Raw genomic sequence first — 144,179 nt, 5'->3', positions numbered from 1 at the left:
ACCCCTCAAAACACCATGTCCCCATGTTGATGGGGACAAGGGCCTCATCCCCACAACCCTGGCCGGTGGTTGTAGGGGTCTGCGGGCAGGGGGCTTATCAGAATCTGGAAGCCCCCTTTAACAAGGGGACCCCCAGATCCTGGCCCCCCCTGTTTGAAATGGTAAGGGGGTACAAAAGTACCCCTACCATTTCACAAAGAAAGTGTAAAAAATTGTTATATAAGACAAACACACTTTTGAAAAATTCCTTTATTAAAAATAAAAAAAAGATTCCAGCGGTGCTAATCCATTCTAAAGTTCACACGAAGTTTAGGTCTGTTCGCAGGTTCTGGTGCGAACCGAACAGGGGGGTGTTCGGCTCACCCTTAGTCAAGAATACAGTTGTGGAGAAGTGTCAAGTCAAGTCAAGTTAGGTTTTAAAAAAATATCCCAAGCTTTGAACATCTCATGGAGCACTGTTCAATCTATCATGCGAAAATGGAAAGAGTATGGCACAACTGCAAACCTACACATGGTTGGCTGTCCACCTAAAACTTTCAGGCCGGGCAAGGAGAGCATTAATCAGAGAAGCAGCCAAGAGACCCATGGTGACTCTGGAGGAGCTGCAGAGATCCACAGCTCAAGTGGGAGAATCTGTTCACAGGACAACTATTAGTCATGCTCTCCACAAATCTGGCCTTAATGGAAGAGTGGCAAGAAGAAAGCCATTGTTAAAAGAAAGCCATAAGGAATCCAGTTTACAGTTTGCAAGAAACCATGTGGGGAACACAGCAAACGTGGAAGAAGGTGCTCTGGTCAGATGAGACCAAAATGTAATTTTTTGGCCTAAAAGCTAAACGCTATGTGTGGCGGAAAACTAACACTGCACATCACCCTGAACACACCATCCCCACCGTGAAACATGGTGATGGCAGCATCATGTTGTGGGAATGCTTTTCTTCAGCAGGGTCAGGGAGGCTGATCAGAGTTAAAGGGAAGATGGATGGAACCAAATATAGGGCAAAAAAACACTTGTTACAGACTTCAAAAGACTTGAGGCTAGGGTGGGGGGGTTCACCTTCCAGCAGGACAATGACTCTAAACATACAGCCAGAGCTACAATGGAATGGTTTAGATCAAAGCATATTCATGTGTTAGAATGGCCCAGTCAAAGTCCAGACCTAAATCCAATTGAGAATCTGTGCCAAGACTTGAAAATTGCTGTTCACAGACAATCTCCATCCGATCGGACAGAGCTTGAGCTATTTTGCAAAGAAGAATGGGCAAAAATGTAACTCTCTAGATGTGCAAAGCTGATAGAGACATCCCAAAAAGACTTGCAGCAAAAGGTGGTTCTACAAAGTATTGACTCAGGGGGGCTGAATACAAATGCACAAATTTCACATATTTATTTGTAAAACATTTTGAAAACCATTTATCATTTTCCTTCAAACTTCACAATTATGTTCCACTTTGTGTTGGTCTATCACATAAAATTCCAATAAATACATTTACATTTGTAGTTGTAACATGACAAAATGTGGAAACTTTCAAAGGGTATGAATAGTTTTTCAAGGCACTGTGGGCTATGATTAGTAATGCAAACTTCTGCAACGGGATCCACGATGGATCATTTTTCAGAGGCATTTATCAGGTGGTGAGGAGGAAATATACCACCTTCTCACTGCTTTTTTTTAATCCTGTAAATGCCGCACAACTGCACCACAACCCTGTGCCTCACCACTGCTCAACTGCCAAATAAAAATAATAAAAAAAATGGGCATTTAGGAGGCATCGGTATTGCTTTCTGAATGTCTGCCAGCTGATCCTGCACTGCTCTCTTCAAAAACGATCCACCACCAACCACTTTTCTGAGGGGCAACAAGGACTGCCGCACACGTGAACTGGTCCTAATGCTCAGGAGGAAAGTGTTAGATGATACTGGATGTATACAAGTACTGCAGATGCTTTATATTTCCTGTCTGGACCTTGGGTAGTTAAAGCTGAATCTAAATGTGCTTATATTATGCCTTCCCTGCCCCCCCCCCCCCCTTTCCCTATTAACAAGCTAATAACATTAAAAAAAATCTGTTTTTATTACATGCATAGCTCCCAACGGTCCCTGATTTGGAGCAATGTCCCTAATGTTGGTCTGATCTATATAGTTGTATATAAAATGCACTTTTTATCTTTAGTGTTTTCCAGTGCTAAACCTTTCATCTAATTTCTAAATTGCTGCATTTATAAATTTTCAAAAGCCAATATAAAGGAATAGTACTGGTAGAATAAAAAAAATAAAAAAGCACTCATGGGTTTAACAAATCTTTTTTTGTTGTTGTTGTATAATGTTCCTTTAACCACTTAAGCCCTAGACCATTTGGCTGGCCAAAGACCAGAGCACTTTTTGCGATTCGATACTGCGTCGCTTTAACTGATAATTGCGCGGTCGTGCAAGGTTTCTACCAAACAAAATTTACATATTTTTTTCCCCACAAATAGAACTTTCTTTTGGTGGTATTTGATCACCTCTGCGATTTTTATTTTTTGCACTATAAACAAAAAAAGTGACAATTTTGAAAAAAAACACATTATTTTTTGCTATAATAAATAACCCCTAAAAATATATTTTAAAAAAACATTTTTTTTCCTCAGTTTAGGCCGATACGTATTCTTCTACATATTTTTAGTAAAAAAATCGCAATAAGCGTTTATTGATTGGTTTGCGCAAACGTTATAGCGTCTACAAAATAGGGGCTAATTTTATGGCATTTTTTTTTTTTACTAGTAATGGCAGCGATCAATGATTTTTAACATGACTGCAACATTATGGCGGACATGTTGGACAATTTTGGCGTGATTGTGGGACCATTCACATTTATATAACGATCAGTGCGATTAAAATTGCATTGATTACTGTGTAAATGTGACTGTCAGTGAGGGGGTTAACCACTAGGTGGCGCTGTAGGGGTCACGTGTGTCTTAGGGATGTGTTCTAACTGTAGGGGGGATGGGCTAGCTGTGACACATCACTGATCACCGCTCCTGATCACAGGGAACTATGATCAGTGACACAATCACTAAGCAGAACTTAGGAGATGCTTGTTTACATTAGAATCTCTGCATTCTTCTTCTCCGTGAGATGATTGTGGCTATCCCCGCGGACATCGAGTCTGCGGGACCCGCAATCACACTCACAGAGCTCCCGGCCGGCACACGCGCAAATTCAAAGGGACATACAAGTACGCCCATTTGCCCAGCCATGCCATTCTGCCGACATACATCAGCGTGCACCTGTCGGGAACCTGTTAAGAGGCGTGGCAGGGTGTGTGTCCTATGCCTACATATATTTGCTGATAGGTGTCTCTCGTTCCTATCTCAAAAGGTTGGGAGTTATGTTACATGCTATATTTTAGATCCAGTGACCATCACTGGGTCTTCGTGCATCTCTATGCAATGCAGGCAAATCTTGGCTGGTGGAAGGATAGAGTTTTGAAAACTTCACAGCTGCTTGCTTGAATACTCCTCTCAAAAGCTCTCAGACCTGATGCAAACAGTGGGAAGCTTGCTATGGGGGGGGAGGGACCCAGCAGGGAGGAGGGGCCAGGATCACCAGCGATTGACCCAAAAAGAAGAGGATCGGGGCTGCTCTGTGCATAACCATTACACAGAGCAGAGAAGTATAACATGTCTCTTATTTTATTTTTTTGTTTGTTTAGTTTAATAAAAATACATAATAAATAAATGTTTATTTTAATAAAAATAAATAATGTATAAATTGAAAAAAAAACAAAGCTTTACAATCACTTTATTTTTGTTTGTTTTGGATATAGTGGAGAGGTATTAAGTGGTTGCAAACCCTTACAGACCACTTTTTGCTACAGGTAAGCTTACCTGTAGCTACCGTGGATATCTCCAAAACCTGCACGGTTTAGGAGATATCCCCTGTATTTGCATGTGTCGATGTCATTGGCACAAGTGCACTATAGAAAACTGAAGCGATGGCACATACGTACCGTTTGCTTCAGTGAGTGTGCCATTACTGGCGGCTCCCGCGCGAATGCGTGGGAGTGACGTCATCGTGCCTCCAGCCAATCACAGCACCGGAGCAGCGATAACCGGAAGTAGTCCCCGGGAGTGATGATGTCGCCAGCCGGTGTTTTGTACCGCAGTGAAGGCTTCGATCTCCGGTGAGTATTACATAATGAGCTAGTATGCTATGCATACTAGCTCATTATGCCTTTACCTTACAGGTGTTAGTTTTTTGTTTTTTTTTTCAAAGTGGGTTTACAACCACTTTAAGAACACCTGCCCATTTTTATTTTTTGTCTGTGGCCCCATTAAGGAGTTTCACCTTCTCTATTTGTTCTGTTTACCATTATCACCAAGAGAGAAAGTGAAAAAAAAAAAAGTCCCATATTTCTGGTTGTCACCAGAACAGGAGTAGAAGAGAAATCTTCCAATGGGGACTCTAGTTCTGCTGACAACCAGGGATTTCCACATTTTGGAGGGATTTCCTATCACTTCCAGTTTTAGTTACCGGACAGGAAGTGAATGAAAATCTCCCTAATGGGACACAGGTGGCAAATAAATAAATAAACTGGCAGTGGTTATAGTTATACTAACCCTTTCATTCTCTATCCAAAATAAATAAAAACCTCTTTAGTTCTGCTTGGAGTAAATCAAGTCTTGACCCACAATGGCCACTAGAGGGTGCTGACTGTGAGCTAGCATCTCAGGTTAGTGATGTAATAGCATTCAGTGGAAACAAGGATCAATAGATTATCCTCCTGCAAGGACGAACATCCACGTACTGTAAGTGTGCCTTTCACCTGCATGTTATTCCTTCAGCTTTGTTTTATTTCTAGATGTATGATCTTGTAGGAGTAGACTTTTATTAGTGCATATACTGCATGCAAGTCTTCTAGGCTCTGCTGCTTGTTGTCTCCCTATGCCACCTGTATGTTACATAGTAAAATACTATTAAACAACTCTAATATACTATAATATTGTTTGCTTACATCATCAGAAAAGTCAGATGATTTTTTTTTTTTCATGTGCAATTGGGTGCATATCAGAAAAGTGCGATAGAATGGTCTAGAAAGGCTAATTCGCATGTAAAACACTGCATTTAGAAGCGTATAGTATAAGTAAAATAAAAATTTTAACGTTTTTGATAAAAAAAAAAATAATTCTATGGGGCTTGTATAGTATTTACTATAAGATAATATTGTATTGTCACTGTATTTATGCAATGAAATTTTTCAAGACACTTTACAGCAGGAATATTCCAGAAACATTTTCAGGATAACCACACATGCATGCTTTCTAACACATGCCCACATATCCTTAAGTATAGCAAAAAATATAAAACATAAAAAAATAAATAAAAAAAAAGTAAAAATTGCACATGAATTTCCTAAAACTCTGCGCCTGGTGGATTTATATCTTATTACATTATTATAAAGGATTGCAGGAGCAGTAAATTCTTGTAGCACCTGATCCAGCCGGAGCTGTTTAGAAGAACTGATACTTAGGAAGGAATTGGACTATGGTTAGAGACTGGGAGAAAACTTTCCTCTTCATCAGATGTGTAGCTGCTCGGCTATTTCTATTGTACACAGGGGACGCTCAGATACGAAGTGCATTTGTTGGCTGTGCCAGAAAACTGTAGAAGGTTCTGGGCCCATCCAGCTGATCTGGGCAAAGAAGTGGAAAAATAAGGGCTTGTATTGACGGGTGTCATTGTTGGAATTTGCTTTTGAATTTGATGCTCATATGCATGCGAAACTCAAACTCAAAATGCTGCAAATGCTTTGTTTGACCTGCTTTTATTGCAATTTAAAGTTAAGGATTGGGTCATTATATTCTATGCAACCTATGTGTCTCATGTCCAACTGGCTGCTGCTTAAGCTGGCCATACACTAGCAGATTTTTGAACATTCATACCAAAATTCATATGTAAATTCTCAGTGCATTTGATGACTAGTTTGAAAGTACTGGTACTTCAAATTTAATTTGCTTTTAACATTAGATCTTGGAATTAATGGACTTAACATCCACCCCTGAGAGTGTGAAAGAGTTGCAACACTCACCTGCCTTCATCATTGTTGGAACTCGTACCATTTTTTTCCCACAATGCAAATCTTTTTATAAATGGTTGACAGGTAGATTAATGACAGGATCCACCCCCTCCAATCACAGAACACTTTGCATATTGGGAACGAATACTATAAGTTCTGTGAATGGAGGAGGTGGGCAGAGGCAGTGAGCGGAAGTGGTGGGCAAGCAGCGCAACTCTTTTACACTCGCAGCCATTGATGTCAAAGAAGAACTATCGTTTCAATGTTTTTACACAAATCTGCCCCACGGTACAAAGTATATTTAGTACTTTGTCCCATGTTGCTAGGTGCTTCCTAAGGGAATGAGGTCCTACCTTTCTTTGTACTCCTCACCTGGTTGCCGCCGCACACGCTTGACACCATCTGAACCAAATAAGTTTATCTTGGTCTCATCAGACCACAGGACATGGTTCCAGTAATTCATGTTCTTAGTCTACTTGTATTCAGCAAACTGAGGGCTTTCTTGTGCATCATCTTTAGAAGAGGCTTCCTTCTGGGATGACAGCCATGCAGACCAATTTGATGCAGTGTGCGGCGTATGGTCTAAACCCTGACAGGCTGACCCCGCCCCCTCAACCTCTGCAACATTGCTGGCTCATATGTCTATTTCCCAAAGACAACCTCTGGATATGACGCTGAGCATGTGCACTCAACTTCTTCTTTGGTTGACCATGGTGAGGCCTGTTCTGAGTGGAACCTGTCCTGATAAACCACTGTATGGTCTTGGCCACAGTGCTGCAGCTGTGACCAGCATGAGGGAGTGAGAGCCATAACACAATTTTAACACACCTGCTCCCCATTCACACCTGAGACCTTGTAACACTAACAAGTCACATGACACCGGGGAGGAAAAATGGCTAACTGGGCCCAGTTTGGACATTTTCACTTAGGGGTGTACTCACGTTTGTTGCCAGTGGTTTAGACATTAATGGCTGTGTGTTGAGTTGTCTTGAGGGAACAACAAATGTACACTGTTATACAAGCCGTACACTCGCTACTTTACATTGTAGCAAAGTCATTTCTTCAGCGTTCTCACATGAAAATATGTAATAAAATATTTACAAAAATTTGAGGGGTGTACTCACTTATGTGAGATACTGTATATATATATATATGTGTGTGTGTGTGTGTGTGTAAAATTAAGTGTCAAATGATTTTGTTTATTGGGGCAGCAGAGGTTCCAGAGGATTGTAGCAGTTTTAGAAATATATGTATACCTCACTGTGTTTTCTGTTATTGTATGGCGCTATTCACTATTTAACCATTTTAATAATAACTAAAGGGAATTATTTTCATTGTAGTCTTTGATGTGAGATTTTTAGTTGCTTGTTAGTAAGATTTTTTTTGGTTGAAAAAACATTTATTGAGGGATATTTATGAAACTAGAGAAGTCATAAAATCTACACCTTTGCATGTCTTTTCTATAGTATGTTATTTTTACCATTTGACTGTATATGTATTTTTAGAAAATGATATCCATCCCCTTCTATTATTTCAGTCCTTCTCCATCAGGGATCACTCACAGGTCAGGCTATGAGTACAGGTCTGTTCATTAGTAACAGTAGACTTCTAGAAGACCCACTCTAATGGTTCACCTGTGATTATGTGAATAGGGCTAGAAAAAATATCCTTATATGCTGCCCATATACGGGGCAGTTTTGTAGCAGTCGAGGGTTTTGACTGTTGGCAGGTTACCTTGATTTTTGGTGAATCATTCTGCAATTGGCACCACATTGCCTGGTGTATTACTACCAGTAGGTGTAGAAGAAACTAGTTTGGATTCAGAGTAGCCAGCGTTGGGTGTAGCTTTCTGGCCACGTTTTATTCCACTTTCCAAATACTTTCCTGGTAAATCCTTATGCCACAGGATGAAGATAATGGGAAGTCACTATCCGGCACAGTGCTGCATGCTACTTTTATTTTGGTATACTTCAAATCAAACACCACTTAGCTACTTGTATGTCCTGAATCTGCTCAGTACACTGGTGGGTGTAAGGAACCAGGTGCCCCTGAGGCCTGTAGGCATAAAGCTGGGATTTCAGTAACTACCGTAATAACGCCTTTCTTAGAACTTCAATTTCAAATCAGACCATTACCAAGAAGTGGTTAAACCTCTTTGTAACATGTAGTTAAGGGTTGAAAGAAAAATTGTCCCTAATAAAAATGTCTTTAGCAAGAACTGTTTGGAGCAGGGGTTGGCATCCTTTTGAACCTTGTATGCCACTAAATGATTGCAAGAAATTGAGAGGGACAGACAGGGTCATGCTTTAGAAACCATGGAGTCCCCTATAACCTACCTGACAGGGCCCTTTTGCCCACCAGGTGTCTCACCAAAACCTCCCAGACAGTCAATATACCTCCTTACTTTAAAACATGGGATGGAAATGATGTCCTGCTATGCTTGTAGCATGTTGTGGTGAAATATGAGAGTGGTTTGACTGAATATTTGGCATGAAATAATAGAATCAGGGTCCACTTGTGTACACGCCACACATGTATGTTGCAGTCCCTGTGCTCACCAAATACTCCTTATTTACAGTGGAGCAAATTAGAATTCTAGAATATCAGCAAAAAATAATAATAAAATAATAAATAATAATAATAATAATTTTTAAAATTCAAACTCTAACCCCCCTCCCCCGACTGAGAGGTGACATTCCAGAGCAATGCCCGTTTGGGAGTTCTCCTGCGTCACCGCACCAGTCCTGCTTGTAATTCAGGGTCAGACTGGAAGAAGGATTTATTGCGTATTGCAAACAGGCCGCTTCCTATAATGATATGCTGATAAAAGTTATGACGGGGAAGGCCATTTGCTGTCTCCATCTCTTTTATAGCTTTCTCTCCAGTCCTTTCTCCCCTCCCAGCCACAGTGCTGTGCATCTGCTGCATGTGTGCCGGAAGGGTCCCCCCACTGTACTGGCTGTACGCTCCCTATCCGTGGCCATGCCCCTAGATCCGGCGACTATTATAGGAGAAACTGGCTCATGACACAAATCCAGTGGGGGATGCTTCATCAATCACAGCCTGGATTGGCCCCTTGTCGGATAGGTGGTGGTCCAGGAGCTTTGCATGGCAGCAGAAAAGGTGACATGTGCCACCCCTGTTATGTGTGCAGAGGGTTGCTGACCTCTGATCTGGGGCAATTAACTATGTTCAAAACTGAAGTTGGCAGTGACAATAGAAATTCAACCAAACTCAGTTATTTGGAGCAATACAGGCGGTATATCTGATGTACTGTGTAAAGCCCGATACACACTATCAGATTTTCTGCAGATTTTTTCCTTCGCATTTACCAAAACCATATAATATGAGGTCAAACCTTAGGAGTTTCAGTGTGTATGCAATCAGGCAGGCCCTTCCACTACATGGTTTTGGTAAATCTAAAGACAAAAATCAGCATAAAATCTGATGGTGTGTATGGGGCTTTAGTGTCTGTTGCTAATTGATTAGCATTGTTGGCCTGAAACTCTGTAAAGTTGGAGATGTTTCACACCAGGGCAATATCTACAAGTAGCTTGCATTTTGTCCCCAGGTGCCCCAGTTTGCTGACACAGGCCGAAGACATACTAGTTCAGTCCTTGGCATCTGACCAAACTGGACCTGGTGGGTTTGTGTAATGCTGCGTACACACAATCGGACTTTCCAGTGGACAATCCGACGGACTTTGCAGCTGAGGTCCGCCGGACTTTCAAACAAACAGACTTGCTCACACACAATCACTCCAAAAGTCTGACGGATTTGAACGTGATGACGTAGAATAAGGAAGTTCATAGCCAGTAGCCAATAGCTGCCCTAGCGTCGGTTTTAGTCCGTCGGACTAGCACACAGACGGCCGGATTTTTCCATCGGAAAGATTTGAAGCAAGTTTTATTTCTAGGTCCGCCGGACTTTTGGGAAGAAAAAGTCTGCTGGAGTCCACACACAATCCAATTGTCCGACGGACTCTGGTCCGCCAGAAAGTCCGATCGTGTGTATGCGGCATACGTGTAGTAGAAACATCAGACTGCAAGCTTCTATGGGACAGGAACAGGTATGAATGGTCCTATGTACTCTGAAAAGGTCTGCGGTAATATACTGGTGCTGAAAGATGGAAAACATTTGGGTGCCTTCCTGGACCCTTTGCTCTTGTGTCTGCACAATCTATATACAGACCATGCAGCAAGTTAGTTTGTTTTCAGGTTTGCCGTGTCATAGTTAATCTGCCATCATGTTTGATGTTTGTTATACGGTGCTATGAAGTGGAACAGCAACCTGTCATATGATCCTGACTTGTCATCCCCATGAGATGTCCTTCTGCAGTGCCGGAAGCTTGAGTATCCTGCTGTCTAGGCGTAGTACTGTTAAAACATGATCCTTTGGTTTTAAGGTGCTCAAACATATAGAAAATATCAAAAAGGTTAGGTTATTTTATACTCCGCTTGCCTGCAATCAGACTGTGTGTGTGGGCATCCTCAACTTGTGTACTTGACCGGTACTAACCTCGTGGATATCAAATAGCTGGAAGGGTCCGGGTGCTGTTAGGAGAGGCACGTGGACACGCAAATGCGTTTCTTGTAGGACTGCTGGCACATAGTTACATAATAGGTGAGGTTGAAAAAAGACCCAAGTCCATCAGCCTATGTGTGATCATTTTCATATTTTAAAGAAGTTGTATGTGGGTAGCAGCATCTGTTCAGAACAAACCAGGATGGCTTCATCTGCTGTAAATTGGGCACCTTAAATGAAAAGTTTGAGGTTTAAAAAACAAACATAAAAAAAACTTACTCTATAACTCCCTTCATGACTGCGCGACTTTAACTGGCAATATTGCGCTTATGCAACGCTGTACACAAACAAAATTAATCTTTTTTTTTAACACAAATAGAGCTTTCTTTTGGTGGTGTTTGTTTGCTTTTTTTTATTGTTGTTTTTTTGCAATATAAATATATATAAAAAAATTTTTTTGGGAATAAAACAATCCAATTAAAAATAATTTAAAAAATCTAATTTCTTCATGAATTTAGGACAAATACATTATGCTACATGTCTTTGGTAAAAGAAAACCCCAGTAAGTGTATATTATTTGATATGTGTGAAAGTTATAGCTTCTGGTATAGATACTGTAATTTTTTTTTTTTTTGTGCTAGTAAAGGCGGTGATTAGTTGACTTATAGTGGGAATGTGGTAGTGTGGCAGACAATCTGACACTAGGTGACGCTGGCTGGGGGTACAATAACTAACTGTCACTGACATAAATAGTGACACTAATGCAGTGATCGGTGCTAATTATTATTATTATTATAATACAGGATTTATATAGCGCCAACAATTTACGCAGCGCTTTACAATATAAAGGAGACAATACAGTTACAATACAATAAAATACAAGAGAATTAAGAAGGCCCTGCTCAGAAGAGTTTACAATCTAGTAGGGTGGGGCAGGTGGTACAAAAGATTAAAACTGCAGGGAATGAACTGATGGAAGTGGTAGGAGATTAGTTGGAGATATGATAGGCTTCCCTGAAGAGATGAGTTTTCAAGGATCGTCTGAAGGTAGCGGAACAGTGGATAATATACACTGTCACTGTACTAATGACGCTGGCTGTTAAAGGGTTAACATCTAGGGGCGGTCAAGGGGTTAAATGTGTGTCTAACAACGTTTACAGTGTGTGCTATGTGCTGCTTTTTACTAAGCAATCTTGCTGTTTTTTTCCCTGCTTTGCAGGAAACAAAAAATAACCAAAAAAACAGCAAGATCGCCTGTCAATGTTCAGAGCTCTCTTTTTGTCTGCAACCCAGAGCTCCCTTCCCTGAGTGCCGGTGTCCTATCACATAGTGTCCCCCATGGGATAGTGTCCGCTGTGTACTGCGCATGCGTTCGTGTGTGGGCAAGTCCGTTCAGTCGGAACTACATCGGGAAGACCGTCGGACCTTTTCTGCCGGAAAGTCCGGTCGTGTGTACATGGCATTAGAAGGGCCAATATCCTGCGATCCTTCTATTTTACTCAGTGCTGATGTGATGACTTCAGTGCTGCCTGAAGCAAAATGCCTAGGGGGCATTGAGGTGACTGGTCACTGAACGTACAAAAACCAGGCTAGGGTAACCAGTCCCCTTGACAGGAAATGCAATCACCAGGACAAAATCAGGCATTTTTCAGCGAGCATTTCATAAGAATGGATGCACTCGCAGAAAAAACGATTATTTTTGGAATTTGGAAGAGTGAGCAATATGCTTAATTTGAGAATATTTTCATGTGTGTACAGAGATCAGCTTTATGTGAGAACTTGTAGCCTCCTACACCATGGTTGGGGTTTCTTTTGGTGGTAAATTGTAACGGATATCTCCTGATTTTTTTTTTTTTTTTTTTTATTATTTGCTACTAAGCAGGGCCTTCTGATTCCTCATATATTCAATTGTATTTTAACTATACTGTCTGCCCTCATGTTGTAAAGTGTTGCGCAAAGTGTTGGCACTATATAAATCCTGTATAATAATAGTAATTATCAATGGAAAACTAGGCCAAAATAGTAATTTTTTTCAAATCTAGTTGTATATTTCTTGCTATTACCATCATTTACCATCAAAGAACAACCCAAAATAAATTCTCCTGCTCTGATGATCGCAGTCATACCACATGGTATTTGTTATTTATACCAGAAACAATAGTGCACATTTTGCTTTTTTTATCCTACCTCAAATACACTGACATTAAAGTGGAACTTCAGTTTTTTTATCATCTTTCCATCTATTAAATCGTCTGCCCTCCTTGTTTTCACTTTGGATAGTAAAACATTTTTTTTTTTGCCAGTAAATACCTTATACGGCCCACTTCCTGTTTCTTGTCTGGTAAAAAGCCTAGGCTTATGACATCATGCACATCTCTCTCTCTCTCTGTCTCACTCTCTCACTCTGTGAGAGTTAAGGTGGGTGTGAGTCATAAGAGGGCCAATGAGAGCTGCAGAGATGGAGCTTTGCCTCTGTGTTTCTGTGTAAATCCAGGAAGTGAACAGGCAGCAGCTTCAGCTGCCCACAGTTGAAATGGTTGCAGCCAGACTCTGTGGAGGGAGATTTCTGCAGCATATTTGGCAAGTACAGAATCCCAGTATATATAAAATAATATATAAAGTGGTTGGAGGGAAGCTTCAGACTGGCAAAGATGCTTTTATTACAAATTATGTGAGCAGACTGCAGTTCCTCTTTAAAGGGATTGTAAAGAGAATTTTAATTTTTTTTTAAATAACAAACATGTCATACTTACCTCCACTGTGCAGCTCGTTTTGCACAGAGTGGCCCCGAACCTGCTCTTCTGGAGTCCCTCGGCGGCTGTCTCTGCTTCCTCCCTCAGATGCTTCTCACGTTCATGCGAGCTCCCTCGCATGGTGAGAAGCATCTGCGGGCACGCTCCCGTGATACAGCCGGTGGCTATAGCCGCTCGCTTTATCACATGGCCCCGCCCCCCGGCGCTCCGCGTCAGTGGATGTGATTGACAGCAGTGCGAGCCAATGGCTGCGCTGCTTTCCATCCATCCACTCCAGCCAATCAGCGGCCAGGCTGAATGGTGGAAAGGACATCGGGGGACGAGCGTGGGACTTTCGAGGGGTGAGGTAAGTAAAACGGGGGGGCTGGGGGTGTTTTTTCACCTTAATGCATAGAATGCATTAAGGTGAAAAAGCATTTACCTTTACAACCCCTTTAAGCTCTGGTTCACATTGGAGCGAATTGGCATGCGATTTGACATGTCAAATCGCATTCCAAGTCGCTGGCAATGGCACCATCCGAATCTTTGCGATGTCGCATTTGCTCTGCCGCACCAGTTCACAAAAGTAATTTCTGTACTACTTTCAGTGCCTTTCCTGAAGTTGGGACTGACATGCGGGAATGAAATGGTGCGAGTCTAGCTGAACTCGCACCATTTCATTCCCGCATTTCAGTCCCGACGTCAGGGGTGATTTCTGAGACATCTGTGTGGGTTTCTGAACAGATGTCTTTGGACTTTTTTCCAAGTGCTTTTGTATTAAAAAAAAGCTCCTGAAAAGCTCAAGAAAAATCCTTCTCTCTAAAATCATTGAATGCGTTCACGTTGGGGCGGTGCGCTTCCGTTGCAGTGGAAAAAAAATCCCGCTTGCAGCATTTTTGGAACATGTTCGGGGAGTTAAAAAACAAAAATGACACGAAAAGCACACCTTTCCATTGAAAGCAATGGAAAACGTGGAAAAAATGTGGCAAAAACACACATGCAATACGCAATAAAATTGCTGTAAAATCACTGCAAAATCTTTTTTGCAGCGAATCAGCCTGAAAGTAGCCTAAGACCACTTTCACACTGGGGCATTTTTCAGGCGTTTTTCAAGCGCTTTAGCGTTAAAAAAAGCACCTGTAAAGCGCTTGAAAGAAGCCTCATCTGCAGTCCCAATGTGAAAGCCCAAGTGCTTTAAGAGCCCTTTCACAATGTCAGCGCCCGAAAAACGCTTGTAAAGCGCCGCTTAAACTAGCAGCGCTTAACCAGCGTTTTTCAAGCGTTATTGGGGCGCTTTTAACCCCTGCTAGTGGCCAAATAAAGGGTTAAAAGCGCCCACAAAACGCTGCTGCCAATAGCGTTTTTCAGGCGTTTTACAGGCGCTTCCCATTGATTTCAATGGGAAGGGGCGCTTTAGGAGCGTTGTATTCACCGCTCCAAAAGCGCTGCAAAGAAGCTGCTTGCAGGACTTTTTTTGACGCCCTGCCAGCGCAGCGCCTCAGTGTGAAAGCACTCGGGCTTTTACATTGGGATTGCAGTTGCAGCTTCTTTCAGGCGCTTTTTTTAACGCTAAAGCGCCTGAAAAACGCCCCAGTGTGAAAGGAATCTCGCTGTGAAAGCACTCGGGCTTTTACATTGGGATTGCAGTTGCGGCTTCTTTCAGGCGCTTTTTTTAACACTAAAGCGCATGAAAAACGCCTGAAAAACGCCCCAGTGTGAAAGGGGTCTAACTGATACTGATACTATTTTACATACTGACCCTGTCCTTTGACCCCAATCTTTGACCCTGACCTTTGACTCTTACCTTCACCCTAATACTAACCACTTCAATACCGGGCACTTAAACACCTTCCCGCCCAGACCAATTTTGAGCTTTCAGCTATGTCGCACTTTGAATGACAATTGCACAGTCATGCTACACTGTACCCAAATGAAATTTTTATCATTTTGTTCCCACAAATAGAGCTTTCTTTTGGTGGTATTTGATCACGTCTACGGTTTTTATTTTTTCGAAACAAATAAAAAAATACCGAAAATTTTGAAAAAAATTTTTTTTTTTGTTTCAGTTTCAAAACTTTGTAAATAAGTAAGCTTTCTCCTTCACTGATGGGCACTGATGGGGTTACACTGATGGGGTTACACCGATGAGGTGGCACTAATGAAGTGGCACTGATGAGGTGGCATTGATGGACACTGATATGTGGCACTGATAGGCAGCACTGATGGGTGGCACTGATGGGCAACACGGATGGGCACTGATAGGTGGCACAAATTGCCACTGATAGCTGGCACGAATTGGCATGGATGGGCGGCGTGGATGGGTATGGATAGGCGGTACAGATGGGCATGGAAAGGTGGCACAGATGGGCGTGGATAGGCAGCACAGATGGGCATGGAAGGGCACTGATAGGTGGCACAGATGGGCACTGATAGGCGGCACAGATGGGAACTGATAGGCGGCATTGTATTATAATATACTGTACTAATGGATGCCAATCGGTGCCAAACAATAATGCATGCCAATCAGTGATGCCCATTGTGGGCACTGATTGGCATCCATTGTGGCACTGACTGGAATCCCTGGTGGTCTAAGGTGGCATACTTTGTCCTGGGCATCCCTGGTGGTCTGGTGGCATCCCTGGCGGTCCAGTGTGGGCATCCTCGGGGGGGCTGCGCTGATAATCGATCAGCACAGACCCCCCCGTCAGAGGAGCAGCCGATCGACTCTCCTCTACTCTCGTCTGACAGATCACCGGCTCTTCCTATTTACACTGTGATCAGCCGTGATTGGACATGGTTGATCACATGGTAAAGAGTCTCCATCGGAGACTCTTTACCGAGATCGTAGTTGCGGGGTGTCAGACTGACACCCCACAACAATGATCGCCGCGATGCGCGCCCCCGGGGGCGCGCAGCGGCTCAAAATCCTGATCACGTCATATGACGTCCGGTTAGGATTTTGAAACCACTTTGCCACCATGTATCTGTTATAGGGCGGGCGGCAAGTGGCTAATCATGCCTTGATTTAGTAATTTTTTTCTTTATTTTTTAATTATTGCAAGGAGAGAAAAATGCAATGTATCTTTCTCTCTATTCAGAGTAGAAAGAAAAAGACATGGACAGGCTGCACAGTGACTGTCATAGCAGAGGCTATTACAGCGATCAGGTGACCGGGAACCAGTAGTACCAGGTCCCAATTGTCAGTACGAGACCCAGGCCTCTCGGTGAGATGCGTGCTCCCGGTACAAAGACAAGTACACAAATATTATTATTATTATTATTATTATTACGTTTTTCTATAGCGCCAGCAATTTACGCAGCGCTTTACAATATAAAAAGGAGACAATACAGTTACAATACAATAAAATACAAGAGGATTAAGAGGGCCTTGCTCAGAAGAGCTTACAATCTAATAGATATTGCCACTAAAACAGAAAAACTGTGCTTGTGTACCAAAAAATGTATACATAAAAATGAAAAACTTGAAATATAAGAAACCGCAACACTATGAGATATTTATCATAGTAACTATACCTGTTAAAAACAATCCCAAACACATGTGTTAGAATGATCATCCATAAAAAATGAAAACAAAACTCCAAATACATTTTATGAAGTCCACATGATAAAGAATGAAGGGGTCAATTCATTAATGCCGCATACACACCACCGGACTTTTCGACGGACTAGATCCAACGGTCTTCCCAACGGACTTTCGGCGAAGTTCTAAACGGACTTTACGAATGAAGGGACTTGGCCACACACAATCACACCAAAGTCCGATGGATTCGAACGTGATGGCGTACGACTGGACTAGAATAAGGAAGTCCATAGCCAGTAGCCAATAGCTGCCCTAGCGTCGGTTTTCGTCCATCGGACTAGCATACAGGTGAATGGATTTTTCGACCGGACTTCAGTCCATTGGAAAGAATTGAAACATGTTTTATTTCTAGGTCCGTCGGAATTTTGGGGGGAAAAAGTCAGCTGGAGCCCATACACGATCGTAATATCCAATGCATTCATTCTGTTGGTCCTAGTCCATCGAAAAGTCTGGTCGTGTGTACGCGGCATAAGAGTTAAATATCGCTGCTGAAAATAAATGTGGTAAAATAATGCATGCAGAAACAATTGTGTAAATATTCAATTCACTACGAATTGTGTGGTAAATAACTACTGCAGTAAATTTTCAATAATGCGGTAATTACAGTATATTTTCATATTGAGCAAGTTGAAGGAGCGGGCTGGGAAGCCAGCTGCTAAGTCCTTAATAATAGATGAGTCATCAGCTGTCAGCGGGTTCCCTGCTGACAGCAGAATGTAAAGAAAACATGCTGGCAATTAAAAATTCTGAAAAGAAAAATGGTGTGGTGTCCCCCCCAAAATCCATACCAGACCCTTATCTGAGCATGCAGCCCAGCAGATCAGGAAAGGGAGGTAATGAGCGAGTGCCCCCCCCCCCCCCGAATCATACCAAACCACATGCCCTCAGCATGTGGGGGTGCTTTGTAGCTGGTTGTCCCCCTCCACTTGTGACGTCACCGACCCAGCATGCTCCTGGTCGTGACATCACAAAGGGCAGGGCCACCCAGTGATGTCACCGAGTGACTTCTCTCCTTAGCTGTTTCAGAACTATCAGATGTAAGAGCAGACAGTCGGCGCGAGCCTTCATTGGGATGGGTGGAGGGTTTTTTTTTCTTCTTTTTCGGGTCCAGTGGTCTGGCGGGCATCGTGATTGACATTGGATCTACTTCAGGGAACATCTTTTTAATGAAGGAATTGTCAAAAACTATGTGTGTGTTTATTTCTTATTGATACTTTTTTGCTTTTTTTCCTTGTTAAAAGAGGCTTCCAGACTCTGATAAGCCCACCCGCCCGCAGACCCCCACAACCATCGGCCAGAGTTGTCAGGAAAAGGCCCTTGTCCCATCAACATGGGATAACACGATAGCAGAGCTCCTCCCCCTTGCCCCAAAGCACCCCACTATGTTGAGGGCATGGGGCCTGGTATGGTTCAGGAAGGGGGGTGCTCGAATTTTCCCCTCCCTTTCCTGACTTGCTGGGTTGCATGCTGAGATAAGGGTCTGGTATATAATTTGGGGGGGGGGCACACCATTTTCATTTTTAATTTTGGCGTGGGGTTCCCCTTAAAATTCATACTAGACCCGAAGGGCCTTTTTTTTTTACGTATGCAATAATTTATGCAAATGAGTCACGTGACCGTGTTATCGCATGCAGTAAACATTAGTGAATTGACCCCAAAGCATGCCCCGGGACTGTGACGTCATAAGGGGTGACATCACCCGGTGACCCCGCCCCTTATGCCTATATAAGTCGTCACGCACCGTGTCCACGGCATTACAGCGGGAGAGAGCGTTGTATCAACATCGGAAGAACAGAAGAAGGAAGAAGAAGACGGCGATGACGACAACGACGAAGGAGAAAGCCGGGCCACCGCTAGCAAAAGAGCAGCAAAAGAGCAGAAGATAGCAGAGGAGTCCGGGAGAAGAACCAGAAAGCGCGGAGAAGTCAGAAAAAGACCCCCGAAGTTGGAAGAAGACCCCCGGAGCTGCCTAATAAACTACTTTTAAAAACCTGTCTAGTGTGTTTTTTTATTGACCCTTTTTCCCCCAGATGAATGGGTAGGTGTATGATGTACCCCATACTTATTCACATAGGGTGGTGGGCAAGGATCTGGGGGCCCCCTTATTAAAAGGGGCTCCCAGATTCCGATAAGCCCCCCACCTGAAGACCCCGACAACCAATGGCCAGGGTTGTCGGGAAGAGGCCCTTGTCCTCATCAACATGGGGACAAGGTGCCCCCCCCTTTCCCAAAGCACCCACCCCCATGTTCAGCGCATGTGGCCTGGTACGGCTCAGGGGGGGGGGGGGGGGGGGGGGGCGCTCGCTCGTCCCCACCCCCTTTCCTGACCGGCCGGGCTGCATGCTCAGATAAAGGTCTGGTATGGATTTTGGGGGGGTTCCCCTTAAAATCCATACCAGACCTAAGTGCCTGGTATGCCCCTGGAGGGCATTCCCTCTCGCGCTCGCTGCGATAGGAGAATGTGTTTTTCCTATTGCAGCAAGCACGAGATGTACAGTATCCTGCAGCCGAGAAGCAGTGCAGTAGGATCGCGCTGGGAACATTCTCACGGGCAGGTGCTGTAGCTGCCCGTGCGTCGTATTTGGTCCGTCGGACCAGCATGCAGACGAACGGGCTTCCCGATAGGAACTTGGTCCGGCAGACCAAGATTTAAAACATGTTCTATTTCTAGGTCCGTCTGACTTTTGGGAAGAAAAAGTCAGACGGAGCCCATACAAGATCGAATTGTCTGACAGATTTTGGTCCCCCTGACCAAGTCTCCAAGTCAGCCGGAAAGTCCGATCGTGTGTACGCGGCACAAGGGTTTACAACACTTTTAGTTAGACAGTAAAGGATATCACTTAAACCTTGAGTGGGTTCACTGGTGAGCATCACTGATGGGGCTGCACTGATAATCAGGGCACTGATCAGTGCAGATGTCCCTACTGAGAAAAGCCGCTTATCGGCTCTACTGTCCTAAAGCGCTGTCAGTGTGGGAAGAGGAATGCCGATAACCAGCATTTCCTATTTACACTGTGATCAGCTGTGATTGGACACAGCTGACCACAAGGTAAGGAGCCTACAGTATTGGCTCTTTACTGTGATTGGAGATGCGGTGTGTCCGAGGGGCACACCGCACCACTGATCGCAATGCTGTGCACCCCCCGGGGTCGGGCACGAGTGGCCTGTTCTAAAGGACTTCATATGACGTCCAGTCAGAATGGTACAGCCATTGCCTGGGCATCATTCTGCTATAGGCTGGGTGGGAAGGTATTGAAATATAATGTAATTTTTCATTGTAGATTAGAACAGCTGTTTTTTTATGCTGTCTGTGTCCTCGTTAGGGAGTTCCACCCTCTCAGTTTATCAATAACAGCGAAAGTGAGAGAAAATTCCACATTTTCGGGTGTTACCAGAACAGGAATGGAGGGGCACAATGGAGTTGGTGGCAACTAAGGATTCCCTTACTTTAGAGGGATTATCTCATTTCTTCTTTGGGCTATGGGACAGGAAGTGCAGGGACATGGAAAAAAAACTGACAGGGGTTATAACCTTTTTTTTTGCTCTATGCAAAATATAAAAAGTTTTGCCTTTATTTCTATCTTAATAATTACTGTTTACAGAATTTATTTAACTACATTTAATCAAAATGATGTTCTGTGTTCTTCATGTACCTGGTTAGGCTAGAAGTCAGGGTCAAGCTGATATCTAAGAGTGTGGATTGTAATGCACATTTTAGAACCAAAAACACAGCTGTTGATCGGCTCTGCTTACAGCCCAGGTACGGCAAGGCATAGTGTCTCATTAATAATCAATGTGGTCAGGTATATCTTCCAGAAGCACCTCTCCTACATGTGACCAGGTTATTCTTGCAGAGTTGCACACTAAGGTAGTATGCAGTGTATTCCCGTATGTTAAAATCAAAGATTCAATGGAAACTTGTAAAAGAAAATCCTTATGCTATCTATATGTATACCCAATCACTAAAACCCCATACAAGCTTTATTATGTTGACATATTTTCAAAAATTAAATTTCAATAACTCTAAATGTAAAATTTTCACTAACCGCTTCCCATCCGGCCCATGCACATAAACAGCTAGACAGGAGCAGAGCCAATGCAGGTAGGTACCCATATGTCTTGCCGTAACGGCCACTTGCGCACGCACTCTCGTGCCCATTAACAAGATCTGTGACCACTGTGTGCCTTGGACACTGTGGATCATATATTGGTGTACAGGTCAGTTTCAGTGGCCCTGTATCATGTAATTGCGGTGACCAATCACTGCTATCACAGTAGTAGTAGTAGTAAACACAGGCAGCAGTCTTTCTTCACTACTGTGATTATTGTGATTGGTCAAAGCCATTACAGGGTACAGAGCCAATGACATTGTACCATGTAATCACTATGACCAATCACAGCGATCACAGTAGTAAACAAAGACTGCATGAATGCGATCTTTAAACGGTGTTAGAGAATTGATTGCTTACAGCTGTAATCACGTCACGGCGCAGTAGAATGTGTTTTGTGGTGATACTACACTGCTTTGGTGACTGTACGTAAAAAATAATGAGTATATATACAGAGAAAGCAATATAGAGAGAGAGGAAGAAAGAAAGAGAGCAAAAATGGAAGTCTAATCTGCAGTACCTGCTGTAGATTGGACTGCCATTTTATGCTATATATTTAGATTTACTCTGTTTTCTGCTGTGCACCAACCACTGTATACTGGATAAGTGTTGCCCTGCTTTGTTTCATAGGGATATGTATATATATATATATATATATATATATATATATATATATATATATATATATATATATATATATATATATATACATACAATCACCACTGCACCAGTCACAGTGTCCCTGATCACCACCACACCAGTCCATGTCACCATAAGGCTTCATTCTCATGGGTCATATGCATCTGTGCCCCATGTGATTTGCCTGTTTGCTGACCATGCCGTTGCCTGCCACCTGAACTGTTTCATCTGTATGTCCGTCAATTGCATTCCTGGAACCACAGGAACACTTTGTTCTGCCTTTTTTCAGCCTCATATAATGCCATGAACATGGCATTCCTGGGGACAGCCATGTACCAGTAGGCTAGGAATGCCTGGCTTATAACAACGGGGACTGCTATAGGTTACACTATGCTGAGCTACAGTATTTTCCCTCACCAATTGTACAGAGGTAATCATTACAGTGCATTGTTTTCTATACAGTGTTGGTTGATTTGTGTGATACACAAGATACATTAATATGTAAGGCCCCTTTCACATTGGGGCGGTGCGGGCGTCGGCGGTAAAGCGCTGCTATTTTTAGCAGCGCTTTACCGTTGTTTTAGCAGCGGTATGCGGCCGCTAGCAGGGCGGTTTTAACCCCCGCCAGCAGCCAAAAAAGGGTTAAAACAGCCCGCAAAGTGGCGCCTTGCCGACGGTATAGCCGTGCTACCCCATTGATTTTAATGGGTAGGAGCGGTTTAGGAGCGGTGAGTACGCCGCTCCTTCATTGCTCCAAAGACTTTTTTCACCGTCCTGCCAGCGCACCGCTCCATTGTGAAAGCCCTCCGGCTTTCACACTGGAGTGAAAGGGGCTGGTTTTTTCAGGCGCTATTTTTAGAGCTGTAGCGCCTGAAAACCGCCCCAGTGTGAAAGGGGCCTAAGGGACTTACATAATCAGTCCAAACATTGCAAAAGTCTCACACATGTGGTATCGTTATACTCAGGAGGAGTAACAGAATGTGTTTTAGGGTGAAATTCCAAGTATGCCCATGCTATGTGTGAGACATATCCTATTAAATTGACAACTTTGTGTAATCTTTATTTTCTTTGCACATTTTACAAAAACTTGTAGCAAAAAGATGAAGTCATCAAAAGACTCACCATGCCTCTTAAAAAAATAAAGGTGGGTATTTATTCTCCAAAATTTAAATTTTCTGGGTGTTTCCACTGTCCTGCTGCTTGCTCCAGGGCCTACAAAAATGCGATAGGTAGTCAGGAAATTAGACGTGTAATTTATGCTTCTTGAAAGTCCAAATGTGCTTCTCTATGCATCTAGGCTGTGAAAAAGTCTCACACATGTGATATCCCATAATCAAGAGCGCAGTAGAATATGTTTGGGGGTGTAATTGTAGTTATGCCTATGCTGTGTGTGTGAAAATAACTTAAAAATATATATTTTTTATGCGCTAGAAGAAAACAGTGACAACATTTTTTTTTAAAACTCACTATGCCTCTTACTAAATACCTTGGACTGTCTGATTTCCAAAAATGGGTCATGTGTACTGTCCTGGCATTTTAGGGACTCAAAACATGAAATATGCAGTCAGTACATTAGTTGTCAAATATATACAGTACCGTATATACTTGAGTATAGGTCAACTCGAATATAAGCTGAGGCCCCTAATTTACCCCAAAAAAACTGGGAAAACTTATTGACTCGTGTATAAGCAGAGGGTGAGACATGCAGCAGCTACTGTTACAGCTTAAAAGAGTGGAAAAGAGGGTCAACAATGCCCATCTGCAGCTGTATACCTCCCTGTGTCCATCACTGTGTCCATCCCTGTGTCCATCACTGTGTCCATCACTGTGTCCATCCCTGTGTCCATCACTGTGTCCATCCCTGTGTCCATCCCTGTGACCATCACTGTATCCATCCCTGTGACCATCCCTGTGTCCATTGCAGCCTACCTGTGTCCTGTGCATGCCTCCGTGTGCCAATCTGCAGCCTCTTTGTCCTTCTGCAGCCTCTGTGTCCTTCTGCAGCCTCTGTGTGCCATTTTGCACCGATCTGCATGTATAAAAAACATACGGCGGCCATGCCATTCAAAAGCCGCACCTCTCCTCCTCGTCTGTGACAGACGGCGGCCATTCCACTGTTCAAAAGCCGCGCCTCCGTCTGTGATAGGCGGAACACTCAATTTCCCAGCAGTCAGTGTTCCGCCTATCACGGACATCCTCTCATCCTCGTCCGTAGTATGAGGATGAGCGGATGTCCGTGATAGGCGGACCACTGACTGCTGGGAAATTGAGTGTTCCGCCTATCACAGACAGGGAGGTGCGGCTTTTGAATAGTGGAATGGCCGCCGTCTGTCTGCACGACACGCTGATCGGGTAGGCAGACGGCGGTGACTCGAGTATAAGCCGAGGGGGGCACTTTCAGCCTAAAAAAAGGGGCTGAAAATCTCGGCTTATACTCGAGTATATACGGTACCATGAAAAAGTGTTCATATCCCTTGAAATTTTCCAAATTTTGTCATGTTACAACCAAAAAGTAAATGTATTTTATTGGGATTTTATGTGATAGACCAACACAAAGTGCCACATACAGTGGGGACGGAAAGTATTCAGACCCCCTTAAATTTTTCACTCTTTGTTATATTGCAGCCATTTGCTAAAATCATTTAAGTTCATTTTTTTCCTCATTAATGTACACACAGCACCCCGTATTGACAGAAAAACACAGAATTGTTGACATTTTTGCAGATTTATTACAAAAGAAAAACTGAAATATCACATGGTCCTAAGGCCCCTTTCACACATGCGGACATTATGTCCGTATTTCATCCATCTGTTTGTGGATAAAATACGGACATACATGCATTCCTATGGGATAGCAGGTGTCTGCGGATAAACATCCGCAGACACCCGCTATCGTCCGCCTCCGCTATTGTCCAATTCTGCAGACGGAGGAAAATCCTATTTTTCTAGCCATCTGCAGAGCAGATCAGATGAACACGGACAGACGGTCCGTGTTCATCCGATCCCCCATAGAGGAGAACGGAGAGCTGATAGGGCGGTCCCGGCACAGTGTGGCGGGACCGCCCTGTTATCCGCCGGCTCAGCGGGGACAACGGAGCGATCCCCGCTGAGCAAGCGGATCATCACCGGGCAGATCATTACTGATCCGTCCCGTGTGAAAGGGGCCTAAGTATTCAGACCCTTTGCTGTGACACTCATATATTTAACTCAGGTGCTGTCCATTTATTCTGATCATCCTTGAGATGGTTCTACACCTTAATTTGAGTCCAGTTGTGTTTGAATATACTGATTGGACTTGATTAGGAAAGCCACACACCTGTCTATATAAGACCTTACAGCTCACAGTGCATGTCAGAGCAAATGAGAATCATGAGGTCAAAGGAACTGCCTGAAGAGCTCAGAGACAGAATTGTGGAAAGGCACAGATCTGGCCAAGGTTACAAAAAATTTCTGCTGCACTTAAGGTTCCTAAGAGCACAGTGGCCTCCATAGTCCTTAAATGGAAGACGTTTGGGATGACCAGAACCCTTCCTAGAGCTGGCCAAACTGAGCTATAGGGGGAGAAGAGCCTTGGTGAGAGAGGTAAAGAAGAACCCAAAGATCACTGTGGCTGAGCTCCAGAGATGCAGTCGGGAGATGGGAGAAAGTTGTAGAAAGTCAACCATCACTGCAGCCCTCCACCAATCGGGGCTTTATGGCAGAGTGTCCCGACGGAAGCCTGTCCTCAGTGCAAGACACATGGAGCAAGACAAATGCAAAGCCCGCATGGAGTTTGCTAAAAAAACACCTGAAGGACTCGAAGATGGTGAGAAATAAGATTCCCTGGTCTGATGAGTCCAAGATAGAACTTTTTGGCCTTAATTCTAAGCGGTATGTGTGGAGAAAACCAGGCACTGCTCATCACCTGTCCAATACATTCCCAACAGTGAAGCATGGTGGTGTCAGCATCATGCTGTGGGGGTGTTTTTCAGCTGCAGGGACAGGACGACTGGTTGCAATCGAGGGAAAGATGAATGCGGCCAAGTACAGGGATATCCTGGACGAAGACCTTCTCTAGAGTGCTCAGGACCTTAGACTGGGCCGAAGGTTTACCTTCCAACAAGACAATGACCCTAAGCACACAGCTAAAATAACGAAGGAGTGGCTTCACAACAACTCCATGACTGTTCTTGAATGGCCCAGCCAGAGCCATGACTTAAGCCCAATTGAGCATCTCTGGAGAGACCTAAAAATGGCTGTCCACCAACGTTTAGCATCTAACCTGACAGAACTGGAGAGGAACCCCAAATCCAGGTGTGAAAAACTTCTCAAAAAGACTCATGGCTGTATTAGATCAAAAAGGTGCTTCTACTAAATACTGAGCAAAGGGTCTGAATACTTAGGACCATGTGATATTTCAGTTTTTCTTTTTTAATAAATCTGCAAAAATGTTAACAATTTTGTGTTTTTCTGTCAATATGGGGTGATGTGTGTACATTAAAGAGGAAAGAAAAATGGACTTAAATTATTTTAGCAAATGGCTGCAATATAACAAAGAGAGAAAAATGTAAGGGGGTCTGAATACTTTCCGTCCCCACTGTAATTGTGAAGTTGAAGGAAAATGATAAATAATTTTCAACATTTTTACAAATAAATATGTGAATGAAGTGTGGCGTGCATTTGTATTCAGCACCCCTGAGTAAATACTTTGTAGAACAACCTTTCACTGCAATTACAGCTGCAAGTCTTTTTGGGGATGTCTCTACCAGCTTTGCAGAACTAGAGAGTGACACTTTTGCCCATTCTTCCTTGCAAAATAGCTCAAGCTCTGTCAGATTGGATGGAGAGTGTCTGTGAGCAGCAACTTTCAGGTCTTGCCACAGATTCTTAATTGGACTTAGGTCTGGACTTTGACTGGGCCATTCTAACACATGAATATGCTTTGATCTAAACCATTCCATTGTAGCTCTGGCTGTTTGTTTAGGGTTTTGTCCTGCTGGAAAGTGAATCTCCATCCCAGTCTGAAGTTTTTGCAGACTCTAACAGGTTTTCTTCTAAGATTGCCCCGTATTTGGCTTCAGCCATCTTGCCATCAACTCTTACCAGGTTCCCTGTCTTTGCTGAAGAAAAGCATCCCCACAACATTATGCTGCCACCACCATGTTTCACGGTGGGGATGGTGTCTTCAGGGTGAGGTGCAGTGTTGGTTTACTGTCACACATAGTGTTTTGCTTTTAGACCAAAAAGATCCCTTTTGGTCTCATCTGACCAGAGCACCTTCTTCCACATGTTTGCTGTGTCTTCCCACAAACTGCAAACAGGACGTCTTATGGCTTTCTTTCAACAATGGCTTTCTTCTTTTCACTCTTCCATAAAGGCCAGATTTGTGGAGTGCACAACCAATAGTTGTCCTGTGGACAGAGTCTCCCACCTGAGCTGTGGATCTCTGCAGCTACTCCAGAGTTAACATGGGCCTCTTGACTGCTTCTCTGATTAATTAATTAATTCTCTGATTCCTTGTCCGGCCTGTCAGTTTAGGTGGATGGCCATGTCTTGGTAGGTTTGCAGTTGTGCCATACTCTTTCCATTTTCGGATGAGGGATTGAACAGTGCTCTGTGAGATGTTCAAAGCTTAGAATATTTATTTTAGCCTAAACCTGCTTTACTCTTCTCCATAACTTTATCCCTGACCTGTCTGGTATGTTCCTTGGCCTTCTTGATGCTGTTTGTTCACTAAGATTCTCCAACAAACCTCTGAGGGCTTCACAGAACAGCTGTATTTATACTGAGATTAAATTATACACTATTTACTAATTAGGTGGCTTCTGAAGGCAATTGGTTCCACTAGATTTTAGTTAGGGGTATCAGAGTAAAGGGGGCTGAATGCAAATGTATGCCACACTTTTCGCATATTTACGGTATTTGTAAAAAAAAAATTGGAAAACCATTTATCATTTTCCTTCCACTTCACAATTATGGGCCACTTTGTGTTGGTCTATCACATAAAATCCCAATAAAATACATTTACGTTTTTGGTTGTAACATGACAAAATGTGGAAAATTTGAAGGAGTATGAATACTTTTTCAATGCACGGTATACCATATTTATCGGCGTATAACACGCACCCTAAGTTTAGGAGGTAATTTTAAGGAAAAAAAACTTTTTAGGAGGGAAGTTTAAGGAAAAAAAACTTACATTTAAATGCCCATCAATGCAGCTTTATCAGTGTTATTTGCAGCCTTGTCATGCAGCCTTGTCCATCATTTGCAGCCTTGTCCATCGTTGCACACTTGTCAGTGTCATTTGCAGCCTTTCCTTTTAAAAATGGCACCACCGAGATGCAGAGCCGGATGTCCTGTGTATCTCAGCGGCTCTCGGTGGCTTTCGGCTGCCATCGGCCATTCTCTGAAGATTTTGGCAGCTTTCGGCCGCCGAGAATGGCTGAAAGCTGCGAGAAGAGCCGAAGGCAGCTGAAAGCCACCGAGAAGAGCCGAAGGTGGCTGAAAGCTGCCCAGAGGCTCACAACGGCTGGGGATCGGCGTATAACACGCACCCACGATTTTCCCCTGATTTTAAGGGGAAAAAAGTGTGTGCTATACGCCGATAAATACGGTATGTATATTATATTATATATATATATATATATATATATATATATACAGGTCCTTCTCAAAAAATTTGCATATTGTGATAAAGTTCATTATTTTCTGTAATGTACTGATAAACATTAGACTTTCATATATTTTAGATTCATTACACACAACTGAAGTAGTTCAAGCCTTTTCTTGTTTTAATATTGATGATTTTGGCATACAGCTCATGAAAACCCAAAATTCCTATCTCAAAAAATTAGCATATCATGAAAAGGTTCTCTAAACAAGCTATTAACCTAATCATCTGAATCAACTAATTAACTCTAAACACCTGCAAAAGATTCCTGAGGCTTTTAAAAACTCCCAGCCTGGTTCATTACTCAAAACCGCAATCATGGGTAAGACTGCCGACCTGACTGCTGTCCAGAAGGCCATTATTGACACCCTCAAGCAAGAGGGTAAGACACAGAAAGAAATTTCTGAACGAATAGGCTGTTCCCAGAGTGCTGTATCAAGGCACCTCAGTGGGAAGTCTGTGGGAAGGAAAAAGTGTGTCAGAAAACGCTGCACAACAAGAAGAGGTGACCGGACCCTGAAGAAGATTGTGGAGAAGGACCGATTCCAGACCTTGGAGGACCTGCGGAAGCAGTGGACTGAGTCTGGAGTAGAAACATCCAGAGCCACCGTGAACAGGCGTGTGCAGGAAATGGGCTACAGGTGCCGCATTCCCCAGGTCAAGCCACTTTTGAACCAGAAATTTTGCATGTCATTCGGAAATCAAGGTGCCAGAGTGTGGAGGAAGACTGGGGAGAGGGAAATGCCAAAATGCCTGAGGTCCAGTGTCAAGTACCCACAGTCAGTGATGGTCTGGGGTGCCATGTCAGCTGCTGGTGTTGGTCCTCTGTGTTTTATCAAGGGCAGGGTCAATGCAGCTAGCTATCAGGAGATTTTGGAGCACTTCATGCTTCCATCTGCTGAAAAGCTTTATGGAGATGAAGATTTCATTTTTCAGCACGACCTGGCACCTGCTCACAGTGCCAAAACCACTGGTAAATGGTTTACTGACCATGGTATTACTGTGCTCAATTGGCCTGCCAACTCTCCTGACCTGAACCCCATAGAGAATCTGTGGGATATTGGGAAGAGAAAGTTGAGAGACGCAAGACCCAACACTCTGGATGAGCTTAAGGCCGCTATCGAAGCATCCTGGGCCTCCATAACACCTCAGCAGTGCCACAGGCTGGTTGCCTCCATGCCACGCCGCATTGAAGCAGTCATTTCTGCAAAAGGATTCCCGACCAAGTATTGAGTGCATAACTGAACATAATTATTTGAAGGTTGACTTTTTTTGTATTAAAAACACTTTTCTTTTATTGGTCGGATGAAATATGCTAATTTTTTGAGATAGGATTTTGGGGTTTTCAGGAGCTGTATGCCAAAATCATCAATATTAAAACAAGAAAAGGCTTGAACTACTTCAGTTGTGTGTAATGAATCTAAAATATATGAAAGTCTAATGTTTATCAGTACATTACAGAAAATAATGAACTTTATCACAATATGCTAATTTTTTGAGAAGGACCTGTGTGTGTATATATATATATATATATATATATATATATATATATATATATATATATATCATAGTTAGTGGACTCTATAAATTTTACACAGACTAAATAATTTATACATATTTGTTGTTTTTTTACCAAAAAAATGTAGCAGAATTCATTTTGACCCAAATTTATGAAAAAATATTGTTTTTTTGCAAACTTTTATAACAGAAACTAAAGCCTCATACACACGCTAGGACTTTGTACAAACTTTCCCTTGGATTTTTGTACAAAGGGCGTTGGCCCTGAACTTGTATTGCATACACACAGCAGGACTTTTTCAGCCAACTTTCACCAAATCATGTGGTTTTTCTGCTCTTTAAGGCCCGTACACACGGTCGGACTTTTTGACAACAAACATGCAAATTAGCTGTTTTGGAGCAACATCCAACTGTGTGTACGCTCCATCGGACAAACTTTTTCTGTTTTCATCCAACTTTTGTTGGCTGTGCGAACGGACAAACTTTCTGGCAACAAAAGTACCGATGGAGCAAAGTCCGACCGTGTGTATGCAAAAGCATCGGACTTTTGTACAAGGTACAAACATGCATGCTCAGAACCAATGCAAAAGATCAGACTACAATACAGAAGTTGACCAAAGGTGGCGCTGGAGTCATTGAACGTCCTCTTTTGAAGTGGCGTCAGTACGTTGTGACGTCACTACGTTCGTGTTTGTTGTCAAAAAGTCCGACCGTGTGTATGCAATACAAATTTGTGGACCACGCCCTTTGTACAAAAGTCCACGGAAAAGTTTGTACAAAGTCCGACCGTGTGTATGAGGCTTTAAGCCTCATACACATGATAGGACTTTGTACAAACTTTCCCTTGGATTTTTGTACAAAGGGCGTCGGCCCTGAACTTGTATTGCATACACACAGCAGGACTTTTTCAGCCAACTTTCACCAATTCACGTGGTTTTTCTGCTCTTTACCGCCACCTTTGGTCAACTTCTGTATTGTTGTCTGATCTTTTGCATTGGTTCTGAGCATGCCTGTTTGTACTTTGTACAAAAGTCCTATGGTTTTCTGTACACACGATCAGACTTTGCTCCGTCTGACTTTTGTTGCCAGAAAGTTTGTCCGTTCGCACAGCCAACAAAAGTCCGATGAAAACAGAAAAAGTTTGTCCGATGGAGTGTACACACAGTCGGATGTTGCTCCAAAACAGCTAATTTGCATGTTTGTTGTCAAAAAGTCTGATCGTGTGTATGGGCCTTTACCGTCACCTTTGGTCAACTTCTGTATTGTTGTCTGATCTTTTGCATTGGTTCTGAGCATGCCTGTTTGTACTTTGTACAAAAGTCCTATGGTTTTTTGTACACACAATCAGACTTTGCTCCATCGGACTTTTGTTGCCAGAAAGTTTGTCCGTTCGCACAGCCAACAAAAGTCCGAAGAAAACCTAAAAAGTTTGTCCGATGGAGCGTACACACGGTCGGATGTTGCTCCAAAACAGCTAATTTGCATGTTTGTTGTCAAAAAGTCCTGTCGTGTGTATGGGCCTTTAGAAAAAAAATATTTTTTTCTCAAAATAGTTTTTTTTTTTCTTTATGTAGCAAAAAAAATAAAAATAAAACCCAGCGGTGATTGAATATCACCAAAAGAAAGCTCTATATGTCAAAAAAAAAAAAAAATATATATATATATATATATATATATATATATATATATATATATATATATATATATATATATATAGTAAGATACTTCCTGCATAGGGTGACACCCAAGCTTCCAATGGAGATTTCAAGTGGCGATTTTGATAAGCATCATGCAGGCATGGTGCACTTTTGTCAGGAAACCCAAACTAAACAATGCCATGCAGCTATTGCTGGAGTACATGTATGTAGACAGGAAGTGAGAGGAAACAAAGGATGAAAACAAAAGCAGAAAGCAATACTTTATTTAACCCCTTCCTACCACCCCCTGCCCTGGCATCCCTTTACCTTAAAGCCCAAGAAGCATCTTGATCACATGATAGCTCTCACAGTGGTCATATGACCAAGAGCTCATCCTGCTGATTCCCAAAAACAAACAAGGACCGAGAGCTGTCGTTGACAACTCTGTCAGTAATACCTCCCAACTTTCAAACTTGAGAATGAGGGACACTTGAGGGAGGTAGAATCCTGCAGCCTGCAAAGCGCACCACAGCAAAAAATGGATGTGGCCAAACTTTGCAGTGGGAGGGGCTTGATGGGCATGGTTAAACAAGCCCAAGCTCCAGGCAAGGGCTGGGGGGTAGCTTTGGGAGGTAGAAGACTTGTGCTAAAATGTGGAGTAAAGTGGGGGACAGATATATAATGGGGGGTGCTTTAGGAGAGGAGCAGACTTGGGGTGGGGGGTCAGATACGTATTGGGGGTGCTTTGGGAGGGAAGCAGACTTGTGTTGGGGGTGCTGACTTGCGCTAAAATGTGGGGTGGGTATTTGCTTACATACATACTGAGGGGAGTGCAGAATTGTGCTGGAGAGTTCAGATACATACTGGGGGGGGGGGGGTACTTTAGGAGGGCAGAGGACTTGTGCTAGAAGGTAGGGTGGGGGGATTTCAAATCCAATCCCCCCTCCAACACAAGTTTTCTCCCCTCTCTAAGCGAGACTCCAAAACATATCCTCTTATACCCTCCAAGTACACTTACCACTATATCACTGTGCCACAATCGGCCCTTTACCTCTATGCCACTGGCAGCCTTTTTTTGACCCATGCCCTGCTATCATGCCTGTCTCCAGTACAATCCTCCCCTGGGATAAGTCTGTTGACCAGTAAAATTCCACCACCCCCATTAGTCTGCCCCCCAGTGCAACCCCCTAGGTTGATCTTATTATAGGCTTACCTGTAGGTTAAACTTATATAAAAGACTATACAACCGCTTTAAGAACATTTTTGCTTTAAATAGAGTGGTGGAAATGTTAGCCAGCTTTTACTGCTGCCTGCGATGCTATGGGTGGTCAACAGAACAGGTTATAAGGGGAATCTCCCCAATGGGTATACAGACATTAATAAACGGACTTATGTTTCTTAGTGAATGTTAATAATATATATCATATTCTAACATTCACAAATCCATAGCTGGAACCAGTAGTTTGTTGAATGCTGGGTGGAGAGGATTCCTTTTGATGTCTGTTCTTCATTAGGGCTGGGTTCACACCGCTGCGGGGGGAGAACCGGATGTGATTCGCACAGCAAATCACATCCGATCTCCGTAGCGCTGCGAGTTCAGCCATACAGATAGTATGGCTGAACTCGCAGCGGTCCCGCAGCAAACTCGCACGGGACCCTTTTTTGGGTCCGCAACGGAATCGGATCGCATGGGGGTTCACACCATGCGATCCGATTCCTGTGCGAGTCGGCAGATCGCACTGCGATATGCCGACGGATCTGGGGGTGTCATTAACATAACATTGACACCCCCAGCCGTCCGCATAGGGCAGTGTGAACTGCCGGCGGGAGGTATGCGATGCGGGAAAACGCCGCGGATTCGCGGCGTTCCCGCATCGCAGCAATGTGAATCTAGCCTAAAGCGGGATTCCGCTGACCTATCTTTTTTTTTTTTTTTGGTGTCATTGATATCTGATTATACTATTAGTCTAGCACTCACTTGTTGCTGTTTTTTTTTCCCTGGCTTGCCGATTTCGTTCGTGAGTTTAACTTTTAAAAATTCCTCCTGGCCGTTTCCATTTTTCTTGTGGGCATTTGAAGCCCACAAGCACTTAGTTCCGGGATGCGGTGAATGCTGTGTTCCCAGCATTCACTGCTCGATCCCACGCATGCTCAGTGATATCAGCGGCGTCATTCAGTCCTGAAATCTCACGAGATTTCGGCAGGACTGCGTTCCCCACTGATTCATGGGAAGAATGTGCGAAAACTCCCAGGGGGCTTTGCGGAGCCGGGGAAAGGCGATAACCACGCCTACTCCCACGGGAGGAGAGCCCGGAAGTTACTTTTAGAATCGCAATTAAAAGGTAATTACGGCGATCTGATTTTTTTTAAGGGTCAATTCCACATCTATGGCAGAAAGAGATTGGCTTAGGATGTTGTTGAAAATGTGAATACAACACCGCTTTAATATTGATATCTTGTAAACGTGCATGTGAAGAGTCCACTAATGCCCCATACACACGATCAGAAATTCAGATTCAGATCAGAAATAGGACCCCATATCTCACTATAAAGAGGAGATGTCCTGTCATATTCCTATCGTAATGGATGTTTACATTACTTGTAATAGGAATAAAAGTTATCAAAATAAAAAAAGAAAGTATAATTAACAATAAAAACATAAATTAAAAAATGTTTAAAGCACCCCTGTCCCCGTTTGCTCAAAACGCATATGTAAGTCCCGCCCAGTGTTCAAACCATACATGTGAGGTATCGACGTGAACGTTGGAGCTAGAGCAATAATTTTGTCCCTAGACCTCCTCTGTATGGGGATTTTTAAGTACTGAACTTTGGCGCCATTCCACAAATGTGTGCAATTTTGAAGCATGACATGTTAGGTATCTATTTATTCGGTGTAACTTCATTTACTGTTTTATGTTTTTTTTTAAAGCACAAAACTATTTCTTTCCCCAAAAAAATGCATTCGAAAAATGGCTGCGCAAATACCGTACGAGATAAAAAGTTGCAACAACCACCATTGTGTTCTCTAGGGTCTTTGCTAATATATATATATATATATATATATATATATATATATATATATATATATATATATATATATAATATTGTGGGGGTGGCAAGTGGTTAAAAAAAAAAAAATGAAAAAGAATACATGAGTGTTGAAATTCTAAAATGTTATATTGCCTTTTTTTGTAGTTTATGAAGAGTTGACTTTTGAGTTCTATCAAGCAAAATGGAATCCCCTGAATTTCTGGAAATGTTTTGAAGACATGCTTTCCTTCAGTATGCTCTTTATATACCTCTTTTGGTGGGAGATGACATGAAGAAGTTGCACATTTAACAGCGCTGATGTTCATTTCTCCATCAAGATCACTTATCAGGCTCTAGGATCCCTATGACTTGCTGCCACATACCGCCGTCATGGCTCATGCTATTGAAGTGGATGACAATGAGATGACCCAAGGTGATTATCCTGGGAGCTCCAGGAGAGACTCTTCACTTAGGGCCCGACATCTATTCCGTAGGCTGAACAGACCCGGTAATGGACACCCCAAAGGGCTGAGAGCTACTTCTCCAATGGGAAGGGTCATCTTGATAAATTCATCATTAGAAGGTAAGCTCCCCTTTTATTTGTATTGAGCTATTGTAGGATAATTTTTCCAGAATAACCTCTGTATACTTGACTACTGTTTCAAATAACCTCTGTATATTTGACTACTGCATAAAATCCCTAGACATTTAACCACTTCAGCCCGGAATAATTTACTCCTTTCCTGACCAGAGCACTTTTGATATTCGGCACTGCGTCGCTTTAACTGACAATTGCGCAGTCGTGCGACGTGGCTCCCAAACAAAATTGACGTCCTTTTTTTCCCACAAATAGAGTTTTCTTTTGGTGGTATTTGATCACCCCTGCAGTTTTTATTTTTTTGCGCTATAAACAAAAAAAGAGCGACAATTTTGAAAAAAACGCATTATTTTTTACATTTTGCTATAATAAATATCCCCCAAAAATATATAAAAAAAACATTTTTTTCCTCAGTTTAGGCCGATACGTATTCTTCTACATACTTTGGTAAAAAAAAATCGCAATAAGCGATTATTGATTGGTTTTCGCAAAAGTTATAGCGTTTACAAAATAGGGGATAGTTTTATGGCATTTTTATTAATTAATTTTTTTTTAAATGGCGAGGATCAGCGATTTTTATTGTGACTGCGACATTATGGTGGACACTTTGGACATTTTTGACAAATTTTTGGGACCATTGTCATTTATACAGCAATCAGTGCTATACAAATGCACTGATTCCTGTGTAAATGACACTGGAAGTGAAGGGGTTAATCACTAGGTAGCAGTGTAGGAGTTAAGTGTGTCCTGGGGTGTTTTTCTAACTGTGGGAGGGGCGTGGCTGTGTGTGACATGTCACTGATCTCTGCTCCGATCACAGGGAGCAGAGATCAGTGACACTGTCACTAGGCAGAACAGGGAGATGCTTGTTTACATTAGTATTTTTCCTCCCCATGAGGTGATTGCGGGTATCCCCGTGGCGATCGAGTCCGTGGGACCCGCGAGCCGACTCACGGAGCTTACCGCGGACACACGACCGCTGGTTGCCTCTTAAAGGGCAACATACAGGTACATGATTCTGCTTGTACGAGCCCTTCTGCCGACGTATATATACCGGCGTGGGGCGGTCGGCAAGTGGTTAAGTCACATAAAGGGAAACACCCAGGAATGGGTATTTGTAATGATTTAACATTTTTACATTATTACAACAGCTTAACCTCCCAAAGATACCTTTGTGCAATCTTTATAAGATGCATTCTTTCCTTCTCAATGTAGTGTATTCTCAGTGTTGCCCAACAGAGGCGGTTCTCTCTCTCGGTATGTCAAGGTAAAACATCACTCTAGTCTAGGCTATTAAAGTAGGTAAATCTGTCAGTTAACAAACCTTGCGGTATGTTTCTTTCATATACTCTTGACATCACCTTTGTTAAAGCCAAAATGAGCTTTCTTCTTTTTTTGATTTCATTCCAAACTGTGCTTTATTAAAGTGGTTGTAAACCCTTACAAACCACTTTGACCTACAGGTAAGCCTAGATTAAGGCTTACCTGTAGGTCCAAGAAATATCTCCTAAACCTACACGGTTTAGGAGATATTTCCTAAAAGACCGTCACAGCTGTCTCCGGCGCATGCGCCGTAGACAGCGGCGCGCAGGCACACTATCGCCGTTAGCAGCATGCCGCGAAATGCCGTTAGTGGCGGCTCCCGTGCGGCATGCGCGGGAGTGACGTCATCGCTGCTCCGGCGCTGTGAGTGGCTGGAGCAGGAAGAAGATGGACACTGAGGACTACAGGGGACAGCGGTGACAGCACTGGCTCCTGTGTCAGGTAAGTGGCACATAATGGACTACTATGCGATGCATAGTAGCCCATTATGCTTTACCTTTGCAGGGAGACAAAGAGGAAGTAAACCCATCAGGGTTTACTTCCTCTTTAAAGGTGCAACATACACAGTAAAGGTTGACAGGATACGAATGTAATAATGTAAGTAAGTGGTATAAACATAGGTGCATTGTTAAATCAAGATAAAGTGCAGGAAAAATTGACTTTGTAGGCACCAATTATAAAAATTGAATAGTTTATTAAACACATAATGGTACAAACAATCACTTTAAAAACAGAAAGTAGAAAATATTGTTTTTTTGTTTTAATTTCCTCAATTTGTTCGCTTATATCGCAAAAAAAAAAAAAAAAAACTGATTTGTGAATAAATACCACCAAAATAAAGCTCTATTTGTGTGAACAAAATGATAAAAATTCCATTTGGGTACAGTATAGCATGACCGCGCAATTCTTGTTGAAAGTGCGAGAGCGCTGAAAGCTGAAAATTGGCTTGGGAAGGAAGGGAGGTGAAAGTGCCCAGTATTGAAGTGGTTAATGCTCTCCACTCGATGTGTGGGGTTTAAACATAGGGAAGACTCATCACATAATACGTTTACAAAAAGGCTTATTAAAGCTAAATATAATGCACTCACAGCAACTAGGATAAATTTAGGCAATAGAGAGGGTAATCCAACCAAGAGATCATCACATCACAGCTCCCATCTTCTTCCAACATCTTCCCCTTACTAGGCTACTTCTGGGAATGGAGCTTTCATATTATAGTATTATGTTTGTTTAAACACATAGTGGTAATTTTTGTGTTTGTTCACAATACTTCACTTTATTAATTCACATGAGACAGTGCATATCTTTTATATTTTGAGCAACGTATGTAAAGGTGATGTCAATAAGAACGATAACGAGCAAAAAAATGAACCAGAGTATGCTTTTTGTGGACACGTCAATGGGCCATAAGGACTTGTTCAATGAAAAGCGCTTAAGTGTGTTTGTGCGTCACTTTTCTCCTTCTAGAGAGATGGTGCAGTACAGGGATGGTCTGCAAGGCTTGTTTTGGGCTGTAAGGTTAAGATCTATGCCCTGTTTTGTTATATTCGGAGGGGCATCCCCTCTGTTTATAGAGAGGTTGTTTGTATGGCAGGATTGCAGAAAGGTTGGTGTCAAAGCTTGAAGTTTTACAATTAGTTTCCTAACCATTAATAAGGATTCCTGTAAAAGGATAAATCTGTAGGTGAAATGCTGTGTATGCCTAGTAAGCAGGCCTTGGGGTCTAGAGTTATTGTGGAGCCCATATTGTCATGTAAATTCAGTGCCTTAGAAAAGTATTCATACCCCTTGAAATTTTCCAAATTTTGTCATATTCCAAGCGAAAACTTAAATGTATTTTATTGTGATTTTATGTGATAGACCAACACAAAGTGGCACATAATTGTGAAGTGGAAGGAAAATGTTAAATGGTTTCCAACATTTTTTACAAGTAAATCACTTAAAAGTGTGGCGTGCATTTGTATTAAGCCCCCCTGAGTCAATACTTTGTAGAACCACCTTTTGCTGCAATTACAGCTGCAAGTCTTTTTGGGGATGTCTCTACCAGCTTTGTATATCTAGAGTGAAATGTTTGCCCATTCTTCTTTGCAAAATAGCTTGCGCTTTGTCAGATTGGATGGAGAGCGTCTGTGAACAGCAATTGTCAAGTCTTGCCACAGATTCATAATTGGATTTAGGTCTGGACTTTGATAAGGCCATTCTAACACATGAATAAGCTTTGATCTAAGCCATTCCATTGTAGCTCTGGCTGTATGTTTTGGGCCGTTGTCCTGCTGGAAGGTGAACCTCCGCCCCAATCTGAAGTCTTTTGCAGACCGTAACGTTTTTTTTTCTAACATTGCCCTGTATTTGGCTTCATCCATCTTCCCATCAACTCTGACCAGCTTCCCTGTCCCTGCTGAAGAAAAGCATCTCCATAACATGATACTGCCACCACCATGTTTAATGGTGGGGATGGTATGTTCAGGGTGATGTGCAGTGTTATGCCGCGTACACACGAGCGGACTGTATGGCGTACTTAGTCTGGCGTACTTTCCGCCAGACTGTCCGTCGGACTTTCCAAACGGGCTACTTGTCCACACACGGCACTTTTTGAGCGGACTAATACGGCGTACTAAGTCCGCCGTACTATCCGCCCTACTTTTGAAATGAACGGACTCGCCCACACACGCGGAGGAAAGTCCGCTCATTTCGAGCGCGTCTCCAGGTAGGCGGGGCCCGCGAAGGAGACGTCGCTGGCCCCGTCGCCTGGTATGGACTTAAAGGGGAACCCCAACGCCGAAAAAAATCGGCGTGGGGGTCCCCCCCAAGTCCACAACAGACCCTTGTCCGAGCACGCTACCCGGCCGGCCAGGAAAGGGGGGCGAGCGAGCGCCCCCCCTCCTGAGCCGTACCAGGCCGCGTGCCCTCAACATGGGGGGGTGCCTTGGGGAAGGGGGGGGCGCGGCCCCCCACCCCAAAGCACCTTGTCCCCATGTTGATGAGGACAAGGGCCTCTTCCCGACAACCCTGGCCGTTGGTTGTCGGGGTCTGCGGGCGGGGGGCTTATCGGAATCCGGGAGCCCCCTTTAATAAGGGGGCCCCTGGATACCCGCCCCCCACCCTATGTGAATGAGTATGGGGTACAATGTACCCCTACCCATTCACCTGTAAAAAAAAAAGTACAAAAAAAAACACAACACACGAGATAAAATACTTTATTGCACAGCTCCGGGGGTCTTCCGTCTTCGGGGGTCTTCTTGCCGGACTCCTCCGCTATCTTCTTGTAGCTCTTTTGCTAGCGCAGGAGTCCGGCTTTCTTCCTCGCCGCCGGCCTCTTCTCCCGACTTCGGGGGTCTTCTCGCCGGACTCCTCCGCTATCTTCTTGTAGCTCTTTTGCTAGCGGAGGAGTCCGGCTTTCTTCCTCGCCGCCGGCCTCTTCTCCCGACTTCGGGGGTCTTGTCCCCCTCTTCGGTTCTTCTGCCGGGCCACCGCGCCTTCTTATAGCTCTTTTACAGGCGGTGGCCCGGTCTTCTGTCGCCGCCGCCGCCGCCTTCCGTTCTTCTTCTTCTTCTTCTTCTTCTTCTTCTTCTCCAGGAGATGTTGACTCGACGCTCTCTCCAGCCACAATGCCAGGGACGCACTGCGCGGCCACTTATATAGGGACAAGGGGCGGTGTCACATGGCTTTATGTCACATGGGTTGGTGTCACATGGTGACCCCGCCCCCTTACGATGTCACAGTCCCCATGTGACATCAACCCATGTGACCAACCCATGTGACATAAAGCCATGTGACACCGCCCCTTGTCCCTATATAAGTGGCCGCGCAGCACGTCACTGGCATTGTGGCCGGTGAGAACGTCGAGTCAACATCTCCTGGAGAAGAAGGAGAAGAAGAAGAAGAAGAACGGAAGGCGGCGACAGAAGACCGGAAAGAGGGGGACAAGACCCCCGAAGTCGGGAGAAGAGGCCTGCGGCGAGGAAGAAAGCCGGACTCCTCCGCTAGCAAAAGAGCTACAAGAAGATAGCGGAGGAGTCCGGCGAGAAGACCCCCGAAGTCGGGAGAAGAGGCCGACGGCGAGGAAGAAAGCCGGACTCCTCCGCTAGCAAAAGAGCTACAAGAAGATAGCGGAGGAGTCCAGCGAGAAGACCCCCGAAGTCGGGAGAAGAGGCCGGCAGCGAGGAAGAAAGCCGGACTCCTCCGCTAGCAAAAGAGCTACAAGAAGATAGAGGAGGAGTCCGGCGAGAAGACCCCCGAAGCCGGACTCCTCCGCTAGCAAAAGAGCTACAAGAAGATAGCGGAGGAGTCCGGCGAGAAGACCCCCGAAGACGGAAGAGCCCCGGAGCTGTGCAATAAAGTATTTTATCTCGTGTGTTGTGTTTTTTTTTGTACTTTTTTTTTACAGGTGAATGGGCAGGGGTAGATTGTACCCCATACTCATTCACATAGGGTGGGGGGCGGGTATCCGGGGGCCCCCTTATTAAAGGGGGCTCCCGGATTCCGATAAGCCCCCCGCCCGCAGACCCCGACAACCAACGGCCAGGGTTGTCGGGAAGAGGCCCTTGTCCTCATCAACATGGGAACAAGGTGCTTTGGGGTGGGGGGGCCGCGCGGCCCCCCCCTTCCCCAAGGCACCCCCCCATGTTGAGGGCACGCGGCCTGGTACGGCTCAGGAGGGGGGGACGCTCGCTCACCCCCCTTTCCTGGCCGGCCGGGTAGCGTGCTCGGACAAGGGTCTGTTGTGGACTTGGGGGTAACCCCCACGCCGATTTTTTCGGCGTTGGGGTTCCCCTTTAAGTCCATACCAGGCGGCAGGGCCAGTGACGTCTCCTTCGCGGGCCCGCCTACCTGGAGACCCGCTCGAAATAAGCAGACTTTTCCCTGAGCGGGAAAAGTCCGCTCATTTCAAAAGTACAGCGGACTGGCATACACACGGCCGGATTGTCCGCCGAAATGCGAGTACGACGGACAGAATTTCGAAAAAAACGAAATTCTTAGTACGCCGGACTGCACACTGAAAAAGTCCGCTGAAGCCCACACACGAGCGGATTGTCCGCTGAAATGTGTTTCAACGGACTAAGTACGCCATACAGTCCGCTCGTGTGTACGCGGCATTAGTTTTCCTCCACACATAGCATTTTGCTTTTAGGCCAAAAAGTTCAATTTTGGTCTCATCTGACCAGAGCACCTTCTTCCACATGTTTGCTGTGTCTGCCATGTGGCTTCTGGCAAACTGCAAACTGGACTTCTTAAGGCTCTCTTACAGTGGCTTTCTTCTTGCCACTCTTCCATAAAGGTCAGATTTGTGGAGTGCACGACTAATTGTCCTATGGACAGATTCTCCCACCTGAGCTGTGGATCTCTGCAGCTCCTCCAGAGTCACCCTGGGGCGGTTGGCTGCTTCTCTGATTAACGCTCTCCTTGCCTGGCCGGTCAGTTTAGGTGGATGGCCTTGTCTTGGTAGGTTTGTAGTTGTGCCATACGCTTTCCATTTTCGGATGATGGATTGAATAGTGCTCTGTGAGATGTTCAAAGCTTTTAGTTAGGGGTAGCAGAGTAAAGGGGGCTGAATACAATTGCACGCCATACTTTTCAGATATTTATTTGTAAAAAATCTTGAAGACCATTTATCATTTTCCTTCTATGTGCCACTTTGTGTTGGTCTATCACATAAAATCTCAATAAAATATATTTACGTTTTTGGCTGTAACATGACAAAATGTGGAAAATTTCAAGGGGTATGAATACATTTTCAAAGCACTGTATGTAATAACGTCATATCAATAGTTTTGTATTGCCAAGCAAGACAAAATAAGTGATAGAAAGTTCCTAAAGGACTGTGGAATTTAGTACACAAGTGGCTGTAATGCCGTGTACACACGACCGGACTTTCCGGCAGACTAGGTCCCACAGTCTTCCCGACTGACTTTTCAGCGGAGTTCTGACGGACTTTCCGAACTAAATGACTTGGCCACACACAATCATACCAAAGTCTGACGGATTTGAACGTGATGACGTACAACCACACTAGAATAAGGACGTTCATAGCCAGTAGCCAATAGCTGCCCTAGCGTTGGTTTTCGTCTGTCGGACTAGCTTACAGACAAACAGATTTTTCCACCGGAAAGATTTTAAACATGTTCTAAATCTAAAGTCCGTCTGATTTTTCGAAGCACAGGTCCGATGAAGCCCCCACACGATCGAATTGTCCAGCCGATTGGTTCCGTGGGACCTTTGCTGTCGAAAAGTCCGGCCGTGTGTACACGGCATAAGAAAGGCTCATCTTAGATGAATAAATAGGGGTCAAGTATGTAAGGTTGAGGATGTAAAGGTGTGTAAATTTGTCTGATCATTTTCAGGTGGTGTGTTTATAATCTGTCAGAGTTCCATCCCATTCTTGCTCATCCATGGATCCCACTTCTAGTTTTCAAGATGCCTTCTTAAATTGAGCCTTTAACATTTCTGTTGGGTTTTGTAATTAGTGGCACAATGTAGACATCGGTGTATGTGATTCTTTGAACGTCTCTCTTGAGGCTGGCTTCACACAGGTCTGGCTGTGGTTTGCAGTCCGGTGTGTGATTCAGGTGCACATTTTTCCCTGAATTTGCACCTGAAACAGACCCAAAAACGCACAGGACCCTTTTTTGTACCACAGCCACCCCGGACATGTGTGAACCGGCTCCATTGAAAGCCGGTCACACTCACATGTTATACAAATTGTAAAACTAGCTGTGTTGGGAAGCCTGCTCCTGAACTCATTGATTTCATTCTCATAGCCCTAAGGCCCCTTTTCACATGGGGCTGTTCGTTTTGACAGACTCCGCTGATCCGTTGATCTCCGCTGAGCAGGCGGATGGCCGGTCCATTGACTGGGCTGAGACAGACCCGTCAGAGCCCCACTCTCCTCTATTGGAGATTGGATAAAAACTGATACGCCTGTCCGTTTTCATCTGATATCATCCGATCTGCCAGATGGATGGAAAATAGGGTCTCTGTCTGTCTGGATTTGGTGGACTGGATCGAATCGGATATCGGCAGATGTCAGCGGACATGTCACCGCTGACATCCGTCGCTCCATAGAGGTTAATGGAGCGTCCGATCACGTCCACCTGAAAAAAAGACAGGCAGACCTGATCGGACAGCATGCGTGAATGGGGCCTAAATCTACACTTGATCTTGACTGAACAGGGGCCAGCAAATTACCACCCACAGGCCACATCTGGCCCGCTGCAAGGTTTTATCCAACTTGCAGCTAGGCTCAGTGGTAAATCCTCATTGTGTGCACTGATTGAGTATTAAGGTCTTCAAAGGCTGCCTATGATCTCTGCTTCTGATGTAAGGGTTTAGCTCTGATGGGGACCCTGATGTACAGGAGGACTCTGACTGGGACCCTGATGTAAGAGGGGGCTCTGTTGGGTGCCCTGATGTAAGGGGGACTCTGATAGGTGCTGTGATGGGGGGCCAGGATGAGATTTTTTTTCAGATGACAAATATTTGTAAAATACACAATGTGGGGCCCAGTGATTTTTCACTTCAAGCACCCGGTCATGTGCAGGGAAAGAAGAACTTTCAATAAACGTTTACCATATGTTTGAAGCACAAAAAATGTCCTGGGAGACCAGAGCAAAGGTGTTTTCTTTTTTTTTTGTAGTTATAAAGTGAAAATGTTCCCTGCTTTAACGTAAAACATGTCCCAGTAGTAGTATCGCCCTTCCACCTCCATATACATTATATTGTCAAAAGTATTGCCTTTAAACACACATGAACTTTAATGGCATCCCAGTCTTAGTCTGTAGGGTTCAATATTGAATTGACCCAATCTTTGCAGCTGTAACAGCTTCAACTCTTCTGGTAAGGCTGCCCACAAGGTTTAGGAGTGTGTCTAGGGGAATGTTTAACCATTCTTCCAGAAGCACATTTGTGAGGTCAGGCACTGATGTTGGATGAGAAGGTCTGGCTCACAGTCTCCTCTCTAATTCATCCCAAAGGTGTTCTATCAGGTTGAGATCAGGACTCTGTGAAGGCCAGTCAAGTTCCTCCACCCCAAACTCACTCATCCTTGTCTTTATGGACCTTGCTTTGTGCACTGGTGGTCAGTCATGTTGGAACAGGAAGGGGTCATCCCCAAACTGTTCCCACAAAGTATGGAGCATGAAATGGTCCAAAAATGTCTTGGTATTCTGGCACCTTAAGAAATCCCTTTGCTGGAACTAAGGGGTCAAGCCCAACCCCTGAAAAACAACCCCACACCATAATCCACTAAATGATTTGATTGATTGAATGAATATAGATAGAATGATTTGAACCAGTACACAAACCAAGGCCCATAAGGACATGGATGAGCGAGTTTGGGGTGGAGAATTTTGACTTGCTTGCACTTGTCCCGACCTCAACCTGATGGAACACCTTTGGGATGAATTAGAGAGATTGCGGAGACTGCAGGCCAGGCCTTCTCATCCAACATCAGTGCCTGACCTCACAAATGCACCTCTGGAAGAATGGTCAAACTTTCCTATAGACACACTCCTAAACCTTGTTGACAGCCTTCTCAGAACAGATGTCGATGCAGCCCACAGATTCATGCACCTATAGGAATATCTTCATTGGCACACCTTGGCATAGTGATTATCTTGTCCTTTATTCACATAAAGCTACAAGCATCACAGGCGCCATCCACCAGTTCACTACAACATCCTACATGAACTATGAGTAGGCCTGTAGTGTGATGGATACAGTTCAACTTCTCTGTAGATCCGTGATCCATGTAGATCCACAACTACACTGCTTCTCTGCTTGACTTGCCAAGTAGACTTGTTGTAGAGACCAAGCTTCATACTCTACATCAGGGACGTGCGGTGAGGTCAGGGGCTGGTGAGACACTGGCTAGTATCAGAGCCAGATAAGGGAAACTTTCTGAGGGTCCTTAGTGCACACTCTGATAACCATTTAGCGAATAAACCCACAACACTATTTAGTGAATAAACCCCATATGACCACTTAGCAGGGGCAGATTGACAACTCATGGGGCCCCCGGGCAATAGGAGATTATGGGACCCCAGGCAATAGATTATGGGGCCACACAGTATACACACACATACAGTATACACACACAGAATACACATACACACACTGAAAAGGTACTGGAGAGACGGGGGAGATGTAATCTTGGGATTTAAAAAAAAATGATTTTTACATACTGTCCCAGTATGACACTGTGCTAATTTAACCACTTACAGACCGGACCATTTTGCTGGTCAAAGACCAGACCACTTTTTGCAATCCGGCATAAGCGATTATTGATTGGTTTGCGCAAAAGTTATAGCGTTTACAAAATAGGGATAGTTTTATAGCATTTTTATTAATAATTTTTTATTATTTTTTTTTTTTTTACTAGTAATGGCTGCGATCAGCGATTTTTATTGTGACTGCGACATTGTGGGGGACCCATCAGACATTTTTGACACATTTTTGGGACCATTGTCATTTATACAGTAATCACTGCTATATAAATGCAGTGATTCCTGTGTAAATGACACTGGCAGTGAAGGGGTTAACCAGTGGGTGGCAGTGTAGGGGTTAAGTGTTCCTAGGGGTGTGTTACTAACTGTGGGGGGGTTTGGGCTTTCATTTAGTGAACACTGATCTCTGCTCCAATCACATGGAGCAGAGATCAGCATCACTAGTTGCTAGGCAGAATGGAGAAATGCTGTTTACACGGCATTTCCTCCATTCAGCCGTCCCGTGAGACGATCGCGGGGATGCCCGTGGCGATCGAGGGGTCCGGACTCACGGGGGTCCCGACCACCGCCGGCGCGCTCTCGATGGCAGGGCGGCATTGAAGATTGGACGTACCTGTACGCCAATATGCCTGCCCGTGCCATTCTATCGACGTACATCGTCGTGCGCTGGTCGGGAACCGGTTAACTAACAAGTCTATGTTGGTTAAATTAGTAAGCTATGAGAACTAATGAAAATGCCATATATAATCTATATAATAAAAGAATAGAACCTGAACCATTCGCTATAGTTCTCCTAGTTTACTAATTTAACTAGCACATAAGGACTTGTTTTAGCATATGTAAACAGCATTCAAACCATACACGTGAGGTATTGCCACAAATGTTAGAGCAAGAGCAATAATTTTAGAACTAGACCTCCTCTGTAACTCTAAACATGTAACCTGTAAAAAAAAAAATTTGAATTTTTTATTCATGAAAATTGTATCAAATAATTACCGTAATTTTCCTTTCCTGATGCCAACATTGCAGCATACTAGTGATAAATAATTAGCTAACAGGGTAGCTAATGGTACTTTAAATCATAACAGAAGACTGGATAGTCCTCCTTCTGAAATCTACAGATGACAAATCGCCTGGGTCGTTTCTATAATGTCTTAAGAACGTATTGCGCGAAGACCAAGATGCTGCACTACAGATGGTTTCCATAGATACATTCAAATGAGCTGCCCAGGATGCTGCCACCGCCCTAGTGGAGTGTGCAGTCACCACTGTACGCTGTGTATGAGTTTGACAATCCATCCTGCCAAGGTTCTTGCAGTGGCCTCCTTCCCCTGGAACCTTCCTGTTGGGATTATAAAGAGCTTCTCCGAAGTCCTAAATGGTAACAGAAAGGTCGTTCTGGAGACCTAATTCATGCAGAATTCCTGAACGTTCTTCTGGAAAGTTGGGTAAGGCCCCAATACTAGTCTGGTGGAAGGGCGTCGCAACCTTTGGAACAAAATGGTGGACCGGTCTTAGTTCGATCCGATCTGGAAAGAATTTTATATGCTGCTCTGAGGCTCCCAGGGCCTGGAGCTCCGACGCTCTCCTACCAGAGGTAATTGCTGTTAAGAAAACTGCCTTGTATGTTACGTCCCAAAGTGAACAATCATCAGTTGGAGCAAAGGGATGGGCTGATAGAAAGTCCAGTAGAACTGACAGATCCCATTGAGGAAACATTCTTTTATTCCGAGGGAAAATTTTGACAACTGCTTAAAGAATTGTTTGATTAACAATTAAGCCCATTTTAGCTTTGTTATTGCCGGGATTGCAGATATTTGCACCTTTAACGAACTGAGGCTAAGGCCCATGTCTAGGCCTGACTGAAGGAAAACCAACACTGCCGATAGAGGTGGGGCTGCAGGATTGAGACCTCTCTCAGTTAGTAAGAGTGTGAATCTGTCCTAGATTTTGTTGTAGACCCTATTTGTAGTGGGTTTTATGGCCCTAAGTAATGTTGCAATAACTCCAGAGGAGCATCCTAAGTTCTCCAGCCTCCCCCACTCAATAGCCAAGCCCAAAGATCCAGCCTGCGTATGTTCAGATGCAGGAACTTGCCTTGTATAAGTAGGTGTGAAAATACTGGCAGGGGGATTGGATGTTTTTTGCTGAGGTGCATCGCTTAAGGGAAAAACCAAGGCCTCCACGACCAGTATGGGAGGATGGCTATGACTGTCACCTGCTCTCTCAATAGCCTCAGGAGGAACCTCATGATTAGAGCTGTTGGAGGAAAGGCGTAAGCAAAGCTGCAATTTCAGGGTGTGACCAGTGCATCTGTTTCTTCCGCCTGGGGATGCGGAAATCTGGACAAGAATCTCTGAAGCTGTGAGAAGCAAAGAGGTCGATTTGCGGTAGACCCCACTTGTGAACCAATTGGGAGAATACTTTGTGATGAAAGGCCCATTCCGTCTGATCCGGGAATCTCTGTGAAAGATGATCAGCCTGCGCATTCAACCTCCCAGGAAGGTAGAATGCTCTTAAAGACTGTAGGTGTATTTCCACCCAGGTCAATATGGGTTGACCTGGTGTTCCGCCTGCAGTGGACTGACTGACCTTCGCAGTGTGCCCCCCAGCCTGCCTCCCTGGCATCGGTCGTAACAATGGTCCAACTTAAAGGACCCAAGGGACCTGACTTCTTCAGGGATTCCACACTCAACCACCACTGCAGGCTCTTCCTCATAACGACGGATATCATTATCAGTTGTGTTAAGCTCTGCTTCCACCACTGTGATGCGAAGCCTAGCTGAAACTGACGAAGATGCCAGTGGGCCCATGGTGCCTAGAAGACTGAGGCACCGAGAGGCTGAAAGGTGATTGGAAGTTGCTGCTGCTAAAATTCTCTTCCTGATCACCTTCACCTACTCTGATGGAATAGACACAGATGCCTTCTTCGTGTCAAACAGTGCTCCCAGGTACACCAACTGTTGAGTTGGGATGAGATGTCTCTTTTTAAAGTTGATGATCCATCCAAACTTCTGCAGAGTGTGGACGAGGATCTCTCTGTGTGTTAAAGCGGAGGTCCACCCTAAAGTGGACCTTCCGCTAATCGGAACCCTCCCCCCCTCCGGCGCCACAATTGGCACCTTTCAGGGGGGAGGGGGGTGCAGATACCTGTACAGTACAGGTATCTGCACCCACTTCCGGGATAGCTCTCTACGGAAAGGGGCGTAGATTACGAACCCTTTCCGCAAGTGCCCGCCCCTTTCTGCAAGTGCCCCGCTGCCTGCTGGGAAACACACAGATCCCAGAGACAGCGGGGACCGTCCTTATTGCGCAGCGCGACTCACGCATGCGCAGTAGGGAACCGGGAAATGAAGCCGAAAGGCTCCATTTCCTGATTGCCATACCCAAGATGGCGGCGGCAGCACCCGAGAGACGATCTAGAGATCGGCTTCAGGTGCCGACATCGCGGGCACGCTGGACAGGTAAGTGTCACTATTTTAAAAGTCAGCAGCTGCAGTATTTGTAGCTGCTGGCTTTTAAAAAAAAAAAAAACGCGGAGTCCCGGCGGACTCCCGCTTTAATAATTCTTCTTGATCCCTTGCCAGCAGTAGGACATCGTCCAAGTAGTGGTGGACTCAAAGCCCCTGCACCCTGAAGCGGGGCTAGCATGGCAATGAGGACCTTCGTGAAGGTTCTCGGGGATATGCACAGACCAAAGCGAAGGCTTGTAAACTTTAAATATGTCTTGCCAACTGCAAACCTTAGGTACCTTTGGAAGGCTGGCAAGATTGGAATATGGAGGTATGCGTCTTGCAGATCCACAGAGAGCATCCAGTCACCCGGCTGCATGGTTTGGATGATGGTGTGAATGGACTCCATTTTGAATTTTTCCAACAGAATAAAACGATTTAGACCCTTCAGGTCGATGACTGACCGCCACCCTCCATCCTTCTTGCGTACCCTGAATAGGGTAGAGTAAAATCTGAGTACTGTTCTGAGGAGGGAACCGGAATTGCTGCTTTCTGCTTTTTGAGGGAATGATCGTATTGCAGAAGGACAGCTGCTTTCTGCTGCTTGTCTGGAATCTTGGTGGGTAAAATCTGGAGGGGGTGTGCTGAGAAACCTCCAGCAGTGGCCCTGTGAGGCCGTGGATCTTACCCAAGCGTCTGTTTGCAGATGTTTTCAAAGTGCGCCAGTCTGGCCCCTACTGGAAGCATCTGGGACTGCACACCATCAAAAAGATTTACTAGGCTCCTGCGGGGGACTGGGCGTCTTTTGCTTGTGGGCTCTAGGGAAAGATGACTGTGCCCCCCTCCAGCCGCCAGCTGGGGCCCTGGACTGCCAAGAGAATCTAGAGTCTCTGGATCTGTAGGAATGGAACTTACTGGAAAAATACTTTGACCTTCACTGTCTTTTGTCTTGTGGGAGTAGACCAGACTTGCCCCCTGACATTCTTGAGATGGCCGACTCCATCTTGGAACCAAAGAGGCACTTGCCATCGTAAGGTATCTTACACTACGACTTTTGAAGAATGATCAGCTGACCATGGTTTTAGCCATAGGGCCCTCTTTGCTGTTACTGTGTGCAACATAGCCCTGGCAGAGCACTTGACCGTGTCTATTGCTGCTTCCCCTATAAAATCAGCTGACACCTTCAGCTCATCCAGGACTCGAACGATATCTGCCCTTGGCGCTCCCTCCTTCACTGCCGACTCAATGTTCTGAGTCCAAACATTCATGGTGCTAGCCACTGAAGTGAGGGTTACAGTTGGACGGCAGCCTGCCTGATAGGCTTTTTTAAGATCTAAGTCTATTTTCCTGTCTATCAAATCTTTGAAAGACGACGAATCCTGCATAGGTAGAGTCACGTTTTTTGTCAAGCGGATGACTGCTGCATCGACCATAGGTGGTGAGTCAAGTGATATTCCCTCTATCTCCTGTAGAGGATATAATTTTTGCATACAGTTGAGTGAAAACCTCTTTTCGTTTTTTTGCCACTTCTGCTTTAGGACATCCTTGATCTCGTCCATGAATGGAAAATAGGTTTGTCATTTCTGTAGAAAAGGGTAATAGGATTTTGCCTTCTTTGGCACCTCCTCCTCTTCCCATGCGATCACTTGCTTTATTGCCAAAATGAAGGGTTCTACAAGAGAAAAACTGAACCCAAGTTGCTCTGGGTCTTCCTCTGATGAGGAGGAATTATCCTTCTCCGCAGGGTAGACTGTAAGGACACCCCACTGCAAAGTCATGCTGCTTGCTGAAGTCCCCAGCTGATCTTCCAATGGGACTCCTTGAGTGGGCGGCTGGGCTGATGTAAACTCAGACAAGGAATCTCATACTACCTTTTTTAGTAATGCCGAGACTTGCACAGTGTCCTGTTCCCTGTCCACTGCAAATTCTTCAAGACAGTCTTTGCACACCAGTTTGTTGGATAGGGGGACTGCGCCACAGGTATAGCATTATTTCTTGTTGGGACGCCTGTATTGCCCTGGAGAAGAGGAGGCGTGACACACTCTCTTGGATTTTTTCCTTGACCGGGAGCGACCTCTGAAGCTATGCTCCTTTGAAGAATGCCTATCCTCTCTTGTCCTCTTGAGAGTGAGCGTGAGCGTGCAGGGCTGAAATAAATCAACGCAAACCGCATTAGAGGGTACTCTTTTAAGGTCACCTGAAAACTTACCAACTGGTGGTCCCCCTACCTTAAGTATTGAGGGTCTTGCATAAGTGGTGACTGACTCATGGCAGTAGAGAATAAGGGACGGCCAGCGTAAAAGAGAGATAGCTGAAAGAGAGACAGCTGAAAGAGAGACAAAAGGATGGAGATCACCAAAATTTTCTAACAGTCTCAAAAAAGAAAACAGTCTAAAAAAAAAAAAAAGATCTAACTATAATAAGGCAAACTGCCAAAACAAACCAAAAGGGAAAAATATACTCCCAATTCTTTTTTTTTAAACAGAAAACTTTCCTACCAGCAGATGACGTTGCAGAAGGTTGCTGAGTCTGAATCCAGAAAGTATTTTAGAGACAGGAGCCACAGTCAGGAGACTGTATATTGGCTGCTCTACAACAGTCTACTGACAATTTTAAATGATCACAGGACTGAAAGAATCCGCCCCCAGGCTCCTCCTAGTGTTGTGGGCAAAACAAATCATTTTGCCCAGAACCAAAATGGCGTCCTGAGCATGTACAAACCGGGTGCAGACCTATGACATGCAGGGCTGGGCCGCCCCACGCCTATAGGGAGACCCGAATACCCATTGCGCGATGCGACCCGCTCCTCCAGAAAAAGGAATGATTGAGAAAAAAACAGGTAAAGATACAGTCTGACGGTTAAAGAAAACCATAGAAAAGGAAAAGACAGGCTGCCCCCCCCCCCCAAAGCTCCATAACCAAGTAATGCTTAATGGCAGATTTCGTTCCTAAAGAGGAAACACTGCAGGGACCCCTCAAGACTACGCAGAAAATGGTTTCTCAGGCTTTTCAGCGCAATCTTAGCAGCCCGAGCACTGAGACATTCGCACTGGGAGAGGCTCGAACCCAGACAGCTACTTCTCAACGGCAGGGTGGGGGACATAAAATTCCTTTCTTCATCACTGGCGTGGAGGTATGAGGAAAAAAAGAAGAATAGGGTAGTGGCTAACCATTCCTTAATTTATGCTATTCACTGGTCCTGGGGGAGGGGTCAAGAGGCGGAGCTCTGTCATTAGTATGCTGCCATGTTTGCGTTTCCTCAAAAAAAAAACGCATTTGAAAAATTGCTGCGCAAATACCTTGTGAAATAAAAAGTTGCAACGACCACCACGAGCACTGTGAGCTCATCCTCAGTCTGCTGCAAACAGAGTGTGCCAGCTTATATTTAAATGCGCTGTATGTAGCTTCTGACAGGCTGCGCAAGGAGCCCCGTATCTCCGGAACTATAGGTCTGAGGGGCCCTAAATTTTGACCACTCCCATTGCTCTGGGAGACAGACCACTGGCAGAAGGAGTGCCAACAACATCTCCTTTGCTGCTAGAGGCCGTTTCACCTATAACAGGTACACACTACCGAAAAGCTGCTTGTTATACTTCCATTACCCCGGTAACATCTTGCGTCTTCATACCCCAATGTGTTAAGACCCACTCTGTGAACTTTGTGTGTGCTGTTTACTTGCAATACACCTCTTTAAGTAACTTCAGACCAGGCAAGGACAACATTTCAATACTTTTACTTAGGAAATACCTTGTACTTGTATGTTGGAATGTTAATTTATTTTACCTTTTCTATGTCCCTACTCCTAAGTACAGGCTGTGTGCTGCCCCAGCATACCTGCAAAGGTGAAGTCCAAGCAATTACAGTCCCTCAGATGCACTCTTATGTAGATGCAAGTCCTTCAGGGGGCATGCTCCAGTCCTAGTGTCTTCGGAGCGTACCCCAGGTTCAGATAACTTTACATCCCGATGATGTTAGATGGCCTCCTTCTGCTCCTTGCGGTTATTATTCTCTGTCTCCCTCCCTTATGGGTTCTCAATGTCTCTCTTCTGCAAGGGTACCCCTTCTCTCTCTGGGACTTTCGTAAGAGACCACTGGGTACATCCAGGGAGAGTGGGTTGGACCCAGAGAAGAACTCAGAGAGAGCAGAGAAATGGGAAAGGCATTAACTCCTACCCTCTCGACCGGGACAGCACCTATCTATTTCAACCCACTTACAAATTTAAAGTCCTTAAAGAGAATAAAAGTGTCCTATATGTGCAGAATTCCACTACAGCTTGCTGATATTTAAGGTAAATTCATGATTTTTTTTTGTCAAGGCCGAGCCCCTCTCGCTGCTTTCTCCCCTCCTAGCCCCACATCCGGAATCACCCCACTTGTTTGTTAATGTGGTGGAAACATTAACAGCTAAAAATTTATTTGAGCGGTTTTGATCTCTTCTTAGAGCAGGATTTTCATCACTGGAACCTGTAGCCACACATTTTTTTGGACCCTTTGTATCACCCTGTGTTAAGATCACCTTTTTTAGCTGGGCATTTTGTTCCTGGAATTTTATAATTATGTGTACATACACTACAATAAAGCTCTTCTGGTGACCACTGGAAATTCAAAGATTTGGCAAATCATTGGATGCAAACTGATATCTCTGATTTGCCTCTAGCTGATTGTATTCTTTAGTTCACATGTCCGACCACAAGCCAAGATGATCTCCCCCTTCAAAACATTGCAGGGCTGGGTAAACTGCACATACTACCTGCTGAGCAATTTGATTGGTTCACCTGTTATACACATAAACTTTAGATTTAGCGACAATCTCTGCTGTTTTTTTAGTTGTAAACCAGTTTTACCTTGAAATACAGTTGTATAATCAAGGGAGAGGCTATCCTTGGTCATCTGGCAGAAGGGTTCTTCATAACCAGTCCTGTTCAATTTGGTACATTTAAGCCCCTCTCTCTCCACAAAACAGAATATTTTAGCAGGCATATACTGGCCATCGGGACTACCGGGAGTTTCCCGGTGGGCCGATGGTTCAGTGGGCCACTCTGATGTAAGGGGGCTGGTGATGGGACACTCTGATGTAAGGGGGTGCTGTTGGAACACTCTGATGTAAAGGGACTGCTCATGGGACACTCTGATATAAGGGGGAGATTCTCATGGGACACTCTGATATAAGGGGGCTGCTCATGGGACACTCTGATGTAAGGGGGCTGGTGATGGGACACTCTGATGTAAGGGGGCTGCTCATGGGACACTCTGATGTAAGGGGGCTGGTGATGGGACACTCTGATGTAAGGGGGCTGCTCATGGGACACTCTGATGTAAGGGGGTGCTGATGGGACACTCTGATGTAAGGGGGTGCTGATGGAACACTCTGATGTAAGGGGGTGCTGATGGAACACTCTGATGTAAGGGGGCTGGTGATGGGACACTCTGATGTAAGGAAGTGCTGATGGGACACTCAAAATGTAAGTGGGCCAGTCTGGATGAAGTCCAGGGCCAAATTTCTGTCCGAGTCCAGCCCTGTACTTTAGTCAGTGTGTGAACACCAGAGATCAAACATCAACAGATTCAAGAAAAGTCATAATAGTCCAAAGATGTGCTTATCTTGATGATGAGATATCATCTTAATGAGAGATCTGCCCATCTTTGGCCAGACTTGTTACATTTCTATTTGTTTAATGCATGGTAATAGGGCAGCTTTAGTATCACATGGAATAATATATTGTATTGTTTTTCAGCCACCAGTGATGAGAGTGATTCAATCCTTGCCATCACAGTTGACAAAACTCCAGATGGTAAATTGGGGTTCAGCGTCCGAGGGGGTTCAGAGCACGGCCTTGGGATCTTTGTCAGTAAAGTGGAAGAAGGAAGCAGTGCAGGTAAGACAAACCGAATATGGTAATGAGTGATGTGTCCAGAAGTATTCATTCACAGTAGATAGGGTTATGGTTTAAAGCTTTCTTTGATGTAACTATTGCTTCTTCAGTTAACTTCTGTTTGATTTTGGCTTTCTTTAGTGATGCTTGGAGGGTGCTAAAGAGAAGGTAATAACCAGCAGGGTTTCCAACCGCCAGTAAATTTACTGAAAATTTGTAAAAATCTGTGATTTTTTTTTTTTTTTTTACAATAGCCAGTAAATATCAGGGGCTGATAATTTCATGCTGTGTTGACTTTTTAAGTGTAAATCAAGAAAATGACTTTGTTATAGGTATTGTCTGTGTTTCCATATCAGGTTTATACTGTTCAAATATTCACTGTGTTAGGAAGTAGAGACATGAACCATGGTAACTAAAGGCTTCTTTCTAAAGATTGGTCATTACAGTCCTTCAGAATCCTCCAAGCAAGATGACCCAGCTTGCCCTATGTGGCTTTGGTTCCCTGGTGTTCAGTGAGCTCGTCATGAACAATACAAACAGGCTTATTTAATCAAGATAAATGCAAGCGGCTATGCCAGCACACAAGAGGCCATGGGGTTCATTTACTAAAGAAGTAGAGTGAATTTTCACTTTGCAAGGGAATGTTCATTTAGCTTACCGTAAGTTTAATTTGTAAAGATTATCCAAAAAAACTCACAAATAAAAAAAAATAAAAAAAAGTATTTTTGCTTTTATATAATTGAATCAATCATTATTCTCTGAATTAACACCTAAAAGAGGAGCTAGGGAAGGCAAAATAAAAGCAAATTAAATGTTACTTAAAGATGAAGTTTACCCTGCTTATATTTTCCTTTCTATTGCTCCTCATTCCCCCACTCATCAGCATGTTAATAACTTTTAAATAATAATAAAAAAAAAACGTATTTTATACCCAGTAATGTCATCACTAGGTATTCTTGCTGCTGCAATTTAGGCAAATCCCGGATGGTGAAAGGAGCTTGCTAAGTTTAGTACATAGCTTTGAGAAAATATCACAGCAAGCTTAATACTTATTTCAAAAGCTCTCAGATCTGATACAAGAAGTGGGCTGGCTGTTCTGAGGAGTTATACAAATATCAAAATGCCTTAACGTGTGTATGTCAGTCTGGAGGAGTGCAAGTTCCAAGGCAGACTGCATCTGTATGTAGACCAACCTAGGTAATGTCCTCATGTGATCTTGAGCTTCCATGGTTGAAAGAACTGAAATCCATACCTATTGCCCTCAGCTTCATCTGGAAGACTACCATGACCTTGGTTTCCAGTTTCCTACACATCTCTTTAATTTCATACTGTTGACTTTAAAATGGAGACCTAAAATATCCTAGCCTGTACAGCTTGCTATTGTTGTCACATTGTTGACCACCTGTATACAGTAGGTATAGAAAAGAATCAGCCCTATTTAAAATTATTACAGACACTGTTTTTGTTTTATTTAGCTATATTTACTAGTGCAACTTATAGCATCCAAGTGAAAGATATAACCAACATGTCAGAAAAAATCAAAAAGATTCCAAAACAGAATCACTGAGTTGGAAAAAGGATCGCCCCCTTGTGTTGGTATTTTGTTGGACCACATTTTGCTTTAATTACAGCCTTTAGTCAGTTGGGATATGTCTCTACTAACTTTGCACATCTAGACTTTGCAATATTTGCCCACTCTTCTTCCATTCCTACAGTAAAGCATGGAGGCGTTAATATCCTGTTAGGTTGGGTTCACACTATCTTCGCATGCAGCTCACAGCAGGGGTCTGGTGCGTCCCCATTCACCGTTTCAGGTCTGATTTTCAGCCCGAATTTTTGGCTGAATTCAGACCTGAAATGGACCAAAAGGCCGCAGCCGCAGCGGAGATATGTGATGTGGCTCCATAGACAGCCGGTCAAAATCTCCTGCTATTGCAAATTAGATGCGGAGGAATCCGCATTCAATTCGCAATAGTGCGAAACACGGCCTTATGGGGATGTTTCTCTGCAGCAGGGACTGGAGCACTTGTCAGGATAGAAGGAAAATGGATGGGGCAAAATAACATCAAATTCTTGCGGAAAATCTGCTGCTCTCTGCTAGAAAGTTGTCAATGGGAAGAAGGTTTACCTTCCAACCTGACAATGACCCAAAGCACACGGCACAAATGACCACACAGTGGTTGAAGGTGAATGTCCTTGCATGACTTAAGCCTGGTACTCACCATAAGATTCGTGGATGAATAATCGTCTACTTTTTATGCACGCTAATCTCATATTGCAAATGAAGAGGTTACTCAACTTTTTAAAGTTAGCTTTTTTTAAAGTTTTGTATGACAGAATACAACTTTGGAAGTGTTGTATTGCGTTGAATTGTTTTGTAATGTATTCTTTCGCTTCTGAGCATGTTCAGTCTTGCTCTTACGATTTTTTTTTTTTTTGGACAAAAACTGTATGAATTAAACAAAAATTGGAAGTTGCGTTTACATACAATAAAAAATGTATACCATGCACCTTCAGGTTTTGTCATCCGAAAAGTCGGAATCGGATGTCAAAAGAACTACAGTATACTAACGGTCAGATGACCGTTCCACGTACAAAAGTTTGCTTCTGATTTTCTTACTGAGTGACCGGGCCATTAGTCAGAGCCCTGACTTCAACCACATTGAAAATCTGTGGAATGACTTGAAGACTGCAGTCCACAAATACTCACCATGGCATTTAACTGAACTTGAGCAGTTTTGCAAAGAAGAGTGGGCAAATATTGCAAAGTCTAGATGTGCAAAGTTAGTAGAGACATATCCCAACAGACTAAAAGCTGTAATTAAAGCAAAAGGTGGTTCAACAAAATACTGACATAAGAGGAGTGATCCTTTTTCCAAGTCGAATAAAAACAGCAAATGCTAGCGCTCAGGATACCAGCAAAGTGGCGCACAATTGGTTCAATGAGAGTTAGGCCGCGTACACACGCGCGGACTGTTCGCCCAACTTTGTCCGCTGAACAGTGTTTGGGCGGACAGTCCGCTCGTGTGTGGGCTTTCAGCGGACAGTTTCAGCGGACAGTTTGACGAACAAGGTTTTTCGGAAATTCCGTAAAACTGTCCGCTGAAACCTTGTTTCAGCGAACAGTCCGCCCGTGTGTAGGCTTGTTCGTCAAACTAAGTTCCGCGCATGCTCAGAAAGGATTTACACGCCGAAAGTTATAATGCAGTGTATAGGACGTCGTATTTTTCGTCCCGTCGTACGTGCCGTTCACGTCATCGCGCACGGTTTCAGCAAACTGTTCGTTCGTCGTGTGTGGCCATGTCCGCCCATGCTAATTTTGAGCGGACTGTTTGCCGAAACTGTTGGACGGACAAAGTTGGGCGAACAGTCCGCGCGTGTGTACGCGGCCTTAGTAATAAAAACACTGGATAAAGTCAATTGTAAAAAGTCCACAAGTAGAAATAAAAAGTCCAATCAATTCTAAAAGATGATGGATAGTGGATCTTGGGAGCTGGATGATGATAGTAAAGTCTATAGGAAAACAGGCACTAAGGGCTGCTCTTCTCAGGAGTGAGGCCAACTCAGGATTAGGGATGAGCCGAACACCCCCCGGTTCGGTTCGCACCAGAACTTTCGAACGGACCCCACGTTCGTTACGAACGTTAGAACCCCATTGAAGTCTATGGGACTCGAACGTTCGAAATGGAAAGTGCTAATTTTAACGGCTAATATGCAAGATACTGTCTTAAAAAGGGTTTGGGGACCTGGCTTCTGCCCCAGGGGACATGGGTCAATGCCTAAAATGTTTTTAAAAATGGCCGTTTTGGCGGGAGCACTGATTTTACTGACGATTAAAGTGAAAAAAAAAAGTGAAATATTCCTTTAAATATGGTGCTTGGGGGGTGTCTGTAGTATGCCTGTGAAGTGCCACGTGTTTCCCGTGTTTAGAACAGTCCCTGCACAAAATGACATTAAACGGAAATAACACCATTTAAAACTGCTTGCGGTTTTAATGTTATAGAAAGAAAAAGAACTGCGCTAACCACAAATACCCAATACGATTAGGGTATATAGAAGTGCCAGACCCACACTGTGGGTCTTAGTATCTGATGTCTCTAAGACCACCTCCAAAGTGTAGTGTAAACCATATACGGATAAATGCAATTAAATACAAAAACAAACCATAAATACGTGTCAAATAATGTGAATTCCCCAAACACAGTATAAGTGTATCAAACTCTGTGTATGAACCCCTAAACCATAAAAGTAAGAATATGAAAAAAATATTTGCTATTAAGCATAAATGGGCTATCAAAAAAATATATATTTGTGTTTAGAGACACTCTATATAATGTCCATATAGTCATGTGTCAAAAATAATAATAATAGAATGTCCATATAGTAAACGAACACCAGTGAAGCAAAACTTCAAATGAGGTACGGCAGTGAAGAAAAGTTCCAAACGGCTAAATTACAGATACACAAATTGAAAATCTTCTCCAAAGATGTGGTGTGCTTATCCCATCACCGAATGAATGAATTAGCTCCTTACCAGATCCAAGCGACCCCCCGTTACAGAGGGTCACCACAAGCAGCAGCAGTCAAAGGGTATCCGGATAACACTTCCTCCTCAGGTGATCACGAATCTTCCACGCGATAGGGTTATGGCTGTCACTCACTCCCAACTCAACGTGGTATCACATAAGGAAAAACATAGGCTCCAGATAGTGTAAAACCAAATGACTTTAATTTTTAAAAACGAACGTAAACACTTACATAAAAGACTTTAAAAGCAGGTTCAAAACAAAGACGTGCACCGGCCGGATACACGCCAACGCAGAGACCAACCCGTCCTTCCTGGTCCACAGAAACGAACACGACTGGGGTGACGTCGACACGTTCGCACCGCCCTACGCGTTTCGTAATAATTTACGTCGTCCAGGGGCACGGGCGGCGTGCGACATCACCCCTTTTATAACCATAAACTTAACCAAGCCTCACTTTGGGTCAGCGGCCATCTTAGATGTCACAAAAACATTAAGAATCAAAAAAACGTAGGCCAAGCCTCACTATCAATCACGAACGTCAGATGTGCGTATCCGCAACGGACGTCCTGTGGTTGCGGACCATACCTCGTTTCCATACGAACGTCATATGATCATAAGCCAGGCCTCGCTTCCAGGTATTAACCCTATCGGCAGAGGGACGTGGCAAATACCCTCGTTTTAAGGTGCCCTTCCTATATCCCGAAACAGGGTATAGTGTAGATCACCAAAAAAGGGGTAAAATAAATTGGAAAACCAATAAGATAAAAAGAATAATGATGATAAATTAAAACAAAAAAATGGGATAAAATATCACAAATAGGAATAAAAATACATCAAAAATTCTAGGTTTCCCGATGTATTCATACAGCCATCAAATTCAATTAAGTGTAGGCAAATAGGTGTAGAAATACATCAAAAATTATGCGTTTACCCGATGTATTTATATAGCCATCAAATTCAATTGAGAAATGGGATTACTGTAGACATGTATTTCAAATACCTTGCTGTCTCGCATATTCCCCAGGGGTTATTCTAGAACACCCCAAACAAATGTCGAGGGATACACTTAAACGTAACCTAGAGGGCCGCCAGACCCAAAACCAGGCCTACCACACAAGAATATGCTCTACAGTGATATATACCAAAATAAACAGCAAGAAAAAATACAGCAAGGAAAAAATACAGTAGAGTGGTTTTACAGTAAAACGTGGTGGAGAAGCGTTACATCAAACAGGTCACCTCAAGAGTTATTAATAAAGGCATTTACATCGGTGTCCACATTAAGGCCAAACGGAACATATGTTTTTAATTTATGAATCCAGGCCATTTCGAGCTTGGATATCTCCCTAACCAAGGACCCTCCCCTCCAATGGGGCCTGTATTTGCTCGAAATGGCCTGGATTCATAAATTAAAAACATATGTTCCGTTTGGCCTTAATGTGGACACCGATGTAAATGCCTTTATTAATAACTCTTGAGGTGACCTGTTTGATGTAACGCTTCTCCACCACGTTTTACTGTAAAACCACTCTACTGTATTTTTTCCTTGCTGTATTTTTTCTTGCTGTTTATTTTGGTATATATCACTGTAGAGCATATTCTTGTGTGGTAGGCCTGGTTTTGGGTCTGGCGGCCCTCTAGGTTACGTTTAAGTGTATCCCTCGACATTTGTTTGGGGTGTTCTAGAATAACCCCTGGGGAATATGCGAGACAGCAAGGTATTTGAAATACATGTCTACAGTAATCCCATTTCTCAATTGAATTTGATGGCTATATAAATACATCGGGTAAACGCATAATTTTTGATGTATTTCTACACCTATTTGCCTATACTTAATTGAATTTGATGGCTGTATGAATACATCGGGAAACCTAGAATTTTTGATGTATTTTTATTCCTATTTGTGATATTTTATCCCATTTTTTTGTTTTAATTTATCATCATTATTCTTTTTATCTTATTGGTTTTCCAATTTATTTTACCCCTTTTTTGGTGATCTACACTATACCCTGTTTCGGGATATAGGAAGGGCACCTTAAAACGAGGGTATTTGCCACGTCCCTCTGCCGATAGGGTTAATACCTGGAAGCGAGGCCTGGCTTATGATCATATGACGTTCGTATGGAAACGAGGTATGGTCCGCAACCACAGGACGTCCGTTGCGGATACGCACATCTGACGTTCGTGATTGATAGTGAGGCTTGGCCTACGTTTTTTTGATTCTTAATGTTTTTGTGACATCTAAGATGGCCGCTGACCCAAAGTGAGGCTTGGTTAAGTTTATGTTTATAAAAGGGGTGACGTCGCACGCCGCCCGTGCCCCTGGACGACGTAAATTATTACGAAACGCGTAGGGCGGTGCGAACGTGTCGACGTCACCCCAGTCGTGTTCGTTTCTGTGGACCAGGAAGGACGGGTTGGTCTCTGCGTTGGCGTGTATCCGGCCGGTGCACGTCTTTGTTTTGAACCTGCTTTTAAAGTCTTTTATGTAAGTGTTTACGTTCGTTTTTAAAAATTAAAGTCATTTGGTTTTACACTATCTGGAGCCTATGTTTTTCCTTATGTGATACCACGTTGAGTTGGGAGTGAGTGACAGCCATAACCCTATCGCGTGGAAGATTCGTGATCACCTGAGGAGGAAGTGTTATCCGGATACCCTTTGACTGCTGCTGCTTGTGGTGACCCTCTGTAACGGGGGGTCGCTTGGATCTGGTAAGGAGCTAATTCATTCATTCGGTGATGGGATAAGCACACCACATCTTTGGAGAAGATTTTCAATTTGTGTATCTGTAATTTAGCCGTTTGGAACTTTTCTTCACTGCCGTACCTCATTTGAAGTTTTGCTTCACTGGTGTTCGTTTACTATATGGACATTCTATTATTATTATTTTTGACACATGACTATATGGACATTATATAGAGTGTCTCTAAACACAAATATATATTTTTTTGATAGCCCATTTATGCTTAATAGCAAATATTTTTTTCATATTCTTACTTTTATGGTTTAGGGGTTCATACACAGAGTTTGATACACTTATACTGTGTTTGGGGAATTCACATTATTTGACACGTATTTATGGTTTGTTTTTGTATTTAATTGCATTTATCCGTATATGGTTTACACTACACTTTGGAGGTGGTCTTAGAGACATCAGATACTAAGACCCACAGTGTGGGTCTGGCACTTCTATATACCCTAATCGTATTGGGTATTTGTGGTTAGCGCAGTTCTTTTTCTTTCTATTTCTGTTTGGTGTATTTTTGGTGTACATTTGAATTGCAGCTTCCGTTCAATACTATTTGTTTTCCCGTAGCGCAGTTTTATCCTCTTTTTTCCTTTGGTTTTAATGTTATATCTGGTTCCTGCAATATGGTTGAAAATCATTGAGAAAAATGGCATGGGTAGCCCTCCCTGCCCATTACCAGCCTATTTGGGTCTTGTACACATATTAAGGGGAACCCTGTACCCATATTAAAAAAAGGAAATGCGTGTGGCCCCCGGGCCCTATATACTCAGAACAGCAGTATACAGGCGGTGCAAACAAGACAGGGACTGTGTAGGTTTGTTGTGTTAAGTTGAATCTGTTTGTAATTTTCAACTGGTACATTTTTAAAGTGTAGCTCCAGTCAAAAAAACTATTTTTAAGCTTTTTGGAAAACATAGGGAAGGGTTATCACCCCTGTATAATTTGTTTTGTCGTCCATCTTTTTTCATCTCACTTGCTGCTGTCTCCTTGCGTTTGCAAGTAGGAGATGTTTGTAAGTTGGATGTTTGAAAGTAGGGGCCTGCCGAATATGCTCTGCAGAAATGGCGGAACAAGGTGTTGGTTTTGCCACAACATTGTAAGCCCTCAAATTGACTCTTGGTGGGCGCTGGAGCACCCTGCTGTGAACGATTATATCAAGAATTGTAATTACATGCCATTGTTGAACAGTGGTAGAAAAATTGACCTTTGGTGGTTGTGGTGCTGGTGCCACAACACTATAAGTCCTCACCGTTACTCTGGGTGGGCACAGGAAGGGGCCCTCCTGTGAAATGTTATATCAAGAATTGTAATTACATGTCCCTGTTAAACAGGGGCAGAACAATTTGGCCTTAGGCACTGCTGCTGGTGCCACCACACTGCAACCTCTTCCATATACTCTAGTTTTTTTGCTGGAATTAGCCCTGCTGCAAAGCATTGCATCAAAAATTGTACTTAAACGCCCCTGTTAGACAGGGGCAGAAAAATTGGGCCTTAGGCACTGGTGCTGGTGCCACCACACTGCAACCTCTGCCATATACTCTAGTTTTATTGCAGGAATTAGCCCTGCTGCAAAGCATTGCATCAAAAATTGTACTTAAACGCCCCTGTTAAACAGGGGCAGAAAAATTGGGCCTTAGGCACTGGTGCTGGTGCCACCACACTGCAACCTCTGCCATATACTCTAGTTTTATTGCAGGAATTAGCCCTGCTGCAAAGCAATGCATCAAAAATTGTAATTAAACGCCCCTGTTAAACAGGGGCAGAAAAATTGGGCTGCTGGCATCACCCAGAACCAAAAATGTTCTTCCAACATATCAGCGGAGGAGGAAGAGGATAGACAATCAACATAACAGGACAGTCACTCAGCATCAGCATAGGCAGTCTTGAAGGGATGTGGTATTTCAAAAAAAATTATTCAGTTACATCAGCTTCAGGTGCTTGGTAGCTGTGGGTGATCCAAGACTGATTCATCTTGATGAAGGTCAGTTGATCAACTGATTCGGTGGACAGGCGCACCCTGTGATCGGTAACAAAGCCACCAGCAGCACTGAAGGTGCGTTCCGAAAGAACGCTGGATGCAGGACAGGCCAGTAGCTCAATTGCATACTGTGCAAGCTCTGGCCAGTGATCCATCCTCAAGACCCAGTAAGCCAGAGGATTTTCGGTGGGAAAGGTGTCCAAGTCTGACCTTGCCCCTAGGTATTCCTGCACCATGTAAATCAGACGCTGGCGATGGGTGCTGGAACCAATCATACCTTGGGGCTGCGGACTAAAAAATTGTCTGAAAGCATCAGTCAGACGGCCACCTTCTCCACCGCTCCTTCTGACCGATGCCTCAGCAACACGTTGTCCAGGACCAGGAGTTTGTAACCTCCCAGTCTCTGGGAACGCGTTGCACAGACCTTTCTGCAAGGCCTCCCGGAGATGTCTCATCCTCTGCTCCCTCTGCGATGGCAAGATAAGGTCGGCAACCTTACCCTTGTACCGTGGATCAAGGAGAGTGGCCAGCCAGTAATGGTCCCTCTCCTTGATCCGAAGAATACGAGGATCCTTCCGCAGGCTTTGCAGGATCAGGGAGGCCATGCAGCGTAGGTTAGCTGAGGCATTCGGTCCGGAGTCCTCTGGGTCACTAAGGACAACATGATCCGCAGCTACCTCCTCCCAGCCACGTACAAGTCCACGTGTTTCTTGGGACTGTAAATCATCCCTATAAGACTGCTGCTGCTGATGCTGATGCTGAGTGCCAGCCTCCACCTCCATGCTGACACAATCATCCTCCTCCTCCTCCTCCTCATCCTCTTCCTGTGTGATGGGTGGCACAGCAGGAACACTGTCTGGATAAAGGGGGCCTTGAGAGGCAAGGAAGTCCTCCTCTTCCTGCCTCTGTTCTGCCTCAAGTGCCCTGTCCATTATTCCACGCAGCATATGCTCCAAGAGGTGGACAAGAGGTACAGTGTCACTGATGCATGCACTGTCACTGCTCACCATCCTTGTGGCCTCCTCAAACGGTGACAGGACAGTGCATGCATCCCTGATCATGCCCCACTGGCGTGGTGAGAAAAAACCAAGCTCCCCTGACCCTGTCCTGGTGCCGTAGTCACACAGGTACTCATTGATGGCCCTCTGCTGCGTGTGCAGCCGCTGCAGCATGACCAATGTTGAGTTCCATCTGGTGGGCATGTCACATATAAGGCGGTTCTTGGGCAGGTTCAACTCCTTTTGGAGCTCAGCCAGCCGAGCAAAGGCATTAAATGATCGGCGGAAATGCACACAGACTTTCCTGGCCTGCTTCAGGACATCCTGTAAGCCGGGGTACCTGCCCAAGAACTGCTGCACCACCAAGTTAAGGACGTGAGCTACACAGGGCATATGGGTCAGTTGTCCCTGTCGGAGGGCGGAGAGGAGGTTGGTGCCATTGTCGCAAACCACCATTCCTGGCTTAAGCTGGCGTGGCGTCAACCACCTCTCGGCCTGCCCCTGCAGAGCTGACAAAACATCCGCCCCAGTGTGGCTCCTGTCCCCCAAACAAACCAGCGCAAGCACGGCATGGCATCGTTTTGCCTGCGTACTTGCGTAGCCCCTGGAACGCCTACGGAGCACCGCTGGTTCTGAGGACAGAGCACTGGAAGAGGCCATGGAGGAGGAAGAAGAAGAGGAGGGGGTGGAGGAGAGAGGTGTGTCACAACCAATAGTAGCATTTTGGAGGCGTGGTGGCGGAACAACCTCCAACACTACTGCACCTTGTCCTGCATCCTTCCCAGCAGCCAGAAGAGTGACCCAATGGGCCGTGAAAGACAGGTAACGTCCCTGTCCATGCCTGCTGGACCATGAGTCAGCGGTAATATGCACCTTACCGCTGACCGCCCTGTCCAGCGAGGCAAGGACATTGCCTTCCACATGCCGGTAGAGAGCCGGAATCGCCTTCCGTGAGAAAAAGTGGGGTTTGGGGACCTGCCACTGAGGAACCGCACATTGTACAAACTCACGGAAGGGGGCCGAGTCTACCAACTGAAAAGGCAGCAGTTGAAGTGCTAGCAATTTAGCCAAGCTAGCATTCAACCGCTGGGCATGTGGATGGCTGGGAGTAAACTTCTTCCGCCGATCCAGCAGCTGGGGCAGGGACATTTGCCTGCTATAATCGGGCGTGGGTGTACCACTAGCAGAGTTCCCGGAAGCACTTGGCTGTGACACACCTAATTCTACACCTTCATTCCTCTCAGAGCAGGTTTCAGAGAGGACTGAAGGTCTAGTGGGGTTGGAGATGCCAGCTGATGAGGAGCAAGGAGAGGTCCGCTTTGTTCTTTGGTGTGGGTCTTTGAGGTACGCTTGCCAACGAGCTGCATGGCAGGTCAACATATGTCTGGTCAAGCATGTGGTGCCCAAGCGGCTGATGTTTTGGCCACGTGAGATACGCTTGAGACATATGTTGCAAATAGCAGCGGCGCGATCTGATGCACTCGTCTCAAAAAAGGCCCACACCAAAGAATTTTTAGAATAACGCGCAGAGGCAGCGCTCTGCACAGGCGGAGCTCTGCGGTGTGATTCAGTCGGTGTGCTGCCCCTAAGCTGGCCCCCGGAGGGCATCCTGCCTCGTTGGACATGTGCCTCCTCCTCCTCCTCCTCCTCCCTCCTTCCAGGCACCCACGTGGAGTCAGTGCCCTCATCATCCCCTCCCTCTTCATCGCTGTAGCAAACCTGGCAGTATGCTGCAGCTTGTGGAACATGACTGCCAGATTGCTGTCCTTCTTGAGCATCCCCTCTCTCTGCGCTCACGCTACTGCCTTCCTCTAGCTGAGTGTCATCATCAGAGCCCACCAAACACTGGGCATCCTCCTGGAGCATGTACCCAACACTGTGCTCAAAGAGTTCAGGAGACTCCTCAGGAGGACGTGGTGGGTCTAGGGAAGGAGTCACTGATGATGACATTGAGAGGAGGGAAGACGATGCGTTGGCAGCTGCTTTGCTACTACCCTGAGACTGGGTGAGAGAGGATGAGGAGGATGAAAAGGGCTTGGTCATCCACTCTACCAAGTCGTTGGCATGTTGCGGTTCAACATGTCCAGCTGCCGAAAAGAAGGACAAGCATGTCCCATGGCCACGTGCTGATGACAATGCACCGCGTCCACGACCAGCACTGTTGTCTCTAGACACAGAGCCTGCTTGCCCTCTTTTATCGGCTCGCGCCTGTCTGCCTCTCCTTGCTGGCCTTCCAGACATGGTAATGGCCTGAAGGGAGTTGGGTAAAACAGCAGTTGGGTAGTTTATATTGTGCTGGAGGCACACAACACCCACTAACTCCTGCAGATGCCTTTTTATAGAACAGCAGAGATAAAGGGGTATATACAGATGTATACTGTGCTGTGCTGGAGGCACACACAACTTCCAATAACTCCTGCAGATGGCAATTGGGCTCAAATAGAGAACAGCTATGTAGGTGGATTATAGCGGTATGTACTGGGTACAGAGCACGCAGACAGCACGCACTATCTCCTAACACTACTGACTGCAAGCTCTATTATTAAAGATAGATCACTAGCTATATAGGTGAGGTGAATATCGCGGTGTATACTGCGGTCAGGGCACGCAGACAATAACCAGAAAACAGCAGAGATAAAGGGGTATATACAGATGTATACTGTGCTGTGCTGGAGGCACACACAACTTCCAATAACTCCTGCAGATGGCAATTGGGCTCAAATAGAGAACAGCTATGTAGGTGGATTATAGCGGTATGTACTGGGTACAGAGCACGCAGACAGCACGCACTATCTCCTAACACTACTGACTGCAAGCTCTATTATTAAAGATAGATCACTAGCTATATAGGTGAGGTGAATATCGCGGTGTATACTGCGGTCAGGGCACGCAGACAATAACCAGAAAACAGCAGAGATAAAGGGGTATATACAGATGTATACTGTGCTGTGCTGGAGGCACACACAACTTCCAATAACTCCTGCAGATGGCAATTGGGCTCAAATAGAGAACAGCTATGTAGGTGGATTATAGCGGTATGTACTGGGTACAGAGCACGCAGACAGCACGCACTATCTCCTAACACTACTGACTGCAAGCTCTATTATTAAAGATAGATCACTAGCTATATAGGTGAGGTGAATATCGCGGTGTATACTGCGGTCAGGGCACAGACAATAACCACTACACAACAGCAAGATAGGAAATCAGCCAAAAACGATCGGTGTGTACTTTGTTGAAGGTACACAGAACACCCACTGCTTCAGATGCCAACACACTACACAAGGCCGCCTCAATGGCGGCATTATATAGTGTGGGGCGTGCACTACACAGCCTGAGCTATGCTGGCGCTGCGATTGGCCAAGCATGCGGGGTCACAGTGCATGTTTGGCCAATCATGAGCCAGCAATGCACTGCGCCAATGCACAGCCAATGTTCGAGTCGAACGTATGTTCGACTCGAACACGAAGCTCATCCCTACTCAGGATCAACATAAAAGAAAAAAAAGAAAAAACTGAAAAGCTACTCTGAATGCAATGTTTAATGTGTAATACAATAAAGGTATTCACCACTTACATATGGATAAGTACAGATGTGCTTATGGGAGATGAGAAAATCTCACTGAGGTGTTGCTGGTGTTTAACCACTTAAGCCCCAGACCAATTTGCAGCCAAAGGACCAGGCCCCTTTTTGTGATTCGGTACTGCGTTGTTTTAACTGACAATTGCGCGGTCATGCAAAGGGGCTCCCAAACAAAATTGGTGTCCTTTTTTTCCCACAAATAGAGCTTTCTTTTGGTGGTATTTGATTACCTCTGGGGTTTTTATTTTTTGCGCTATAAACAAAAATAGAGCGAAAATTTTGAAAAAAATGAAATATTTTTTCTTTTGCTATAATAAATATCCCCCAAAAATATATAAAAAAACATTTTTTTCCTCAGTTGAGGTCGATACGTATTCTTCTACATATTTTTGGTAAAAAAAACACAATTAGCGATTATTGATTGGTTTGCGCAAAAGTTATAGCGTTTACAAAATAGGGGATAGTTTTATAGCATTTTTATTAATATATATTTTTTTTTACTAGTAATGGCGGCGATCAGCGATTTCTATTGTGACTGCTACATTATACACATCGGACATTTTTGACACATTTTTGGGACCATTGTCATTTATACAGCAATCAGTGCTATTTAAATGCACTGATTCCTGTGTAAATGACACTGGCAGTGAAGGAGTTAACCACTAGGGGGCGGGGAGGGGTTAAGTGTGACTTGTGTGTGTTTTTTTTTTTACTGTTGGGGGGCGTGGCTTGGCATGTGACATCACTGATCGTCTTTCCCTATAACAGGGGACAGACGATCGGTGACAGCCACACTAGGAAGCACGGGGAGAGGTTTGTTTACACTTACCTCTCCTTGTTCTTCAGCTCTGTGACCTGATCGCGGGACACCAGCGGCGATCTGGTCCCGCGGCCACGGTCACGGAGCTCAGGACATTCATATCATTTTTTTCCAATCAGTGCCCTGTCAGAGGAGCAGCCGATCGGCTCTCCTCTACTCGCGTCTGACAGACGCGAGTGAGGAAAAGCCGATCACTGGCTCTTCCCATTTACACTGTGATCAGCCGTGATTGGCTGATCACGGAGACTCTTTACCGAGATCGTAGTTGCCGGGTGTCAGACTGACACCTCGCAACAACGATCGCCACGATGCGCGCCCCCGGGGGCGCGCAGCGGCTCATAATCCTGATCACGTCATATGACGTCCGATCAGGATTATGAAACCACTTTGCCACCGTCAATTGCCTATAAGGCGGGCGGCAAGTGGTTAAAAAAAATAATAATAATAATTGGTGTTTTATCTTTCACTTGGATGTTATAAGTTGCACTAGTAATTACAGCAAGATAAAACACAAAACTGTGTCTGTCTTCATTTCAGGCTGCAAAACAACAAAATGTGAATATTTTAAAGAGGTGTGATTGTTTCTAAACCCACCGTATGTCCATGTCAGTTTAATTTATGTAATTGCTAACAGTGTTACCTTGGTTTATTTCTCAATAAACTTGTAAAAAAAAAACTGAACTGGAATCCAATGATTGAAAGGGATGGGCCAGATACAGTAAGGCTAAGGTATCTGACAGAGGGGCATTAGATAGATGCGGGCTCTAACTGACTTGATATGGTTGCTGAAAACCTCAGGGAATCCTTGTATCATAGTACATTAGCAAATTTATTGAGTCATATATTACATTTATTTATTTGCAGAGTACGTTAATACATAATGCTTTTGTATGTCCTGCTGCTTCCAGGCTCTAACATCCATCTGATCTCTTTGCAGATCTAGCAGGTCTGTGTGTCGGAGATAAGATCGCCGAGGTGAACGGTATCAGTTTAGAGAGTATAACTATGGGAAGTGCAGTCAAAGTACTCACTGGGAACAACCGTCTACGTATGATGGTGAGACGGATGGGAAAAGTGCCAGGGATTAAGTTCTCCAGAGAAAAGACCACATGGTAAGCAGAGCTGCCCTCTTCATTCACATTCTCCCTGCTATTGTCAGCTCTTCTAGGTAACCAAAAATCACAATGTATCACCTCTATGGACCAAAGAGAGCGTGTCAGGTTCATTAGAGGATCACAGGATTGGGTTTCACCACAAGAGCTCGTGTCTGTGTGAACTCTGACCGGATGACATGCAGCTCGTATACACTTTGCTGCGTCACCTGGATCTTCCCCCTATACACAATTATTATTTGACAAAACGGAATCAGGTTACGCATGGCAATAAGTCACAGATTTGCATTAATGGCACCAACACTATAAATTGACAGAAAATTAAGAGGAACCTATTTTATCTAAGCTTGTGTTTGATGGCAATTATAGAATGTAAAAAATAAAACAAAAAACTGAAACACATGCAGAATTGGTGTGTCTCCATAAATCATGGAAATCTCCTGGCCCAAGCCTTTCGGGGAACCAATATCAAGTCTTTCTAAATACTCCCTGCCTAGACAACCCTTATTTCTGTATTTACCGATGTGGCATGCACTAAAAGCCCAAATGCACATTAACCTTTTCTTTTACACTCATTCTCAGCTAATTACAATGATAGCTCAAGTGGGGGCAACCAGAGAAAGCCTAATGGCCAAGATATATGGAACCCAACTAGCGGTTTGGCCAATCTAGCCTCACCACCACTGGTGAGAGGACTTACTGTAAGCTGGGTATACATGCTTAGTTTTCATTCAGCCAGCAGGCTGAACAAAAAAAAAAATAACGGATTTCCCCATCCTCACAAGCAAGGTGGATGGAGGATCCTCCCCACTGTGCTATCGTATTCTGAAAGCAGAGACTGAAAGTTTTCCAACAGACCTGTTCAACAGAAGTCGATCTACCACACAGGGAGAGCCACACACAGATTGACATTCAGCCAGTGCTGAACTAGCCAAATTTTGATCCATGTGTAACCAGCCATAGACACTCAGTGGATTAATGGACAGATAGTTTGGAGGCCATCCTTTCAACCTCCATATCGCTGTCTCTCAAAGATGACTCTATTGTTCATAGAGTTTACCTTACTGAAATGAAGAGATTTAAATGTGGATATATACCCTCTCCTAAATGTAAAAGATGTGACAGGGACATAGGAACCCTTTTTCATAATGTGGAGTTGCCTAAAACTTTTTAGAAACTGGGAAGATTTATTTCAAGATATTATGTTCTCCATTCTCCCTAACAATTGATGCCAATCTTAGGCATACTGCCTTCAAACATAGTACCAGAACAAGCTCAATAATTTCTAACCAGAATATTATTCATGGCCTGGAAATGAATTGCCCAAAAATGGTTGTCCCACATACCATCCAGATTTGACCAATGGAAAGCCTCAATCAATTCACTTTTGGAATAGGAAAAACTCACATACCAACACATATTACTGAGGGCAGCACAAATACTACTTTTTATTTTTGTATTTTTTTATATGAAGACTTTTAATTCAGGTTGGGTTCACACTTATGCTAATTGGATGCGGGTTTCCCACATCCAGTTTGAATGACAGGAGATTGTGACCGGCTCTCAATGTGACATCTCTAGGGTGGTCCTGTGCATCTCTGCCTCAGTTTCAGGTCCAAATTCAGGCAAAAAATATTTTTTGACTATGTCTATTGTACAGAACTTTTGGCTAGTAATTGGCTACTTTGCCTTAGTCCACCTTTGTTTCATTCAGCTGTGTTCCGTGCATTGACAGATTGAGTGGCACTCACTGGCACATTGATGGATGAATTAATCACTTCACACATTCTGACCCATTCATTAATTTTAAAAAATGCGTTTGTTTATTTTTTTTTATAAATAATTTTTATTAAACATTTTCAATACAAAAATGTGAAACCACATGCATAGTACCCCAATGACGAGGCTCGAGAGAAGTGAACACAGCACAATAAATACATTTTAAAACTGAGCTTATTATATTTTTCCTCCTTCTCTGTCCCCCCCCCAAAGACTTTACCATTAATATCAATAGCACAACTATTGGTCTTTCCACACATTCCAGGTTGCTGGGTGTAATCCTTGACCTCTCCTTCAGCCCCCACATCCATTTGCTGGCTAAATCCCGCCGCCTTAACCTCCGCAACATCTCCAGATTTCAACCCTTCCTGACTAATGACACCACAAAGCAACTTATTCACTCCTTATTTCCCGCCTTGACTACTGCAACTCTCTCCTTAATGGCCTACCCTTAAGCAGACTATCCCCCCTTCAGTCTATTAGGAATGCTGCTGCTAGACAAATACACCTCACTAACCGATCCGTGACTGCTGCCCCTCTCTGCCAATCCCTTCACTGGCTTCCCCCACCTCACCGTATAAAATTTAAAATGCTAATCACAGCATACAAGGCCATCCACAACATCGCCCCCATCTACATCACCAACCTCATCTGCAGATATCACACAAATCGTCCTCTCCACTCCTCCCAGGACCTCCTGCTCTCTAGCTCACTTGTTACCTCCTCTCATGCTCATCTTCAGGACTTCTCCAGAGCCTCTCCCATCCTCTGGGACTCCCTTCCCCGGTATATCCAATCAGCCCCTAACCTGTCCACCTTTAGGAGATTTCTGAAAACTCACTTATTCAGGGAAGCCTATCCCACACCCACCTAACAACTGTCCCCGTGCCACCCCCATCAAATCTTTCCCTGCATCTATTACCTTTTGTACCACCACCTTCCTCCCTTTAGAATGTAAGCTCTACGAGCAGGGCCCTCCTGTCCCTTCTGTATTGTGCTGTCCCCCCTCTACATTGTAAAGCACTGCTTAAACTGTTGGCGCTATATAAATCATGTACAATAATAATAATTATAATACCAAAAGCTCATTATCTCCCTTTAATTTACAAACATTCCGAGTCAGGTAAAATATATGAAAAACCTACACAAAAACCCCTGTAGTTAGAGGGGCTGATGGTACTAGTGTTACCGCGTGTGTTGTTTATTTTAATATTGCTTATGGTGGTGGACTGGCATTAAGTTAAACCCAGCATCATTTTTATCCAACCTCTTCACCACTGGCAGGTTGAGCGAATAACATTGTTATCTTATTACAATGGCATCTGAAAGTCAGTGGGATTTATTAGGCAGCAAGTAAACATGCTGTCCCTGAAATTGATGTGCTGAAAGAAGAAAAAATAGGCATTGTGTATGGGGCTGCGTAGTCTTAGTCCAATCAGGGTGCCCATGCTGACCTGTATCTACAGACAAAAGTTGCAATAATGAGCACATGAGCATGAGAACTGGACCACGGAGCAATGGAAAAAGGTGGTCTGGTCTGATGAATCACATTTTCTTTTACACCATGTGGATGGCCGGGTGAATGTGCATCACTTATATGGGGAAGTGATGGCACCAAGAAGCACTATAGGAAGAAGGCAAGCCTGCAGTGGCAGCATGATGTTTTGGTCAATGTTCAACTAGGAAATCTTGGGTCCTTCATGGGGATATTACATGACACGTACCACCTACCTAAACATTACTGCTGATCAACTACATCCCTTCATGGTATTCTCTGATGGCTGTGGCCTCTTTCAGCAGGGTAATGCACCCTGCCACACTGCAAAAATGGCTCAAGGATGGTTGCAGGAAAACAATGAGTTTGAGGTGTTGACTTGGTCTGCAGATTTTCCAGATTTCAATCCATTCAAGCATGTGTGGGATGTGCTGGAAAAGCAAGTCCGATCTATGGAGGTCTCACATTGCAACTTACAGGACTTAAAGGATCTGCTGCTGATGACTTGGTGCCAGATTCCACAGCATACCTTCAGAGGTCTAGTGGTGTCCATGCCACGATGGGTCAGGGCTATTTTAGTGGCAAAAGGGGGACCTACTCAATATTAGGAGGGTTGTTATAAAGTTGTGGCTGTTCTACGTATATTTCCTTCAAAAACAACATAAAACAAAATACATATAATACAAAAAGAGATAAGTACAAAAAGGTCTATATGTGCTTCAGCTATTGAGATGGCATTTTATATACCTAATTTGCAATGCTGGTTTTATTCTGGGAGACTCTAAAAATCATGGTTCATTTTATTTCTTTATTTTTAATGTGTGTAAGACAAAGCAAGAAGTACCTAAGAATCTCCCCAGTGGAGAGACAGGTAGCAATGCTAACAATGTTCTAAACAATGGGGACGAGTTAAGGCACCTTCTTAAAGTAGAACTAAAAGCAACCCTTTTTGTAAGTTTTGTGTAGACTAACTGAGAGTTATAACCCATTGGGGAGATATTTATATATATTTAATTAGCAAATTGCTGTGTAATGATTTATGCCGATAAAGTGTGACTTAAGGCAAAACCTTTTTGTTTTTATTTTGGATACAGTAATTTGGGGTGTAAACAATGCATTTTTTTACAATTTTTTTTATCAACCCAGCGGGCTACAGATTGCAGTACTAACATTGCTTGTGTTAGAATGGCAATCTCCCACTGAGCTATTGTGTTCTGACCAGGGAGACTGCCCCCCCCCCCCCACTAGAACACACTGATCAGTTCTTGCACCCATTGGCTGTGGGCGCTGATCAGATGTTGCTTTTTATGTTTTCCAGCATGCTCATTCAACAGAAGCCATTCATGAGACTGGCTTTTGTCGGACATTAAACTGAACACTAGGCCCAAAGGTCAGCCGGTTCCTGCTGAACCGGAAATTTTTTGGCTGATTTTCGGCCCATGTTTTTTGGCATCTGTGTTTCACTGGGAGATTTCCCTTTACTTTCTGTCCCACTCTTGGTGATAACAGTAAACAGGACAAATCGAGAGGGTAAATCTCCCTGGACAGACAGCAATAAAAACCTGACAGGTGTTACAACCCCCCCACCACACTATCCAAAGTAAAAAAAAAAAGTTTTGCCTATAGCTATATGCCTATAGTTATATTTTAAGTATTACAATTTGTATTTTTATTAGAGATTAGAAAATCAACCTGCATTTAGTTTACTAAAATAATAATAATAATTAGAGTAATAATATTATATATTAATAGTAATAATAATTATAAATAAGCTTCTTTATACCATTAAGGCTGTCGTGAACAACATTAGAATATGCTGAGAGGCACATGTAGCTACCAAGTTACTGTTTGGAAATCTCCACTGCAGTCTGTTAGATGGCAATATGTCTTGTAACATTTTCCCTTGCTTTACTCCAGGGTTGATGTGCTTCGTAAGAGGCTAGTAGTAGAGAAAGGCAGCTCGACACCATCAGACAGCAGCTCCGAAGATGGAATGAAAAGGATCATTCACCTCTATACATCATCGGATGACACTTGTTGGGGGTTTAACATCCGAGGAGGGAAGGAATATGGACTGGGGATCTTTGTTTCCAAGTAGGTGTTTTGTAATGGTTATTTTTGCTATTAACCACCATCACTGGGTGCCAGGGGACCGCTAACCGTACCAAGTGATGGCCAGTAATATACCCTGAACAGCATGGGTGCAGGCTTTGATGTCAGTTTCTTCATTTCTTCTTTGAAAGAAAAAAAAATGCTATCAAAGAACATTTCCAAAAAAGTTAAAAAATCTCCCGTGTAGTGATGTTTAATAGATCAGTTAAAGGCAATATAAACCTTCCTACCTGCACCTTGTGTTTTCACCTGCATAGCATGGATCATGAAGTTCTGGTATGCCATTTGTTGGCCTGTATGCACAGCCTATAGTACGGTGGATCTTCACATTCCTTTGTCAGAAATTTTTGTTTGAAACCTGAGGCATGCCACATGGAACTGCGCCAGTTAATGCATGATTTCTGTCTGTAGTCTAAGAACTGACACTTCCTGTGAAGAAACTCCATATCCCACAATCCCTGGGTCTCTCCATTTAGTGTTCTGCAATTGAGAGCAGTTAACAAAGCCTACTATGCTGGAAGAGATGTTTGAAAGTGTACAATACCATTAAACATTGCTAGTAGGGGAAGGGGTGCCTAGTTCAGTGGTCATCAACCCTGTCCTCAGGGCCCACTAACAGGCAAGGTTTTATGTATATACCTTGGGCAGATACAGACTAGAATACTGAAATCACTGAGAAGCAAATTATATCCCCTGTGATGTATTTCAGTTATCTTGCAAACCTGGCCTGTTAGTGGGCCCTGAGGACAGGGTTGATGACAACTGGCCTAGTTAACCATGATCAGCCCTAATTAACCACTTGCCGACTGCCTACTGCAGATGTACTGCGGCAGGTTGGCTCTATTGAGCAAAAATATTCTCCGGACATTTTTGTGATCCAAGCGAGCATTTGGGGAAAGCTTTGAAAACTCTAACGGCCGAGTCGGCCTTGGCATAACCTGATGGACGGCACTGTCTGGAGCTATACGGACTGAACTGGGTCCGACTCAGACAGTGAAGGAAGTCTACCATATGAACTAACGGGTAACGGAAAGTGCAGAAAGTGCTTGTCCATCCATGCAGACACTTCGACCGGTGTTGGGAAAGCGGTGAGATCCTTCAATTTAAATCTCCCATCAGGAGATCTGTATATATCTGCTAGTACCCCCGCTATATATCTATCTGTTAATAGTGGATTTTTCTGAGCCTATACGGTCAGCTGTGCAACCCCAACATAAAATGGGAACCTCCTAACAGCACACCTATGTATATTACCAGCTACCCCAGCTCCATGTTTTACATCCATCACAAACTGTCCATGCAATACTAGTCAGTGTATAACTGGTTATACGCACATAATTTTGTGGCCATATATACCAATCTGATTTGCTTTTGCTCCCATGGGACTTTACTTGCGTCCCCGGGGACTAATTTTATTTTCTCCCCTCCAGGGGTTATAGTGATCACTACTTAATGAATCACATATATGGGGGGTGTATGGCCGTGTGTGGTGGTGATCTGTGAGTGAAGACAATGTTGTCTTATTTTAATGGAAAGTTGGTGGTATTTTCTAAGTACATGTAATTGTCCATGTTTAATATTAATGTTTTAATTAAAGTGAATTTGCACAATAAAAACTTTATATTTTTGTGTAATTGCCTGTTCCTCTCTGAAGAATTGTTTTTTGGAACTGTTCTTCCAGTTCCTATGTTATTTTTTCTATTGTGCAAAACGACATATGTGTATGTCATTTTGTGTAATACACACAGGGGGGTGCGCGCATGCCGATTCGACACAGGGGATGCTAATCAGTGCGTCCGGCAAACCCGATGTCCACTGGCCACCCATGAACATTCCCTGGAGAGGCAGAACGGCGATCTGCCTATGTAAACGAGCTAGACCGCTGTTCTGACAGGGAAGAAGATGGAGATCTTGCGTTCCTGCTAAGCAGGAACACCAATCTCTGTCTTCATCCAATCACAGCAACCCCCACACAGTTAGCAAGTATCCCCTAGGGATACACTTAACCCTTTGATCGCCCCTGGTGTTAACCCCTTCCCTGCCAGTGTCATTAGTACAGTAACAGTGCATATTTTTAACACTGATCACTGTAATAATGTCACTGGTCCCCAAAAAGTATTAAAAATGTCAGTTAGGTGCCTGATTTGTCTGCACCAATGTCGCAGTCCCGCTAAAAATCGCTGATCACTGCCATTACTAGTAAAATAAATAAATAAAAATGCCATAAAAATATCCCGTAGTTTGTAGACGCTATAACGTTTGTGTAAATCAGTCAATGTACGTTTATTGGGATTATTGTTTACCAAAAATATGTAGCTGAATACATATTGGCCTAAATTGTTAAAGAAATTTGATTTTTTTAACATTTTTAATTGGAAATGTATTATAGCAGAAAGTAAAAAAAAAATATATTTTTTTTTTCAAAATTGTCTATCTTTTTTGTGGGAAAAAGGACTTCAAATTTTATTTGGGTACAATGTCGCAAGACCACGCAATTATCATTAAAATAACACATTGCCGTATCCCAAAAATGGCCTGTTCATTAAGGGAGTTAAACCATCTGGGGCTGAAGTGGTTAAACACCCCTCCCCCCTTCTGCCCTTAGCTATTTTTGGCATTTTTCTGTTGTACAGTCTACATTTTTCCAGGACAGACAATGGGGGGAATTGTTCAACAGCAAACACAGACGGAAAAAAAAATGATTTTCTTTATTAGAACCCTTGTTAGATTTTCATTTCCCATCTCTGTCTGTGGCTCAGTTTTAGATTTTTTATCACTTCCTGTCTTGTGAAACTGTAGCCAGCAGGACAGGAAGTAAGGGTAAAGCTCTTGGAGTATATTAGGAAGCAATTGCAGTCCATAAAAATATGTGTACAGTCACATAGAATTGATTCTGGCTTTTTTGCAGGGTTGACCCGGGTGGATTAGCAGAAGAAAGGGGCATTAAAGTTGGTGATCAAGTTCTTGCAGCCAATGGAATCAACTTTGAAGATATAAGCCATAGCAAGGCAGTCGAAGTGCTAAAGGGGTTAACTCACATCATGCTCACAATTAAGGTACTTACAAGAATCATCATTAATTTATCTTATTTGACATTCTCTCTCTTGAATTATTTTGATGAACATTTTCACCAGGTAAGAAAGTGATGGGAAATCCAAAAGTGTATGGATGTCAACAAAATGGGTGATGAGGGCAAATCTTTCAGTGGTGACATGTATTCCGGTGACAGCTATCTTAAGGGGGGGGTTTTCACTCACCTTTTGTTGTGTCTTTGGACAGGAAATTAAGGCAAATGTTTCAAACGGGACACAACTTTTTTGCTAGAGATACACAGTACCTCACAAAAGTGAGTACACCCCTCACATTTCTGTAAATATTTTATTATATCTTTTCATGTGACAACACTGAAGAAATTACCCTTTGCTACAATGTAAAGTAGTGAGTGTACAACTTGTATAACAGTGTAAATTTGCTGTCCACTCAAAATAACTCAACACACAGCCAATAATGTCTAAACCGCTGGCAACAAAAGTGAGTACACTCCTAATTGAAAATGCCCAAATTGGGCCCAATTAGCCATTTTCCCTCCCTGGTGTTATGTGACGCATTAGTGTTACAAGGTCTCATACTGGAAGTTCAACATGGCACCTCATGGCAAAAAACTCTGAGGATCTGAAAAAAAGAATTGTTGCTCTACATAAAGATGGCCTAGGCTATAAGAAGATTACCAAGACCCTGAAAGTGAGCTGCAGTAGGGTGGCCAAGACCTTACAGCAGTTTAACAGGACAGGTTTCACTCAGAACAGGCCTCGCCATGGTTGACCAAAGATGTTGAGTGCAAATGCTTAGCGTCATATCCAGAGGTCATCTTTGGGAAATAGACATATAAGTGCTGCCAGTATTGTTGCAGAGGTTGAAGGGGTGGGGGGGGGGGGGGGGGGGTCAGCCTGTCAGTGCTCAGACCATATGCCGCAAACTGCATCAAATTGGCCTGCATGGCTGTCATTCCAGAAGGAATCCTCTTCTAAAGATGATGCACAAGAAAGCCCGCAAAAACAGTTTGCTGAACACAAGCAGACTAAGGACATAGATTACTGGAACCATGTCCTGTGGTCTAGCCCAAGATAAACTTATTTGGCACAGATGATGTCAAGCATGTGTGGGGGCAACCAGGTGAGGAGTAAATTGAGTACCGTCTTTGATACTTTATTTGCACTAACACACAATTTTTCAGGACAAGCTTTCGGGGAATGTCCCCGTCTTCAAGGTCCAAGCAGTACAAAGGCAAGTGTGTCTTGCCTACAGTAAAGCATGGTGGTGGGAGTGTCATGGTCTGGGGCTGCATGAGTGCTGCCAGCACTGGGGAGTTACAGTTCATTGAGGAAACCATGAATGCCAACATGTACTGTGACATCCTGAAGCAGAGCATGATCCCCTCCCTTCAGAGGCTGGCCTGTAGGGCAGTATTCCAACATAATAATGACCAGAAACACACCTCCAAGAAGACCACTGCCTTGCTAAAGAAGTTGAGGGTAAATGTGATGGACTGGCCAAGCATGTCTCCAGACCTAAACCCTATTGAGCATCTGTGGGGCATTCTCAAACGGAAGGTGGAGGAGCGCAAAGTCTCCAACATCCACCAGCTCCGTGATGTCGTCAAGTGGAAGAGGACTCCAGTGGTAACCTGTGAATCTCTGGTGAACTCCATACCCAAGAGGGTTAAGGCAGCGCTGGAAAATAATGGTGGCCACACAAAATATTGACACTTTGGGCCCAATTTGGACATTTTCACTTAGAGGTGTACCCTTACAAACCACTTTGACCTACAGGTAAGCCTAGATTAAGGCTTACCTGTAGGTCCAAGCAATATCTCCTAAACCTATATGGTTTAGGAGATATTTGCCCGAAAACGGGCACCGCTGTTTACGGCGCATGCGCCGTAGACAGCGGCGCGCAGGCGCACTGAGCGCAGCATTTCCAAGAATGGAGCTGCCGCGCGTGTCGACTCCCGTGCGCATGCGCGGGAGTGACGTCATCGCGGCTTCGCCGAATGACAGCGGCGGAGCTGCGAGACGCCACCAGCAAGATGGATGCGGCGAACTACAGGGGACAGCGGCGACTTCGTTGGCTCCTGTGTCAGGTAAGTGACACATAATGGGCTACTATGCGATGCATAGTTGTCCATTATGCTTTGCCTTTGCAGGGAATGAAAGAGGAAGTAAACCCATCAGGGTTTACTTCCTCTTTAATGGCTGTGTGTTGAGTTATTTTGAGGGGACAGCAAATTTACACTGTTACACTGTTCAGTGTTGTCACATGAAAAGATAGAATAAAATATTTACAGAAATGTGAGCGGTGTACTCACTTTTGTGAGATACTGTATTTTAAATGAACATCAAGAACAACATATTTAGCTGTTTTCCATAGTAAGTTTTTTTATTATTATTATTTAAAAAAAATACACACATAGTATACCAATACAATAGTACAACATTAAAGCAAGTAAGAGAAAAACATTACTACGACAAGCTAGACACAACAAGGAGATGGAATGCATAACCCTACAATTGCAGAAAAGATTGAGACCAAAAGCATATACCAAGGGAATACATTAAATAGTATACCAAAAGATGTCATTAAGAAAATAGTAGAAGAGAAACTGGAGGGAGAAGCTGTTTCTATATTCCTAGATACAAAATATCCTCAAACAGGCAACATTAGAATCTGATGCTATAAAAATCACACAGATTCAGGATATTGATGGATCGCCGTTTGATAAAAAATATAATATCAAAGCTTAAAGAATATTTAAACCCACCATGTAATTGTATGAAAAAGTATCCTGTTCTCTTTGTATTGTTTCCTTTGTGTGAAATCCCTGTTGTTCCTGCCAGTCCCTTTGCTTTCCTAATTAAAACTGACCACAAAAGCATGAGAGCAGTTTGTGGTCAGTTCTCTAGCTGTGCTGGGATCTCAGCCTCTCAGCCTGCTCTCCTCCAATGATCAGACTTGTCCTGACACTGTCATCTTCCCCCTCCCCCCTGCAGCCATTCAATAGGAAGACCAGTGTCTTGTTGTGTTTCCTCCCCTAACTTTTATGCAGCTGAGAACAGAGGATATGTGATCACTTATTTTAAAAAAGGGGGAAAAAGGTGTTTATAATTTTTGTTTTTTTTATGTATGTGTGTTTGTAGACACAAAGGTTTTGCTTTGCATTTCTATTGTAAACTGAATGTGTTGTTTTACAAGGTGATCGACTTTTTTGGAGAGGTGTGCAGCTATCTGAAAGACCATAATTCATAATGGGTCAGGTTCAAGATGCCCACATACCAGCATACAGCAGTGTCAATATTTCCACTGCATATGTCCCTGGAACATAGAACCATAAAAAAGTGACAGTAGAAAAAGACAAACTAGTCCTTTAATTGCATATATTCCTGGAATGGGCTTAAAGTGGTTGTAAACCCTTACAACACACTTTGACCTACAGGTAAGCCTAGATTAAGGCTTACCTGTAGGTCCAAGAAATATCTCCTAAACCTACACGGTTTAGGAGATATTTGCCGAAAGACAGGCACCGCTGTCTATGGCGCATGCACCGTAGACAGCAGCGCGCGGGCGCACTGAGCACGGCACCCGTCAACGGCGATATGCCACTCGTGGCGGCTCCCGTGCGCATGCGCGGGAGTGACGTCATCGCGGCTTCGCCGAATGACAGCGGCAGAGCGGTGAGACCCACTGAGAAGATGGATGCGCCGGACTACAGGGGACAGCGGTGACTTCGCTAGCTCCTGTGTCAGGTAAGTGACACATAATGGGCTACTATGCGAAGTATAGTAGTCCATTATGCTTTACCTTTGCAGGGAATGAAAGAGGAAGTAAACTCATCAGGGTTTACTTCCTCTTTAAGGACAGTGGCTGCCGCAGCAACAACCAACTGAAGACTGAAAACTTGACAGATCAATGAACATATTTGCCAGCACACCATCTCCAAATAACATCCAGAGGTTTTATTCATAGTGATCGCATTACATTGGAAGAGTGCAGGACCCCTTCTTTAGGCATGTAATCATTGGTGTGCTGGGCAAATATGTTCAGTCATACCAGCATGCAGACACAAGAAGAGGACATACTGTATAAAGGGTGAATAACAGCATTAAAACCTTCATTCTGCGGAACTGGTACTTAATAGTATGTGTTTAAACAAGAACGCATAATTCAATGTTATGGGGAGTCAGGGGACACTATTCACTCCACTGATTACTTGGATTTACAGGTACCACATCCGCCATCATTTATGGTACATTAAACAATAAAAAAAATTTAAAAATGTATTTGTTAGATCTGTAGATAAAGCAGAAAAATAGGATTGAACAGTGTAACTAGTGAAACGAAGAGTAGGTTTCCATGTAAATGACTTACCACTAATTACCTCCACACTGAAGGAAAGGGAATCATTGAACATCACCCAGGTTGCATCTCAAGGCATTGCTGGGTCATTTACTTAAGGCTCTGTGTATTCAGTTTCATCTGTGAAGAGGAATGTATTATTCATCACATAGACCTATCACGTTTTACTTTCTGTAGTCCATCTTGTGTTAGCTGCTATGTGTATGTTTTTCTCTAATTCATGCCTGTATTTTTTTTAGGAGATGGGAATGTACCCTGCGTACAAAGAGATGATTGCAGAATATTGTTGGTTTAATCGATGTAAGTACTGGATGGCAGAGCTATAGTATGTAACATTGTTAGGGAATCCTAGGACAATCATTTTTCTATGAGAATAGAATAGACAGGGATATACTTACCATTGGCATTTGACAGTAACAAGTTGTGCTCAGTTAATAATAGTTATGCACAGTGCACTTTGGGTGGTGTCTTACGAAATAATATGTTTGGCTAGATTCGTGAAAGGATAACTGTACGTTTAACCACTTAAGATGTGGCTCCCAAATAAAATTGGCATCCTTTTTTTCCCACAAATAGAGCTTTCTTTTGGCGGTATTTGATCACCTCTGCGGTTTTTTTTTTTTTGCGCTATAAACAAAAAAAGAGCGACAATTTTGAAAAAAATGCAATATTTTTGACTTTTTGCTATAATAAATATCCCCAAAAAATATATTAAAAAAACATTTTAGGCCGATACGGTATTCTTCTACATATTTTTGGTAATTAGCGATTATTGATTGGTTTGCGCAAAAGTTATAGCGTTTACAAAATAGGGGATAGTTTTATAGCATTTTTATTATTATTTTTTTACTAGTAATGGCAGCGATCAGTGATTTTTATTGTGACTGCGACATTATGGTGGACACATCGGACATTTTTGACACATTTTTGGGACCATTGTCATTTATACAGAAATCAGTGCTATTTAAATGCACTGATTCCTGTGTAAATGGCACTGGCAGTGAAGGAGTTAACCACTAGGGGGCAGTGTAGGGGTTAAGTGTGTGTGTGTGTATTTTTTTGTTTAACTGTAGGGGGCATGGCTTGACGTCTGAATTCACTGATCGTCTTTCCCTATAACGGGGAACAGACAATCAGTGACAGGCTCAGTAGGAAGCACGGGGAGAGGTTTGTGTACACAGACCTCTCCTCGTTCTTCAGCTCTGTGGCCCGATCGCGGGACACCAGCGGTGATCAGGTCCGCTGGTCCCTTGGCCACGGAGCTCAGGACTGGGTTGGGAGCGTGCCACCGGCGGCGCACTCCTGGCCCACAGCTGGGCACTTTAAGAGTAACGTACAGGTACGTGATTGTGCCCAGCCGTGCCATTCTGCGAACGTATATGTGCAGGAAGCGGTCCTTAAGTGGTTAAACACAATAGACTCATATCATAAAATGAATACTCCAGGATCAGAATCCTTTTTTTTCCCTAATTTTTTTGTATTATAGTTATTTTTAGCTGAGAACCAACAGATATGAACATTACCCCAACATGGTTGAAAATAACGATCATTATCCATGTGTTAAAGCTTGGAAGGTATCTACTCTACATGCCTGTGTGGTTCAGTGATTCGGTATCAGGAACCATACTGGAGAAAATCATCACAAAAATGGTAGAAGAATGTAGCCACTTTGGCCATATACCAGTAGAATTTGCTTTTCGAGCTTCGAAAGAAAATTCCAAAAATAAAAACATTTCTAATAGATACTGGGGTAAATTGGTGCTTGTTATTGACCACAGTGACAAGAAAATATAAAGGAGCAGGTCGAAGAAATTTGCACGAAAGAACTAAATTCTAACTGTGAATATGTTTTTTTTTTGTTGGGAAAAATCGTACATATTGTAATTAACCCTGTTTGATGCGTTTGGGATTCCATTCAAAAAGCAGGACATTTTCAGGGCTTTCAAACAAAATTAGTTGGTTTTTCAGAATGTATCTAACTTTCTGTAACCAGCTCTATCTAAGCTCATGGTTCATCCATGTGTTGTCAGTCCTGCTTTGCGCATGTAGGTCCCTCTGCTTTGATCAGGACAGGCTAAATGTGAACAAAGCATTGTTTATGCTAGCCTGGCCTTATGATGATCCCTTCAAGAAACAGGGAAATTAAAAGTTGAGCGGTTATGTTTGCAAAATTTGCTAAATGTATTTTGAAAAGTTACGATTTCCTGGGCCAACTCAAGGAGTCCTACTTTAATTTTCCTCTGTGTTACTTTGGCACAAAAGGATTACAGAGGGATGTTGAAATGTTTTTTTTTTTTAATCTCACATTTAATACGGGAAGTTTCAATAAATTGACTAATTTTTGTTTTGTTTTTTCTTTCATCCTTTGCCAGTAACCAATGGCCAATTGCAGCAGCTCTCTCAAGCTTCTGAAACCAGTTCTTCTATTTCTTCCTATTCCTCTGGTGTCCCTCAAGGAATTGTTAATGGTTACCACCAAGCACTTATATCTGGCTCTGCCATGTTTGAACCAGGAATGGTTGATGTTGGAATCTCTACAGAAATATCACTTGACCCACACTTGTTGGGCAGGTCAGAAACTGCCATCCAGACAGATCTACATTCGTCTTCGCCTGTATTCTCTGATTCTGATGAAGCTCAGAAACTGGGGATGGTGAGCAGTAGAATGCAGAGAACTGTCCACCCACCTGTCCTTCTTAAAGATACTGCCATACGTTCTGAGAGCATGTTAGAGTCCCCGCTAAAGAGGAGACAGAAGAAACAAATTGGAGGGGATTTTCCTAATTCTGAATCTCCAAAAACATCATTGTTGTTGGCACTTAGCAAACCTCGGAAACCCATCAAAAGATCTCAGAGCTACATTTCTCTTTGGGGTGAGTTTATCCTCTTTTTTTTGTGATTAACTACATAGGTTGGACATAATGATTAAGCCCTTGATAGAGGAGCGTGAATGATATCTGGTCCAATAAAACTGATACAAGAGAGTTAAAATTGGGTATTCAAGAAAGATAGCAAGTAGTTTGACAGGGAGCTCAAAGCTAGGAGGCAAAATTGGAGGAATGCCGGAAGTGATTCCAGACCGACCAGGTCAAGGTGTTCATCAGTTTTATTCTTTTTCCCAGGAGATCACATTTTCTAGATGGCAAATAGAATCCATTTCACAGGCCCATTCTACAAAGGATGGGGGTTGTGTTTTTTTTCCATGTCCTGGCTATAACAGTATATGTGACTGTTTTAGATGCTAATAGTGCTTACTGAAGTTCTTGAAAGTGCATCCAAAGGTTCTTGCATGACAGTCTAAACAAGTACCAAATCCGGTTACAAAAAAAAAAACCTGAATAATTTCTTTACCTTCCAGAACTGAGCCAAATCCTCATTTTTATCTCACACACTCTCCCTCTCAGACACTGCAGCTTGACACTGCAGCTCACAGTAGGGATTCAGCAACACAGGCAGTTCTGTCAATCCAAAAAGCATTTGGCAGGACTGGATTTGGCTAGGAGCTGATTAACCAGCTCAAGCTTGTGAATCAGCAATGACAATGCTGCTGGCCTTGTGCCCTGCAATATTTTCTCATCCCACTTTAGTGCAAGCAGGCACAGCAGAGTGGTAACTCTGCTCTGAATTGAGGAGGAGTGCATCATCATTCCCACATTATCACAGGGAGTTTCATTGGGTGGACTTCACTGGCAGGATCTATAGGTATTTATGGACCTTTGCAGTGGGACTAATGCCCTGTACACATAGTCGGAAATTCCAACAGAAAAGATCCGATCATATTATATTGTCGGAAAATCGCGTGTGGGCCCTATCCGACAGAAAAAAATTTGAGAGCAGAATCTCAAATTTTCAGACAAAAAATCCGATCTGACTTTTTCCGTAGAGAATTGTAGAGAATTCCGATCCGACAAAGTGCCACGCATGCTCAGATTAAATTACGAGACCAAAGCTATTGGCTACTAGCCTCAACGTAGTCCAGTCGTAACGAACGAACGTCATCACGTTCCGAACTATCGGATTTTCCGACAACTTTGTCTGACCGTGTGTATGCAACACCAGCTTAGGACAAAATCTGTCTGAAAAAAACGTACGGATTTTGTTGTCGGAATGTCCGACCGTGTAAGACATAAGAGAAAACTGTAAGCTCAGCATTTATAATTAAGAGCACCGGCACATATTTTGCTTAATGGGAGGCCATAGTTCCACTATGACCAATAACATGACAATAAATCAGCCATATAATAAGGCAGACACAATCTTCCCTTTTAATAAGGACAAAAGTTTTTATTTTAGTTTAAAATGCTCTTTTATGCAGAAGCCCGAAAGAAGAAGAAAAAAGAAAAGAAGAGTTCCCCCGAGAGTATTACCTTACAGCGTTCAAAAACATTCCTCAACCTGTTTTTTAAAGGCGGGCGCTCAAAAGAAAATGGAGAGGGCAGCAAAGAGTCCTCCACACCTGATTCAAAAAGAAGAGCAAGGTCGCCGTCACCAGGTGAATCAGATAAAGGTAAATAGACTTTCCCATGAGCTGATTCTTTCTTTAATTCATGTACTAGTATGGAAATAAGACACTTTAGATTACTACGAAATCGAAATTCAAATCTCAAGCATCACATACTGTATTCCCTTATGTCTCTGAAATGGCACAATAACCCAATTCAAGGCTCAAACTAAAGAACAGGAATGTGATTAAAAAAGATTTATTCTGTAAAGAATGTAATGTAAGCACACAGCTAGATGTCATGCAAAGGCCCACTTGCCTGCTGGGCCTTGTTTCACCCTCTGTATTCCTGTTAGTTATTCCAGATTTGACTTGAAACTTTCAATATAATTGTTTGATTTTCCCTTTAAAGAGTCATTTTAGTCAAAACTGATATGATATTTTAGTTTTCTTAGATGCTGGAAAGTGAAAATGACCTGACAATGTTTTTTATTTCTTTCGAATTATATTATTGAGATCTATGTTTTGAGTTGTCAGGTCTGCACACCTGCTGTGGCTATTAAAAGTGGTGGACTCTACGCAATAGTTTTTTTTAATTTTGCCATGGGGTTTCCCTTAAAATTCATACCAAATCCGAGAAGTTGCCTCTGTTTGGTGTAACAAGTGTTGATTTCTTTACAGGGGCGGACTGACCATTTGGGTACTCGGGCACTGATACTGGGGCACTACAAGTCCCAGCATGCCAGGAGATGGGGGCAACGGTGTGTTCAATCAGGCTGATTTTTGGGTGAAATGTGTGTGTGTGTATACTGTATGTATACTGTACAGTGGCGGCTGGTGCTCAAAATTTTTGGGGAGGCTCAAACGAACAGAAAAAAAACATTATTTGCAGCTACTGTGCCCATCAAACACAGTCACTGTGCTATCAAACGCAGCCACTGTGCTATCAAACGCAGCCACTGTGCCCATCAAATGCAGCCACTGTGCCCATCAAACGCAGCCACTGTGCCATCAATTGCCACCACTGTGCCATCAAATGCAGCCACTGTGCTCATCAAACATAGCCACTGTGCCATCAATGGTCGCCACTGTGCCATCAAACACAGCCACTGTGCCATCAAATGCAGCCACTGTGCCATCAAATGCAGCCACTGTGCCCATCAATTGCTGCCAGTGTGACTATCAATTGCCGCTACTGTGCCCATCAAATGCTGCCAGCGTGCATTCTCTGCCCGGCACTTACCTTGTCTCGGTGGGGCAGCGGGTCACGGCGGTGAGCGGTGAGCGGTGAGCGGTGTCCGGTGTCCTCCACGCTCCTCGATGGTTTCTCCCATTGTCCCTTCCCGTCCTCTGTGATAGGCGTCCAATCGCAGCGCCTATCGTGTCAGCCAATCAAGTGACAGGTAACAGACCCGAGAACCTGATTGGCTGAGAGGTGGTTCAGTGACACAGCGAGTGCCCAGCATGGCGCCCGCTGTTCACCTTTTTTGAAGCCTATTAGAGCCTGTGTGGAAAAAAGAAAAGAAAAAAAAAAATGTGCTTTCTTAAAGTGATAAATAATAGCTGCCAGCACAACAGAAATCTGTGAATATGTGAACATGGGAAAGAGGTAAAGTGCAGCACTAAAAGTGAAGGTGAAAGTGAGATTCCCCTGACGGGATCAAACTAATAACAAACCATTACCGATGTGCATAAACCATAATAAAATATATACAATATTACTCTAATATACAAACATTTTTTTTTCCTTTTGTAGTTCACTATTCAGCTGGCTCTACGACTCACTTGGGTAGTTCAGAGGCTGCAACAAGTGGATTTATTCTAATTAAAAGCCTTTTCCCGACAGCTGCCTGCCACACCAAGCACTAAGGTGCAAAGGTGTGTGTAAGGGGGCACTGATGGAAGGGGACACTCTGGGGGCTCTGCCATAGGGTGGCACACTGGGAGGCCCTTCCGTAAGGTGGCACTCTGTGGACTGTGATTTATAGGGAGAATGTTGGGACTCTGATGTAAGGGAAGACTCTGATGTGAGCATAGCGCTCATCCTGATTGCTGTACTCGATGTTGTTTTTTTTGTTACTTAAACCTGGCGTGACAGCCATCTGTAAGCCCGGGGGCCCCATAATCTTCTATTGCCCAGGGTCCCCATAATCTTCTATTGCCCAGGGTAATCATAATTTTCTATTGCCCAGGGTCCCCATAATTTTCTATTGCCCGGGGGCCCCATAATTTTCTATTGCCCAGGGTACCCATAATTTTCTATTGCCTGGGGGCCCCATGAGTTGTCAGTCCTCCCCAGTTTCTTTATTTACTTGTATTCTGTAGCCAGCCAGCAGGAATGCTCTTAGTCTAGACTTGATGTTAGAATCTTACTGCTTAGTCCAGAGTAGGCTTACTCCCTTCTCTAAAGCACGCTATAAGGTGGACAAGCTGCATGTTTCTGCACACCACTGCTCATGTATATTGTGAACAGGGCACATAAAAAACAATTGTGCGATGGACGGCGGTGAACAAAAAAACGCAGTTGAACAGACATGAAGTAACAGGCCCTATAGTGGAATCCAGCCAGAGAGAGCTTATACCATATACAACATTAGGGACAGAAAGAGGTCACAAAGGAAAATTTTGTGCACTATACATTTGTATGGAAAAATGTGTATATAGCACTTTTTTTTGCTGTATAATTCTTATAAATAACTAAAGGAGACATAAGTAAAAAAGAAATGCTTATGTCCTGCAAAATTCTTACTTTTCAGCAGAATTACAGCAGTTTTGAACAGGCCCACATTACTGGACAGTGACACTTTGCACTATGCTAAGCCTGTCACTAGTAAGAAGGATTTAGAGCACAATCCAATTTACCGTCTCTCCTATCCTGATCTTGTATTTAATTTACCTTCAAATCTCTTTAGGTGTACTTTTAGCAAGCTAATGTTCTGCTCAAAAGAGTTGTGAAAACCATTGTAGGATAAATCCACTACGAGTACAGTAGATTATAGTGCTAGACCAAAAGCATCTAAAAGTAAGGCCGCGTACACACGGGCGGATTGTCTGTCCAACTTAGTCCGCTGAAACGTGTTTCAGCGGACAATCCGCTCGTGTGTGGGCTTCAGCTGACTTTTTCAGCGGACAGTCTGGCGGACTAAGTCTTTCAGAATTTCCGTAATTTTGTCCGTCCAAACTTGGTTTTGTCCGTCCAAACTTGGTTTCAGCGGACAGTCCGCTCGTGTGTAGGCAAGTTGGACGGACTAAGTATGGCGCATGCTCAGAAAGGATTTACACGGCCGAAGGTTGCATTGCAGTGTATTGGACGTCGTTTTTCTAGTCCCGTCGTACGTGCTGTACACGTCATCGTGCAAGCTTTCAGCGGACTGTCTGTTCATCGTGTGTGGTCAAGTCCGTTCATTCAAATGTTGGACGGACTGTCTGTCGGATTGTCTGACGAACTTAGTTGGGCAGACAATCCGCCCGTGTGTACGCGGCCTAACGTTGATAGCTATAGTAAGACTGGTGGAACAATGACCTTTGTGCTCTTCCCATTTGACCAGTGTTGGTAGAAAGAGAGCTCAACTGCTACTCCTGGGTTGCAATGAGAAGTGTCCTCATCATATGGGAGCAAATACATTCTGATTTTAATAGTCAAGGCCGGGACAAGCGGTGGGCAGGAGGTGCGGCTGCCCTGGGCGCAATGGTTTATTGCAAGGATGGGGGTGCCCTGTACCAGATGCTTCTGTTACAAGGCTGTCAGGAGGAGTGACAATGACATCACTGGAAAGGAGGGTAGGGGCGGAGTTTGGCCTCTTCGCCCTGGGTGCTGGATGACTTTGTCCCGGCACTGGCAGTAGTCAGAATTACAGGAATAGCAGAGTACAACTAAATAACAGTTCTTCTTTGTGCTTCCCAATAACAGTTCTTCTTTGTGCTTCCCATTAAATTTATTTTTGTTTTTACAGGATAATACTATGTTTAGCTTTCCTACCATTTATTTGTCCTTTATACCTTTATTAGCTAGACATATTACTGTACACCTCTTTTTTTTTTTTATTTGCAACCAAAGAATTAAACAATGATTTTTGTATAATATATAAAGGGAATTCCCGCTCGGTCTTTTCAACAGGGCCTTGTTGCATATTCTTTTGTCTACATTACATGTTGGGTAGTGGAGAGGTGAGCATGGTGGGGATAGATCAGGTTTTGTTGATAATGAAATAAGAGACAGTCAGTAGGCTGCTCACATAATAAAGGAGCTCTAAATGGGGATTTACATCATGGATCAATAGAAGGAGGTCATGGAACGTCAGTAAAAGATCTATTACTGGCACTCCATTACTTCATTCTATTGATTTAGCTATATCCCACAGAGCTGATGTTCTACCCGATGATACCAGTTTTATACCAGAACGTCTGCAACGGCATATCTTCACAATTCTGATTACACAAAACATTTTATACATTATGAATAGTGTGTATGTATTATATAAAGCTAACATATAGGAAAGCTTTGCTGAGATAACCATGCTGATTTCACCATCTGAAAAGGCTAATTGACTGGCTGTCATGCTGATCCTAAGGTCTTTTCTCTTTCTGAGTCACTGACTTTGAACAAGCATGTAGATCTGACTGTATTTGTTGTATACTTATTCCAGGTCAGTGGCTCAGAATGTTTAGAAATGAGAGGATCGGCATTACCATGAGACTAGAATTTTCAGTAGAAAGTCACCAGTATAATGGGGAACGTGAGCTGGGTTTAGACCGTCGTGACAGAGGTTAGTTTTACCCTACTCATGATGTGCTGTCGCAATAGTAATCCTGATTGTGGGAATCTGTACTGTACAAAGATCATCAGAAGACTCATCTGTGGAAGTGCCAATAAAGTCAAAGTTCAGACAATTGTGTGTAAGTTCCTGGGTCTCTATTGGGCTTCCCTGAATGTTTTTTTTTTTTCACAGATGGTACTCTCAATGATTTTTTTAAAATCCATGCCGTAATGTTGTTTTTATTTTTTCTAGTTAACATTGTTCAGAAATTTATGATCAGAAGCCTGAGAAAGGGTAATTTACTAACACAGTGTGTGGAGATATCTTTGATTCAGATACAGAAAACATATAAAGATGCATAGCACTGCTAAGATGAATTGGTAGAAAAGGGTGAAGGTTCAGACTGGAGTATGGTGGACCCGCTAGTAGATCAGTTTACAAGGGCCACCCTGGAAAACAATGCCCTAGCAGAAGGTCATTGCCCAGGCCAACAATGATTAAGAGCTCTAATTTTACTGGCTGTGTTTGGTGCTTTCATTCCAAAAATTCAAAGAAGCAAATCAGCCAAGTTATATAACAATGTCTTGAAATTATTTATTTTAGGAAAAATACTTTTATACATTTTTATAAGTAAGTTTGTGGCCAAGCTATGGACATTCAAGTATTTATAAATTCTTAACAAGCACTAAATGAACTGTACAACATGCCTTGTAGCTGCAGGTACTGTAGTTCATCCTCAAAGTTCACGTCAGAGATACTAGTCAAAGTCATTTGTATTCTTCTCTCAGCAGCTCTGCTCACCCTGCTTCCCCTCCCAGAGGCTGTAGGTCACTTTTGGATGGTGGGAAACGGGGTGAGCTGCGCTACAGACAAATGATTTGAACAACTTCTCTGCTTCTACTTTGTACTTTAAGAATCAATTTCTCCACTGCACTTGCAGCTACAAAAGTAATTGAGAGCTTGTTTTAAGTCTGTAAAAGAACAATAATATTACCAGCATGCAGTGAGGAATGCAGGCACCTGATACATAAGGAACTGTCGGAAGCTGAAAATTTCAGCGGCCGGTGTAGCTCTGCAAGAGAATATTGGATTTAGCAGCAAGATACTCTTCTGGTTTACCTTACTGCTTGTTAATAGTATATAAAAACTGCAGCTGTCTCAGCATTTGATTTTATTTCTGCTACTGATGCATCTTTATATGTCAGTGTATTCTAAAGGAAACTCTACCTTTAGTAGTGTTTTTGCAGTGTGTTATAAACTTGACCTCTTAGGCCGCGTACACACGGGCGGACTGTTCGCCCAACCTTGTCCGCTGAACAGTGTTTGGGCGGACAGTCCGCCCGTGTGTGGGCTTTCAACGGACAGTTTCAGCGGACAGTTGGACGGACAAAGTCTTTCGGAAATTCCGAAAAACTGTCCGCTGAAACTGTGTTTGAGCGAACAGTCCGCCCGTGTGTAGGCTACTTTCGAAATGAGCAAACTGTTCCCGCTCGGAAAGTCCGCCCATTTCGAGCGCGTGTACAGGTAGGCGGGGCCCGCGAAGGAGACGTCGCGGGCTCCGCCGCCTGGAATGGGCTTAAAGGGGAACCCCAACGCCGAAAAAAATCGGCGTGGGGGTTCCCCCAAAGTCCACACCAGACCCTTGTCCGAGCACGCTACCCGGCTGGCCAGGAAAGGGGGGCGAGCGAGCGCGCCCCCCCTCCTGAGCCGTACCAGGCCGCGTGCCCTCAACATGGGGACAAGGTGCTTTGGGGTGGGGGGGCCGCGCGGCCCCCCCTTCCCCAAGGCACCCCCCATGTTGAGGGCACGCGGCCTGGTACGGCTCAGGAGGGGGGGCGCGCTCGCTCGCCCCCCTTTCCTGGCCGGCCGGGTAGCGTGCTCGGACAAGGGTCTGGTGTGGACTTTGGGGGAACCCCCACGCCGATTTTTTTCGGCGTTGGGGTTCCCCTTTAAGCCCATTCCAGGCGGCGGAGCCCGCGACGTCTCCTTCGCGGGCCCCGCCTACCTGTACACGCGCTCGAAATGGGCGGATTTGCCTCCTCCTTACGTGGGCGAGTCCGTTCATTTCAAAAGTTGAGCGAACTGTTTGGCAAACAGTTCGCTGAAACAGTCCGCTCGTGTGTGGGCAAGTCCGCTCATGCAAATTTTGAGCGGACTGTTTGCCGAAACTGTTTGACGAACAAGGTTGGGCAAACAGTCCGCGCATGTGTACGCGGCCTTAGAAGTGCATGCAAAGGTCCCAATATAGCTCCTGTGTGACCAATTCCATCATCCTGACTTTGAAAGCAGTATTCAAAAGCCCCAATCACTCTTGAGTTAAGTGGACCCCAGAAAATGTCCATTCATCACTCTTGTACAAGTAAGGGTTCTGGTAAATTCTGCTGTTACAAAGATTAATAAAAACAAGACAGGACACAAAGAATGTTTGGAGGCCTGTGGGTCAGTGTTCATAAAGATTTAGCACACAGGCCTCATCAAGTATGAGAGCAGCTATGCCCAGGGTGGTCAGGCAACTTCTAGTGATTGTGTTTGCAGTGAATTAACATTGTGTACAGTATGTGTAGCTGTCCATCACTGATGATCTGACATTCTGTAGGCAAAGAACGTAGTCGGCCATTCTTCTTTGGGGCTCAAAGGGAGCTGAAAGCAATCTATAATGGAGACCTGTCTATAGAGGACAAGCTGGCAGAAACCGAGGACATGGCCAGAAAACTGCTAAATGAGGATGAAGTAGCAGCCATCTTGCGTCACTGTAGAAGGGTATGTTTGCAATATGCTACTTTTCCTATGGGACAGATATTCTTCAAGGGTCAGTCCGCCTGATAATGATAATTGTACATGAATGCAGATGGGCTAAGTAAGCTGTACTGAACTTTCCCAGGTACTTCAGAACTCATATATAACTCTGGACTTCGAATTCCAGATCCATCCTCATTCTGTTGTCATCAGGAAGGAGTCTCGCTCTATTTTCCGTGATGTAAAATGTAATTGAAAGATTGCAGAGGAATGGGGAATGCATGGCATGGGGGGGTCTGAAGTCTCTAAGAAAAAATGTATGTCGGTGAAGGATTCAGCCCACCAACATATCATATCACTTTTGAAGGGAACGGCTCTCTGTAGGTAATTTAGAGAGGTGTAAGTGGGCCTTATATTTAAAAAAAAAATGTGTTTTGGCTATAACAACCAACCAAGCCATCTTTCATTCTTCCAGGAGAGGTTTGACAGTGAAAGGAATTTTGCTTCCTATAGCCAACCAAGATAAATAGAATTTAGTGTTTTCCATGGTTGAAGGAATTTTACTGAAATCGAAAATGCATTTAAAGATGAACTCCAGGCAAACATCTAAAAACACAGACTAAAATCAAGTCAAATTCAGGTACTTACACTAATTGAATTTATAAAAAATAGTCCATCAATTTATTAATGAACTGCATTTATAAAACATTGTCCATCAGTTTATTAATGAGCTGCGTTTATGTGTGTTTTCTATATGCCTGGAGTTCAGCTTTATTGAGGCACAATGAATGGCTTGTGGTGTGAGGTGCCCATCACACTGATGACTTCTTAGTGGAGGATTTTGGGTAGGTTACTTGTTCTATACAGTAAGGGTAAGTGTATTACCTATGTAAATTAGAATAACAGAAACCTATATGCTGTTTTAGGACAGGGGTTTCCAACCTGCGGCCTATGGGCTGTATCTGACCCAAGATGGCTATAAAAGCAGCCCAACACAAAATCATAAATTTACTTAAAAATGCTGTTTTTTTTTTTTTGTTTTTTGTTTTTAAATAGTTTTTTTGAATTGCATGTAAAAATGCATTTACACTTACCAAACACATGCGGCAAAAAAAAAAAAAATGTACATGTATGTTTCTTTACTGAAATAAGTCTTAAATATCCCACTCTTCACAATCACGCCTTATTCATGTCATCAGTTTTCAGCAGCACCTATATTTGTGAGCATATATTTTCAAGGATGAAGCACGCAAAGGGCAAAATTAGAACCAAAATATCTGATAAACACTTTGAGAATTCATTGAGAATTGCTACTACATCCATCCAACCAGATATTGACATGTTAGTTTATCCCAAACAGTGTCAATTATCACACTACTTTTATGTTGCCTTCTATAATAATAGTTATTACAAAAAAACCTAAGTTTTATTACTTTATTTTATGTGAGGCCCAGGGCACTTCCTCTCCTTCCCAAGAAGGTCAAAATGTTAGACAACCCTGTTTTGGGACTTAAAAATCTGTGTTAACGTAAAATACATATTTACAGCCGCAAAATAAATTTTTAGGTTTACTTGACTTGAATGCACCATTTTCTGCATGTATTGATTTACAAATACATTTAGTAAGATTCAGTTTTCTATGATGCAATAAAAAGGCAAACTTTTATTAATTTACTAAATTATATGTAGATCTGCATGGAAATTTGTATTTTTTTTTTTAATGGCCTATTTGATTTTTGCCAGTAGGTGGTGCCAAAATACCACCAAATCAACATTTTCTTTTTAACTACTTGACTTGAAGATTTACACCCCTTCCGGACCAGGCCATTTTTTTGTGAACCGCCACTGCGTTATTTTAACTGACAATTGCGCGGTCATGCAACACTGTGGGGAAAAAATTATATATACTTTATTTGGGTACAAATAGAGCTTTCTTTTGCTGGTATTTGATCACCTCTGTCGTTTTTTTTTTTTGGGCTATAAACAAAAAAAAAAAAATATATATATATATATATATATATATATATATATATATATAGATAGATAGATAGATAGATAGATAGATAGATAGATAGATAGTTTACTTTCTGCTATAAAATGTATCCAATGAAAAAAATGAAAATCAAATGTTTTCATATATTTAGGCAAATATGTGTTCTGCTACATATTTTTGGTAAAAAAATAAATCCCAATAAGCGTATATTAATTTTTTTTTGCAAAATTTATAGCATCTATAAACCACAAATACATTCCAGTGTATATACCATAACGTGAGAGTAACGCTGCTTATTATGTAATTGAATCCCTTTTACAGTTTTCTTATAATAAAGTAAAATGTGCTAGGGTGTGTACATGCTTACAAGTGCAACAATTTACTACTAAATATGTAAAATTGGAGAATTCATACACAGTGCTTAAATCATAATTAATTCAAACGCCTGATAGGTGTATCAAAGTGACAAGTGCTGTATCCAAAATTGTGCAAATCCATGTATGTGAAAAATCAAAAAAAAAATCCAAATTCCTCAAAGGCTACAATACAAAAAACTCATATTCTGTGCGATCACTTAACAGGTGGGATAAAAACCAGAGTTGTGTTAAAATTGCAGTTACTATGTCCAATAACGTGGTATCTCCCCTTAGGAGAAAAGTGACAAGTGCTGGAAATGTGGTCCTACATAAGTTCACAATTAGGGGGAGCACCAGTGGAGGCACCAGCACGCCTCACTATTTACCCCAATCTAGGGAAAAGCCTTCTGGTGAGTGCGGTCAAATAGGGGGAGCACCAGTGGAGATACCGGCACGCCACACTATTTACCCCAATCTATGGAAAAGCCTTCTGGTGAGTGTGGTCAAATAGGGGACGCACGAGTGGAGACACCGGCACGCCGCACTATTTATCCCAATTTAGGGAAAAGCCTTCTGGTGAGTGCGGTCAAATAGGGGGAGCACCAGTGGAGACACCGGCAATGCCGCACTATTTACCCCAATCTAGGGAAAAGCCTTCTGGTGAGTGCGGATAAATAGGGGGAGCACGAGTGGAGACACCGGCACGCTGCACTATTTACCCCAATTTAAGTATTATTACACTGTGTGCTATGGTACTGAATGGAGTTCACAAATGTAAAAGATGATTGTACGTTCCCAGTAATAATTTACCATGGCCATTTGGAAAGCAGCATATAATCTCGTCATGGTTTTAAAGACTTTTCCTTTGGCCCATAAATGACATTTACCCAGTGCCAAGTTTTTAAGATACATAATTAACAAACATCTAACAGCAGGCGCTCCCTTGCATGCATACCACAATTATGTGACTACTGAAATAGCTTTAAATGGTTTGTCTGACAAAACAAAATAATGTTTGTAGCCTCCTGCCAAAAAGCATTTACGATTATGCAGAGCCATTATACTGTCTGGTACTTAAAAAGAGAAGTTCAGGTTTAAAAAAAAAAAGGATCAAAGACCACTGATTGCTCAGTTTTCAGCTTTCAGTGAGCAGAGAGCCGGTGACTGTCACTCACCACCTCTCTGCTCTGCCCCTCCAGTGATCACCGGAGTGCTGGGCTGTGGAGGGGCCAGGAGGGGCTGGTTCAGGCTCTCAGTGGCTCACTGAAAGGCTGAGCCAGCTGCCCATACAGGCATCTGGGTATATCACGTCATTCAAGTCAGAATCAATCCAGCGCCGAGAGTGGCTGAGTGACATCAGCCAACAGCGAGCTTTAACCCGCTGTCAGCTAAAAGCAGGTCACAAGAGTGCAGAACAAACTGCACTCCTGTGATCCACAGAAGTACAGCTAAAATAACTTTTATATACTTAAAGGAGAAGTATAGCCAAATAAAAGTCACAGACAAGAATGCTGTCCTAATACAGTTCATCTTCCATTTATTATTTGGTCCTTCTCTATAAACATGTGTTCACTTTTTGTAATTAGTAAGAGTATACTACATTTTTTTTCTTGTACAGTATATCCATGAAGGAGGAATTGAAGATTTGGTAAGACCATTGCTCGCCATTCTGGACCGTCCTGAGAAGCTTCTCCTTTTACGAGATATTCGGTAAGACCCCACTTTGCAATTATCCTTTTAATAAAGGCAATCCGGTACAAAATGGGAGATAATGGGCTGCATTCAGGAAGCGATATCTACCGCTTTACAATAGCGTTTTTAAAAACTTTTTTGCAATTCTCCAAAAACAAAAACAAAAAACATTACTAGAATACAGCATGTTCTACTTCTTGAAGGGATGCAGTATTTTAGTACTGAACACGGTGTCGGCTGCCAGTGTCAATGACTATGACTCATCTGCTGTCAGGGGTCATGGTGAATAGATGATGTCACGAGGGGTAGGGGTCATCTGCTGACATCAGCAGGTAACCCCTGGTTTATTTAGCAATGGGTAGGCAGCAAAGCTGTCATTTGACGGGAGCCAAGCATGGGGTACAGGTCTTTTTCTTTTTTTTGTGCGGGTTGGCAGCTGGCGTTCCTTTTGATTGACTTTGATTTTCCTTGGGGGGACATTTAATTTTTTTGTGGGGATGGGTCTTTATTTTTTTTTAAATAAAGGACTTGTCAAAAACTGTCTTTTTGTTTTTATTTACTATGCCCATTTTTTGGGTGAATTAGTAGGAGTTCTATATACCCTATATTCATTCATTCACTTGGTGGAGGGGCTGGGATCTGGGGGCCCCCCTTGTTAAAGGGGGCTTCAAGATTCTGATACGTCACCCCCCTCACACCCCCTTACGACAACCAGGCTAGGGTTGTGGGCAAAAGGCCCCGGTCCTCATGAATATGGGGACAAGGTACTTGGGGGGTGGTCCTCTTGCCCCCCCCCCCTTTCCTGGCCTGCATGCTTGAATAAGTTTCATGTATGGATTATAGGAGGAACCCAATGCCATTTTTTTTTTTTGGCGTGGGGTCCCTCTCTAAATCCATACCAGGCTTGAAGTGCCTGGTATTGATTGGGAACACCCCCCCCCCCCCCCCCACCCCAACTCCACTTTTTTTTTCTTTTTTATTATTTATGTTGGCTCCTCTTTTTTTGCATTCTGTTGTAAGCAGGGGAACCCACTGACAGCTCCTTAGCAACCAGTTATTCACTGATTGGTAATGATGATGCTGGTGGCTGCCGGCTCTTATCAACCAGCTATTTCCTGGTTGTTTTCTTATTTCCTTAAGGCCACTTTCACACTGAGGCATTTACAGTTGCAGAAAATAGCGCCTGAAAAGTGTCTGTAAAAAGGCCTGCAAGTAGCATCCTTGGGGCGGTGCGGGAGCGCTGTATTTAGCCCTCCTACACCGCCCCTGCCATTGAAATCGATGGCCAGCGCTGCCAAAGCGCCTACAAAGCACTTCAGCAGCGGCCCACTAGTGGGCGAAAAGCACCGCTAAAACAACGGTATAGCGCTCCTGACGCAGCCAGCTCTCTTCAGCGTGAAAGTGCCCTTAGTGAACTGACTTTAACGCTGTCATATGCATTATTTAGCAAGCATTTTTGTTTTTTGAGGCACATACCGCAAACAGGGATAGTGAATTGACATTTTTAGTATCGCATGCGATATTTGGGGAAAAATGTGTCACGTGACCAAAATACCGCATGTAATATGAGTTTGCGAATGGAGCCCAATATTACTATATAGTGAGGAGGAAAATGTGCTCAGATGCTGCAAAGCAAATTATTCACTCTTTTCAGTGAGTCCTTACAGGAAAAAGAACAAAAAAAAATGTCACGGTAGTAGCCAAGCGTTTTTAAAATATGTTTTAAAACTGCAGTTGCTCTTTAAATGATTGGGTATGTAAAACCATAGTGTCACAGTAGAGATGACATAATTACATATTGTTCACTCCCATAAAGAGCTGTAAAGAAGTATAATAATGAACTGTACCCAATATCTGTTTGTTACTTATAGTATCTTTATTGCATTTATTTTGCAGAGGGTTGATTGCACTCACAGATCTCGGGAGGTTTGACAGTATGGTTATTTCCCTGGAGATGGAAGCATACGATGCCCTCAAGAACAGATCAGGTGGGACACTAAATGTGTCAGTGGACCCAAAGCTGAAATGTTAATTTTGGATGGCTCCTTATATTCCTCAAGCAGTCTGGTGGAGAGAACTACACATGGAATTCATATTCATTTGTTGAAACCATTTTGAGTTCCCTCTGGTGCAGTTACCCTTATATTAAAGCTTTTCCTGCCCCCTGCCAGTCTCATACTCGCCTCATCCCAATCCTGTGAGATAATGCAAACAAGGCTGTGGCAGTCCACACATGCGCTATGCACTTTACATTTAAAGTGGTTCTAAAGGCAGAAGGTTTTTTTTATCTTAATGTATTCTGTGCATTTAATTAAAAAACCTTCTGCATGCAGCTCCCCCCCCCCCCCCCCCCAGCCCCCCATACACTTATCTGAACCCAATCTCAATCCAGCGATCTGCACAAGGGCGGCAGCTCTCTTGGCTCTCTCCCTCCGCATTGGTCCAGAGACAGCAGCGGGAGCCATTGGCTCCTGCTAGTCTCAAACACAGTCAGAGCATGACTCGGCCCCACCCCCACGCTCTCTCCTCACTGTGTGTCTATGGACACACAGAGCCAGTTCAGGAGCAAGCAGGCACGAGTGCCCCAATAGTAATCACTTGCTATGGGAGTGGGGGAGAGGAGGATTGGGGCTGCTCTGTGCACAGAGCAGGTAAGTATAACATGTTTGTTATTTTAAAAATAAAATAAAAGCTTTCCTTTTAGAATCGGTGTAATCCTGTGAAGAGTTTGTACTTCAATGGAGTATGGAGAGTGCACAGTGCATGCAGGGGCCCACCACACATGATTCTGAGATGCAGCCCTCTGACCCCATCAACAGTATCTTGTTGTATTATGCACTGTAGAACACTGCATTAGGTAGCCCATTCGAAATGAATAGCCAATAATGCATTTTAATGCATGAAAATTTAGGGCATGCTGCATTTTTGTAGTGCAATGCACCGCAACACATATAGTGTGCTGCACTGTGTTGTAGTTCAGGGGAGTTCTGGAGGTGCCTTGGGGTCAGGACTGGCCCTACCATGAGACCCAGTGGGCCTATTGTTCCTGGTGGCATTTTAAGAGGGGCGGTCTGTGGGACTGCTGTGAAAGGCTGCATCCAATGAGTGTGCAGCCCCTGCTGCCTGTGAGACCGTTTCACACTGAGCAGATCGTTCTGCATGTAAGATCCGCAGAGTGTGTGACACTGTCATGCAATGTAACTGAATGCAGAGAGAGACCAGCTGTCAAAATTGAGCATTGATGTTGGGGTGAGCTATCAAACACCGGCCAATGGGATGGGATCTGGGCAGGCCGCTACGTGTATGTGGCCCCACCCCCTTTCTTAAGCAGCCCAATTATTGGCTGGTGTTCGATATCTGCTGGGTCCCACCCATCCCGACATCAGAGAGAGACCAGCTGTGAAAATTCAGCAGTGATGTCAGGGGTGGGTGGGAACCAGGGTGGGTGGGACCCAGCAGCTATCAAACACCAGCCAATGATTTGGTGGCTTAAGAAAGGGGTCAGGGCCATGTACACATAGTGGCCCGCCCAGATCCCATCCCATTGGCTGGTGTTTGAGCGTTGATGTCGGGGTGGGTGGGACCCAGCAGCTATCAATTTTGACAGCTGGTCTCTCTCTGCATGAAGTTACATTACATGACAGTGTCACATACAGTTTCACTAAGCGTCAATATCACCCTTTGTGTGAAACTCCCTCTCTTCTGTCAATGCCAATCAGTGCCACCTGTCAGTGCCAACCAATACCACCTATCATTGCCAGTGTTTCCAATCCGTGTCACCTACCAGTGCCAATCAGTGCCTGTGCTTCCAATCAGTGTTGCCAATCAATGCCCATGAGTTCCACTGCCTGTGTCTAACCTGGTGCCAATCAGTGTACTAAGTGGAGGGATGGGGTATGAACTCAGTAGCCAAGCACATTGTCCATGGGGGGGCGGTCTGGTGGGGGCACAACTGAAATCTGCTGATGTTTATTGTAAATAGTAGTGTGGTGATTATACTAAAGCTCAGCATGTGGAATTAATAAACTACTGAAGGTAAAATAAAAAAGTGTCAGCTTAGGTCCACTTAGGTCCACTTAGGTTTCACAGTGCTTAGCGGCAAGCCTTTTACTAAGTGGAACCTCCGCTGATCGGAACCCCCCCCCCCTCCCATGTCACAATTGACACCTTTCAGGGGGGAGGGGGGTGGAGATACCTGTCAAAGACAGGTATTTTCACCCACTTCCGGGCATAGACTCCCACGGGAGTCTACGCTATTTCCTGCCCTGCCGCGCTGTCTGCTGGGACACACACGGGTCCCAGTGAAAGCGCGGAGATTTCCCATTGTGCGGTGCGGCTCGCGCATGCGCAGTAGGGAACCGGGAAGTGAAGCAGATTTGCTTCACTTCCTGATTCCCTCACCTAGAATGGCGGCGGCAGCAGCCGAGGCACGAGCGGTCGATCGGCCTCGGCTGTCGGCATCGCTGGAACCCGGGACAGGTGAGTGTCCATTTATTAAAAGTCAGCAGCTGTAGTATTTATAGCTGCTGGCTTTTAATATTTTTTTTTTGGGCGGAATCCCTCTTTAACTCTAATGGTGGAATCCTCCAATATATGGAAATCTCAATAGGCTTCAATATTACGACAATACCGGTCTCTGATATGCAACTTCACATATAATACACATCAGACTGAAAATGAGACATACGGTTTTAAAATTTAACTTAGCAGGGATGGTGGAAACCCCTCCTATAGATATTGGCTATAAAAAATGTCTTCATCAGTTTAGGCCAATATGTATTCTGCTACATATTTTTGGTTAAAAAAAAATCGCAATAAGCGTATATTGATTGGTTTGCATAAAAGTTATAGCGTCTAAAAAATAGGGAATAGATTTATGGCATTTTTAATCAGATTTTCTGATAAATTTAATTTTAGTTATCATGATATAAAATAATGAATGTGGGGACCTTTTAGTGGGCGTATTTTTTTATGTTTTTTTTGGGGGGGGGGCAGCATTTTATTTTTGGGCCCAGGCAGCACAATGTCTTGAGCCAGCCCTGCTTGGGGAACCATTCAAATATCAACGGTGGCACAATGCACCTCTGCATGTGTGCCCGTAAGAAGCCTTTAGCCTGTAGGAAAACTTTTTTTAAGGTTCTGTACCTACAAAGGAATACTTGCCTCTCCTGCTGTTGAACACATTTCCAATGCTGAGGAACATCCAGCTGAAGTTTCTTCTGCTGCTTCTGGGAGTGTTGATCTCTTTTGTCCCTCGCATTGTGCATCAATTCCTCCCTGTGACCTCCACATCTGTACAGTAGCCTCATAAAGAATGAAAGTCAGCAAAGGGACCACTGAGTGCTGTGAAGAACCAAGAGATTGGCATGGAAGTGTTGATATTAGTAAAAACCTCATCCAGGGTTTACTTAGTGGCAGATGTTCCTGTAGTCACAGAATAATACTGTCCTTGATCTAACACTTGGTACCGTGGTGATGTCAGTGCAAAGATGCACTGCATATATGTTTTTTCCAACTTTGTGACAAATTCTTCATATTTAAAATTACTCTATGTTTCAAAAATGTCAAAGTTAAATTCACAGCTGTCATTTATCAGTTCACCTGCACATGGGGGTGCAAATTGGTTTTGTTGCATTGCAAATACATTACCCATCAATATACAGCATACAAAATGAATACAGGATAGGAAATGAGTTTATCTTTATAAACTAATGTATTAGATCTATTTTTGTACAATATATACACATACACACCATACAGACTAAAGCCTCGTACACATGGTACAATTGTTGGCAGAGTATTGTCTGTTGACAGACTGTTGTCCTAAAATCTTACTGTTACGCTCCTTTTGACAATTGTTGTCCAACTTTCGACCAACAAATTTTGGATGGCAAGCTAGTCAATTTTTGGTGGACAACGGTTTGATGTCAGATTTTCGTATATAGTCTGTACTTTCAACTTTTGGCGGTTTTGTGTACTAACACGCATGCTGGGAATCAATGCTCACCAAACACGAAATTAGTAGAAGGGGCCCAAAGGGTGGTGCTCAAGAGCTGAAACTTCTTGTACTATGTTTTTGGCACGACAATTGTGTACCGTTGGTATGCAAGACAAGATCCTGGCACACGTCATTTTGACAAAAATCAGACGCTCGGTTGGTCAACAATCGTACCACTTGTATGAGGCTTTTAAGGGTCATGTGTCTTTGGAGAAAAGTGAAAATTTGGGTAAACCATTGACTTAAATTTAACCATGGTGAGAACAGTAATTTTATAGCATTTCTCTCTAAAGTAAGAAGCTTATTTGAACTTTAGGTTTTGCATTGTGGCCTAATCAGCAACAATGCTTAGTTTATCAAATAACAATTTACTGTACACATTTCTTTCCAGCCTTACATACATTTTTAAACATTTTGCATAAAAATTGAAAAATGGCAAACCAAAAATTCCTAAGACTGACCAGGGACTGATCATTTTGACAGAATTGCTCAGCATTGAAACAAAGGCAAATACCTAATGGTAAATAGCACGCTAAAGGTCATATAGTACCAATATGGATAGGGGAAATTGACATAGTTGGCTGAGGCCTGCAGAACCAGGCCTACACTATGATATAGAACTAAAAAATTGTCTATAATCAAAAACAAATATTAGCTACATGGATATGTTTAAGTGGGTGCGTTGCAATTTTTCAAGGAGTGATTGTTGAGCATTGAATTTAAAGTTAGAAGCAAAGGCTGGGATTTGAACTTCTGGCAGCATAGGGCTGCATGATTGTAGACAAGTTACCTAGCCTCTAATCTGGCTCTGCAGATTATATATTTTGAGGAAATACAGGTCTCTTGCAGTGTCAAATATTGAACTGGTCCATTTTAAACCATATAAGTCAACATAGAGAAAAAGCTCTTGTCCACAGGATTGGCATAGAGGTTAAGCACTTGGACTGGGAGCCAATATGTTCTTGGATGCTGATCCTGGTTCGAATCTGGACATTGGCTCCATTGGGAAGTTCATCCTGGTTGCAAAATAGGGGGAAATATATTGGATGGAGTGCGTGATAAGATATAAGTTTCTTGATACAGCTGCTCTTTGCTCAGAGCAGCTTGTAGTATATATTTATTCATAGAGGAAGTACTTATATAGGCTGATAGATTCAGCATGTTGACACACAAGTTTTGAAACCCTAGAATCTAAGGAGCGAAAGCTGGGACACAATGTGATAAAGTGACTTGTCCAAGGTCACAAGGAGCCGACATGAGGATAAGATCTTCAGGAAGTCTCCCATGGCTACACTGGCCGTCAGAGTACTTAACCTGTGAGGGGTGGCTCCTTCACCAGTGAACGCCGGCATGTGGATTCAAACCCATGCCTGTCAGGAAGTCTCCCATGGCTGCAGTGGCCGTCAGAGTACTTAACCTGTGGCTGCTTCACCATTAATAGCTGAATTTTGTTTGGCTTATGAATGGTTGACTTTGATACTAAGTTATAGTCAGTCAATAAGCAATAGAGTTTATGAAGCAACAACTTAAGACCCGAGCTGGTGGCTTAGAGGGTTATGTGTATTACCTTCCAGTATGTGTATGGTTGCAAGTTCAAATCTATATGTTGCCATTACCTTTTCCAATTTGACTAGAATGATAGTAATAAATCAGTTACAAGGGAGACATTAATGTAGAAATATGAGTTTGTGTTATAGTAAACTCAGTAGTCATAACCTGGAACACTGTTCTGCACAGTGAACCAAATAAGACTGGGATCCGAACCTGTGGCAGTATAGGCATGCATGTTTGAAGACAAGTTACCTAACCTCTAGGCTAGATCTTCAGATGATATATGCTGTGGCAACCTAGGTTTCTTGCAGTGTCAAATGTAGCGCTGGTCCATATTAAACCATATCAGTCAACATAGAGGTTAAGCTCTTGTCAAGAGGATTGGCATAGAGGTTAAGCACTTAGGTTATGGGCCAATACCTTGATGGATGCTGGTCCTGGTTCAAATCCGGGTATCTGCTGCATTGTGAGAAATGATCTGCTGTAAAATAGAGATAAATATATTGATAACGCCTAGGATTAATTTTAAGAATGATTGTAAACAGCTGCTCCTACATAGAGCAGCTTCCTTATATATAGTAGATGAAGACTTATATAGGCTGATAGATTCAGCACAAGTTTTGGAACCCTATAACCTAAGGATTGAAAGCTGGGACACAATGTGATAAAGTGACTTGTCCAAGGTCACAAGGAGCCAACATGAGGATAAGATCCTATGTCTTCAGGAAGTCTCCCATGGCTACACTGGCCGTCAGAGTACTTAACCTGTGAGGGGCGGCTCCTTCACCAGTGAACGCCGGCATGTGGATTCAAACCCATGCCTGTCAGGAAGTCTCCCATGGTTGTAGTGGCCGTCAGAGTACTTAACCTGTGAGCTATGGCTGCTTCACCATTAATGGCTGAATTTTGATTGGCTTATGAATGGTTGGCTTTGATACTAAATTATAGTCAGTCAATAAGCTATAGAGTTTATGAAGCAACAACTTAAGACCTGAGCTGGTGGCTTAGAGGGTTATGTGTATTACCTTTCAGTATGTGTTTGGTTGCAAGTTCAAATCTACATGTTGCCATTACCTTTTTCAATTTGACTAGAATGATAGTAATATATCAGTCACAAGGGAGACAATAATGTATAAATTTGAGTTTGTCTTATGGTAAACTCGGTATTCATACCCTGGAAAACTGTTCTGCACAGTAAACCAAATAAGACTGGGATCCGAACCTGTGGCAGTATAGGCATGCTTGTTTGAAGACAAGTTACCTAACCTCTAAGCTGGATCTTTAGATGATGCATGCCACGGCAACCTAAGTTTCTTGCAGTGTCAAATATAGCGCTGGTCCATATTAAACCAAATCAGTCAACATAGAGGTGAAGCACTTGTCTACAGGATTGGCATAGGTTTAGGTTTAGGTTTAAGCACTTAGGTTTATGGGCCAATACCTTGATGGAGACTTGGATGCTGATCCTGGTTCAACTCTAGGTATGTACTCCATTGTGAAACTGATCTACTGTGATAAATGTGAAATAGAGATAAATATATTGACCACGGCTGGTTTCATTTTAAGACTGTTCTAAACAGCTGCTCTTACTCAGAGAAGTTTCCTTAAATGTAAATGAAGACTTATATAGGCTGACATATTCAGCACACATTTTGGAACCCTAGAACCAAAGGATTTAAAGCTGGGACACATTGTGATAAAGTGACTTGTCCAAGGAGCCAACACGAGGATAAGATCCTAAGTCTTTAGGAAGTCTCCCATAGAGCTATTTAGATGCCACATTAAAACCATTGCTCTTGCTAAATATCGTACCACATTTCTAATTAAATTGTAATTGTTAATTTGTTACGGTATAGATAAAACAATATTTCTGTGCATTAAAACTGCCATGTCTACATTGTCAGGCTAAACTTTGGATTAAAGAGACCTTGATTCGAGTGAATATGTAGCAGGTCTGCAGACATCTTCTGCTAAGAGATATACATTCGTCAGGCTGGTGTCAGATCTTCTTAATAAATCTTTGGAGGAGACAATCGCTTGGCGAATAAATTACTGGAGCATCAACTAGTGCAGGTCAACTAAAGAGCAACCTCCCTCTTCATAAGGTGTATAAGGTATATACAAATGATTATACAAAGATGGCTTATTGCCTTCCTCTGTTCATCAGCAATTAATTTGTTTATTGAATCTACATGTTAATGGTAACCATTGATTGATCCTTGAGATAAGGTCGTGAGGAGATGCAGCGTGGTGTGGCAGCAGTAGACACACACAGTCTGGTTGCAGAGAACAGAACTTGCATTAATATAGAATCCAGCGATGCGCCTCCTGGAACTTTAGATGAGCCTGTGCTAAAACATAGTACAGGTTTATTGAGTATATGGCAGCAATAATACTGGGAAAAGGTGTCATAATGTCAAACAGTTGGCCCAAATGTACCGATCCATTGCATGGTTACATACAGTAATCAAATGGCCCATGGTAAGTGTGTCATAGCATCTATAGTGACCAACGCGTTTCATGTATCACTCTTCAGGGGTTGATGCATAGCCATGATCTATCAAGTAAAAAGGTTAAAAGATATAACATAGTAATCAATATGGAAATGTATCAGGTGGGTTGAAATGTGGAAATCAGACTAAGGGATCCATAATTACAGAGATTCAGGATGGCGCATGCCAAAGTCCCTCCAGTAGCCACCAAAGGCGTCTGACCCGGGAGTTATGGGTAAAGGATCCAAAATGGGCCGGCAGCGCAAAATAAGACAGATGGCCAAAACGGGCAAACAGAGCCATCCGGCATTGCCTACCAGGATGGTGGCTAGAAAAAAAGAGTGTATATGGGTGATGATGTGCACTCATAAATTATGAAAAAAGATGAAAAAATAAAAATCAGTGAGAAAATAATACAATAATGATTAAATGGCCAAGAGAAACCACATGGTACAATTGGTAAAGGTGACCTGCACAGCTGAATTGAATGAGAGTCCACATGTGGAACTAAGTTTATTTGTTGTAAAGTATAAACATCAGTTTGTTGATCCAGTGACACCAGTGCATGGAAGTACCCCAGTAATGCAAGGTCAAAACAGGTCAGAAAAGTAAATATGCAGTGACAAACGAGGGAGGGGAAGGGTTAGTACCTACCAGGATCAAGATAATGCTCACCAAAAATAACGTGTCCAATCACCTGGGAGGCATTGCATAGACTGGTTTCATAGTTTCATAGTTTCATAGTTAGTAAGGTTGAATAAAGACACCAGTCCATCCAGTTCAACCTGAGTGAGTGTCTACAATAGACCCTATCCCTGTACATTGCACACTCACATTGGTCCCTACCCTCAAGGTGCCCACAATCCAAGGTCCCCAACCATATACTAGGGCCAATTTTGGACAGAAGCCAATTAGCCTACCTGCATGTCTTTGGATTGTGGGAGGAAACCGGAGTACCCGGAGGAAACCCACACAGGCACAGGGAGAACATGCAAACTCCAGGCAGGTAGTGTCGTAGTTGGGACTTGAACCAGCGACCCTTCTTACTGCTAGGTGAGAGTGCTACCCACTACACCACTGTGCCGCCCAGACACATTGGTGTCTGAGCCTTGCTATCTAAAGCCCCGTGGGCTCATAATAGGATGCCTCCCAATGATGGGTGGATGACGCCCAGGGGGAGGAACGTCCACCTAGAGATTATTAAGTCGAAGACACCTGCTGCCCACTTTGGGTTGGCTGTACCCGACATTCCAGTGCTTTTATTAGGACTTTAATATATTCATGTCTGCTTTGCATTGTGTGCTGCATATCTTGAGAGGTGGAATGCAGCCTGGGCCGTTCAAGCCCAAACGGGAAGATCTCCAGAAGTATGGTGTGTACCTATCTATCTTTTTCTGTTCTTGACTGGAAAATCTCCCTGCTGCTAAGCACTCTCATTGTAGGATAGGTGGCCTGTCCCTACACTACCCACACACAAAATAAGAGCCAAGGCTTTAAATAGGCTCTTAAAAGAAAAGGCTTGGAAACCAACCTAACTGAATTAATACCAGACACTCATCTACCCACCCTGCTTCAGGGTGGGGCTCAGTGGCTAGCAGCACATAGAAAAAAAACAAATCTATACCAAAGAAAAACCGGCATAGACAAAGATGCCACATATAGAGCCACAGAGATATAGTATCAAACGATTACACATTAGATATCAAAAAGTAGAAAATTTACGGTAATGAATATTGGATAAAAAAAATGACCAGATACACAAAAATATTTATAAGAATCCTAAACCATTCACCATCTAAAGACAACGGTGTCAGTAGACAAGCAAATACAAATGAAAAAAAACAAACATATAGAGCATCTTTACTACACGTGTATCAAAAGTAAAACCATATGAAAGAAGAACTGCATAAGAACTATCCAATTGGATAGTGTACAATGTGGCAGCAAGCGCCATGAGGCCAGGCAGTCCTTAAGGAGATATGATAAGGAGGGACAGATGACTGCACATTTCAAAATCAAAATTAATCAAAAAATCCAGGAGCGAAGCAAGGGTTTCCCTGCGAAACACGTAGATGTCATCCCCCTGAGCGTCGGACACTCCGTGCATCTCTGCATCACCATCCAGGATCCAGGGAATGGACAATCTTCAGGACGAGAGTACAGGACACGGGATCTTGGGTCACTACATCTAGCAGCTTTCCACAAACCCACTCTAACGGCACAGAGTTACGGAGTCACTCCCCCATCTATTCTGAGTGATGGGCCACCGAGCTTGGTGCGGTGTACACTACTATGAGCTAAAATAACAGTGAGCTAAAATAATAGTAATAAACAAGTAACGGCCAGAGAAGGAGGAGTATGAGGTGGAACCATGCTTATCTTTATCCGACTCCCAGATCTCTCTTTCCATGTCCCTTGTAGCCGCGGACTGCAACCCCTGTATTTTTTTATTTTTTTTTATTTTTACGATTTTGAGATGTGCAGTCATCCGCCTCTCCTCATTATATCTCCTTAAAGACTGCCCTGGCCTCATGGTGTTTGCTGCTGCATTGCACACTGCTAATGCAGTGCTTTTTTCATATGGTTTTAATTGTGGTGTACATGTAGTTAAGATGCTCTATATGTTTGTTTTTTCTTTTGTATTTGCTTGTCTACTGACAATGTTGTCTTTAGATGGTGAACGGTGGAGGATTTTTATACATTTATGTATCTGGCCTTTTCGTTATCTAATATTCATTAAATGTTCTACTTTTTGATATCTGATGTGTAATCAGGGCCGGGACAAGGGGTGGGCAGGAGGGGAGGCTGCCCCTGGCGCAATGGTTTATTGCAGGGGTAGGGGGCACCCTGACCCTAACACTAAGGGAGAGGGGGGCACACTTTGGCATCTTTGCCCTGGGTGCTGGATGACCTTGTCCCGGCACTGTGTGTAATCATTTGATACTATATCTCTGTGGCTCTATATGTGCCATCTTTGTCTATGCCGGTTTTTCTTTGGTCTGGATTTTTTTTTCTTTAAATAGGCTCTACCTGACCACAGATGGTTACCAGAATCACATGGCACAGCAGCATCCGATTGAATAGCTTTCCCAGTAACCCAGGAAACCAGAGAGGAACCATGTTCCTCTTGACCTCCCCTGCACCTGCCTAAAAGATAATACTTTGGGATTTTTCAGGGTCCTCTGGTTGTTCTCCCTACTGGATAGCTGCTTTTACAACTGCCTCATGCAGATTAGAGATTTAGACACTAGACATGTTCAAACTTAAATATTTTGTTTCAGAATTTAGTTTTCGTCCGAAAAATACATTTATTTAGTTACTCCCAAAATTCGTTTTAATTATTTTGTTTAGTTAAAAAATGCATTCGTCCGAAAATCCGAAATAATGTTGAATCTGTCATTGAAGGCTTATGGTGTCTGTCAAATGTTCTAAGAAGATTTGACGGAGCAGCTAAACTGTACGACGCTGCAATCGTACATTTCCGGTCGAATGTCCCGCCTACAACCTATAGTAGTATTTTAATGTTGTATGACACTAGTTATAATTATATTTATTAATTATTATTACTAGTCAACCAACATTAGAATTCTTCTCTAGCCCATGGGTGGAGCATTTGACCATAAATGTCAGCTCGCGCCGACTGCTTCGTCGAATCTTCATGTTGAATCTTTTCTCTCTATGTCGAATAATCTTGGACTAATAGAGTTAGGTTAGGCACATTTGACCTTTTTTGCTATTGTCTCTATAATGTCGAATCTTTTCTCTCTATGTAGAATCTTTTCTCTCTATGTAGAATAATCTTGAACTAATAGAGCTAAGGTTAGGCACAATCGACCACAGGTTCAATGGACACAGATCACTATTGCCAGCGTCATGTCGAATCTACTATCTATATTGAACTGTTGTCGCAACGAAAACGAAAATAAAGCATTTGTTTATGTCAGATCTTTTGGTTTTCGCATTCTGTATGTTCATTATCGTTTGTTAAAACGATAATGAAAATACCTGAAAGTTGTACAAAAAAAAAAAACGAAAACGAATGCACATGTCTAGTAGACACGGCCTCCTCCCAGATTAGGTCAAATAGATATTGTAAATGTAGTTTTGCACACAAGTGCAGCCATAATCCTTACCAGAGAAACTATGGCATTGTAAAGTCAAATATGTCTTTGGGTTGACCTGGAATATCTTTGATAGCAAGGGCTGTGGATTAAAGAAAGCAACATCAGCATCACCTGTACTCATAGGGGCAGCCCTGGAGTTTCATTGCAATACTAACATGAGAAGAAGACTTTGCAGGGGTACCAGAAATAACTATCAGCTATTTCTAAGGCCAGACAAAAGGGTCATATAATAGTCTGTGGCAGCAGAACATATTGTGGCAAAGGAGAATTATTAGAAAAAAGCCAAACATAAGTGAGGATTTAGAAGAGAGGCCTACTTTATTTTGAGCAGAAGATAAAGGGCAGCAGAAAAGTGGACAGGCAGGTAGTGTCACCACTGCGAAGATAGTGGAGCAGTGTCCACCGTTTTCTAAAACTGCTAGTAATTAAAGCTGGCATAGAAGAAGAGGCATGATGATATCACAAACACCTCTGGGCCCAGCCTTTCTCAACCTTTTCAACACAGAGGAACCCTTGAAATAGTTCTCCAGTCTCGGGGAACCCCTGCTGAAAATTAGAAATCTACAAACTCATGATACATTAGTGTGATGGTCAGCGGGAAGAATGGTCCTTACACTTGTGGTCATTGGGAAGAATTACCTCCTTAAAGATACCTAAAAAGATCAATGGTGTCGGTGGGAACTTATTCGAGAGGCAGAAATGGCCCAATGCTGAAGGAACCCCTAGCAACCTCTGGAGGAACCCTGGTTGAGAATCACTGTCTGGGCCAAACAAGGAAGCCAAAAACAAATAAGCCTATTTAGGATAGTCACTCGAAAGCCCCATACACACTATCAGATTTTCTGCTGATTTTTTCCTTCAGATTTACCAAAACCATATACCGTAATATGAGGTCATACCTTAGGAGTTTCAATTTGTATGCAATCAGGCAGGCCCTTACACTACATGGTTTTGGTAAATCTGAAGGAAAAATCAGCGGAAAATCTGATAGTCTGTATACCCTGGGAGGCCATCCCAAAAACTGAAAAAGTTAAGGCCAGACATAATTACAGTGCAATGCTGAAGACCACCACAAGCAGACACAATGGTGCAGGTAAAAGAAAACCAAATGGATACTGACCCAGGGAAGCAGATACTAGGAAGAGTTTCAAGTTCAGCTACCAAATCATACCTTACAATGTATTCTCAGTGTTTGCCTACTTATGCAATTCAGAGTGAAGACCATCAGAATAACTGTACAATAAAATACCAGAAATAGATATGTAATTTCACTGCAGCAGCTTTGCTAAATTCTGTCTTAGAAAATCAGTAAAACATGTACCTTAAAGTGATTGTAAAGGAAAAAAAATTGTTTTATAAAATAACAAATGTTATTCTTACCTGCTGTGTGCAATGGTTTTGCACAAAGCGACCCAGATCCTCCTCTTCTCTGGTCCCCTGCCAGTGCTCCTGGATCCTCTCCCTGGCTGAGTGCCCTCATAGCAAGCTGCTTGCTATGGCAGCACTCACAAGGGCTCTACCCTGAAACACACGCGGCGCCCCTTCCTCACTAGCTGCTATTGTGACAGCAGCAGGTAAAAAGTAAGTTAGGGTAAAAAAACATTCTGCCTTTAGAACCACTTGCCAGCTGCACTATAGCCAAATGATGGCTACAGCACGGTCATCCAGTTTTGGGAAGGCGTCTATTAATGTCCTCCCGGAACTGCGCCCACTGCGGCGCACACCTGATGCGCTCTGTGATTGCTGTGTCCTTAGGACACAGCTGATCACAGATCGGGGTAAAGAGCCAATCACAGTGGCTCTTTACCACGTGTCCAGTCACAGCTGATCACATTGTAACCACCCTGCATTATCTGCATTCCTTTCCTCATGCTGTCACACTGTGAGGAAAGGAGAGAGATGATGGTAACCGACTAGTGTGAAAGGAGACATCTGCACTGATCATCGGGTCACTGATGATCAGTGCCCTGATTATCAGTGCTGCCAATCAGTACCGCCTATTAGTGCCCACCAGTGCTGCCTAATCAGTGAAGGAGAAAAATTACCTGTTTGCAAAATGTTATACTAAGAAAAACTTTTTTTATGTTTTGCTAAACAAACGAAAAAAGACCAAAAAATAAGTGATTAAATACCACCAAAAGAAAGCTCTATTAGTGTGAAAAAAAAATGAATATGGGTACAGTGCTGCATGACTGCACAATTATTCAAAGTGCGACAGCGCTGAAAGCTGAAAATTGGTCTGGGCAGGAAGCGGATAAATGTGCTTCCAAGTGGTTAACCTGGAGATTTGAATGTTTGCAGGCAACCATATATACACTATAATGCCGCGTACACACGACCGGACTAGTTCAGACGGAATGAATCCATTGGATATTACGATCGTGTGGGGGCTCCAGCGAACTTTTTTTTTTACCAAAAGTCAGACGGACCTAGATATAAAACATGTTTCAAATCTTTCCGACGGACTCGAGTCCAGTCGAAAAATCTGTTCGTCTGTATACTAGTCCAATGGAGGAAAACCGATGCTAGGGCAGCTACAGGCTACTGGCTATGAACTTTCTTATTCTAGTCCGGTCGGACATCATCGCGTTCGAATCCGTCGGACTTTGGTGTCGGGAAGACCTAGTCCATCGAAAAGTCTGGTCGTGTGTACGCGGCATAACTGTTTTTTGCCTGGTGCTCTCATGCTTCTGTATTGGAAGCATGTAACATTCCACCCCTAAGCTCCCATGAGAAATTTCATGCCAGAATCTTTTATCTAATTGAATTAGGTCATCCATGCACTGTGTGCAGTAAAAAGCTCTTACTGCATTCTTTACAATTCATACCTAGTTGGACATGGCCAGAGCATGAAAAGAGGAACACACAACGCCCACAATGTATTCCAGAGTCAGTGTATTTGCTTATAAGGCAGACTTTTGTCATAATGGAAATACTAACTATTCTGGAAAATGTTCACAGCTGTCATCAATATTCACTATATTGTCAACATTAACAACTTTAATGGCATCCCAGACTTAGTCTGTAGGGTTCAATATTGAGTTGGCCCATCCTTTGCAGCTATAACAGCTTCAACTCTTCTGGGAAGGCTGTACACAAGGTTTACGAGTGTGTCTATAGGAATGTTTGACCATTCTTCCAGAAGCACATCTGTGAGGTCAGACACTGATGTTGGACGAGAAGTCTCTGCTCTAATTCATCCCAAAAGTGTTCTATCGGGTTGGGGTCAGGACCACGCCCCCTTAAAGGAGAATTACACACAAAAAACGATTAGTTAAACCCCCAAGTGCTTTTTTTTTATCCCACTATTGCAACAATGCAGCAATTTAGACATTGGATGAAAGGTTTAGAGCAGGGAAACACTTTTTGAAACATAAAAAGTGCATTTTATATACAACTATATAGATCAGACCAACACAAGGGTCAAATGAGGAGGACAGAGGGACTTTGTTCCAAATCAGGGACAGTCCCTCGAAATCAGGGACCTTTGGGAGTCATTCAGCACTGCAGGGGTTAATAGATTCAGTGATACAAAAAAGAGGGCTAGCTTTGCATGAGATTGAAGACATCTTGATGGGCACCCACCCCTTTGTCTTTTCCTCCATTCACAAAAGTCCTTGTATTGTTTTCCCAAAATGCAACAAGTTCTCTGAATTGGGAAGAAGATCCGGTCATTAGCCGGCCTCTCCCCCCATCTACAGAACTTGTTACAATTCCTTGCACCATTTTCAGAGAATTGTATTATTGGAGGAGGTTGGAGGAAGGAGCTGTTGGGACCTTCTTGAATGTACTGCAATGTTAGACCCAAATCTGCTGGGGGTCATACTTCATTACAGTTAAGTATAGCAAAAATATAGATAACTTCAGCTTTAATCCCATGTCCATTCCATATAATGTAATATTGGCAATATTGTGTTTTTGTATTACAGTGGCATCTCCTGCACTTAGACCTGCCAGATACGACACACTTCCGAGGAAGCATCTTGTTACTCCGGTTCCAGGTCAGAAATAGTTTAACCAATATATTCCTTTTTCTTTTTTCCCAATGCGCTAGAAAATGCCATTTCATCTGCAAGGCTATTCAATGATTGTCTGTGTAAGTCTAGTGTAGAGCTGTACCAAGAATGGCCAGCAGAGGTCACATACAGACTGTATGAAAAGCAGAGTGTTGGTGACATAAGGCTTTAAGCTAAAAAAACAAAACAAACAAAAAACAAACGCTGGTAAAAAGTCACTGGATAAAAAACACTGGTAATAGCTTTTAGTAGTAGCGTTTTAGCAGCGTTTAGAAATATTAGCATTTTATTGGCATTTTAACAGTAAACAAAAAAAAAAAAAGATTAAAAAAAACGCTATTAGTAGCGTTTAGGAGCATTTCTGCTGGAAAAACTCTCCAGGAAACTACAAAAACTATTTTTTTTCTGCTCCTAGATGCTGAAGCTCAAAAAATTCTAATAGCCTAAACCCATGGACACATAGGATAACACTATTTAGCTTCTAGGAGTAGAAAAAAAATGCTAATATTTTCTAGGAGCTTAATTATTATAGTGGTATAATAAGTGAAGAATTTACTCTGTTTTCTTTACTATTCATCTCCATTATTTCAAACAAAAAAAAACATCTTTAGGATTTGGATGCATTCATGTGTTTCAACATTTTGGGGGCCAAAATTTGTAGCTATTTGTTTTTGTGTTTTTTTTGGGGGGTGGGTGTTTAAAGTTTATGTCCAGCCAAAACTTTTTTGTATGTATTGGATAGAGTGAATATAGATTGGACAAACCCTTGAATTTGTATTGTTGATCAGTACAGCTTAACCTCTTGCTGCCCATTTAAAGTGGTTGTAAACCCTTACAAACCACTTTGACCTACAGGTAAGCCTAGATTAAGGCTTACCTGTAGGTCCAAGAAATATCTCCTAAACCTACACGGTTTAGGAGATATTTACTAAAAGACAGGCACCTCTGTCTACGGCGCATGCGCCGTAGACAGCGGCACGCAGGCGCACTAAGCATGCCGCAGATCACGGCGATATGCCGCTCGTGTCGGCTCCCGTGCGGATGCGGGAGTGACGTCATCGTGGCTCCGACGAATTCGCCGGAGCAGCAAGACCCGGAAGTCACTCCGGGATACATGGCAGCGGTGAAGATAAAGGAGGAGGACCACTTCGGGGGCTTCATTCTCAGGTAAGTTATTCATAATGAGCTAGTATGCTATGCATACTAGCTCATTATGCCTTTGCCTTGCAGGTTGCATTTTTTTTTTTTTTTAAAGTGCCTTTACTTCCTCTTTAATGCATATATGCAGCAGCAAAGGAGGTGGGCTTTAACGCCCACATGCTGAACATGTGTGTCCATGGATGGCATAGTTTTCTGTGCTGAGAGCGCACTCAGTACACATTCCCAGTTCAGTGACCTAGCTGCCTAAAGCCTCATACACACGATCGGATTTTAAACAAAATTTCCCGTGGATTTTTGTACAAAGGGCGTTGGCCCTGAACTTGTATTGCATACACACATGATCTGACTTTTTCAGCCAACTTTCACCAAATCACGTGGTTTTTCTGCTCTTTACCGCAACTTCTGTATTGTTGTCTGATCTTTTGCATTGGTTCTGAGCATGCATGTTTGTACTTTGGACTAAAGTCCTATGGTTTTCTGTACACACGATCGGACTTTGCTCCATCGAACTTTTGTTGCCGAAAAGTTTGTTTGCACAGCAAACTTTTGTCCGATGAAAACCGAAAAAGTTTGTCCGATGGAGCGTACACACAGTCGGATGTTGCCTTAAAACAGCTACCGTAATTTGCATGTTTGTTGTCAAAAAGTCAGATCGTGTGTATGGGACTTTAGACAGCTCTTGGTCCATACTAGGGATGAGCCGAACACCCCCCGGTTCGGTTCGCACCAGAACTTTCGAACGGACCCCACGTTCGTTACGAACGTTAGAACCCCATTGAAGTCTATGGGACTCGAACGTTCGAAATGGAAAGTGCTAATTTTAACGGCTAATATGCAAGATACTGTCCTAAAAAGGGTTTGGGGACCTGGCTCCTGCCCCAGGGGACATGGGTCAATGCCTAAAATGTTTTTAAAAATGGCCGTTTTTGCGGGAGCACTGATTTTAATGACGATTAAAGTGAAAAAAAAAAGTGAAATATTCCTTTAAATATGGTGCCTGGGGGGTGTCTGTAGTATGCCTGTGAAGTGCCACGTGTTTCCTGTGTTTAGAACAGTCCCTGCACAAAATGACATTAAACGCAAATAACACCATTTAAAACTGCTTGCGGTTTTAATCTTATATCTGGTTCCTGCAATATGGTTGAAAATCATTCAGAAAAATGGCATGGGTAGCCCTCCCTGCCCATTACCAGCCTATTTGGGTCTTGTACGCATATTAAGGGGAACCCCGTACCCATATTAAAAAAAGGAAATGCGTGTGGCCCCCAGGCCCTATATACTCAGAACAGCAGTATACAGGCGGTGCAAACAAGACAGGGACTGTGTAGGTTTGTTGTGTTAAGTTGAATTTGTTTGTAATTTTCAACTTGTACATTTTTAAAGTGTAGCTCCAGTCAAAAAAACTATTTTTAAGCTTTTTGGAAAACATAGGGAAGGGTTATCACCCCTGTATAATTTGTTTTGTCGTCCATCTTTTTTCATCTCACTTGCTGTTGTCTCCTTCCGTTTGCAAGTAGGAGATGTTTGTAAATTGGATGTTTGAAAGTAGGGGCCTGCCCTATATGCTCTGCAGAAATGGCGGAACAAGGTGTTGGTTTTGCCACAACATTGTAAGCCCTCAAAGTTACTCTTGGTGGGCGCTGGAGCGCTCTGCTGTGAACGATTATATCAAGAATTGTAATTACATGCCATTGTTGAACAGTGGTAGAAAAATTGACCTTTGGTGGTTGTGGTGCTGGTGCCACAACACTATAAGTCCTCACAATTACTCTGGGTGGGCACAGGAGCGGGCCTTCCTGTGAAATATTATATCAAGAATTGTAATTACATGTCCCTGTTAAACAGGGGCAGAAAAATTGGGCCGCTGGCACTGGTGTTACGACACTGCAACCTCTTCCATATACTCTAGTTTTATTGCAGGAATTAGCCCTGCTGCAAAGCATTGCATCAAAAATTGTACTTAAACGCCCCTGTTAAACAGGGGCAGAAAAATTGGGCCTTAGGCACTGGTGCTGGTGCCACCACACTCCAACCTCTGCCATATACTCTAGTTTTATTGCAGGAATTAGCCCTACTGCAAAGCATTGCATCAAAAATTGTACTTAAACGCCCCTGTTAAACAGGGGCATAAAAATTGGGCCTTAGGCACTGGTGCTGGTGCCACCACACTCCAACCTCTGCCATATACTCTAGTTTTATTGCAGGAATTAGCCCTGCTGCAAAGCATTGCATCAAAAATTGTAATTAAACGCCCCTGTTAAACAGGGGCAGAAAAATTGGGCCTTAGGCACTGGTGCTGGTGCCACCACACTCCAACCTCTGCCATATACTCTAGTTTTATTGCAGGAATTAGCCCTGCTGCAAAGCATTGCATCAAAAATTGTAATTAAACGCCCCTGTTAAACAGGGGCAGAAAAATTGGGCCTTAGGCACTGGTGCTGGTGCCACCACACTCCAACCTCTGCCATATACTCTAGTTTTATTGCAGGAATTAGCCCTGCTGCAAAGCATTGCATCAAAAATTGTAATTAAACGCCCCTGTTAAACAGGGGCAGAAAAATTGGGCCTTAGGCACTGGTGCTGGTGCCACCACACTCCAACCTCTGCCATATACTCTAGTTTTATTGCAGGAATTAGCCCTGCTGCAAAGCATTGCATCAAAAATTGTAATTAAACGCCCCTGTTAAACAGGGGCAGAAAAATTGGGCTGATGGCATCAACCAGAACCAGAAATGTTCTTCCAACATATCAGCGGAGGAGGAAGAGGATAGACAATCAACATAACAGGACAGTCACTCAGCATCAGCATAGGCAGTCTTGAAGGGATGTGATATTTCAAAAAAAATTAGTCGGTTACATCAGCTTCAGGTGCTTGGTAGCTGTGGGTGATCCAAGACTGATTCATCTTGATGAAGGTCAGTCGATCAACTGATTCGGTGGACAGGCGCACCCTGTGATCGGTAACAAAGCCACCAGCAGCACTGAAGGTGCGTTCCGAAAGAACGCTGGATGCAGGACAGGCCAGTAGCTCAATTGCATACTGTGCAAGCTCTGGCCAGTGATCCATCCTCAAGACCCAGTAAGCCAGAGGATTTTCGGTGGGAAAGGTGTCCAAGTCTGACCTTGCCCCTAGGTATTCCTGCACCATGTAAATTAGACGCTGGCGATGGGTGCTGGAACCAATCATACCTTGGGGCTGCGGACTAAAAAATTGTCTGAAAGCATCAGTCAGACGGCCACCTTCTCCACCGCTCCTTCTGACTGATGCCTCAGCAACACGTTGTCCAGGACCAGGAGTTTGTGACCTCCCAGTCTCTGGGAACGTGTTGCACAGAGCTTTCTGCAAGGCCTCCCGGAGATGTCTCATCCTCTGCTCCCTCTGCGATGGCAAGATAAGGTCGGCAACCTTACCCTTGTACCGTGGATCAAGGAGAGTGGCCAGCCAGTAATGGTCCCTCTCCTTGATCCGAAGAATACGAGGATCCTTCCGCAGGCTTTGCAGGATCAGGGAGGCCATGCAGCGTAGGTTAGCTGAGGCATTCGGTCCGGAGTCCTCTGGGTCACTAAGGACAACATGATCCGCAGCTACCTCCTCCCAGCCACGTACAAGTCCACGTGTTTCTTGGGACTGTAAATCATCCCTATAAGACTGCTGCTGCTGATGCTGATGCTGAGTGCCAGCCTCCACCTCCATGCTGACACAATCATCCTCCTCCTCCTCTTCCTCCTCCTCACCCTCTTCCTGTGTGATGGGTGGCACAGCAGGAACACTGTCTGGATAAAGGGGGCCTTGAGAGGCAAGGAAGTCCTCCTCTTCCTGCCTCTGTTCTGCCTCAAGTGCCCTGTCCATTATTCCATGCAGCGTATGCTCCAAGAGGTGGACAAGAGGTACAGTGTCACTGATGCATGCACTGTCACTGCTCACCATCCTTGTGGCCTCCTCAAACGGTGACAGGACAGTGCATGCATCCCTGATCATGCCCCACTGGCGTGGTGAGAAAAAACCAAGCTCCCCTGACCCTGTCCTGGTGCCGTAGTCGCACAGGTACTCATTGATGGCCCTCTGCTGCGTGTGCAGCCGCTGCAGCATGGCCAATGTTGAGTTCCATCTGGTGGGCATGTCACATATAAGGCGGTTCTTGGGCAGGTTCAACTCCTTTTGGAGCTCAGCCAGCCGAGCACAGGCATTAAATGATCGGCGGAAATGCACACAGACTTTCCTGGCCTGCTTCAGGACATCATGTAAGCCGGGGTACCTGCCCAAGAACCGCTGCACCACCAGGTTAAGGACGTGAGCTCCACCGGGCACATGGGTCAGTTGTCCCTGTCGGAGGGCGGAGAGGAGGTTGGTGCCATTGTCGCAAACCACCATTCCTGGCTTAAGCTGGCGTGGCGTCAACCACCTCTCGGCCTGCCCCTGCAGAGCTGACAAAACATCCGCCCCAGTGTGGCTCCTGTCCCCCAAACAAACCAGCGCAAGCACGGCATGGCATCGTTTTGCCTGCGTACTTGCGTAGCCCCTGGAACGCCTACGGAGCACCGCTGGTTCTGAGGACAGAGCACTGGAAGAGGCCATGGAGGAAGAAGAAGAGGAGGGGGTGGAGGAGAGAGGTGTGTCACAACCAATAGTAGCATTTTGGAGGCGTGGTGGCGGAACAACCTCCAACACTACTGCACCTTGTCCTGCATCCTTCCCAGCAGCCAGAAGAGTGACCCAATGGGCCGTGAAAGACAGGTAACGTCCCTGTCCATGCCTGCTGGACCATGAGTCAGCGGTAATATGCACCTTACCACTGACCGCCCTGTCCAGCGAGGCAAGGACATTGCCTTCCACATGCCGGTAGAGAGCCGGAATCGCCTTCCGTGAGAAAAAGTGGCGTTTGGGGACCTGCCACTGAGGAACCGCACATTGTACAAACTCACGGAAGGGGGCCGAGTCTACCAACTGAAAAGGCAGCAGTTGAAGTGCTAGCAATTTAGCCAAGCTAGCATTCAACCGCTGGGCATGTGGATGGCTGGGAGTAAACTTCTTCCGCCGGTCCAGCAGCTGGGGCAGGGACATTTGCCTGCTATAATCGGATGTGGCTGTACCACTAGCAGAGTTCCCGGAAGCACTTGGCTGTGACACACCTAATTCTACACCTTCATTCCTCTCAGAGCAGGTTTCAGAGAGGACTGAAGGTCTAGTGGGGTTGGAGATGCCAGCAGATGAGGAGCAAGGAGAGGTCCGCTTTGTTCTTTGGTGTGGGTCTTTGAGGTACGCTTGCCAACGAGCTGCATGGCAGGTCAACATATGTCTGGTCAAGCATGTGGTGCCCAAGCGGCTGATGTTTTGGCCACGTGAGATACGCTTGAGACATATGTTGCAAATAGCAGCGGTGCGATCTGATGCACTCGTCTCAAAAAAGGCCCACACCAAAGAACTTTTAGAATAACGCGCAGAGGAAGCGCTCTGCGCAGGCGGAGCTCTGCGGTGTGATTCAGTCGGTGTGCTGCCCCTAAGCTGGCCCCCGGAGGGCATCCTGCCTCGTTGGACATGTGCCTCCTCCTCCTCCTCCTCCCTCCTTCCAGGCACCCACGTGGAGTCAGTGCCCTCATCATCCCCTCCCTCTTCATCGCTGTAGCAAACCTGGCAGTATGCTGCAGCTTGTGGAACATGACTGCCAGATTGCTGTCCTTCTTGAGCATCCCCTCTCTCTGCGCTCACGCTACTGCCTTCCTCTAGCTGAGTGTCATCATCAGAGCCCACCAAACACTGGGCATCCTCCTGGAGCATGTACCCAACACTGTGCTCAAAGAGTTCAGGAGACTCCTCAGGAGGACGTGGTGGGTCTAGGGAAGGAGTCACTGATGATGACATTGAGAGGAGGGAAGACGATGTGTTGGCAGCTGCTTTGCTACTACCCTGAGACTGGGTGAGAGAGGATGAGGAGGATGAAAAGGGCTTGGTCATCCACTCTACCAAGTCGTTGGCATGTTGCGGTTCAACATGTCCAGCTGCAGAAAAGAAGGACAAGCATGTCCCATGGCCACGTGCTGATGACAATGCACCGCGTCCACGACCAGCACTGTTGTCTCTAGACACAGAGCCTGCTTGCCCTCTTTTATCGGCTCGCGCCTGTCTGCCTCTCCTTGCTGGCCTTCCAGACATGGTAATGGCCTGAAGGTAGTTGGGTAAAACAGTAGTTGGGTAGTTTATATTGTGCTGGAGGCACACAACACCCACTAACTCCTGCAGATGCCTTTTTTATAGAACAGCAGAGATAAAGGGGTATATACAGATGTATACTGTGCTGTGCTGGAAGCACACACAACTTCCAATAACTCCTGCAGATGGCAATTGGGCCCAAATAGAGAACAGCTATGTAGGTGGATTATAGCGGTATTTACTGGGTACAGAGCACGCAGACAGCACGCACTATCTCCTGACACTACTGACTGCAAGCTCTATTATTAAAGATGGACCACTAGCTATATAGGTGAGGTGAATATCACGGTGTATACTGCGGTCAGGGCACGCAGACAATAACCAGAAAACAGCAGAGTTAAAGGGGTATATACAGATGTATACTGTGCTGTGCTGGAAGCACACACAACTTTCAATAACTCCTGCAGATGGCAATTGGGCTCAAATAGAGAACAGCTATGTAGGTGGATTATAGCGGTATGTACTGGGTACAGAGCACGCAGACAGCACGCACTATCTCCTAACACTACTGACTGCAAGCTCTATTATTAAAGCTAGATCACTAGCTATATAGGTGAGGTGAATATAGTGGTGTATACTGCGGTCAGGGCACAGACAATAACCACTACACAAGAGCAAGATAGGAAATCAGCCAAAAACGATTGGTGTGTAACTGTGTTGAAGGCACACAGAACACCCACTGCTTCAGATGCCAACACACTACACGAGGCCGCCTCAAAGGCGGCCTTATATAGTGTGGGGAGTGCACTACATAGCCTGAGCTATGATTGGCCACAGGCAGGATGCCTGTGGCCAATCATGGCTCTCCTCGCTGCTGGCGCTGCTATTGGCCAAGCATGCGGGGTCACAGTGCATGCTTAGCCAATCACGAGCCAGCAATGCACTGCGGCACCGCAGTGCATTGTGGTCCGCGCGCGCCACACGAATTTTGACGCGAACGGACCAAGAGTTCGGATTTCGCCGAACGCCCGAACAGCCAATGTTCGAGTCGAACATACATTCGACTCGAACACGAAGCTCATCCCTAGTCCATACTAATGATCAGGAGTCAGTGGGGCCCTGATCATGTGACCACCTGTGATGGCTTATCACAGTGGTCACATGATTTCCAATTCTTCCTGCCCCCCCAAGCTTACTGGGCACAGTGAGACTTTACAGTGCCTGTTTATAGATTTTTCTTTTTTTTCTTCTTTTAATTAGATCATAGAGGAACTTTCCAACTTAAACCAGTAGATGATGTGAACGACAGCAAGTCACTTCCTGGAGAAATGGAGAGGCTACAAGTCTCAGATTCAAATGATGTCAAACGAACATATCCTAAAAACTTTACCCTACTTGAAGATGTGCCAGTCGATTCCTTTGATGCCCAAAATACTACTGTGAAGAAGTCTTCCTCCAGGCCACCACGGCCAAACTGGCTCCTTACTGAACCCATAAAGAGGTCCTCCATGCTCAATGATGGCTCCACATTGGGAACCAGTGACAACAAATCTTTGCCCACAAGAAGTAAAAAGGACCAAAATGTTAAAAGTGAGGATTCTCGAGTGCCTAGAACTACTCGCAGTAAATCGAAAGAAAAAAAGGACGAGGCGTATTCAGTCATAAGCAAGGCTAAGAAATCCAGGCCAATCTTGTCTCAGATCTTCGGAGGGGTCTCTCTGAATCCATCCAACATTGACATCAAGCTAAGGCCTATACGATCAAAAAGCAATCTCCTAGAACCGGAGCAGGTTTCACAGAATGGCTTTAGAGAGGACAAAGAGGAGGAGTATGAGCTGGTGACTGTGACAATCTCAAAAACTAAACAGTCTTTAGGTGAGCTGAAGAACAACTATTGTAAACAATATTGTGTTCTGATTGCTGTATGTGTTTAAAGTATGTACTTTTTAGTTTTAAGCGGCACTGATGGGCACCGATGATGTGGCACCAACTAAGTGGCACTGATATGTGGCACGGATAGGTGGCACTGATATGCAACACAGGCACTGATAGGTGGCACAAATAGGCACTGATAGGTGGCTCGGATGGGCATGGATAGGCGGCACGGATGGGCATGGATAGGCGGCACAGATGGGTATGAATAGGCGGCACAGAGGAGCATAGATGGGCACTGATAGGCGGCACGGATAGGCACTGATAGGTGGCATTGTAGTGTAAAGTATTGTACGGGTGGATGCCAACCAGTGCCAAACAATAATGCATGCCAATCAGTGATGCGCATTTTGGGCACTGATTGGCATCCATTGTGGGCACTGATTGGCATCCCTGGTGGTCTAGGGTGGCATACCTGGTGTTGGGCTTCCCTGGTGGTCTGGTGGCGTCCCTGGTGGTCCAGTGTGGGCTGCGCTGATAATCGATCGGCTCTCCTCTACTCGCGTCTGACAGACACAAGTGAGGAAAAGCTGATCACCGGCTCTTCCTATTTACACTGTGATCAGCCGTGATTTGACACGGCTGATCACGTGGTAAAGAGTCTCCGTCAGAGACTCTTTACCGAGATCGTAGTTGCGGTGTGTCAGACTGACACACCGCAACAATGATCGCCGTGATGCGCGCCGCGGCTTAATATCCTGATCATGTCATATGACGTCTAGTCAGGATATTGAAACCACTTTGCCGCTGTCATTCTGCTATATGGCGGGCAGCAAGTGGTTAAAGGGATTCTGTAGAAGGCGAGAGAAGACATGGGCAACAATAAAACACATTTACTAGTAGGGTGAGAAAGGTGAAGATTCTCTGTCAGGATCGTATTGTTATCTGTGTCTCCTTGAGGGAGATGTCCAGGTGATTGACAGAAAGAGGAATTTGCTTTTGAGTACACAGAGATCACGGAAAGGCGTTCTAACCCTTTTTTATGGTATCCAAAATAAAAGATTTGAAGTTGAGTGCTGCCTAATAGTGATGGACGAACGTTTCGCCCGGCGGTCGTTTCGCGGCGAATTTCCGACATTCGCGGTCCGCACGTTCGAACGCCTTTTTCCGTCGTTCGCCGCGGCGGACTTACGTGTTTAATGTATACAAGAACTTTAACCTTTGGTGACACGTTTATCATGTGATACAGGACAGCCAATTGAGACATGACAGCACATGGACACTTGGACATTCCCCCTAACCTATAAATACACCCGATCCGGTGGCCATTTTACATTCTTTCTTCTGTTACGATAGGGACAGGTTCCTGTGTGGAGTAGGGAGAGATAAACCACTAGCTATTTGGTACACAAAAGTTCTTTTCAGGACTGGTATAGGTGTTAGGTGTTGATAGGTTTGCTGTGCTGCTGATTCTTGCAGCAGCCTGAGTGTCTTTTGTTAGTTTAGAGAAAGGGAAAGGACGGTGTATGCTACAGGGACAGCCAGATTAGTCTTTCATCATCATCATCATCATCATCATCATTAGCTGTTACTATCAAGGTCCACAAAAGAGCTGTTCCAGTAACCACTAATCGTTCTCTTTTTTTGCCAATTTGTATAGGGACAGGAAGGAAGCAGTGTTGTCAGGCAGTGAGGGTAATTTTAAAGACTTGCTGTTATTATTAGTTCCACAAAGGTTCTTTTCAGGACTGGTATCAGTGGTACAGTAATAGGCTTGTACATGTATAATATTCTTTCTTCCAAATATAGAAAGGATATTATACTTGACTGCTGCCCTTCTGCTGCAGTCTGCTAAACATTCACAACTCACTTGTTCCACAAAAGTTCTTATAAGGACTGGTAACTTGGTATAGGGTGCTACGGTACATAGGCTTGAGTGCGGTACAGTCTGCTGTTCTGTAAGGACCGCTATCGGTCCACAATAGATAGGGTTGACGTGCACCACTGCTGACCGCTGCCCTATACTGCAGCAGTCCTTCAGCGGTATAGGGACTGACGTACAGTCTGCTCACTTCCTTGACCCAAAAAAGCACACCGTACTATATGCCCCTACCCTCCTCTTTGAAGAGGTTGAGCGGTGTCATATTTCTACTGGGGCTGCTTATGATATCCCTGTGCTGTGCTGACTTCCTCCTGGGGGTTCTTATTATGAAGGGATCACACTATCCCTGTGCTGTGCTGACTTCCTCCTGGGGGTTCTTATTATGAGGGGATCACACCATCCCTGTGCTGTGCTGACTTCCTCCTGGGGCTGCTTACGGTGCTGCTGTCAGTGCTGTATGTCACGGTGCTGCTGTCAGCGCTGTATGTCACGGTGCTGCTGTCAGCGCTGTATGTCACGGTGCTGCTGTCAGCGCTGTATGTCACGGTGCTGCTGTCAGCGCTGTATGTCACGGTGCTGCTGTCAGCGCTGTATGTCACGGTGCTGCTGTCAGTGCTCTGTATTACGGTGCTGCTGTCAGATGCCTCTATCACGGTGCATGTGTCATTCCGGTATGTCACGCTGCTGGTGATCATCTCCTGCACCCTCTTCTTTGCCTACCCTGGTCCCTGACCTTCCCTCTCCTCCATTGCCTTCATTAGCTCCATAGTCCTGAATTGTTAGAACAATTTCCCAAATAAAATAAAAATGCTTGTAGTTATCGATCCCAAATTCACCTCATACATGTATTATGTCATTGTCCAGATGGTGGGACTACGTTTTACCCCCTAATAATTACCACGTGGCCGCAAATTCGACATGAAGGTTTGCAAAGTTCGCCTCCCATTGAAGTCAATGGGGCCCGCGGCGAACGTTCGGTTTCGCGAACGTTTGGGTCCGTTCGCATTTCGCTTTCGTGAAACGTCCCGTCGGAAGTTCGTCCATCACTACTGCCTAATTTTTTTTTTTTTTTCACATTTTAATTTTTTGTGTCTACATGCACTGTCCATGCAGTGCAAGCTGTTCAGCAGAAGTGACAGTAACCAAAATCAAAACAAACTGTAACCATCAGTATTTCGATCATGTTAAACATTTACTGTTATTAAGCAACAGCACAAGGGCTCATGCACACTGCAGCTCAAAGAAGTTTAAAGAAGCGGCTCCTACAGACTTTTGAGCTCTTGTTTTTTTCTGCCTAGATACTCCCCTCCAGTGGTAGCCAATGGGGGTTATTTACGAAAGGCAAATCCACTTTGCACTACAAGTGCACTTGGAAGTGAAATCACTATAGATCTGAGCGGGACATGCAAGGAAAATAAACAGCATTTTAGCTTGCACATGATTGGATGATAAAATCAGCAGAGCTTCCACTCATTTCAGAGCTTCCCCTCAGATTTACACTCACTTTGCACTGAAAGTGCACTTGGAAGTGCAGTAGATTTGCGTTTCGTAAATAACCCCCTATGTGTCCACCCATGCACACTAGGGATTTTTCAGGCATATATTCCTACAGGCAGGAAAAAAAAAAAGCACCAAACTCAGATTTTTGAGAGGAGCTAGTGTCCCGGAAAGCTCAAAAACTTACGAAACTTGCAAAATCAGAGGTTAAAAAAATACTATCTAGGAGGGTTTGTGAAAAAAAAAAAAAAAATAACGCTTAAGCTCAAAAAAGCTTGAAAGAGCTCAACAAAAACACGAGAAAGAGTGCAAAAAAGAACAAGCCTTTTTCAAGCTTTCAAGCCCCATACACACTAGGGCTGCAACTAACGATTATTTTCATAATTGATGATTAGGGATGAGCCGAACACCCCCCTGTTCGGTTCGCACCAGAACCTGCGAACAGACCTAAACTTCGTGTGAACTTTAGAACCCTATTAACCACTTAATAACCGGCCTATAGCCGATTAACGGCTATAGGTCGGTTTGCTATCTCTAAGAGGCCGTTAATTAACGGCCTCCCGGAGAATCGTTCGTGCGCGCCCCCCTGGGGCGCGCACGCCGGAACATCCGTGCTCGCCGAGTTCACGGGACCCGGCGCAACACGGATCGCGGTAAAGGACCAATGGCAGCGGTCCTTTACCACGTGATCGCTCCGTCCAATGACGGAGCGATCACAAATGTAAACAATTCGGCTTGCCGGGTCAAGCTAAGGTCATCAGTCTCCTCTCCTCACACCGATGCAGCGTGAGAGGAGAGGAGAACATCCCAGTGAAAATAAAAGATAACCGTGAGTGCCCAGCAGTGCCCAGCAGTGCCCAAATAGTGCCAGAACAGTGCCAGAACAGTGCCAGACCAGTGACAGACCAGTGCCATCTATCACCTGTGCCACATCTGTGCCACCTGTGCGACCTGTGCCACCTTTGCCACCTCTGTGCCACCTCTGTGCCACCTCTGTGCCACCTCTGTGCCAGCAGAGCCACCCCAGTGCCACCCCAGTGCATACCAGTGCATACCAGTGCCACTACAGTGCATACCAGTGCCATACCAGTGCCACACCAGTGCCACACCAGTGCCACCTGTGCCCATCAGTGCCACCTGTGCCCATCAGTGCCACCTGTGCCCATCAGTGCCACCTGTGCCCATCAGTGCCATCTGTGCCCATCAGTGCTCATCTGCGCCACTGCAGTGCCACATCAGTGCCGTCTGTGCCCACCAGTGCCGCCTGTGCCCACCAGTGCCGCCTGTGCCCACCAGTGCCGCCTGTGCCCACCAGTGCCATCTGTGTGCTAATCAGTGCCACCAGAGCCACACCAGTGTCACCAAAGTCACTATAGTGCCCATCAGTGCCACCTGTGCCCATCAGTGCCACCTGCGCCCATCAGTGCCACCTGCGCCCATCAGTGCCACCTGTGCCACTGCAGTGCCCCATCAGTGCCGCCTGTGTCCATCAGTGCCGCCTGTGTCCATCAGTGGCGCCTGTGTCCATCAGTGCCCACCTGTGCCCATCAGTGCCCACCTGGGTGTTAGCTTTCCAAAATGGGGTCACTTTGTGGGCGTTTCTATTGTCCTGGTGCTCCAGGGCCTTCATAAGTGTAATAGGTGGTTGAGGTATTAGATGTGTAATTTATGCTCCTAGAACGCCTGAAGTTGCTACTTCAATGTTGGACTTGTGTATGTGGCCAGGCTGTGTAAAAGTCTAACACATGTGGTATCACCGTACTCAGGAGGAGCAGCAGAATGTATTTTGGGGTTTCATTTGTGGAATGTATATGCCGTGTGAGAGAAATAGCCTGGTAAAATGACAATTTGGTGTGAAAAAAAATTAAAATAAAAAAAATCTTTATTTTGCAAAGAATTGTGGGAAAAAATTACAACTTCAAAAAACTAACCGTGCCACGTACTAAATACCTTGGAATGTCTACTTTCCAAAAAGGGGTCATTTGGGGGGTTTTTGTACATTACTGGCTTGTTAGGGTCTCCAGAAATGAGATAGACTGTCAGTACATCAGCTGTGATCAAATTGATACATTTTCAGTGATTGGCACCATAGCTTGTAGACCCTATAACTTTCACGCAGAATAAATAATATCCACTAATTTGGGTTATTTTTACTAAAGACATTTAGCAGTATACATTTTTGGCCAAATTTATGAAGAAAAATTACTTATTTGCAAAAAATTTTAATAGAAATAAAGAAAAATGCTTTTTTTTACAAAATTTTCGGTATTTTTTCATTAATAGCACAAAAAATAAAAAACGCAGAGGTGATCAAATACCACCAAAAGAAAGCTCTATTTGTGGGAAAAAAAGGACGAAAATTTCAGATGGGTACAGTGTTGCATGACCGAGTAATTGTCATTCAAATTGTGAGAGCACTGAAAGCTGAAAATTGGTCTGGTTATTAAGGGTGTTTAAGTGCCCAGTGGTCAAGTGGTTAAAGTCTATGGGACTCGAACGTTCACAATCTAAAGTGCTCATTTTAAAGGGTAATATGCAGGTTACTGTCCTAAAAAGTGTTTGGGGACCTGGGTCCTGCCCCAGGGGACATGGATCAATGCAAAAAAAGTTTTAAAAACGGCCGTTTTTTCAGGAGCAGTGATTTTAATAATGATTAAAGTGAAACAATAAAAGTGTAATATTCCTTTAAATTTCGTAGCTGGGGGGTATCTATAGTATGGTGAAAAATGTAGTGCAAGCGCTCAACCTGTATACACTTCTTATAGTGCTACAAAGTGATATAAATTCAAATGTATATATAAAATAACCCAAAAAGCAAAAGTGAATGCAATATTATACAGGTACAAAATATAAACATATATATAGTGACTTATATGTGTGTATATATGACAAAAAATGGTGATTAATAGGATATTATATCCCAAAAAAGAAAGAAAACAGTGACTGTGAATATCTGTAAACACTAATCACAGTGATGAAGTCTATAAATAGATATATAGTCCAAAGCAATCATGCAAAGTGCCAATATCAGCCAGGGTTCTGTAATGTTGTGACCGAAGAGAACAATATTTCACCATGTGACGATCCCACCACCGTATAGAGTGCAGGCTTACCGGATCTATATGACCCTAGCAGACATACGCCTTAAGGGTCAATCACAGCTTGCGATCCCAAAAAAAGGTCTCAAGAATTGGATGTATCAGTCATATCATATACGATCCCACCAGATCCCAGCAGGTGGCTAGATGTGGTCAATATTCCTCATGTGCATGTACAAATCCAACAACGACTCATAGGTAGGCATAAAGGATGAGAAGACGGAGCCAACATAGCATAATAACGTTTTTTAAAAAGTGAGATGAAAATGGCAGTAGCGGAGTCCTCCCGACGCGTTTCGACCCACCGGTCATCATCTGGGGTGGGCCACCCCAGATGATGACCGGTGGGTCGAAACGCATCGGGAGGACTCCGCTACTGCCATTTTCATCTCTCTGACACGCTTGATTGTTCTTCCTGAAATGTGAGTTTTAGTAAAAAAAATTTTTATTAAAGTTTTTTAAAAAACGTTATTATGCTATGTTGGCTCCGTCTTCTCATCCTTTATGCCTACCTATGAGTCGTTGTTGGATTTGTACATGCACATGAGGAATATTGACCACATCTAGCCACCTGCTGGGATCTGGTGGGATCGTATATGATATGACTGATACATCCAATTCTTGAGACCATTTTTTGGGATCGCAAGCTGTGATTGACCCTTAAGGCGTATGTCTGCTAGGGTCATATAGATCCGGTAAGCCTGCACTCTATACGGTGGTGGGATCGTCACATGGTGAAATATTGTTCTCTTCGGTCACAACATTACAGAACCCTGGCTGATATTGGCACTTTGCACGATTGCTTTGGACTATATATCTATTTATAGACTTCATCACTGTGATTAGTGTTTACAGATATTCACAGTCACTGTTTTCTTTCTTTTTTGGGATATAATATCCTATTAATCACCATTTTTTGTCATATATACACACATATAAGTCACTATATATATGTTTATATTTTGTACCTGTATAATATTGCATTCACTTTTGCTTTTTGGGTTATTTTATATATACATTTGAATTTATATCACTTTGTAGCACTATAAGAAGTGTATACAGGTTGAGCGCTTGCACTACATTTTTCACCGATTTCTCAGCTAAAAAATCCCTAGTTTTAGCGTGCTGGCTGCTAACCATACACACTTCTTGTTATTTTTTCATTTTCTTTTGCGCAATATTGTTGGTGTATACTCTCTTCTTTGGTATCTATAGTATGCCTGTGAAGGGGCGCATGTTTCTGGTGCTTAGAACTGTCCCTGCACAAAGTGTCATTTGTGCAGGAAAAAAAGTCTTTTAAAATCACTTGCGGCTAAATTGTCGGGTCTCCGTAATACAGAGAACACTCAATGAGTGTTCTCTGTATTAGCCGACAATTCATTCATTCATTGATTAAAAAAAAAAAAAAGCGTGGGGGTTCCCCTAAATTCAATTACCAGGCCCTTCAGGTCTGATATGGATATTAAGGGGAACCCCGCATCAAATTTTAAAAAAAATTGACGTGGGGGTCCCCCTAAAAATCCATATCAGACCCTTTATCCGAGCACGCAACCTGGCAGGCCGCAGAAAAAGAGGGGGGGACGAGAGAGCGGCCCCCCCTCCCTCCTGAACCGTACCCGGCCACATACCCTCAACATTGGGAGGATGCTTTGGGGGTCTGTGACCCCTCAAAGCACCTTGTCCCCATGTTGATAAGGACAAGGGCCTCATCCTCACAACCCTGGCCGTTGGTTGTGAGGGTCTGCGGGCAGGGGGCTTATCAGAATCTGGAAGCCCCCTTTAACAAGGGGACCCCCAGATCTCGGCCCCCCCCCTGTTTGAAATGGTAAGGGGGTACAAAAGTACCCCTACCATTTCACAAAGAAAGTGTCAAAATGGTTAAATAAGACCAACACACTTTTGAAAAATTCCTTTATTAAAAATGAAAAAAATAAAAAAAAGATTCCAGCGGTGCTAATCCACTCTTGCTATCCAGCGACGGATCTCCGGGGTCCAGCGATGGATGATCATATCCAGCGACGGGGGATCTCTCAGTCTAGCGCTGTCCATACATCCTTCTTCTGTCTCCACTCCGGAGACACTGCAGAGAGCCCAGCGCTGACGTTTCTTATATTAGGAGGGCGGGGCCACCCGTCACCTGACCCCGCCCCTCTGACGCTGGAGAGGGAAGCCATGGGTTCCCCAGTGACGTGTGGGTGACCCCGCCCCCTCTGATGTAACGCAGGTTTCCATTACATCAGAGGGGGCGGGGTCACCCACACGTCACTGGGGAACCCCTGGCTTCCTTCACCAGCGTCAGAGGGGGCGGGGTCAGGTGACGGGTGGCCCCGCCCTCCTAATATAAGAAACGTCAGCGCTGGGCTCTCTGCAGTGTCTCCGGAGTGGAGACAGAAGAAGGATGTATGGACAGCGCTGGACTGAGAGATCCCCCGTCGCTGGATATGATCATCCATCGCTGGACCCCGGAGATCCGTCGCTGGATAGCAAGAGTGGATTAGCACCGCTGGAATCTTTTTTTTATTTTTTTCATTTTTAATAAAGGAATTTTTCAAAAGTGTGTTTGTCTTATTTAACCATTTTGACACTTTCTTTGTGAAATGGTAGGGGTACTTTTGTACCCCCTTACCATTTCAAACAGGGGGGGGCCGGGATCTGGGGGTCCCCTTGTTAAAGGGGGCTTCCAGATTCTGATAAGCCCCCCGCCCGCAGACCCTCACAACCAACGGCCAGGGTTGTGAGGATGAGGCCCTTGTCCTTATCAACATGGGGACAAGGTGCTTTGAGGGGTCACAGACCCCCAAAGCATCCTCCCAATGTTGAGGGTATGTGGCCTGGTACGGTTCAGGAGGGAGGGGGGGCCGCTCTCTCGTCCCCCCCTCTTTTCCTGCAGCCTGCCAGGTTGCGTGCTCGGATAAAGGGTCTGATATGGATTTTTAGGGGGACCCCCACATAAATTTTTTTTAAAATTTGATGCGGGGTTCCCCTTAATATCCATATCAGACCTGAAGGGTCTGGTATGGATATTTGGGGGGACCCCCACGTCAATTTTTTTTAAAATTTGACACGGGGTTCCCCTTAATATCCATGTCAGACCTGAAGGGCCTGGTAATTGAATTTAGGGGAACCCCCACGCTTTTTTTTTTTAATCAATGAATGAATGAATTGTCGGCTAATACAGAGAACACTCATTGAGTGTTCTCTGTATTACGGAGACCCGACAATTTAGCCGCAAGTGATTTTAAAAGACTTTTTTTCCTGCACAAATGACACTTTGTGCAGGGACAGTTCTAAGCACCAGAAACATGCGCCCCTTCACAGGCATACTATAGATACCCCCCAGCTACGAAATTTAAAGGAATATTACACTTTTATTGTTTCACTTTAATCATTATTAAAATCACTGCTCCTGAAAAAACGGCCATTTTTAAAACTTTTTTTTGCATTGATCCATGTCCCCTGGGGCAGGACCCGGGTCCCCAAACACTTTTTAGGACAGTAACCTGCATATTACCCTTTAAAATGAGCACTTTAGATTTCTCCCATAGACTTGTATAGGGTGTTCCGGCTTTTCGAATTTGCTGCGAACAGCCCAAATTGTTCACTGTTCGCTGAACAGGCGAACAGGCAATGTTCGAGTCGAACATGAGTTCGACTCGAACTCGAAGCTCATCCCTATTGATGATAGTTGACCGATTATTGTTTCGATTAATCGGTTCATAGTCTTAAGAAAAAGTGTGGTATAATTTAGCTAATATGTAAAGTTTAAAAAAAAGGCAATTTATTCTTAAATATCTCAGTATATACAGTATACTTACCATATAGTTGGTTATTTTTTTTTACCACTGCATACAATTAGAGGAGATATACTGTATATACTATTAGCGGAGATATACTGTATATACAACCATTAGAGGAGATATACTGTATATACTATTAGAGGAGATATACTGTATATACTATTAGCGGAGATATACTGTATATACAACCATTAGAGGAGATATACTGTATATACTATTAGCGGATATGTACTGTATATACCACTATTAGAGGAGATATACTGTATATACTATTAGAGGAGATATACTGTATATACTATTAGCGGAGATATACTGTATATACAACCATTAGAGGAGATATACTGTATATACTATTAGCGGATATGTACTGTATATACCACTATTAGAGGAGATATACTGTATATACTATTAGAGGATATATACTGTATATACTATTAAAGTGTGAATCTGGTAAATATCAGACTCAGAGATCAAATGTTTTCTAAATACCCAGCGGCTGAAAAAAGTACAGATGTGAACGTGTCCCATAGGAAACCATGTAAATGAACTGTAGTGCGTTTCTGTAAAAAGCACCAAAAAACACATAGATATGAACCAGGCCTAAGACGTTTAGTAACATAATGGGGTTAACCACTTACAGACCGGACCATTTTGCTGGTCAAAGACCAGACCACTTTTTGCAAATCGGCACTGCGTCGTTTTAACTGACAATTGCGCGGTCGTGCAACATGGCTCCCAAACAAAATTGACGTCCTTTTTTCCCACAAATAGAGCTTTCATTTGGTGGTATTTGATCACCCCTGCGGTTTTTATTTTTTGCGCTATAAACAAAAATAGAGCGAGAATTTTGAAAAAAACGCATTATTTTTTACTTTTTGTTATAATAAATATCCCCCAAAAACATATCAAAAAACATTTTTTTCCCTCAGTTTAGGCCGATACGTATTCTTTTACATATTTTTGGTAAAAAAATCGCAATAAGCGATTATTGATTGGTTTGCGCAAAAGTTATAGCGTTTACAAAATAGGGATAGTTTTATAGCATTTGTATTAATAATTTTTTATTATTTTTTTTTTACTAGTAATGGCGGCGATCAGCGATTTTTATTGTGACTGCGACATTGTGGGGGACCCATCGGACATTTTTGACACATTTTTGGGACCATTGTCATTTATACAGTAATCACTGCTATATAAATGCAGTGATTCCTGTGTAAATGACACTGGCAGTGAAGGGGTTAACCAGTGGGTGGCAGTGTAGGGGTTAAGTGTTCCTAGGGGCGTGTTACTAACTGTGGGGGGGTTGGGCTTTCATTTAGTGAACACTGATCTCTGCTCCAATCACATGGAGCAGAGATCAGCGTCAGTAGTTGCTAGGCAGAATAGAGAAATGCTGTTTACACGGCATTTCCTCCATTCAGCCGTCCCGTGAGACGATCGCGGGGATGCCCGCGGCGATCGAGTCCGCGGGTCCCGCGACCGGACTCACGGGGGTCCCGACCAGCGCGGGAGCGCGCCACCGGCGGCGCGCTCCCGATGGCAGGGCAGCATTGAATATTGGACGTACCTGTACGCCAATATGCCTGCCCGTGCCATTCTGTCGACGTACATCGTCGTGCGCTGGTCGGGAACCGGTTAAAGAACTAAAATTAACCCTTTATAGTACAAAAAAAAAAGCAGATAATCAGTACTGTAAAGGGGTATTTTTTTTACTGAAGAACTGTGAAAGTAATATTTACAGTAGGGATTATTTGCTCTTTTTGTACTATAAAGGGCTCATTTTAGTTTTTTTAACCCCATTATGTTACTGGCCGATTAATCGATTATGAAAATAGTAATCGATTAATTTCATAATCGATTAGTTGTTTCAGCCCTAATACCCACTATCAGTTTTTCTGCTGAGTTTTTCCTTCAGAGTTACCAAAACCATGTAGTAGAAGGACCTGCCTGATTGCATACAAATTGAAACTCCTAAGGTTTGACCTCATATTATATGGTTTTGGTAAATCTGAAGGAAAAACTCAGCAGAAAAACTGATAGTGTGTACGGGGCATTATGGGCAGAAAGAAAAGATCAAAAGCAGTTTTTTTTTTTTTGATCAGCAGTGTGCATGAGCCCCAGTAGTCAGTGGTGCAACGGAACTCATAGCAGCTGGTCAGGAATAGGGTGTTAGTACATGTCATCAACTAACACAAAGGCAGCAATTATTTACTCATCTGGCAAGTCAGCGATAAAGCATTCATCCACCTATAAAGTTATTTTCCACGTGCTCCGATTTATTTCAGGAATCAGCATATCCGGAGGAATTGAATCCAAAATACAACCAATGGTGAAAATTGAAAAGATCTTTCCTGGAGGAGCAGCCTTTCTTAGCGGAGAACTCCAGGTATTATTTCTGTCTTGACCCTTAAAAAAAAGTGAACAACATTGCACCCAAACAGAAATCCCTTTTTATTGAATAACAATTGACTACAGCAATGTTAATTTCCCATTAAGTACAGCTTGTCCCACACCCAAAGCTCTGACAGTGATCTGTACGCTAGAACCAAGCACTCGTCATTGGCCGGCCAGTGGTGAATATATAGTTCTGCAGGTACATGGAAGTAAGTGCTTAGTTCTAGCATGGACATCACTGCCAGTGCCATGGGTCCAGTGGTCATCTAAGTCAGTGTTTCTCAACTGCAGTCCTCAAGGCATCCCAACGGGTCATGTTTTCAGGATTTCACTCAGATGAAACGGCTGTGGTAATTACTAAGGCAGTAAAACTGATCAAATCACCTGTGCAAAATAATGGAAAGCCTGAAAACACGACCTGTCGGAGCGCCTTGAGGACTGGAGTTGAGAAACTCTGATCTAAGTAACTATTGACATTGGTTCAGTTTTAGTGCCCCCTTATATTGGTGGTTGGTTGTAGGACACTATGCTGTCACCCCCTGTCTGCACATCAGTTCACGAGCCAATGGTGACTGTATGGTGCCAGCACAGACATTTGCAGTTAACAGTAAAAACTGTAAAAAAAAAAAAAAAAATGCTATCCGTGTTTCTTGTTCCATGTTTTTTCCTGGCTTCCTAGACACCCACCAAAGAGGCTAGTTGGTCTTCCAAGTTGCAAGACATTTTTTATATCATTATATAATGCTTCGGTTATGGTAACTTGACATTTATGTACAGTATCTCACAAAAGTAAGTGCACCCCTCACATTTATGTAAATATTTTATTATATCTTTTCTTGTGAGACCACTGAAGAAATGACACTTTGCTACAATGTAAAGTAGTGAGTGTACAGCTTGTATAATTGAAATTTGCTGTCCCCTCAAAATAACTCAACACACAGCCATTAATGTATAAACAGCTGGCAACAAAAGTGAGTACACCCCAAAGTGAAAATGTCCAAATTGGGATCAAAGTGTTAATATTTTGTGTGGCCATCATTATTTTCCAGCACTGCTTTAACCCTTTTGGGCATGGAGTTCACCAGAGCTTCACAGGCTGCCACTGGAGTCCTCTTCCAGTCCTCCATGATGACATAATGGAGCTGGTGGATGTTAGAGACCTTGTGCTCCTCCACCTTCCATTTGAGGATGCCCCACAGATGCTCAATAAGGTTTAGGTCTGGAGACATGCTTGGCCAGTCCATCGCCTTTACCCTCAGCTCCTATAGCAAGGCAGTGGTCGTCTTTGAGGTGTGTTTGGAGTCATTATCATGTTTATATACTGCTGCGGCCCAGTCTCTGAAGGGAGGGGATCATGCTCTGATTCAGTATGTCACAGTACATTCTGGCATTCATAGTTCCCTCAATGAACTGTAGCTCCCCAGTGCGGGCAGCACTCATACAGCCCCAGACCATGACACTCCAACCACCATGCTTGACTGTAGGCAAGACACACTTGTCTTTGTACTCCTTACCTGGTTGCCGCCACACATGCTTGACACCATCTGAACCAAATAAAGTTTATCTTGGTCTCATCAGACCACAGGACATAGTTCCAGTAATCCATGTCCTTAGTCTGCTTGTCTACAGCAAACTGTTTGCGGTCTTTCTTTTGCATCATCTTTAGAAGAAACTTCCTTCTGGTACAACAGCCATGTAGACTAATTTGATGCAGTTGGCGGCGTATGGTCTGAGCACTGACAGGCTGACCCGCCCACTCCTTCAACCTCTGCAGCAATGCTGGCAGCACTCATACGTCTATTTCCCAATGACAACATCTGGATATCATGCTGAGCACGTGCACTCAACTTCTTTGGTCAACCATGGCGAGGCCTGTTCTGAGTGGAACCTGTCCTGTTAAACTACTTTATGGTCTTGGCCACCCTGCTGCAGCTCAGTTTCCGGGTCTTTACAATTTTCTTATAGCCTAGGCCATCTTTATGTATAGCAACAATTCTTTTTTGCAGATCCTCAGAGTTCTTTTCCATGAGGTGCCATGTTGAACTTCCAGAGACCAGTATGAGCGAATGAGAGCTATAACACCAAATTTAACACATCTGCTACCCATTCATACCTAAGACCTTGTAACAATAACGAGTCGCATGACATTGGGGCGGAAAATGACTAATTTGGACATTTTCACTTAGGGGGGTACTCACTTTTGTTGCCAGCGGTTTAGACATTAATGGCTGTGTGTTGAGTTATTTTGAGGGGACAGCAAATTTACACTGTTATACAAGCTGTACAGTCACTACTTTACATTGTAGCAAAGTGTAATTTCTTCAGTGTTGTCACATGAAATGATATAATAAAATATTTACAAAAATGTGAAGGGTGTACTCATGTTTGTCAGATACTGTGTCTATGTTCAGTATTATCAGGATTAATAAAGGGCCAATAGTTTGTACAGCTCTTTGCAAAATAAAACAGGACAGTACAGTTCAATACAAGATGGTTAGGAGGGTCCTGCTTGCAAGAGCCACCAGTGTTCACAAGCATTCATTTGCATTGAATGCATGTAAAAATTGTTTGAAAAGTAATTAAAAATAAAGTCATAATCTGCTGCTATGATGCTGAGCACAAAATATATGGTATACTGTATTATGTTGTATTCTTAATAACATGGAAGTAGAAGGTGCTTTTAAGTGTGCATGTCTGCCTTGGAATTATACAGTAACGGTTGGCATAATAATCAGCAGACTGGGCAGATTGAACCAACAGTCAACAAACAGTGACTGTATAGGTACACCATAGACGTTACTGTCAAAATGAGCAGCACAGCAACCAATAGTTGAGTAACAATTGACACTGTAATAGGTAGCAGGAAAATTATATTAAACATAGCAGGGCATTTTACCACTTACCACCAATTTAGAGGGTTACTTTAAACTATATATATAAAATAACAGTTGTGATCAAATTACATCCCACCTTTAATGCTATAGCTGTGTCCCCGTCGACAAAGGCATCTCTGAATGGTCCAAGTCTCTCTATTCTTACCCCCTTGCTCCCTCCATTACCCACCTCTACTCCTCCTCCTCTCTGCTGTTCCTTTATCTCGTATCCCTTTTTAGGTACAGGCATACCCCGCTTTTAAGTACACAATGGGGTTTATTTACTAAAGCTGGAAAGTGAAAAATTAGGCTTCCCTCTGCATAGAAACCAATGAGCTTCCAGGTTTTATTAGCAAAGCTTAATTGAACAAGCTGGGGTTAGAAGCTCATTGGTTTCTATGCAGAAGTGAGCCTGATTTTGCACTTTCCAGCTTTAGTAAATAAACCCCATTGTGTACTTAAAAGTGGGGTATGCCTGTATTGCTTAAAAACTGTAGACATGCTGTACTTACAAAGCATGTATGCCATATGTCTATATACTGTATATAGTCAAATAGAATGTATAGCTGAACGGTATGCTCTTGCACTTATATGTAGTTATCTAAATAGATTCATTGTCACTCCACTCTTCTTTTTCCCCGGAATTGTGTATGCACTGCAAACATGGACATAGTGTACACTTACCTGTATAGTGTAAGTGCTAAACCTACCTTTTGTATTCAAAATTCAATAAACTTTACCCTTTAAAAAAAGTACTAACACCATTTTTTTTTTTTTTAATATAGGCAGGCTATGAGCTGGTCTCTGTGGACGGGGAAACCGTGCAGAACGTAACACACCAGCGGGCAGTGGACGTCATTCGGCAGTCCTACAGCAACAAACAGAAGGAGCCAATGGAACTTGTTGTTAAAATTCCAAAGAAAAGCGAGAAACAATAACGTTCTACTTTTCATACTGCTCTGTCACTTGCATTTAAAGCTTCTATAAATGTAAGAATGATGACTTACCAATTATTCGGTCCACTCCTGATATCAGTGCTGTATGTTTTCGCTGCAAGTGCCTAATGAAACTCTCTCCGTCTTCCTCGTGCTTCCTGGCAGTCTGAACTAAGCTACACTTGATCACATGTATATAGAACACACCAGAAGAAAGCCCATGCTTTTATTTTTGTTACCTATGTATATAATGTAATGTTCTTTTTTAGACTGTAACAATAAAGTTTTTATTGCACTAAAATACAATTACGCGACTTCCTCTCAACCAGGATTGAGCATAAATACTCAAAATGAGATGTTGAAAGAAAATAGTTCATCTGAAACATTTCTGCATTTTCCGAGTACCAAATTTTGAGTTACAAAATTGAGTTCCATTTGCGTTAATTTTGAGCAAAGGAGCACTAGCAAGGTTAGTATTAGGGTTTGAGGGTGGGGTCTTTATAAAGACATTGCAACTTTGTCCTTAATGGACAAGGTGACAGTGTCCCTTTAAGTCACTACAGACTTAAAGGGACACTGTCACCTTGCCCATTAAGGACAAATTTGCAATGCCTTTATAAAGACCCCACGCTGAACCCGTAATACTAACTGTCCGTTTTCAACGGGGAGTTCTTCTAGAGGGATTAACTTGTCTGCTGGCATGTGTATCCTAACACTGGTTCCCTTTCCTCGTAGGAATCGGGCATTGGCAAATAGAAGTGTGCTTATACGCAAACTGGCACGCAAACACAAGTCGGCGCACATTCCCGTGCACCTCGTGTTTGTGCGCACCCGT

At 43.7% G+C, this 144,179-nt stretch overlaps 1 protein-coding gene across 1 annotated transcript; it reads left to right on the top strand.

Annotated features, from left to right (window-relative positions):
- The first annotated feature begins 34,669 nt into the window (after nt 1–34,669).
- Nucleotides 34,670–143,559, top strand: PDZD7 (PDZ domain containing 7). Its single transcript, XM_077455326.1, has 15 exons — nt 34,670–35,081; nt 54,828–54,968; nt 70,561–70,735; nt 75,927–76,103; nt 79,030–79,177; nt 83,771–83,831; nt 85,904–86,404; nt 87,847–88,038; nt 95,326–95,489; nt 99,433–99,524; nt 101,403–101,494; nt 117,601–117,672; nt 126,257–126,871; nt 139,428–139,528; nt 143,195–143,559. Exons 1-15 carry the CDS (start codon nt 34,889–34,891, stop codon nt 143,345–143,347), a joined length of 2,877 nt encoding a protein of 958 aa, XP_077311452.1. The 5' UTR covers nt 34,670–34,888; the 3' UTR covers nt 143,348–143,559.
- Nucleotides 143,560–144,179: the final 620 nt, after the last annotated feature.

This window comes from Lithobates pipiens, unplaced genomic scaffold (assembly GCF_037356315.1).
Source record: "Lithobates pipiens isolate NorthernLeopardFrog02 unplaced genomic scaffold, aLitPip1_a1.2 Scaffold_25, whole genome shotgun sequence".
NCBI lineage: Eukaryota > Metazoa > Chordata > Amphibia > Anura > Ranidae > Lithobates > Lithobates pipiens.
Note: the sequence above shows the minus strand (reverse complement) of the source record. Positions and strands in the feature narration are given on the sequence as shown.

What these genes read in the sequence shown, in the direction of transcription:
- PDZD7 (XM_077455326.1), top strand. Translation starts at nt 34,889, where the DNA reads ATGGCTCATGCTATTGAAGTGGATGACAATGAGATGACCCAAGGTGAT. An exon ending in ATATTGTTGGTTTAATCGAT is followed by an intron (nt 83,832 to 85,903) that starts GTAAGTACTGGA and finishes ATCCTTTGCCAG; the next exon opens with TAACCAATGGCCAATTGCAG. An exon ending in AAAAACTAAACAGTCTTTAG is followed by an intron (nt 126,872 to 139,427) that starts GTGAGCTGAAGA and finishes GATTTATTTCAG; the next exon opens with GAATCAGCATATCCGGAGGA.